The sequence below is a fragment of the Rattus norvegicus genome, chromosome 2, assembly GCF_021556685.1.
Source record: "Rattus norvegicus strain SHRSP/BbbUtx chromosome 2, alternate assembly SHRSP_T2T, whole genome shotgun sequence".
Classification (NCBI taxonomy): Eukaryota; Metazoa; Chordata; class Mammalia; order Rodentia; family Muridae; genus Rattus; species Rattus norvegicus.
Genome location: NC_141535.1, coordinates 147,748,931 through 147,893,109, shown reverse-complemented (window position 1 = coordinate 147,893,109; position 144,179 = coordinate 147,748,931). Strand labels below are relative to the sequence as shown.

Below are 144,179 nucleotides of genomic sequence, written 5' to 3'. Positions count from 1 at the left end.
TTAAAATGTTGACCAAGCCAGCTCAGTCATTCAGCAGGTTCTCCAAGGAGGGAGCAAGGACTAAAAAGAGAAAGGACAATTAGACCAAACTGTAGCATGACCCCAGCCTGTTCTAAGGCTGCAGTGGGTTTATTTCTCTCCAGTTTGATTTTATACCATTTTAAGTACATGCAAATAATAAGGTCAGTTTTAAGTTAAGGAACAAACAAGGAAATAAACGAAATCCTGTGATCACTGTTTCTAGGGGCTTATCAAGATATCCAAGATAAAAGAAATGCTACATTTCTCATCTGCGTTTACCTTGAGCTTTGTATTAACCCAAATGTAAATATTCTTATCTGAGCTTACTTCTTTGTCCTAGCCCAAAGTCAAATTCCTGCCTGACCTTACTTCCTTATCCTAGCCCAGTGTCAAATTTCTGCCAAGTTTCTAGAAGCAGCCTCAAAAGCTCTCCACAAACTATGATGTGGGTACCTGGATGCTGCTATCATAAAACCTAACCTCTGTGTCACTGGTTTCACTGTCAGGTAATGGACGGCAAGAAAAATCTTTATTAAAGGTTGGCAAAATGATACTGTATGGTACCCAATACCATTATCTTTGGTAGTGTAGAAGCCTAGTGAGTGTAAAAATGTGGTTGCAAAGGAGAACATCAACTCTGTCCTAGATGTTATTGGATGCATTTGGTAAGATTTTTAAAATACAAGGGGGGAAAGGACTGAATAAACCATGACAATAAGTAAGGGAGCCCTGGCCATGCATTATTGGAAAATCAAAATTTTTTTCTTGCTTATACATAATAGAATGAAGAATTCATAAATAAAAGCCCTGGGATAGCTCAAAAACTTCAGGAAATATTAGACTGAAAAATTAGCTTTATAGTGGGCTAGCAGTTTCATGATAAAATCTAATATATTCAAGACAAATAAACACAGTGGGTAATTGGAGTGCATTAATACAATCCCAGCACTTGGAGAAGGTGGAAACAGAAGGTGAGCAAATTCTAGACCAACTTGGACTAAATGGCAGAACCCCAATTCAGCAACATCACTCAAACATAAAGACACACACCGTACCACGAACCACACAAAGAAACGACCACATGTAAGACTGATACAAGTACTAGCATAACATCTCAAAAATATTTGATGTGGTAGTTTTGGCATATTGCTTTCAGAAGCAGTTGGCTGTGAAATCTTCTGTATTCTTTGGAGAGTTATCTACAGATGCAATCAAAGTGTTGTTTAAAAAAAAGAAAGGAAGGAAGGAAGAAAGAAAGACAAGAAAGAAAGAAAAACTGTGCCTACTGGTAACTTAGTAGGTCACAATGGTTTAATATATTTTTCATTTACCCTAACCTGATATTCGTTCAGTAACTCTCATGGGAGCTCAGTGGTTCATGCTGCTTCCAGCCTACAGTTCTCACACTGCTCTAAATCAACACAGCTGAGTTCTTTCTGCAGCTAGATGCTCATGACAGATTTAATTGCATCATTTTAGAAGTGACAGAAAGATTTTATGTGGTATATTGACAACTCTGTTTTCTTTCTTTTCTTTTCTTTTCTTTTCTTTTCTTTTCTTTTCTTTTCTTTTCTTTTTTTCATTTCCTTGGTTGCTGTATCTTCACACATACTGACTTGGTGAATGCATATTTACCCATACTTACCATTTGAACTACTTTTAATTATAGCATTTCTTCCCCTCTCTTGTCCTGGTTAGCTTTTATTGTTACCTTCACACAACTTAGAGTCACCTGGCAAGTGGAACTCCCCAGCTGAAAGTTGCTTAGGTCAGAGTGGCTACAGTCCTGAGGTAGGAGGGTCTGGGATGTAGAAATGCTAGCTGAGCGAGCTAGTAAGCAGTATTTATCCATGGTTTCTGCTTCAGTCCCTATCTGGGTTCCTGCCCAGACTTCCCTCAATGATAGATTGTGACCCAGAAATGTAATTCAAATAAGCCCTTTCCTTCCCAAATTGCTTTGGGTCAGAGTATTTTTGATCAGAGCAACAGAAAATAAACTAATATGGAAACTGATACTGAGAGTAGAACTTGCTGTGATATACCTGATTGTATAGTTTTTAGATCTTTGTTTTATGGGAGCGATGTAGACATTTTTGGAACTTCAAGCTAGAAAAATCTTTTGATGCTATATGCAGATTTAACAAGCTAATCTGGTGGGAGCTTGAAAGACACTAATGTTGAGAGAAATATGAACAGTGGAGGAGGCCTAGCTCAGAGAACAAGGAGTCTGCTAATAACTTGGATAGAGGCCACTCATGTGACATTTTTGAACAACAATCTGGGATGAAGAATTAGCTATAAAGAAAAGACACATGCACTACTGAAGTGATGCCGTCCATGCTTTCCTGCAACAGTGGATGCTGGGCATCAGGAGCTGAATTACGTACCAGTAGTGAGTAGTAGGAGGTCAGCAACCAGGAGATGAATGAACTATTCTGTGATTCATTTGGGGAAGGGAGCAACAAACAAGTCAGCATATATAATCTCTAGTCAACGGAGCGCCAGGCTCCTTTAAATATGTTAAGTTGGTAATTGAACTTGGCAATTTGCAAGAGTCACCCACTTGGTACTGGCTTGAAAACATAAGAGATGCTAGACGAGGTGTGTCATGAAGAACAGCTGATGCCTGGTACCACACTGCAGAGTTGTAGTACTTGAATAGTTTGGAGAAGCCACTGCTAAAGAGGCAACTTTAGCTTCATAAAGATCATCCGATACTGGAGATGCCAGGACTATGAGATGCCTACCAAGAACTGTGTCAATTGTGGAACCTCCTCCCACTTCCCTTCTCTTCCCTTCTTAATCTCTACATAAACTCCAAATATTTTCCTTATCTCTCATGTCTTTTTTAACTTTACATTGTGCCCCGCCCAACCTCGACCAGCAAGGAAGACACGACCAGACCAGGGAAGACCTTCGTCAAGCAGCTTTACTCAGGAACCTTGATACAATCTTCTGACCCCAGGGAACCCCCGCACCACACTTAAATAGCTAGCGCTGGCCAATCCTAGCAAGCCACGTGGGTCATGCAGACAGGCTGTCACTATGCGGAAGCTAGCAGGCCAGGCAGGTATAGCCAAATAAGGACTTGTTTACTACAAGGAGCGCTCACCATTGGGAGGGTGGAAGGCAGAAACCAGCACCATCTTTGAGGTGCGGCACGTCGCAGCTCCCTACAACATTGTCCCTTAAAAAGTAAGACCTTTTCTTTTTAGTGTTTTGCAAATATATCAGTCTTCTGCTTTAATGTCATGTTAGAACCTTTCCTGTGTGTTCTTTTCCTCATAAGTTTTAAATTGAAATATCAAGCTTAGAATTCTTTTTAAAATATAAAACACCATTTTTCTTGTCCTACCAACAGTGTGAGAGTGGTACAAATAATTTTCAAAATAATTGTCATCATTTCACTTTTTTCTTATTTAGCTGGGGTATTTTCAATGTTTAACCATAAAATAATATATCTACTACAGGAATGATTTGTCTTGAGTATTAGATGAAATTCTTAGCCAAATAAACTGTCCATTAAGTATACCATGTGGTATTTGGTAAACACATAAAAACTTCTATTGTGAGACTTTAGGTTTATAAATGAAGATTTAGTCCTATGAAATGTGGAAGGTATTTCTAGTACTATAACATGTAAACTATCAAGATAAAGTGCCAATACATCTCCTTTCCTTCCATTGCCTTAAGTATATATCAATCTTTCCTATAAAATAAAATTTAAAAGCACAAGGAGAGCTTCCATCAGCCCAGTAACTCCTACTTAGAAATTTATAAAGTATTCTAAGGAAAAAAGCTATTAATTTTGGCATATTTGATGTAAGTTCATAAAGTTATTTGGGAGATTTCATTTCTGGAAGGAAACAAAGCTAGCTGAAAGAAAGTTCAAGTAAAACAATGCCTGGAAACCATCAATGAACATGGCAACACACAGAGGCAGAACTCAGCTATCTTGTGGTTGTGCTAGAGTGAAAGGGAGTTTGGTTGTTATATCATGATTTTCTCCTCACTGTTGTGGAGTTTTATTATTTGCTGGACAGAAAAAGTGAAACCACCAAAAGTTGTAACAAATGATTAATTCTCAGGTCAAATACCAGATGCAAAGAGAGAAGTTAAATATTATTGGGATAAGCAATTAAAATTGCTTAAGGATGAGAACTATGAAGCAACCGTTAACTATGTTGAATGGAACTATGCAGCATTCATGGAAGATGAAATCAGAAACACAAAAGGCCTCAAATGGTTATAAAAGGAGACATGGCAGGAGAGAGAACAGATGTAAATGCCTGCCCAGGACAGAAGAGGAAAATGGAGGAAGGAAAGCCCAGCAGCTTCATAAATATAGTTAAAGCTAGTTGAGAAAGACACTTATAGAGGAGGATCTGGTTTGCAGAACTTCAGAGAACTGAATATGGTTAAAAATGCCCAGTGAATTGGTTTGAATGGCATCATCTCAGTGCTGAGAGTAAGAGAAAGGTTGAGATTGAAAACAAAGAAGAGAAATAGAAAAACAGGAGGGGTTCCAACTGGGGAGGGTTGAGGGGGGTCAGTTCAGGAGAAGAAAGAATGACATTAAAGTTGCCTGATGAAGCCTCAGTGAATCATAACACATGTAAATGTACGAACGCACACACACACACACACACACACACACACACACACACACACACACACACTAAAATGAGTTATGCCATTTGAGCTGAAATGTTCCCCACAAGAATCATAGACTAATTATACCTCCTATTCTCAGTACTAGGGATGAGATATCTTCTTTTGAATGGTTGATCTGGGTGGTTCAAGTGAATATCAAAACAGTATAGATTAAGGATGTAGATCCTGGTTGTTTCACAGAAGTTGAAGGAAAGCCCCTATTGCTGAGGACACAGCACACATAAGACACATGACTTGGATAATTCAAGCTGGATCTAACCTGAAAGCTTTCTTGCTGTAGTCTAGCTTCCATAGTAACAGGATATACTATGCAGTTTCTCAAATGTGCCTAAATGTACTTCCCCCATGTACACTACACATTTGTGCAAAGTGTAGTTCTCAGGTTTATGATTATAAAATCAAGATATTGATCATCTCTGAAAAACACTGAAGGTGTTCTCTGTTCTGCAGCATCAACTATTCAGCTAAGGTTTAATTATATATGTAAAAGTAATCAAATACAGTCACCTCATTAGTATACACATTTGCTTTAATCTTTAATAAGTGGTAAAATCATATGCATAATGAAGAACTGTTTTAAAATAAATTTATGATGTGGTATCAGTATGTCTAATTAGTTTACCTATTTTATTATATACCTGTATACCTGGAGTCAAAAGAATACAAGTTTCAGGTGAAAGGGGAAATGTTTAGGAAGCAATGCTTGAGAAGAGAACTCCTCTGTGGAAGGAAAGGCATTACACACGTCAGTTCCCAATATTCCTGACTCTTGGTGTGTTACTTTGGGTCTCGTGACTTTATTTCTTAGCCTTTATGCCATGGTCATATCATTTGCTGTTTATTGTATCCAGTGATGGGAGGAAGCCAAATATCAACAAGTCAATCTATCCTTCAATCAGGGATGTCTCATGCGTCTAACAAGTGTGGCCACTGCATGGATATGATCTTGGTGCATGGAGGCAGATGACTTGTTGGACATCTTACCATTTTCATAAAGGAGACATCTATTTACATTCAGTGCACCCTTGTATCCTTGATAATTTTATATCTTTCTCCTTCTTGTTTCTAAGACATCTCTCAATTCATTCAAGACCGATTGAATCTGGTGATTCTGGATGTCCAGTGCCTGGAGGCTTTTCTATAGTGCAGATTATGTATGTCTGGCTGAAAAAAGATTAGTCTGGGAGACAAAGGGGCAGACAGACTGAAGAGAAGTGTACTCACTAGCAACCCATCTTGTGTAGTGTCACAGATCATATTGTGGTTGAAGAGGACATATTTAACCATGTGATGAAATTCTGCCATATGTCTTCTTCTCATGTCAATAATTTATTCTAAACTCTATATTTTGATCTTCCTTTGTTTTTTTTTCCAGACAACTTAGTTTGAATACTGTTTGCCTTTAGCTTTCATAACATAAAAGGTTAGTTTACAGGCACTCTAGTACTCTGCAGGAAAATGGGAAACACGGTCTCAAGAGTTATGCCTCTGACTGTTTAGTAAGGTGCTAGTTTAAACTTATTTAAAAGCGAACTTTTCATTTTGAACATAGTAAGAATTGAGGAAAGTCTTTGAGCAAGCTTCCATATAGTCCATGTTTAAATGTAGGCTGTTAAAGCACAGGATGCCAGCAACCTGGCAAAGAGTGAAAACCTCCAGCATAGATCAGTCAGCTTAGGGCTCTGCTGGTGAGGGTCAAGATGAGACCAGGTACTAACAGCCTGGTTTCACAGCCTCGGCCTGGTGCACACATTAGAGGTTCTGATTCTTTGCAGTGGAGATATTTCATGTACCATGGAAAGTTTATCAGCACTCCTGGCCTCTGCCCACTAGACACCATTATCTCATGTCTTGCTTCTCCAGGTGTGACAAAAAAGTGCCACTAGACATTGAAAAATATCTCTGAGAACTTTCTTGTAGCTGGTTAATTTTCTATTTTTGTCTATGAATTTCAGACAAGATGGTAGGTACAGAGAAGCCCATGGAAGCTGGGATACTAGCATTTCTTTGGGCTTCTGAGATAATACAAGAAAGAAAACTCACTAGTTAATGAGCATCTGTGCATAGTAGAAGCACATAGTATTTTTAGGTAAAATTTGCTTTCTTATGTTGGTTTGTAGATTGGAGCTACATTGATACTCTTACAAAACTAGCCTTTTTGGCCTTGTTTTTTCCTCATGGGAAATATTTTTATTTAAAGCACATATGCAGAGTTGAGTACAAGGCATGTGCTACTATTGAATTTAAAGACAAAAATGTAAATTTTTAATTTAAACTACACATGCAAGGAGTGGACTATACGCCATGGGCTAGTATTGAAATTAGAGACAAATTGTAAAATGGGCATGAGTTGTGTCACTTACAACCAGCGCTGTCCTTAGATTCTCTGTAGCTATGGACTCTCTCATGTAGCTTTTCACCCCATGTGCGGAAGCATATGGGAAACATTCTGCATACTTTTTAAAAAAAATTCTTTCTTTCTCTCTCTCTCTCTCTTTTTTTTTTTTACAGTCTAGTCTTTATCCCCTTCCTATTCTGCCCTCTGACTGTTCCATATCCCATACCTCCTCCCAGTCTCCCCTGCTTCCCCACCCCCACCCCTGTCTCCAAGAAGGTGTCCCCACCCTTCACCCTGACCTCTCCATTCCCTGGGACCTCAAGTCTCTTGAGGTTTAAATGTATCTTCTCTTATGGAATCAAGACCCAAAAATCCACATCAAAATCCCAACACAATTCTTCAAAAACATGGAAAGAGCAATTCTCAAATTCATCTGGAAAACTAAAAAAACCCAAATTAGTGAAAACAATTCTTAACAATAAAAGAACTTCTGGAGGAATTCACCATACCTGATTTCAAACTCTGCTACAGAGCAATAGTAACAAAAACTGCATAGTACTGGTACAGAGAGAGATAGGTTGATCAACAGAATAGAATTGAAGATCCAGAAGTAAACTACACACTAACATTTGATCTTTGACAAAGAAGCCAAAATTATACAATGGAAAAAAGAAAACATCTTCAATAATGGTGCTGGTCTAACTGGCATTATGTATATAGAAAAATGAAAATAGTTCCATATCTATCACCTTGCACAAAATTCAAGTCCAAGTGGATCAAGGACCTCAACATTCTGCATATTAAGCAGTGTACTTTTTCGAGAATTAAGTAGGTATCATATTTAATATTTTAGATAAGGAAATTAAAGCATAGAGTGACCAAGTATCTTATTCAAGATTATACAGTTACTGTAAAATTACTATTTCAACTTTTAAGAATCTTCTTTCAAATTTTTTGTTTTTTCTTTTCTTTTCTAACACCATAAAGGACAGAACTATCTCTGCACAAACTGGTGAAAAGAAAAGCATTTTATCTTTTCTTGCTTATCTGTATGTCTGGGCCATCTTTCTCTTTTCCTGTGGCAACCTTCTTCTTGAATATTGGACATCCAGAGCTTTGTTCACATATGAACATCCAGCGATATACCTGTTATCACCCAAGATTACTCAGTGATCAACCAGAAGAATGACCATGTAGGCAGTAATTTGACTTTCTGTCATAGTAGAGATGGCAACTGTGTAGAGTAGGGATGTTCCTGTCGCATGCTACTGAGTCAGTCCTTTCATGCTGAGGACTAACCTCATGCTGAGGATAGTGGTGACATGTAGGGGACAGAGTTCAAACACAGGGCTGTCCTCTGAGAGGCTTTGGAAATTTTAGACATTAACTTTGCAAGTCCACTAGCTGGAAGGTTCTACCACTTATGCTATGGGAAAGATCTAATTTCCTATGATAATTTTAAAAATTTTTAAATGAGGAAAACAGGAGCTACACATTTTGGTCTGTGGTATCTTTACAATACTTAACACTTTTCCTTCCCATGTCTCATTTGTCCTTCACTCTTTGCTCCCTTCTCCCCTCTTTTTCTTTTCCTTTTGCAGTTCAAACTGGCTTGAAACTTTTGGTTTCCTCCCCTACCTGTTCGATGACTTAGGTTATAGATATGAGCCCCCAGATCTGGCATCATATTTTTATTTGACTCCACAACACATCCCCAGATAAGTAGGGAGACCAGCTGCTAGTTTTTTTCCCTTCCAGATAAATATTCATGCATCTTTTTTAGCCTGTCTTGTTATTCTTCTCTTTCACTGACAATAGGGATGGAGTTTGTAAAAGTAATGCTAATTTCAGTTATCCAAGTACTCATTTGCAATTTATACCAAATTGTTGTGTAATACTGCTATGATTATACATACCATTAGATATGGGTCATGATAGCCTTGTGGTAGGTTTCTTTCACTATGCCACTAAATTGCAGGCATGATTCCTAGAGATTCCATGATAATGTGACCATTTTTTAACTTACAAACTAAGATGTAGGGAAATTTGGAAGAACACATCTATTCCTTCCAGCCTCAGTATAACTATGAAATTGAGAGCATTTGTATGACTGCCATCTTTGGGTCTCTAAAATTACTTTTGGATCTCACATTGTAATTTTTCTTCACAAATTCATCCTTTTGATACATCTAAAATGTAACTTTTTTTTTTCTAAAATGTGCTTTAAAAATCTGTCTAAAACTTGGCAAGCAAACTTGACAGGTTAAATCAAGGAAGACTGAGCAGAATTATTGTAAGAGCCAAATGTCCAGGGTACATGTTGCTCGATAATGCCCCAACCCATGACTGAGAAAATGAACCTATGAACTTGGAACATCAAGGCTATCTGAATAAAGTAGCTTAATGACAATATCAGTTAATCGTCAAACATAGACTGGAAGTTCCATAAGGTTCTATACCTATTGGAATGCTATAGTTAATGGTTGCTGAGAGAGTGAACATCAATTTCCATCAAGGACAAGGTCCCATTATAGTCATTCAGCTGTGAACACACACACACACACACACACACACACACACACATACACGAGCAACACTAGACAAACTTCGTAGATAGTATACACATGTATGGAAATACACACACGTGTGTGTGCAGCAATAGAAATTAAAGAATCGATCATGCGTTAGTAAGGGTAAACATGGGAGGAGTTTGACAAGACCAGAATGATGTAGACACTCATATATGAAGTCTACTTCAAAAAACTAAATAAGAAAAGAAAAATGCTTGCATTTTCCTACTGAATTAGTCTTTTCTTCCTACAGTTTCTATCTTCATATATTCCTGTAATTTTAATTGCAGACAAAAGAATAGCAATTTTAGCTGCACAGAGGTGAAATCTTAAAGGATATACCCACACATTGGCAGTACCGCCTTCATATCTAACATTATATGATTTCTTTAAGAATAAAAACATTTTCTATATTTTTCCCACTTCTAATTTTGTCTTCAAACAACTGTTGTACAGTTATTTTTCAAAAGAAATTATTCTTTTGCACTGAAATATTTCTTGAATATATTAATTTTTAATGAACTACTTCACTAAATTAAGTACCTTTTTGGCTATTATCTTTAGCAAACCCATACAATAGTGTAAAGTTTTAATCATCACTTTTTTTGAAACAACCATACACTTAATATTTAGTAACTACACTGTGTTAACAAGTAGCCTGGGTGGTCTGTGGTTTCTTCCTTTTTTTTTAAATTTTGTCTTTTTGTTTTTTCTGGAGCTGAGAACCACACCCAGGACCTTTTGCTTGCTAGGAAAGCACTGTACCACTGAGCTAAATTCCCAGGTCCCTGGTCTGTGATTTCTTGGTAAGACACCTTACCTAGTACATGTAAGGCCCTGGGTTCCACCCCAGCATCAAAAAGGAAAGTGGCCTTGTCCTTATTTTCCCTGTCAGTAAGTTTTGGTTCAATTTGCAAACATCCTTTCCATCTGATTTAGCCAGAAATCTGACAGGCTCTGATTGCAGCCGTCTCATAGACTGCTTGCCAATCTTACGTCCATTTTCCTCTTTTGAAATGCATTATACAGTGCTTCATAATGTTCTGTGGAAGTCAGTTTTTCTTGATGCTCCATGTTATGTGGGCAAAAGATCTACTGGCTTTTGGAGTGCACCATGATGGATATGAGAGAAAATTGATTCCATTCTTAGTTTTAGACACACAGTGTTCTAAGCACATTCTGGAGAGGTTTGTGGAAACTGCTGTTAAAGCCAGGGATCCCAACTGCTATTGGATGGCTCCTGTTTGCCTTGTGAAGACTGCTATAGTCTTAATATAGAGCTAAATTCAAGAGTTCTATTATTGAAAGACATGAAAAATAAGAAAGTAAGGCAGGCTAAGGCTGGGCACAGGCTAAAACTTCTAATGTTTGACAAAGTACTTCAAATGTTTGAAAAAGCAAAAATTCACATTTTTGTAAACTTAACCCTTTTGCTTGTAGTTTTAAAAAAAGACTTATTTATGTATGAGTACACTGTTGCTCTCTTCAGACACACCAGAAGAGGGCATCTGATCCCATTACAGATGGTTATGAGCCACCATGTGGTTACTGGGAATTGAACTCAGGGCCTCTGGAAGAGCAGTCTGTACTCTTAACCACTGAGCTATCTTTCCAGCCCCTAAAATTAACACTTAATAAATGCTTTTATTTTTGCATTTCCTTTTAAGTGGTACCACTGAAGTGGGCACCTGTCTGCCTCTCCTAATTACCAGGAGAACTGTCCTAAAAGGAAGAACATGACCTTAAGTGCTGATCCACTGTGTTCAATAAACAGGGATTACAATAACAATTTTCTGTTAACTTTGCTGGCCAAGTTTTAGATTTTCCAAAGAAGCTATTCATGACTTGCAATGATAAAATTTGCCACTAGACAGAGCTGTTTGTCTTATTTTAAAACACTGCCTATTTCAGGTTTTGCAAGAATGTTAGAGCTGATGGAGAGAGGAAACAAGCAGAATCTTTTGTGACATCGATGCTCCCGATGAGCTATCCGCAAGTCCTTGTGCTGCTGGGCTATAATTTTCAGGTGTTTAGTGTTGGTGTCAGTAGGGATGCTGAGATACTGGCCACAACATTTCACCCTCCCACCAGGAAAATCTCAGTAGTTAATAAAGCAAAATCAGTGAATTATGCAAGTTTCTCATTCATTTATATTATGGTAGATGAAGTCAGATAGATACACTACATTCTAATCTTTCTATCTGGACAATTCATCCTCTGGAAAATTTGTCCTCTGCTATACTCTATGAAAACATTCTTTTTTAAAATAATTTCAAAACATGTTATAATCTCAATAATTCTCTACAACTCTATGGGTTATGCTGAAAAAGTTTAAATTCTATAGTCTAAATTAATTAGCCCAACCAACAAAGTGTTGAATTTTCTTGGTTTTGTTAGAACACGTCCCTCTGAGCAAGGCATTGGGCAGAAGAAGACCAACATAGCACAAACTTAAACAATGAACAGCACAATCAGTGGCTTCCCTGGATATTAATTGTCTCCACTGGGTTCTAATTACAATGACTTTTCCATTATTGAAGTCTGGGTGCAGAAGAAACTTTTGCAATGAGTAGTGATTGAGATCAGTACATTCTGAAAAGAAACTAGTAGATTCATTTGATGTTGTTCCCAGGGTGCTGTAATCCAAAGAAATATAGATAACACCATTTCTACTGGAGTCCCTCCCAGATCGCCAGATAACCAGAAAATATAACAAAGCATAATTTATCAGAACTGGGCCAGTGACAGAGAACCCTCTTACTGCAGTGTTCATGGTATTTTAGAAAGAAGTCAAGCATGTTTTAACATTAGGGGTTTTCAATATGAAATAAAGTAGATTAGACAGCTTTTCAAGATTAATAATTGATACGGATTAGGCAAAGTTATGATATAATAGTTAATTGGGGGACATTCTGAAAGGAGGATTTCGAAATACTCATGGTAAGTCTGCAGATCATTGTTTTGATCATTGACCTATAGCAATTTCCTGAAGTAAATAGAAAACTGATTTTTAAAGTGTTGGTTTACCCCAGGGCAACAAACCAATTTATGTAGCCAGAAATAATCTACATTTTTAATTAAGTTATGCCAACATAGATGGTATCTGATTTATATTTTTTCATTCTTTAACGCGTCTTGGTTGTCTTTATGAATAAGGCTTAGAAGGGAGCCTTAAAGACTGAAAAAGAGAAAAAAAATGAAAAGAGGGAACTGTGAGTGATTTTCAGAAAATCCAGGTGACAACATAATTCTGGACAATGTTGAGTGAAGGCTTGTTTCAGACATAGCATGAGGAAATACAAGTCCTACCTTTCCTTTCTTTATGTATCATCTGTGACTATCAAATATGGCATTTGAGTCATTGAGATAGAATTTCCTCCTGCATTCCAGCTGGGAGCAGCTCCTGGGAACAGATGTAGATGGATGACCAGTAGAATGAGGACTTCTTGCCTAGGCTTTCTTTGCAAACATGGTCATCACAAGTGATATAACTGCAAAGAACACCCAAAATCCAGAACTGAAGAAAAACAGTGTGTTAAGTGACTATTTGTGCTCAGAGTAAAAATGACATCAAGACAGGGCAGAAGCATGATCTTACAAAGGATCCATAGTTTGGGAAGGATATTAAGAGTTAGAGCCTTCTCGTTATAATAAAAAATTAGACAATAGAAAATCCCACTTACAGGTTACTCCTTCTTGGTCTAGTGAATTCTATGCTGTTTTGTCCACTTCATCCTTCAATATTTCTCCAGACTGGATGTCAATGATATTTCTATTTAACTGCCTGCTATCCTTCCTAAATTTCAAAATGTTTATGCATAAATTGTCTTCAATGCACAATTTAACCATACCCAGAGATTTTTTTAGAAATTAGCCCAAACATATAGCAAGATTCATTCTTAAAAATCAACATGGATTATGAAGATTCATTGTTACTCAGCACATTTTACTGAGTCTTTTAGATAAAATGTGGATTGACCCAGAATCTTGAAGTCACATAGTTTTATCTGAGAACAAGAACTCAGACATAATATTCTTCAGAAATAGAATAATGAAATTTGAATACAGGAAATGGAGTCTTTAGTTATCTGCTCTTTGTTTACCTAGTATTAGAACCCCCAAGTCTCCAGGAAGAAATGGCAGAGACAATGAACACCCCCTCGCTTTTCTCAAGGTATTAAAAGCTCCCACTTGTCTTCTAGACTTTATTTATGAGTAAGTTTTAAAATTTGTTATAATGGAACTGTTGTGCACATATGTCCTGAACGTGTGTTTATAAACTGAAAACTCATATCCCATGAAAAAGAATGGTATTATGAATCCTAGAAAATACATATTCAAAAATTATTTTGTAAAATTTTTTCTCTTTTTTTTTCTTTTATTAATCATGCCACTTGTTAAACACATAAATATAGAATGAACATTTCTGGGTACTTGTATACCAACCATGCAGCTATAATTGTTGTCATATTCATGAATATTTTATTTCCTCTTTTACCTCTACCTTTCCATTTTTAACTTTTCTTCTAAATTTAAAGAAATATAAAATAAATGTAAAACACTATGCTATGTATCACTTAACATGTTAGAATACATTAAAACACAAGTATATTTTTTCTATAGACATAACAAAAATAGCTCACTTAAATCAATATTAAATGACCCCCCAGTACTATTTAATGTGTATTAAACAAATTTAGTTTTTTGTCAATTTTATTAAAAATTGTCCACCTTTTAAAATAGTTAAAACTGTTCAAGAAGAGCTCAATAAGGTAGCTCTCACAGGTTTATGATTACTGTATCTTAAGTTTGCCATCTCCTTCAGATAATGAAGAAGGTGTTAAAGAACTTGGTCCACTCACCAACATCAGCTATCTTGCCACGATGACTTTGGATTCCATAGTGCAGGTTTCTTGTTTTTACTACCATGCAGCAGTTTCTTGTTTTTCCCAAACAATCAGTCCCAATATTTTCACTATAAAGTTTGGTTCACAGCTTTATTTACCATATTTTAATCTACTGATGATCGTTATCTACAGTGGTTCTCAACCTGTGGATCATGACCCCTTTCGGGGGGGGTTGTATATCAAATATCCTATATACCAGGTATTTCCATTATGATTCATAACACTAGAAAATTATACTCATGAAAAAAATAACTTTATGGTTGGGGTCACCAGAACATTAGGGACTGTATGAAAGGGTCATAACATTAGGATGGTTGAGAACCACTGGCCTAAAGCAAAGTTTTATGTAGGGGGTACAAAATACTTGTTCATTCCTTGTGCATTTGTTAGCAGGGAATCTTAACAGAACCTCTCTTGATCCCTTCTTACTCCATGGTTACTTAGTTCATTGTTAAGAAGCAGAATAAATGCTGTCATTTCTAAGACCATTGGAATGTCATTGGAATGGGGTGAAGTCAGAGGTCACACTAGCGGATTGCAGATTTCAATTCAAGGGACTTGCACTTCATAGCTTTGAGGAAGATTGAAAATTGTCACTGACAACTGAACGCTGCATGGGAAAAATTTTAATATGAAGCAGGTGCCTTACTAAAAGTTATATGGGAACCCTCTTCCTTGGGACAACCAAATTCAATGACTGGTACTTGACGGGGTAAGGTTCCAATTTCCTTGCCTCAAACAAGCAATCTGAAAAAATTTCTTAGCTCCCATACAGATGATATCTACTCATCAGAAGATGAGGCAATCAAAGCAATTCCATCTTTTATTTATTTTTCATGAACTAGATTTCTATCCTCCCTCTTCCTCTCCCTCCTACCATTTCTCTCTCCATTCCTTTCTTCCTTCTTAGCCACCCACTCTCTCTCTCTCTTTCTGACTGGGTATTGATTCATAGCCCAAGTTTGCCTTCAACCTGTAATCTTTTGGTTTGATCCTTGAATGCTGGGATCCCATGAGGTCTGGCTTGTATTATCACTATTCAAGAAAGTTATTAATAAAGGATTTAAGAACTAATAGACTGTGACAACAAAAATGAAAGCTAACAAACCTTTTATTTATTAATTCAGGAAGTACCAGATACTATAACAGTTGGGAACAGAAATGTAGTGAAGTGGAACGCACATATTTTAATAGAAAACTAGGATGTTCTTAAAACTATATTCAGATATTTCAGATACAGTATATTCATATGTACTATAGCTTCTGTTTATGTAATATTGTGTCAGGGTTTCCATCGATATGAAGAGATACCATGACCAAGACAACTCTTAAATGTGAACTCATTGTAAAAGACAACATTTAATTGGGACTGGCTTACAGTTTCAGAGATTTAGTTCATTATCATCCTGGCAGGAAGCATGAAGTATCCACGCAGACATAGTGCTGGAGAAGCTGAGAGTTCTACATCTTGATATGAAGGAGAAGACTGTCTCTTGCAGACAGCTAGGAGGAAGGTTTCTTCCACTGGGGCAGACGTTTAAAGCCCACCCTCACAGTTATGTAAGGCCATACTGTTTTTTTTAATTGGATATTTTATGCATTTACATTTCAAATGTTATCCCCTTTCTCAGTTTCCCCTCCAGAACCCTCCTCTTCCATTCTCTTTCTCCTTGCTTCCATGAGGGAGCTCCCCCTCCACCTACCTACTCCCACCTCACTGCCCTGGCATTCCCCTACACTGCAGAAATTGAGCCTTCACAGTACCAAGGGCTTTTCCTCCTATTGATGCCAGACAATTTCATCCTCTGATACATATGCAGCTGAAGTCAAGGGTCCTTTCATGTATACTCTTTGATTGGTGGTTTAGTCCCTAGGACCTCTGGGAGGTCTGGTTGGTTGATATTATTGTTTTTCTATGGGGATGCAAACCCCTTTAGCTCCTTCAGTCTTCGCCTAACTCTTCCATTGGGGTCCCTGTGCTCAGTCCAATGGTTGGCTGTGAGCTCTGATTCTGTATTTGTCAGGGTCTCACAGAGCCTCTCAGGAGACAGCTATACCAGGGCTGGAGAGATAGCTCAGCTGTTAAGGCTAGGCTCACAACCAAAACTATAAGGCCATACCTCTTGATGGTTTCATTTCCCAGGGGCCAAGCATATTCAAACCACTACATTCCTTTTCCTGGCACCCATAGGGTTATTCAAACATATAAGTCTATGGGAGCCATGTTTGCCATAGCATGCAAAATAAATTTAGTCTAACTTCAAAAGTCTCCATAGTTCATAGCAGACTTAATAATGTTAAAAATTCACAGTTCAAAGTCTTTTCTGAGACTCATGCAATCTCTTAACTGTAATCCCCTAAGAAAGCAAAATCAAAAAAGCAGATCACATACCTATAAGTCACACAGGATATACATTACTATTCCAATACGACATAGTGAGGAAATACTAGACCAAAGCATGGTAGTGAAAGGAAAATTATACAGATTTGAGGTTTAAAAATATGAAGTTAAAAGAATAAGTTTTAAATTCAGACTCAGGGCTAAACACTGTGAAAATCAAGTCCAGGCAGCCCTGCCCTGCCGCTAGAACTAACAGACCATAAAAGGAAAGGAATGCAGAACAGACCTGGAGTACCGGATCTGACTCACAGGCCACCTGGCAGGAAGAGATAAGCCCCCAGCCCCCGACATCCAGGACGCCCCAAACCTGCCAATGTGTGTAGCTATACCTTATTACCTCATCATGTGAAATAGCCAATCATATGTGAACATGTCTATGTGCCTCGTTTGAATCCACCAATCCCCGTAACTATGCATCTGCTTCTGTACGCCCGCTTCTGCTTCCCCAATCCCTATAAAAGCCCCATGCTGGAGCTGCTGGGCACGCAAGTCCTCCGAAGAGACTGTGTGCCCGCAGGTACCTGTGTTTTCCAATAAACCCTCTTGCTGATTGCATCCTAGTGGACTCGGCTTGGTCATTGGGCGCTTGGGACTCCTCCTGAGGGAAAGGTCCTCTCCGGGGGTCTTTCATTATGGGGGCTCACCCGGGGTTTGGAGACCCTCCGCCCAGAGATCACCGACCACCCACCGGGAGGTAAGCCGGCCGGTGTTTGTCTTGTCTGTTGTGTCTTGTCCTGTGAACGATCGATCAATAGGCTCAGATCTGGGGACTATCTGGGCAGGCCAGAGAAGGAGCTGATGAGCTCGGACTTCTTCCCCGAAGCCCTAGAAGACGTTCCAAGGGTGGTTGGAGGAGAGGGAGATCCGGATCCGTGGCACCTCCGTCCGTTTTCGGAGGGATCCGCACCCTTGATGACTCCGTCTGAATTTTATTGGAGTAGAGGATCCAAGACCCTCGCTGACTCCGTCTGAATTTTTGGTTTTGAAAAGCTCTCAGGGAGAACTTTCCCTCGGGATGGAGACCCTCCAACTCCAAAGACCAGACCGAGACACCACAGGATGCAATCAGCAAGAGGATTTGGTTTATTGTCGGGATACACAGGCACAGGCACCTGCGGGCGCTTCAGTCACTCGGGGGACTGGCGCGCCCCACAGAACCAAGGATGGGCTTTTATAGGATTTTGGGGAGCAGAAGCAAGCATACAGAAGCAGATGCATGGTTACAGGGATATAATTGGTGGATTCTAATATGGCAAGGGTTTAGCCCGGGGGCAAGTTTCCTAGCTACCTTCCTGAAACATAACGGCTGACTCGGCCCCCCAAGGGTTCAGCCCGGGGGCAAGTTTCTTAGCTACCTTCTTGGAACATAACGACTGACTCGGCCCCCCACCAGGGTGTGGGACCTCTCCCGGGGCTTTTTTTCATTGTCAGGTGCTCAACCGAAGTCGTCCTGTTGCCAGGCCTTCAACCAAACACATCCTGCTTGGCAGCTGCTGTGTACTCAGTGTTCTAACCTTTCCCTGAACCAGTCATCTTAAGTACAGCCTTGCAAAATGGCGTTACTGCTGCTAAGCTGGGGTCTTTCATTCCCCCATTTTTTTGTTAACTTTGAGTGAAATCTTTCACTCGACTTGGTCAAGAAATTTCTGTCTGGTGGGGGCTTATTCCCCCACTGACTCTAGGCCACAAAAGGGCTAGGAGGAGCCACGTAGGAGTTTTAACTTTAAGGGGTTTGGAGTGTGCTGAACTCTCTATGTCTGGGGTGTAGTGTTGTGATTAGTCAATTCCTCAGACCGGACTGCCTTGACGTGTGGTGCGTGGATCTCAGGAGGACGGTGTAGGGTCCTTTCCACCGTGGCTCGAGATTCTTGGTCTGGTGTCTGTGCACCCACACGGTGTCTCCAATCTGGAACGGGTGTGGCACCACCGGATGATCAAGCTTGTCCTGGTAAGCAGCGGCCAAAGGTCTCCAGACGTCTCTCTGCACAATCTGTAGGGCCTGTAAATGGGCCCTCAGAGAAGGGCTGTCAGCAAAATCAGCAATGTTTGAATCAAAGAAATGGACAAATGGGGGTGGTGTTATATTATTTCAAAAGGAGTTAGACCATGGGGGCCCGGGGTATTCCGGGCCCTATATAGAACTAGGGGAAGGAGGGCCACCCAATCCTTTGAGCCAGTTGTAAGCGCAAGTTTGGATAAAGTCTCCTTAATTGTTCTATTTATGCGTTCTACCTGACCTGAACTCTGGGGTCTATAGGCACAATGTAATTTCCAATCAATCCCCAGCAATTTGGCCACCAACTGACTTACTTGGGAGACGAAAGCGGGCCCGTTGTCCGACCCCAACGCTTGAGGCATGTCATACCTGGGAAAGATTTCTTCGAGGAGCTTCTTGGTGACCATTTTTGTAGTCTCGTGCTTTGTGGGGAAGGCTTTGACCCATCCTGAGAAGGTGTCTACAAATACTAGGAGATACTTGTATCCATATATATCTGGTTTAATTTTAGTAAAATCAATTTCCCAATGGATGTCGGGACGGTGTCCCCTAGGACGAACTCCTTGTCCAATCCTGGTCCTTTCCGGGTTAACCTGAGCGCACGCTTTGTAACTCTCAGTCACCTTTTGTATCGCTTTGTCCCGATTTAAAAAAAACACAGATTTATCTCTTCCCGATCTAGTAAGGTTTTTATCTTCTTAAACCCCAAATGGGTTAATTTATGTAGAAAGGAGATCAATTTAAAAGTCATTTTTATTGGCATAATTGTCTTTTTTGAGGGTGGTAGATGGCCCCCATTTTTTTCTAGGAGCTCTATGTCCTCATGGGCATAAACCCAACTAGTTTGTCCCACTGGTGGGGGCGTGGGTTGGTCTGGGCTATTTAAGGGCAAGATTTATTTGCTCATGGCCGCTTCTCTCGCCGTGGCATCGGACAGCCGGTTTCCTCGTGCCTCTGGGTTGTGCCCTTTCTGGTGTCCTGGACAATGTATAATACTCAGTCTTTTGGGCAAGAATAGGGCTTCTAAGAGGGCCAGAATTTTAGCCATATTTTTACCCTCAGATGTGAGCAGCCCCCGCCTCCGGTAGATCTCCCCGTGGATGTGTGCCGTGGCAAAGGCATAACGGCTGTCTGTATATACATTTAGCCTCTTACCTTTTGCCATCTTGAGCGCCTGAGTCAAGGCGATGAGTTCAGCCCGTTGTGCGGAGGTACCAGCAGGCAGGGCTTTCACCCAAATCACTTTGTCCTCCGTAGTGACCGCAGCTCCAGCCTTTCGCTCTCCCTCTGCCAAGAAGCTGTTGTCATCCGTGTACCATGTGTGGTCAGCATTCTGAAGAGGCTGGTCCGATAGGTCCGGCCTGGTTCTATGTACTTCTGTGAGGATTTGTAGGCAGTCATGCTGTTCTGCCTCCTCTGGTAGAGGAAGCAAGGTGGCAGGATTGAGGGCGACTACGGGCCCAAACTGAACCCGTTCTGCATCTAGTAACAAGGCTTGGTGTGAGAATTAGAGAGCCAGCGGTCTGGGGGCTGCTTTACCAAGGCCTCCACTGCGTGGGGTGCTAGGATGGTGAGTGGCTGTCCCAACGTCAATTTTCCAGCGTCCTTGATCAGGACAGCAATAGCAGCCACCATCTTTAGGCACGGTGGCCAGCCGGAGGCCACAGGGTCCAATTTCTTAGACAGGTAGGCCACAGGGCGTTTTCAGAGTCCCAACCTTTGTGTTAGGACCCCTTTAGCATACCCCTGTTTCTCATCGATGAACAGTTACTGAGCAAATTGTAAGGGTTTGGAACAGTCGGATGAATATCTTTTATCCTCTTGTTGACCTTTCTCAAGTCTTGTACTGGCCTATAATCTCTAGTGTCGGGTTTCTTAACAGGCAGAAGAGGCGTATTCCAAGGCGACCGGCAGGGGACTAGGATGCCTTGATCCAGAAGCCTCGTAATGTGAGGCCTTATACCTTGATAAGCTTCATGTGACAGGGGGTATTGTTTTATGGAGACTGGAGTTGTAATTAAGGGGGGCTGTTGGAGCGCCAACCCCATCCCACCAGTCTCTGTCCAAGCCAGTGTCCTGTCCCGGTTCATAGGGTTAGAACTTGAAGGGGAGTTCCGTGGGGGCCAGTTATTTGGGCCCCTCCTTCCTCAAAATGAATTTGTGCTTTTAGTTTGGTGAGCAGGTCACGGCCCAGCAGAGGGTACGGGCAGTCCGGAACATGTAAGAAGGAATGGGTCACCTTACCGGTAGCCAGCTGAACCCGGCGGTCTGTAGTCCATCGGTATTGTTTCTCACCAGTAGCTCTTTGTACCCAGGCCGTCCGGTCGCTGAGTTGTCCTGAAGCTTGAGTGAGGACTGAATGCTGGGCTCCTGTGTCTACCAGGAAAGTAACCGGCTGTCCCCCAACTTTAAGCGTTACCCTGGGCTCAGGGGGGGGGCTCCTGGCCCTGACCTCCCTAATCTTTATCTAGAGCCAAGAGGGAGGTTCGTGGTCGAGGCTTTCGGGGTCCGCCAGGCTTCTTGGGGCACTCTCTGGCCCAGTGCCCTTTCTCTTTGTAATAGGCACATTGATCTTTATCCAGCTTCAGCCCCTTTTGAGCTCCCCCCTATCTCCCTTCCTTTCTTGGCCCTGAACTACGGCGGCCAAGATTCGACTCAATTCTCTCTCTTATTAAAAATCTTTTCAGCTTCTTTAAGTAAATCCTGTAATGTATAGCCCTGCAAATTTTCTAACCTCTGTAACTTAGTCCTGATATCTGGAGCAGCCTGCCAGATGAAGGACATAGAGACACTCGTCATTTGTCCTGGGTCATCTGGGTCATAGGGAGTGTACATACGGTAGGCCTCCTTAAGTCTCTCTAGAAAGGCGGAGGGAGTTTCCCCTGCTTCCTGTAATACCTGTTTTACCTGAGCCAAATTAGTAGGGCGTCGTATAGCCCCTCGGAGACCCGCTAGAAGCAACTGGCGATAAAGGCGTAGGTGTCCCTTACCTTCAGCTGTATTAAAATCTCAGTTTGGTCCTCAGGCAGCTGGGTGGGACGCCCATCATCTCCCAGAACATGCTTTCTGGCCTCTAGGAACACTCTTTGTTTTTTTTTTTCTGAGGTTAAGAGGGCCTGTAAGAGCTGTTGGCAGTCATCCCAAGTAGGCTGGTGGGTAAGTAAAACAGATTCTATTAGGTCGGTGAGTGCCACCGGATCTTTGGAGAAAGAAGGGTTGTGTTGTTTCCAATTGTAAATGTCAGCTGCTGAAAACGGCCAGTATTGGGTCTGGCCACCGGTTCCCTGTCTAAGTGGGAAAGCCTGGGAGGTTGAATCTGGCATCACCTCGCGCTTATTGCGCAATCTCCCTGCGACAGGGGAGAAACCCTTATCAGACTGTGGCCCGGCAACTGATCTGGCCGGCGGCTCTGCCTCCTCCGTTTTAGCCAGGCCTGTCAGAGAGAAGATCTATGAGAGGGGAGTTTGGGTCTGCCGGGAGGACAGGTTTCTTAGAAGGCTCTGATTTCACAAAGGTAGAGAGAGGAAGACGTGGCCGGCGGACCGGGCGGGGCCGAGGGGACAGGCTGGGGGTTGAGGGGAGGCCAATTCGGGTCCACGAAGGGTTCCGCCCGGGGGGGGGGGTTTAAGGCGAGACTCTCTCAAGTGATAATATAAGAAACCTGGTCAGGATGTCCGTGGACGGCCCGATCTTTAACCTGTAAAATAATGATCTTATTAAATGTGTCATTCACTGGCCATCCCGCTCCGAAAGTGGGCCACTCAGATGTGCAGATAGTCTGCCATTTTCCTTTTTTTTTTAACCTCGACGGACTGGTTGTGTGCCTGGTCGTGGACGTCTTTCTAATGATCAAGAGTGAGACTTAGGGGCGTTGTTAGGGACTGTCCCATGTTAGTTCTAAGGAAGATTAGAACACAGAGAAAACAAACAACACCAACAGTCAAACAAACAACAGACAGGCGTGCTGCACGGCTTTGGTACCAAACTGAAAGCAAAAAGTCAGATAGAGGTGGCAAAAGTCCGGGGCCCTCTGAAAGCCAAAAATACAGACAGAGTGCCGTTAGTCCGGATCTTTCTCAGATAGAGGTGGCAAAGGTCCGGGGCCCTCTGAAAGCCAAAAATACAGACAGAGGTGCCGTTAGTCCGGATCTTTCTCCTCTCCCAGATTGGGCCTCGAAAAGTCAGGCCCCAACACCCTTGGAACGTCTTCCAGGGCTGCGGGGCGAGAAGTCCGAGCTCGTCAGCTCCTTCTTCGTCCCGCCCAAATTCCAAACAACCTGGCTGAGCGCTCACAGAACAGACCTGGCTGAGCGCTCACAGAACAGACCTGGCTGAGCGCTCACAGAACAGACTTGGCTGAGCGCTCACAGAACAGACCTGGCTGAGCGCTCACAGAACAGACCTGGCTGAGCACTCACAGAACAGACCTGGCTGAGCACTCACAGAACAGACAGAATAAGGCAGAACGAGACAAAATCAGACAGACAGACAGACGGACGCCGGCCGGCTTACCTCCCAGTGGGTGGTCGGTGGTCCCTGGGTGGAGGATCTCCTTTCCCGGCCAACGCACCAAATGAAAAGCTCTCAGGGAGAACTTTCCCTCGGGATGGAGACCCTCCAACTCCAAAGACCAGACCGAGACACCACAGGATGCAATCAGCAAGAGGATTTGGTTTATTGTCGGGATACACAGGCACAGGCACCTGCGGGCGCTTCAGTCACTCGGGGGACTGGCGCGCCCCACAGAACCAAGGATGGGCTTTTATAGGATTTTGGGGAGCAGAAGCAAGCATACAGAAGCAGATGCATGGTTACAGGGATATAATTGGTGGATTCTAATATGGCAAGGGTTTAGCCCGGGGGCAAGTTTCCTAGCTACCTTCCTGAAACATAACGGCTGACTCGGCCCCCCAAGGGTTCAGCCCGGGGGCAAGTTTCTTAGCTACCTTCTTGGAACATAACGACTGACTCGGCCCCCCACCAGGGTGTGGGACCTCTCCCGGGGCTTTTTTTCATTGTCAGGTGCTCAACCGAAGTCGTCCTGTTGCCAGGCCTTCAACCAAACACATCCTGCTTGGCAGCTGCTGTGTACTCAGTGTTCTAACCTTTCCCTGAACCAGTCATCTTAAGTACAGCCTTGCAAAATGGCGTTACTGCTGCTAAGCTGGGGTCTTTCAGTTTCAGTTTGGTACCGAAGCAGCGCGTCGCGTCTGTTTGTTACTTGTTTGACTGTTGGAATTGTTTGTCTTCTTTGTGACCTGACTGTGGTTTTCTGGACGTGTTGGTGTCTGTTAGTGTCTTTTTGACTTTTGTTTCGTGTTTGAATTTGGACTGATGACTGTGTTTGAAATCATGAAACTGTTTGCTTTGTTCGTCGAAGAGTTTTACTTGGTCCTGTTGGTGCTTAAGTTAAAAGTTGAAAATAATTTGCTTCAGAGAAATTGTTTTCTGCCAGGAGTTTTATCTTTCTCTCTTGAGCCTCCTCCCCAAGGAGAGATGCCCCAGGTTGGGGGGCAGAGAAGCCCCTAAAATAGTTTCAAAAAGAATCTACAACTGTGAAGAACTTTGTTTTGCCAGTCAGGATTAATGTTTTCTTTTCCATGGGCCTATAGCCCACTGAGACAGTTTGGTAAAGGGCTGCTACTAAAGTCCTGAAAGCCCTAGGGGAACTGGTTACAATTCTTTTGTCAGCTGCTTAGTATCTGGCACCCAGGTTCTAACCATCTCTCCATCCTTTTGTTATTAGTTCTTACTGGAAGCCTAGTGTCATTTGGACGCTGGTTCTCTTGAGAGGCAAAGCCACCAAGCTGACACTGAAGGGAGGTACTCCTTAAGGGAAAATCTAAGTCCAGAGAGACAGCTGGTAACAGATAGGCTGCCTCTCTGCTCGCCTTTCTGTTTCATAGACAAAGCTTGTGCTTATTTGTACAATGGCCTTTTTTGTCCAAGAAAGCCTCCTGGTTTAGCTGTGTGACTAAATGCTGTTTGCCCTCTTCAGTGGACCTCTATTCTCAAGATTCTCTTGTTTTCTCACCATCCCATTTGAGATGCTTGTTAGTAACTGTTACAGGTCTTCTTTACCACTGAGGAAAGACAGAATCCTACTAGAGGCCAGAAAGAATGTTACAGACATGGGTGGCAGGCCCTCACTCCCGACTGACTTCAATACGCCTGAATGTAGGGAGTGCTCCGGGTCTGCCCCCAGGCTCCAAGGGTGGGTCTCCTAGGGGCTGGAAAATGCCCCACCAATCTGGCTAAGATAAGGAAAGGGTATGAAGAGAAAGTTACAGAAATTTGAAGGGTTAAGCTAAGTTGCTGAGAGTTAGTATAAGTTACAGAGAAAGTAAGGTTAAACAAAGAGAAAGAGAAAAAAAGGCAAAAAGAGCAGAAAGCTAGGGAAGAAAAGAGACAAAAAGAAGAGGAAAACCAAAAAAAAAAAAAAAAACTCAAAAAAGGGGCTGGGGATTTAGCTCAGTGGTAGAGCGCTTACCTAGGAAGCACAAGGCCCTGGGTTCGGTCCCCAGCTCCAAAAAAAAAAAAAAAAAAAAAGAACCAAAAAAAAAAAAAGAGGAAGTTAGAGAGCTAAAGAGAGATAAAAGACGAGAGAGGAGCATATACTGGCCACAGTAGTTAGGGAACCTAGGAAGATAGTACCTGGCAACAGAAGAGAATTCCTGGCTAAAGATCAGTGTGCCTAATGCAAAGAAAAAGGACACTGGGTCAGGGACTGCCCAAGAAAGAACAAGAGGGGCCACTGGAGAGCTTCTTGGTCCTAGAGTGCTGTACAGAGATAGAAGGGAAATGTGGATACAGGGATCCAATGCTCTGTGCTCCTGTGCCCCACAGTGGGCCAATATCCAAAGACCTTGAGTGCAAGGGGCTACTGGCAACGAACAATACTTATGGACTGCCCGAAGAACAGTGGACCTTGGCGTGGTCCGGGTAACCCACTAGTTCATAGTCATCCCTGACTGCCCCCATCCCTTGCTCATGAGAAAATTGCTCCCCAAAATGGCTTGCGTGGGCTGAAATGGCTGGGTGAGGCCATGTGTATGCATATCTACAGACTGTGTATGTGGAGCTTAAGACCTGTCTCAGTGCACCAGTACCTGATGCTGGGAGATGAATGGCTTAGCGCTGTTCTGCTTGGAACATATCACTCCTGCCAGCCAGGCACTAACAATTATCACCCAATCCAGGACTTAAACTGTGATAGAGTGGCTGATGTTTGCCTTTGAATAGAGTGTCCCAAAAGATGGTGAAAGACCCCAGCTTAGCAGCAGTAACGCCATTTTGTAAGGCTGTACTTAAGATGACTGGTTCAGAGAAAGGTTAAAACACTGAGTACAAAGCGGCTGCCAAGCAGGATGTGTTTGGTTGAAGGCCTGGCAACAGGACGACTTTGGTTGAGCACCTGACAATGAGAAAAGCCCCGGGAGAGGTCCCACACCCTGGTGGGGGGCCGAGTCAGCCGTTAAACTTGCCCCCGGGCTGAACCCTTGGGGGGCCGAGTCAGCCGTTATGTTCCAGAAAGGTAGCTAGGAAACTTGCCCCCGGGCTGAACCCTTGCCACATTAGAATCCACCAATTATATCCCTGTAACCATGCATCTGCTTCTGTATGCTTGCTTCTGCTCCCCAAAATCCTATAAAAAGCCCATCCTTGGTTCCGTGGGGCGCGCCAGTCCCCCGAGTGACTGAAGCGCCCACAGGTGCCTGTGCCTGTGTATCCCGACAATAAACCAAATCCTCTTGCTGATTACATCCTGTGGTGTCTCGGTCTGGTCTTTGGAGTTGGAGGGTCTCCATCCCGAGGGAAAGTTCTCCCTGAGAGCTTTTCATTTGGTGCATTGGCTGGGAAAGGAGATCCTCCACCCAGGGACCACTGACCACCCACTGGGAGGTAAGCCGGCCGGCGTCTGTCTGATTCTGTCTCGTTCTGCCCTATTCTATCTGTTCTGTGAGCGCTCAGCCGGGTCTGTTCTGTGAGCGCTCAGCCGGGTCTGTTCTGTGAGCACTCAGCCGGGTCTGTTCTGTGAGCGCTCAGCCGGGTCTGTTCTGTGAGCACTCAGCCGGGTCTGTTCTGTGAGCGCTCAGCCAGGTTGTTTGGAATTTGGGCGGGACGAAGAAGGAGCTGACGAGCTCGGACTTCTCGCCCCACAGCCCTGGAAGACGTTCCAAGGGTGTTAGGGACCCGACTTTTCGGGGCCCAATCTGGGACTCTGGTTAGAGGAGAAGGATCCAGACTAACGGCACCTCTGTCTGTATTTTTGGCTTTCAGAGGGCCCCGGACCTTTGCCACCTCCATCTGACTTTTTGCTTTCAGTTTGGTACCAAAGCCGTGCAGCACGCCTGTCGTTTGTTTGACTGTTGGTGTTGTTTGTTTTCTCTGTGTTCTAATCTTCCTTAGAACTAACATGGGACAGTCCCTAACAATGCCCCTAAGTCTCACTCTTGATCATTAGAAAGACGTCCACGACTGGACACACAACCAGTCCGTCGAGGTTAAAAAAAAGGAAAATGGCAGACTCTCTACACATCCGAGTGGCCCACTTTCGGAGCGGGATGGCCAGTGAATGACATTTAATAAGATCATTATTTTACAGGTTAAAGATCGGGTCATCCACGGACATCCTGACCAGGTTCCTTATATTATCACTTGAGAGAGTCTCGCCTTAAAACCCCCCTCCTGGGCGGAACCCTTCGTGGACCCGAATTGGCCTCCCCTCAACCCCCAGCCTGTCACCTCGGCCCCGCCCGGTCCGCCGGCCACGTCTTCCTCTCTCTACCTTTGTGAAATCAGAGCCTTCTAAGAAACCTGTCCTCCTGGCAGACCCAAACTCCCCTCTCATAGATCTTCTCTCTGACAGGCCCGGCTAAAACGGAGGAGGCAGAGCCACCGGCCAGATCAGTTGCCGGGCCACAGTCTGATAAGGGTTTCTCCCCTGTCGCAGGGAGATTGCACAATAAGCACGAGGTGATGCCAGATTCAACCTCCCAGGCTTTCCCACTTAGACAGGGAACCGGTGGCCAGACCCAATACTGGCCGTTTTCAGCAGCTGACATTTACAATTGGAAACAACACAATCCTTCTTTCTCCAAAGATCCGGTGGCACTCACCGACCTAATAGAATCTGTTTTACTTACCCACCAGCCTACTTGGGATGACTGCCAACAGCTCTCACAGGCCCTCTTGACCTCAAAAAAAAAAAAAAAAAAACCAAAAAAAACCAAAAAAAAACAAAGAGTGTTCCTAGAGGCCAGAAAACATGTTCTGGGAGATGATGGGCGTCCCACACAGCTGCCTGAGGAAATTGATGCTACATTCCCACTTAAGAGACCAAACTGGGATTTTAATACAGCTGAAGGTAAGGGACACCTACGCCTTTATCGCCAGTTGCTTCTAGCGGGTCTCTGAGGGGCTATACGACGCCCTACTAATTTGGCTCAGGTAAAACAGGTATTACAGGAAGCAGGGGAAACTCCCTCCGCCTTTCTAGAGAGACTTAAGGAGGCCTACCATATGTACACTCCCTATGACCCAGATGACCCAGGACAAATGACGAGTGTCTCTATGTCCTTCATCTGGCAGGCTGCTCCAGATATCAGGACTAAGTTACAGAGGTTAGAAAATTTGCAGGGCTATACATTACAGGATTTACTTAAAGAAGCTGAAAAGATTTTTAATAAGAGAGAGATAAAAAAGAAACAAAGAATTGAGTCGAATCTTGGCCGCCGTAGTTCAGGGCCAAGAAAGGAAGGGAGATAGGGGGGGAGCTCGAAAGGGGCTGAAGCTGGATAAAGATCAATGTGCCTATTACAAAGAGAAAGGGCACTGGGCCAGAGAGTGCCCCAAGAAGCCTGGCGGACCCCGAAAGCCTCGACCACGAACCTCCCTCTTGGCTCTAGATAAAGATTAGGGAGGTCAGGGCCAGGAGCCCCCCCCTGAGCCCAGGGTAACGCTTAAAGTTGGGGGGCAGCTGGTTACTTTCCTGGTAGACACAGGAGCCCAGCATTCAGTCCTCACCCAAGCTTCAGGACAACTCAGCGACCGGACGGCCTGGGTACAAAGAGCTACTGGTGAAAAACAATACCGATGGACTACGGACCGCCGGATTCAGCTGGCTACCGGTAAGGTGACCCATTCCTTCTTACATGTTCTGGACTGCCCGTACCCTCTGCTGGGCCGTGACCTGCTCACCAAACTAAAAGCACAAATTCATTTTGAGAAAGGAGGGGCCCGAATAACTGGCCCCCACGGAACTCCCCTTCAAGTTCTAACCCTACAATTAGAGGATGAATATAGACTATATGAACCGGGACAGGACAAGCCACAATCCCTAGAAATAGACACTTGGGTCACGAATTTTCCACTGGCTTGGGCAGAGACTGGTCGGATGGGGTTGGCGCTCCAACAGCCCCCCTTAATTATACAGTTAAAGGCCACTACAACTCTAGTCTCCATAAAACAATACCCCCTGTCACATGAAGCTTATCAAGGTATAAGGCCTCACATTACGAGGCTTCTGGATCAAGGCATCCTAGTCCCCTGCCGGTCGCCTTGGAATACGCCTCTTCTGCCTGTTAAGAAACCCGGCACTGGAGATTATAGGCCAATACAAGACTTGAGAAAGGTCAACAAGAGGATAAAAGATATTCATCCGACTGTTCCAAACCCTTACAATTTGCTCAGTAACGTTCATCGATGAGAAACAGGGGTATGCTAAAGGGGTCCTAACACAAAGGTTGGGACCCTGGAAACGCCCTGTGGCCTACCTGTCTAAGAAATTGGACCCTGTGGCCTCCGGCTGGCCACCATGCCTAAGGATGGTGGCTGCTATTGCTGTCCTGATCAAGGACACTGGAAAATTGACTTTGGGACAGCTACTCACCATCCTAACACCCCACGCAGTGGAGGCCTTGGTAAAGCAGCCCCCAGACCGCTGGCTCTCTAATTTCCACATGACCCACTACCAAGCCTTGTTACTGGATGCAGAACAGGTTCAGTTTGGGCCCGTAGTCGCCCTCAATCCTGCCACCTTGCTTCCTCTACCAGAGGAGGCAGTACAACATGACTGCCTACAAATCCTCGCAGAAGTACATGGAACCAGGCCGGACCTATCGGACCAGCCTCTTCAGAATGCTGACCACACATGGTACACGGATGACAACAGCTTCTTGGCAGAGGGAGAGCAAAAGGCTGGAGCTGCGGTCACTACGGAAGACAAAGTGATTTGGGTGAAAGCCCTGCCTGCTGGTACCTCCGCACAACGGGCTGAACTCATCGCCTTGACTCAGGCGCTCAAGATGGCAAAAGGTAAGAGGCTAAATGTATATACAGACAGCCGTTATGCCTTTGCCACGGCACACATCCACGGGGAGATCTACCGGAGGCGGGGGCTGCTCACATCTGAGGGTAAAGATATTAAAAATAAGGCTAAAATTCTGGCCCTCTTAGAAGCCCTATTCTTGCCCAAAAGACTGAGTATTATACATTGTCCAGGACACCAGAAAGGGCACAACCCAGAGGCACGAAGAAACCGGCTGGCCGATGCCACGGCGCGAGAAGCGGCCATGAGCAAACAAATCTTGCCCTTAAATAGCCCAGACCAACCCATGCCCCCACCAGTGGGACAAACCAGTTGGGTTTATGCCCATGAGGACATAGAGCTCCTAAAAAAATGGGGGCCATCTACCACCCTCAACTAAAACAGTGGGTCTACAAAGGAAAGACAGTTATGCCAATATAAATGACTTTTAAATTGATCTCCTTTTTACATAAATTAACCCATTTGGGGTTTAAGAAGATAAAAACCTTACTAGATCGGGAAGAGATAAATCTGTGGTTTTTGAATCGGGACAAAGCGATACAAAAGGTGACTGAGAGTTGCAAAGCGTGTGCTCAGGTTAACCCGGGAAGGACCATGATTGGACAAGGAGTTCGTCCTAGGGGACACCGTCCCGACATCCATTGGGAAATTGATTTTACTGAAATTAAACCAGGTATATATGGATACAAGTATCTCCTAGTGTTTGTAGACACCTTCTCAGGATGGGTTGAAGCCTTCCCCACAAAGCACGAGACTACAAAAATGGTCACCAAGAAGCTCCTGGAGGAAATCTTTCCCAGGTATGGCATGCCTCAAGCGTTGGGGTCGGACAACGGGCCCGCTTTCGTCTCCCAAGTAAGTCAGTTGGTGGCCAAATTGCTGGGGATTGATTAGAAATTACATTGTGCCTATAGACCCCAGAGTTCAGGTCAGGTAGAACACATAAATAGAACAATTAAGAAGACTTTATCCAAACTTACGCTTACAACTGGCTCAAAGGATTGGGTGGCCCTCCTTCCCCTAGTTCTATATCGGGCCCGGAATACCCCGGGCCCCCATGGTCTAACTCCTTTTGAAATAATGTATAGAACACCACCCCCATTTGTCCATTTCTTTGATTCAAACATTGCTGATTTTGCTGACAGCCCTTCTCTGAGGGCCCATTTACAGGCCCTACAGATTGTACAGAGAGACGTCTGGAGACCTTTGGCCACTGCTTACCAGGACAAGCTTGATCATCCGGTGGTGCCACACCCGTTCCAGATTGGAGACACCATGTGGGTGCACAGACACCAGACCAAGAATCTCGAGCCACGGTGGAAAGGACCCTACACTGTCCTCCTGACTACCCCGACCGCCCTAAAGGTAGACGGAGTCTCGGCTTAGATCCACACACCACACGTCAAGGCAGTCCGGTCTGAGAAATTGACTAATCACAACACTACACCCCAGACATGGAGAGTTCAGCGCACTCCAAACCCTTTAAAGTTAAAACTCCTACGTGACTCCTCCTAGCCCTTTTGTGGCCTAGAGTCAGTGGGGGAATAAGCCCCCACCAGACAGAAATTTCTTGACCAAGTCGAGTGAAAGATTTCACTCAAAGTTAGCAAAAAAAAAAAAAAATGGGGGAATGAAAGACCCCAGCTTAGCAGCAGTAACGCCATTTTGTAAGGCTGTACTTAAGATGACTGGTTCAGAGAAAGGTTAAAACACTGAGTACAAAGCGGCTGCCAAGCAGGATGTGTTTGGTTGAAGGCCTGGCAACAGGACGACTTTGGTTGAGCACCTGACAATGAGAAAAGCCCCGGGAGAGGTCCCACACCCTGGTGGGGGGCCGAGTCAGCCGTTAAACTTGCCCCCGGGCTGAACCCTTGGGGGGCCGAGTCAGCCGTTATGTTCCAGAAAGGTAGCTAGGAAACTTGCCCCCGGGCTGAACCCTTGCCACATTAGAATCCACCAATTATATCCCTGTAACCATGCATCTGCTTCTGTATGCTTGCTTCTGCTCCCCAAAATCCTATAAAAAGCCCATCCTTGGTTCCGTGGGGCGCGCCAGTCCCCCGAGTGACTGAAGCGCCCACAGGTGCCTGTGCCTGTGTATCCCGACAATAAACCAAATCCTCTTGCTGATTACATCCTGTGGTGTCTCGGTCTGGTCTTTGGAGTTGGAGGGTCTCCATCCCGAGGGAAAGTTCTCCCTGAGAGCTTTTCATTGGGACCACTGGTCAGCTGCCATGGACTAGATTCTCCACCGGGTGGGGACAATCTGGTCACCTTGCTGCCCAGTCCGGACCTGGAGCCACCACAGCACGAGTGTCAAGCACTGGCAGAAGCCCATGGGTGGAGGAAAGACCTCTGCGACTGGCTGATTGACCGCTGCTGAAAGCCGAGGACCTTGTCACAGACGGGAACAGTTCTCTTCATGAATGAAGGTCAGAGATAAGTGGGTGCTGCCATGGTGGACAAAATGATGTCATCTGGGATGGCTGAACTTCTACGCCCCCAGCACATCAGCACTGCAGATGCCTTTGCCATCTCTTGGATGCCCTGGTGAAGCCAACAACTGTGAGTACTATTCATTGCCCAGGAAAACAGGAGGGAAGAGATTCAGTGACATGGGGCAGTAACAAAGCAGATAAAGTGGCTCGGGAAATGGCTATGCAGGAGCCTATCCTGGTTATAGGCCTGCAAGAGACAGCCACTGGGAACTGGGATTGGACTAAGGGATGGCCTCACTTAGAATGTAAAACAGAAGAAAAGGCCCAAATTGCTTAAATGAAAAAAAAAAAAAAAAGACAATGACGCACTTGAGGGGAAAGCTATACTCCCCAGAGAACAAAGAAAAGACTCACTTTGCCAAATACAGAAATGGACTCATTTAGGAGATAAAAAGTTTGTCCAAGTAGTTAAGTGTATGTAATAGACTTTAAGATTTTAGCCAGAGAGGCAGTAGAAAGTATAAGGTATGTCAATAAGTGAATGCTTAGCAAGCAAACAGGGCAAAGAGACCTAGAGAGTTTAGTGAAAAGTCGAAGTGAACTTCACTGAGATAAAACCAGAAAAATATAATCACAAGTATCTCCTAGTGCTTGTAGATACTTTTTCAGGAATAGATAGAAGCTTTCCTCACCAAACAAGAGACGGCCTCTGCAATCATCAAGAAGATACTGGAAGAAATCTTCCCCCGATTTAGAATGCCCATGGTAATCTGGTCAGACAACGGCCCTACCTTCGTTGCCAAGGTAAGCCAGGGTGTGGCCAAGTATTTAGAGGTCGATTGGAAATTACATTGTATTTACAGACCTCAAAGTTCAGGACAGGTAGAGTAAATAAATAGAACTCTAAAAGAGACCCTGACTAAATTGACCATGGAGACTGGCACAGACTGGGTGGCACTCCTTCCCTCTTGCTCTCTTCAGAGCAAGAAATACCCCTTCCAGATTCAGCCTTACCCCCTTTGAGATCTTATATGGGGCCTCAGCTCCTCTGACTGTATTAGATGATGTTACTGAACCAACGTGTCATAGTAATAATGATTTGTATGCCAGGCTAAAAGACCTACAGGTGATACAGAAAGAAATCTGCTCAGAGCTGGCAGCAGCCTATGCCCTGGGGACCCCTGAGATATCTCACCAGTTCCAGGTCGGAGACTCGGCTACATACAATGGCACCGAACCCAGATACTCACTGGAAAGGACCGTACCTGGTGCTGCTGGCCACCCTGACAGCCATCAATTCTCAGCCCTCACCTGCCATGTACTAGCTGTTGGGGCTGAGAGCTGGGACCTAGAGGGAAACTCAGATCTTCAAAAAGCTCCATAGACTTAATTTCACGTTTGCCCCGGGTTTTATCAAGATAGGTGTGGGGATAGGCTTGATTTCTATTACAAATGATGTAACATTGCATATGTTAGTACTCCTAACACTTCTTGGGACTGTGCCTCAGGGATCACAATCTGTGTAAGTTTAGAAGTTCTAAAAGCTAGTGATGACCTTGGTGTGTAGGTTTAGATAGTGTCCAGATTGGAATCCTGATGCTAAAGACTTAGTAAGAGAAAAAAAAAAGAGTTGAGAATTACTTAAGGCTATCTAGGTGCTGCAAGGGCAGCACAAGGACATCTGCCATTGCCCTGCAATGCAAGGCTTATAGAGAATTCAGAACTGCCATTGACTCAGATATAAAAAGAGTGAAAGACTTTTTAGCTGACCTCCAAGAATACCTAACCTCCCTCTCAGAGGTAGTCCTTCAGAATAGGAGAAGATTAGACCTGATATTCCTTAAAGAAGGAACCTGTGTGCTACACTGAAAGAATGTTGCTTCTATGCAGACCATTCAGGAGTAGTTAAAGACTCCATGAATAAACTTAGAGAAAGGTTAGACAAAAGACAGAGAAGCGTATCAGGGATTGTTCGAGAGCTGGTTTAGTAGATCTCCTTGGATGACTACCATGATATCTTCCCTTATGGGACCCTTCTTAATTTTGCTTCTGCTTCTGATTATAGGTCCATGTGTGTTAAAGAAACTAGTTAATAGGTTTGACTCCTACAAAAAGATAGAGACGCCCAACAAGGTTGGTTTGAGTCTTGGTTCACTTGGTCTCCCTGGATGACACCCTACTCTCTGCTATAAGGCTGGGCCATTACTAATAATTTTCTTGGTTTTAGTTTTTGGACCCTGCGTGACATACAGGTTAATTGCTTTTGTTAAAAATCGAGTGGGTACTGTGCAGTTGATGGTATTGAGACAACAGTACCAGTCACTTAGGACAACTGGTGAGACCAAATATTGAAAGACCCCAGCTTAGCAGCAGTAACACCATTTTGCAAGGCTGTACTTAAGATGACTGGTTCAGGGAAAGGTTAGAACACTGAGTACACAGCGGCTGCCAAGCAGGATGTGTTTGGTTGAAGGCCTGGCAACAGGACGACTTCGGTTGAGCACCTGACAATGAAAAGAAGCCCCGGGAGAGGTTCCACACCCTGGTGGGGGGGGGCCAAGTCAGTCGTTATGTTCCAAGAAGGTAGCTAAGAAACTTGCCCCCAGGCTAAACCCTTGCCACATTAGAATCCACAATTATATCCCTGTAACCATGCATCTGCTTCTGTATGCTTGCTTCTGTTCCCCAGAATCCTATAAAAAGCCCATCCTTGGTTCCGTGGGGCGCGCCAGTCCCCCGATTGACTGAAGCGCCCGCAGGTGCCTGTGCCTGTGTATCCCGACAATAAACCAAATCCTCTTGCTGATTGCATCCTGTGGTGTCTCTGTCTGGTCTTTAGAGTTGGAGGGTCTCCATCCCGAGGGAAAGTTCTCCCTGAGAGCTTTTCAATATGAGACTTAATATCAAAATTCTAAGATTAGAATTACCTAGTAGAAGAAGAGGGGAATGAAAGGAAAATTATACAGATTTGAGGTTTAAAAATATGAAGTTGAAAGAATAAGTTTTAAATTCAGACTCAGGGCTAAACACTGTGAAAATCAAGTCCAGGCAGCCCTGCCCTGCCGCTAGAACTAACAGACCATAAAAGGAAAGGAATGCAGAACAGACCTGGAGTACCGGATCTGACTCACAGGCCACCTGGCAGGAAGAGATAAGCCCCCAGCCCCCGACATCCAGGACGCCCCAAACCTGCCAATGTGTGTAGCTATACCTTATTACCTCATCATGTGAAATAGCCAATCATATGTGAACATGTCTATGTGCCTCGTTTGAATCCACCAATCCCCGTAACTATGCATCTGCTTCTGTACTCCCGCTTCTGCTTTCCCAATCCCTATAAAAGCCCCATGCTGGAGCTGCTGGGCGCGCAAGTCCTCCGAAGAGACTGTGTGCCCGCAGGTACCTGTGTTTTCCAATAAACCCTCTTGCTGATTGCATCCGAGTGTACTCGGCTTGGTCATTGGGCGCTTGGGACTCCTCCTGAGGGAAAGGTCCTCTCCGGGGGTCTTTCAGTAGAAAATAAGTTGGCCAAACTCCAAACTCTACATCTCCATGTCTGAGGTCAAATTACGCTCTTTAGATCTCCAACTCTTTCATTTTTGTTGACTGCAACAAACTTCTTTCTCTTGGGCTGGTTCCAGTTCCTGTTAGCAGTTTTTCTCAGCAGTTATGCCATGGGTTTGCCATCTGGAATATCTTGGGGTATCCAAGGTAACTTCAACTTACAGCTTCTTGTTCCAATTTCTGGAACCACACATGATCTTCTAGGCTTCTCCAAAGCATTTGGGTCACTTGTCTAGCTCTGCCCTCTGTAGCATTCTAGGCTCTGGTTGATTCTACTCCACTGCTGTTGCTGTTCTTGGTGAGCACCCCAAGATACTGGCATCTCGAATTTGCTGGAGTCTTCCACTGCAATGAGGCTTATAGACCCCCTTCATGGTGTCAAGCCTCAAATTCTTTGTCCAACCCTTTTAGTCCTGGGCCATTAATTGCAACTGAGGCTGTACCTTCATCAGTGGCATTTCCTGGCCTTTCACAGTACCAAGCTTTGGCTGTTCTCCATGACTCATTCCTGTCTTCAATACCAGTGCCATTACCAAGTCCAGCTGCAACATGAGGTACAACCTTGTCTATTGCTGGAACACCACTTCTTTGTGCTCTCAGAAATCAATTTTCAGAAGATTTCACCTCAGTGAGGCTAGTCTCTTCTTAATCATCAATAATTTCTTAGCTCCAGCTATACAGCATCAATTGCCCCTGTAGTCCCTTCTACTCTTGACTTTAAAACCAGAGCCCTATGGCTGAAGCAACCAAGTTCTGACGCTTGCTGAGGCTGGAATTTGACTTGATCTTTTACATTCCTCATTGCCTAGGCTTGACTGTCCTGGCACTTACTATAAATTGAACTCAGATAGCTGCATCCATCTCTCCTCCGTTCTAGGAATAAAGGTGTGACTTAACATGCCTAGATCTAAGCTTTTGTTTTCCTGGAACTTGTTCTATCTCAAGCTAGCCTTGAACTCAGAGATTTGCTTGCTTCTGTCTCCTGGGATTAAAGGTGTGTGCTTCAATGCCTGGGCCTTTTATGGTCATACTTCCTCAAGATCTGAATCAAAATCTGTGCCTCCCAGGCTCAAGATCTGAATCACAGGTGTGCCCTCCCTTTCTGGATTGTACTTCAATACTATTTCAAAGTGCAAATGAATAACTATGTCATAATAATGCCTGGATATAGCTATCCGTTCTTTAACTGAAAAGGTGTAAACAAGCTTAGTTGGGTGGGATTTTGTCCTGAGGTTACCACTCCTTTAATTCTATTTAATGTCCTTGAACACAGGATTTAGCTCTATTTCACTTCCTGGTGTCCCTTAATTACCTGAACCATGTATTTTGTATTTTCCTTTTTAAGCTTGCTATGCTTGATCAAAACGCTCTTCATGAGAGTAAACTAGAAGACAAAGTCTTTGCTGCTCTTTTCTGAGACTTCCTTTGTCAATGCAGTTAATCTAAATTTCAATCTAGGCTTAAGCATACTCTTCAGAGAAGGGCAAAACCCAGCCAAATTCTTCACCAATATATCACAAAAGTCTCTAGGCCACATACTAAAATTCTTCTCTAGAACCTCTTGAGACAGTAGGCCTCCAAATTTCAAATCACCCTCAGCACCGCTATCATTCATATTCCCACTAGGATGGCCCAACTAAAAATCCAACTTACAGCATTCCATTGTTTTCCAAATCTGAAATCCCAACTCCATATTATTCTGAACAAAAACACGGTCAACATCTCCATTTCTGGTACCAACTTCTGTCATAGTTAGGTTTTTATTGCTGTGAAGATACACCATAAAGCAGCTCTATAATAGGACTGGCTTACATTTCCTGAGGGTTCAGTCCATTATCATCATGGTGGGAAGCATGACAGTGTGTAGGCAGACATGATGCTAGAAAAGGAGCTGACAGTTTTACATTTTGATCTGAAGTGAGCCAAGAGAAGACTCTCTTATAATCAGCTAGCAGGAAGGTCTCTTCCATACTGGGCAGAGCTTCAAAGTCCAACCTCACAATGATGCACTTCCTTCAACAAGGCCATACTACTCCAACAAGGCCACACTTCCTAATAGTATCATTTCCTATGGGCCAAACAAATATCTAGATTTAGATTATCTATACTGGGTTGGTAAATTACAGAAAATCCTGGCCCTATTATTGCCCAACTTCTTTTAGATTTAATGGTGAGATAAAGCAAACACACACTGTTTCCTAATTAGTATCAAATTGCCTTTTTAGCCTGTCTTAAACCTTAAACCTTAAACAAATTCCCCCCCGCCCCCACATTTCCTTTCAGTCAAACCCTACCCTGGGGCTTTTGCTTAGCACAAACAAAAGTCAACACTAAAAATTTATTCAGTTAAAATTTTGTCTGTATGTGTCTGTCTGATGGGGTAGAATGAAAGACATGTTTCCTTCACTTCCTTCTGCATATGATTAAGGAAGACTAGAAGCACACTTGCTGATTTACATAGCCAGGCCTAGGGGGTGAACCAGCTTCAGAAAGGAGGAAATATTAACATTATTGGTCTATGAGTCAGCCTAGTCTTCCCCTTTGCTAACACAAAATTTTTCTTATTGCTAAATTCAATGTTATTGTAAACTTTTATTTTCAATATGTTCCTCAATCTTCCCAAACATCTGTATAAGCAAACGAAACAATATTATGTATATAAATACCGAATGCAGTTTGTTTTGAATTTTGTTCCTTATCTTTTACATTGGAATTCTGTGTTTAAATCCAACTCTGGAACAACACTTAAATAAGTGTTTTGTTTAAATTTTTTTTTTTGGGGGGGGGGAATCAGGCCTGATGTCTGGTGTTGATAGAACGAAGCAGAAATGGAAATAGGCCACCGAAGCCCTCATGGTGCTTGCCTGCCTCTGTCTTTTCTGCGCCTTTCACAATTTCCTTCCCTTTATTTTCTCACTGCATTGGTTGGTTCACAAATTCGATCCCATGTATAAACATGGGTGGCTTTTTAACATGCACTTTTGTTTTTATGCCTTTCTTTAATTCAATGGTTCAGTCCTTTTAAGATATGAAGTACTAAGGACATCTGCGGGAAATTTAGGTAACACAGTGAGAAATAAAGCATTTAGAAAGTCTACTAATAGCAAGTAGAGAAGTAATGGGGATCAGTGGCTGAAGGAATAAGGCAATAGAGTCTACCTGCGTAGCCAAAAAATGTAGTAGTATGCACCTGCAAAGCACAGAATATATTTCTTACAATTTTTCCCTGTCTAAATTAGAAATATACATGTGTCTGATGTATAATATAAACAATTATATAACTATATGTATATTAACACATATAAAAACATATATATTTATTTATATGCTGTAACACAATATACATATTATTATATAAAATTATGTATAATTAATATAAATATTATATAAAATTGTATATAAATTATATTCAAAATTATATATGTACTATTACATATTTATATGTATATGTACATAACACATACACTTACATACACATATATATGTACATATGTATATACATATACACATACATCATGTACATTATACATACACACATACACGCACACATGCACATATACACACGCATAAACACACACACACACACACACACACACACACATATCTTAAAATAACAAGTTCCTGAGTAAGTAAATGAAGTTTGCTAGCATGGACTTCCTGATGTTTGAGGTACACTGATCAGTGCTCACAGGGATTCTCATGGCACTGTGTTCCAGTGTCACATTTTTACTGACTGTGGGTCCATGAGTACTCTCAGTCACTATGATGACTTCAGAGCATCTAACATGTCATGATGTTGAATCCAAGCTTCAGTTAGGCTTCCTCAGTTGAAGAGATCTCTCTACAAGTCTTTCTAAGACATTGCCATCAGAATTTCTGCAGGCAGCTCACTGTTTTCACCCCTAAAACAGTCCATTGAATGTCCAGACACCACATTCCTTATTTCTCTCATAGCAAAGATTTTCTGAACATCAAGTACATTCTAGACCCACTGAAGCTTTTCATCTTGGATTGGACCATGTCATTAGATGGCTAAAGCAATAGCCTTGATGTGTAGCCTTTGTACAATCTTGGAGTAGTGGGAGGAAATCTGATCTTGGACATTTTGTATGAGTTTTCTTTGCTTCAGTTCCTCCATCTGTGACAATGAAACAATAGAATCTCCTTACAGAGTTAATCTGTGGATTAATCAAATGCCTATATTCTGTAACTGCTGAGCATAATATGTATTCAATACATAATGAATGAAGTAATGTTAATTAATTTTCACAGACTGAAAATAAAGACTTAAACATTATATCTCAAGGTGAAATGTTCCAATTGTATTGTCATCATCATGACTTGGATTTCTTAGAAGTTCTTGTTAATGTGACTGAGAAATGATTGAAATTATACAGAAAAAAAAAGGAAAATGAAAATTGTTTGCAGGTTGTTTGATTACATGCAAAAAACTCAAGTAATCAACTAATATATAATAGGAGTAATGCCTTAAAATCACTGGCTACAATATTGAAATGAAAAAAATCAAACCTAATAAAAACATATGGTTTTAAACAACCAACAAATAAAAAATTTGTGAGTAAATGCTATAAAACTTAGTTTGTAATTGGTGGTGCACTGTTTTAATCCTGGTACTCAGGAGACAGTCAGGTAGATGTCTGTTGAGTTTGAGGTCAGCCTAGTATACAGCGTGAGTTCCAGGACAACCAAGGCTACACAGAGAAATCCTGTTTCTAAAACCCAAAAGAAAAAAGTTATAAAACTTGATAATCTATATGAAAATTTCTTCCAATTGCTTCTGAGAGCACAAACAATTTAGTCAAGTATATAGACAGATACCTTGTCATACTTTACTTTAAACACTATATTAATTTTATGTGTATTGTGAGCTCAATAAAATTCAACGTACTCATATATAAACTGATATTCTAAAGCTCACATAAAATATGGCTAGAAGATGAGCAAGGGGAATTCAGAAATTATTAAATGAGGCTTCATCTCAGTGTATGCTAGCTCTCGTCTAGGGCACTGATGCAAGAGAATCAGAAGTCAAAATACAGCATGAGCAATACAACAAGACCTTCTCAAAACCATCCAAGCACAAAATCAAAAGTGCTTGTTGCAGTTAACAAATGTTTGACAGTGTTACTGTTTGCCAGATATTTATAAGTACTGTGAAGTTCCTGGAAAGAAACTCACTTGTCACTGCCAAGCTGAGTAATTGATTGGAACTTCAATAATTGAACAGTAGGATCGCATCTGAGACCTGTAGCTGAGCCCCCTACTTAATGTTTTTCCACCAATATATTCAAGAAGTGCTTTGATTTATGACTTTCTTTGCTCTGATACTATAAAAATCTTCATAAATTATTATCACATTTGAACATAGAGTTTAGGAAAACCAAAATCTGTTTTCTTAGAGACATAGTTTATTCATATTTAGCTCCAGAAATAAACTGCCTTTTATCTTCTTTGAGGTGAGAGGTATGTTTTCGTTCTGACAAATACATAATACATGTATTATATGTATGTATATTTGTTCTGACAAATTATGTATTTATGTATGTATGTGTGTGTGCTGAATAATGTATGTGAAACTTATACAAATGCAGTAGAAGGATACTATTGTCCCTATTCTACAGATATAGAAACTAATGCAACAAGTAGGGCAAGTATTTATTTGTTCAAGATATCACTTCTATAACCACATGCCATTTGTTTTATTAGGGTTTCCTAAACTTTCATATCCCCCTATTTAAAAAAATTACTAATTGAGAATTTTATACTATGGAATTTTAACTTGTTCACCCACCTAAACCCTCCTCCTTTCCAGACTCTCAACTCTCCCATCCCTTCACACCTAAATTTGAGATGACTTATTTTTACTTTCCTTTCACTATCAAATGCAGTTTTTGTTGCACAGTTAGTTTTAGGATTAGGGCTTGCACTTATATGCAGTCAGTTTATCAGTGAGCACATTATCATCATCATTGTTATCATCATTGTTATTGTTGTGGTCATCATCCATCACCACCACCACCACCCCACCATCACCACCACAACCAACACCACCACCACCACCACCACCACTACCAACAACAACGACAAAAACAAAACCAACTGACTTTATCTCTCCCAGCAGCTATCAGATACTAATAGCTCCTCAGCTAGTCTTTGGATTACACATCTACCTTTCTACTTTCTATTGCTTACATTTTGTCTGTCTACACCATGGGTATGTCCTGTGCATTACTGGATATATATATATATATATATATATATATATATATATATATATATATATATATGCATTGTTACATCTGAAAATACTGCTCTGCTCTCCTGAATTTACTCATCACCTCTTGCACTTACAATCTTTCTGCCGTATTTCCTTGCAACTATCTCTGAGCTTTGGGGTGAGACATGAATATCTGATTTGAGGCTGAAAATTCTATAGTCTTTTGTTCTATGTATGTTGACAATCAGGGAATGCACCTTGGTATTAATTGCTACATACTGCGAAGAGAAACCTCTCTGATAAGGATTGACAAATGCTCTGATCTATTGATATATTCGTAAGTCATTAGGATTTATTTCAGTACTATAGCTATCTGACAGAGTAATGATATTGGGTTCTTGCTTAGAGCCTATGACCTATCTAGGTACATACTGTTGGCATCTTCAATGGGGACAGGTATGAGTTTCAAGTCATGGGTCAGGTCTTTGATCCAATCAGAATGCAGTTGCTTACTATCCTACATTCATGCTGTTATTTGCCAGTGACTTCATCTTGTTAGGTCAGTTATTTTAGCTTGCAACTTTCACAGATGGGTAAGACTGAGGATTAGCTTCTCTGGAAGCATGCATAGCATGCTTTTATGAATAACACAACATAAATGACATAATTAATGGAATGCAGACATGAAAGTTGTAGGAATAGAGCACTAGTCCTCTGGAGGAACAGTCATATATCCAGTCCAAATGTCCCAGTTTAAAATTGGATTGTATGTTTTCTTGTTTTGTTTTAAGAGAACATATTATAGAACTATATTATAGAAACTAACTCTTTGCCACATGTACAGCTATGAAAGAAGCCAGCCCCCACCACATCCCATCCCCATCTCAGCATACACACCAGATTACCTGATTCTGTGGGCTGTCTTTTCTTAGATGACAGTGTCCTTTAATGTACAGACTGTTTTAGTTTTAAGAGATCCCACTTATTAGTTGTTGATCTTAATGCCTGGGCTATTGGCTCCTGATTAAAAGTCTTTTCCTATGCCTATGAGTTCAAGTGGATTCTCTACTTCCTCTCTAATAGAGATTAGAAATATCAAGTCTTATGTCAAAATCCATTTGGATTTGAATTTTATAATGGCTGAGAGGTAAGTATATAGTTTCCTTCTTCTACATGAAACTAGTTTTATCAACACCATTTGTTGAAGATGCTGTCATTTTTTTCAGCGTGTGTTCTTTGTCAAAAGTCAGGTGGTCATATGTATGTAGACTTATATCTGTGTTCTCTATTGTATTGCACTGATTGATGTGTCTATTTTCATGCCAATATCCTGTTTTCATTACTACAGTTCTATAGTATAACTTGAAATCAGGGATGGTGATACCGTCAACTATTCTTTTAATGCCCAAGGCTGTTTTTTATTTTTTTTAATTTGCAAATGAAATTTAAGATTAAGAAAAATCCATGAAAATTGAGTTGAAATTTTGATGGTGATTGTATTAACTCTATAGATTGCTTTTGATAGGATGGTCATTTTCACAGTACTAATCCTGTGCCTGGGTGGTCTTTCCATTTTTTTGGTTCTTAAACATTTTTCTTTAATGTTTTAAAATTTTTTATTATATAATTCTTTCACTTCCTTAGTTGGGCTAATTCCAAGATAATTTTTTGAGCCAATTGTGAATTGAGTTGTTTCCTTGCTTTCTTTCTTGGTGATCTTGTCATTGACAAAGTAAGAAGCCTACTAATTTTTGCACATTTTGCAACTTTTATCAATTAATTTATCAGCTGTAAGAAATTGTTGGTGAAGTCTTTGAGAGATTTTATGCATAATATCTTCAAATAAGGATAATCTGATTTCTTTCTAATAATCGTATTCTCTTATTTCATTCAACTTATTGCTGTAGTTAAGACCTTAAGCACTCTGCTGATTGTGACTGGTGAGAGAATGCATCCTTGTCTTGTTCTTGATTTTAATAGAAATGCTTCAAGGTTTTCTCCATTTAACATGATATTGGCTATGGGATTATTGTATATTGCCTTTATTACTTAAATATGCCCTCTGTATTCCTGTATGCTCTGGAACTTTCATCATGAACAGATGCTGGATTTTATCAAAAGCCTTTTCTGAATCTAATAAATGTTCAAGCACTTTTTGTCCTTAAATCTGTTTATTTGGTAGACTACATCATTGAGTGACTACATCACTGACTCTTTAGGATGAAGTCAATTCATGGTGAATAATCTTGATGTGTTCTTAAATCAGGCTTGCCAATATTTTACTGAGAATTATTTCATGTATGCTAATTAGAAAGATTGGATTTTTAAATGGGATCTTCTTATGTCAATATTTACCCATCTCTCCCCAGTTTTCCCTTATATACAGCTCCTACCCCATTTCTCTCTCCTCTTCTCCTCTGAGAAAGGGGAGGCCACTTCTAGGTTTCACCCCACTCTGGTACATCAAGTCACTGCAACAAGAAGCACATCCTCTCCCACAGAGATCAGACAAGGTGGCCCAGTTAAAGGAAGAGGATCTAAGGCAGGCAGTAGATCCAGGGACAGCTCCTGTTCAAGTTGTTGTGAATATCAAGCTACACATCTACTACAAATATGTGGAAAGCCTAAGTCCAGCCCATTCTTACTCTTTGGTTGGTGATCTAATCTCTGGGAGCCCCCAAGGGTCCAGGGTAGTTGATTCTGTTGGTCTTCCTGTAGAGTCCCTATCCTCTTTCGGTCCCTAAATCCTTCCCCCCAATTCTTCCACAAAACTCATTAAGCTCCATCTAATATTTGGCTGTGGTTCTCTGCATCGGTTTTCATCAGCTGCTTGGTGGAGCCCTCCGAGGACAGCCATGCGAGGCTCCTGTTTGCAAGCATAACAGAGTATCATTAATAGTGTCAGATACTGGTTCTTGTCTATGGAAACTGTTTCAGTTTTGGGACTGGAGTAATCTTGGCTTCATAAAGAGTTTGACACACATGGTATGCACTCATTGATAAGTGGCTATTAGCCCAAATGCTTGAATTACCCTAGATGCCTAGAACAAATGAAACTCAAGACGGATGATCAAAATGTGAATGCTTCACTCCTTCTTTAAAAGGGGAACAAGAATACCCTTGGCAGGGAATAGAGAGGCAAAGATTAAAACAGACACAGAAGGAACACCCATTCAGAGCCTGCCCCACATGTGGCCCATGCATATACAGCTATCCAATTAGACAAGATGGATGAAGCAAAGAAGTGCAGGCCGACAGGAGCCGGATGTAGATCTCTCCCAAGAGACACAGCCAGAATACAGCAAACACAGAGGCGTATGCCAGCAGCAAATCACTGAATTGAGAACAGGACCCCCGTTGAAGGAATCAGAGAAAGAACTGGAAGAGCTTGAAGGGGCTTGAGACCCCATATGTACAACAATGCCAAGCAACCAGAGCTTCCAGGGACTAAGCCACTACCTAAAGACTATACATGGACTGACCCTGGACTCTGACCTCATAGGTAGCAATGAATAGTCTAGTAAGATCACCAGTGGAAGGGGAAGCCCTGGGTCCTGCTAAGACTGAACCCCCAGTGAACTAGATTGTTGGGGGGAGGGCAGCAAGAGGGGGAGGGGGGAAGGGGGAGGGGAACGCCCATAAAGAAGGGGAGGGGGATGTTTGTCCGGAAACCAGGAAAGGAAATAACACTCGAAATGTATATAAGAAATACTCAAGTTAATAATAATAATAATAATAATAATAATAATAATAATAATAATAAAGAGTTTGACAGTATTTTTTTCTTTTATTATGTTAATAGAGTAATTTAATGCTTATTGGTAATATGCATCCTTGAAGGTCTGGTAGAATTCTACTATTGAACTTAAATTCTTTTCAGTCATTGATCCATCTATATCTAAGCATATAATGTGACTTACCACTCATGGTATGTAAACATTAAAGTTCTATTCATTCTCTGAAAAGACAAAAACAAATCTTTTTCAATACAGGAGATTTTGCTGTCTTTTTCTGTTTTCTCCCCATTTTGCTAATTTGAATAATTCCTAAGTTGATACAGACCTAAAATACCATCTGGGAACACTTTTCTGTCTAAGATGAAAACTTATGAGCTATTTATGACATAGAGGTACAACTGTATTCCTACTCGAGTCCTGTTTCCCTGCCATACCACCTCAAACTGTAGGGAGATTATTGAAGTTATCAATAAAGAATTGTTCTGTGCCTCAAAATAAGAGGTATACATGTTCTCAGTCAATCAGTATATTTTGATGAAAACGCTTCCTAGTAAAAATGGTCTGAAAATGCTATAGCCATGCTTCATATTTGCTTCAAAGTGTGCCAAGCTCACATTGTTTTTTAACAAGGCTGGGGAGGCAAGTGTGTTAGAGTTAGAAAAGCAAGAGGCCCCACTGGAGCTACACTGACACTTCTGCTGGGTAATGAGGCTGTTTCTCTTTTATTTCTGTTTTCGACTGCAACAAAGCTGGCACATTCAAAACACAAAAGTCAGATTCCTGCTGTGACTTCCCAAAGTGTTTCTCAAAATACCCATGCAGCAGTTGTAACAATCAAACTCATTCATGTGCATCTGGATAGTTTCCCTGACCTCTCACAATCATGCACTCCTCACTTTTCAGATATGTTCGATGTTGGATGCCCTGTCCTCTATTTTTGAAATCTCATGATTCCAGTATACTTTGTACATAGCTTTACTGATGCCTGCAGAGCCCAACATGTTCTTAGGAAGATGCATCCCTGACTTAATCATGAATTAATGTAATTAATCTAGGAATCCTGAGCCATGCTGTTGAGGCACCCTTCCTATTAGGCTGGTGTTTAATATTGGTTTTCCTAGACATTGTTTTCACAGTGGTCAGTGATGGGATGGAGCAAGATGACAAGTGTAGAAGCACAACATGGTGGCAGTGTAGACAGTGAGGAATACAGTTGGTTGGTGTTAAAACCTTCTGTGTACTAAGGTTGTATTCAGGCTAAGTTTGCAGTGATTACAGTAATCTGAAGGAGTCACTCATAACCCTATCTTACATGCTAAGGACTCTTGAGAATGAATGATTTTATATTTCTATTAATTAATACACATGTAATGTTTTAGTTAGGGTTTGACTGCTGGGAACAGACACCATGACCAAGACAAGAAGGTGAAGTAAAAGAGAGTCTCCCTTTTTTTAATGTTCTTATGTAGGTCTTCAGCAGAAGGTGTGATCCAGTTTTAGTTAGGGTTTTACTGCTGTGAACAGACACCATGATAAAGGCAAGTCTTATAAAAGACAACATTTAATTGGGGCTGAGTTACAGGTTTAGAGGTTGATCCATTATCATCAAGGCAGGAGCATGGCAGCATATAGGCAGGCATGGTACAGGCAGAGCTGAGAGTTCTATATCTTCATCTGAAGGCTGCTACTGGAAAATTCAATTCCAGACAGCTAGGAGTAAGGTCTTACAGTCCATGTCCACAGTGACAACCTTCTCCAACAGCCCACATCTTCTAATCCTGCCATTTCCTCAACTGAGCATATACAAACCATCACACATAGCTTTCTTTCTTTCTCTCTTTCTCTCTTTCTCTCTTTCTCTCTCTCTCTTTCTTTCTTTCTTTCTTTCTTTCTTTCTTTCTTTCTTTCTCTCTTTCTTTCTTTGCATCTTGATAGTTTGAGTAACCATGTTAATAATCGCCTTTAGGAAGAATTGCGATAAAGGAAATGGGCCTTTGCTTTTTTCATATTTTTCTGAAATATAAGACACTTGCAAAATGACAGCAAATAATTTATTCAAAGCTATTCTGAAATGAGGCACTACCTTGCTAAATTTCCTTTTTTTAAAATAATTCTACTTCTTAACTTGAAAAATAGTCAGGTCTACTTTATGACTTAAATTTTTCTTCAACTACTATGTTTAGATTTAGAAATAATTAAATATCAAACTGCAAAATGTCAACAAGTACTTTGGTTGTTTAGTACCTAAAGAAATTAATTTTCTTTTTAGTTCTCTCTGCTAATGGCAAAAGCTTATTGGTCTACTTGGCCAGACATAGAGCAGACTATCCACAGATACAACTGTAACACTTAATGACAGCTTCATTAAAACTGATAATGTCCCTGTTTCATTGATATGCAAATTGAGGTTCAGAAATGCTGAGTAGCTTCTCTTGGGTCTCAAAGTCGGTAATATAATTTGACATACAAATTCAATTCTAAATCAGTAAGATTGAGGTTCCCTCGAAGGCAGCTAGGCGGTCCTTCATATTTTCTGTGTTTCTTTCTTTGAGTCTACCTCTTTGCCTTCTGAATGTAGCTGTGAAAACAGTGACTACTATCATTGATAAGTGGAGCCTAGTCCCCACAGATACATCTACCAAGACCCCCGCCCCCCTCCACAGAAAGCTCAGAGAACATTGTGGAAGAGGAGATGGAAACTATAAGAGTTTAAGTCTCAAGAAATTTTCTGTGAGATTGTGTTTTCCTAGTAATGTAAGAAACTATACCCATAAAGTGTCAACAATATGATTGCTAACTAAAGAATAAAGAATAAAAATAAATTGGATGGAAAATACCATGATGCCTCAACCTACCACAAAGAACTATAGACACCCATGGAAAGCTGAGAGCAACAAAGGTGATCTCTTTGCACTCACCGTGCCAGGGAAGAGCACAGCAATTTGTTGTTCAGTGCTACATTGTCAGCCCAGAAAATATATATACAAATATCACTGTACTGATGAGCAGGTTATATTTAAATATATTAAACATATTAGGCTATATTTAAAGATGAATACATATATTATTATTAATAATAATTGATGAGGTATCCAGAGCTGAATCTGTCCAACACTTCTTTGTACCCAAATCTTGTGAGGGAGAGAGCTGTATTCTCAGAAATGTTGATAATCCTAAGAGCTCAGTGGGGACCACCACTCCTGCTCATATTCCTGGCCCAAGAGGAACCTGTCTAGTGCCCTCTGGATACAGGAATATTAGAGCAGTGAGCATCAGGAACCTTCTGGTTTCTGCCTGCCCCCGGAACAGAACTGAACTGATCTGGTCCCACAGCTCTCTGCAACCAAATCCCATCGGGGAGAGATCCGGACTCTCAAAAGTGCAGAAAATACTGAGCACTCAGGGGAGACAACTACTTCTGCCCACATTCCTGACCCAAGAGAAACCCACCTAGTGCCATCTGTGCCCTCTGGGCACAAGAACTTAGGAGCAGTCAAGGGCAGTATGCTTCGGGTTTCTGCTGCACTAAGACCAGAAAGCCAGTTGCCAGGAGCACCTACACATCTGAGAGCAGAGGTAAGACCAATTCTGCTCCAAGTGATCCCCCCCACCCCACTCCCAGAGGCTTCAGGACACACAAAACCAGGAGCAGCTCTTTGTTCTCAGAGTATGTTCTCTTTAGCGTATGAAGAGGTTACTGAGAAATCAGCCTGTTAAATGATAGCTATGGTCATTAATGTGCCTCCTCATGCATGGTATTAGTCTTTCACTACTTTCTAAGCTCTGTATAAGTAAGGGCTTTGCTTATCACCTTTGCTTATATACGCCCATTACATGGAATGTGTGGTGAACAATTCTAATAGCTCCTCTGTAGATGCTTGTTGATGATCACAGCAAATATATGCACATGGTCACAGGCAAGTAGTTATTATAAAATGTCCTGTACTTGGAGGGACCTTGTAAATGGAATAAAGAGATTCTGAAGAAAACAGGGGTGAAGAATATTGACACCTTCTTTAAGCTGCTCTTGCCTGTTGGATCTCCTGTTGACAGCTGGGTAATACATACATGTAGGAGGGAAACTTCAATAGTTAGAAGGTTTTGCCCACATGTTCGCAGTTACTAGTAGAGTCTTGGCAATACTCTGGTGAGCTCAGAGAGATGGTATGTAATGGGCCATCCCTGTGGTGGAGAATAAAGATTTCAGTGAGGAACAGGCTCATTGAACTGTGATATGCATGTTGTCTTTGTATGTTAAAAGTTACTTCTGTGTACTTGGGCATGACAGTAGAACTGACCCTGGTGGCATCAGGGCATCAAGTGAGCTCACCCCTAAGGCATGAGAGAAGAAGAAATGGCCCTGTTCCTCATTAGCATTGAAATTGGGTGAGCTAGCCAGGGCAGTGCTGGAGACCTCACCCTGGTGGTATGGGTGGGGAAGAGTTGGCAGGCTGACCAATTTAACTACCAACCAGGCCCAGATCTAGGGCTTTGAATTGGACCATACAAATCTACATTTATGAACTTTTGGAGCACATGAAGGGTCCAGTCCTGCAGATCCAAAGCTACAAAATCTCCATGACACAAGGAAACAATAGGATATCTGAGAGGAGTCCTAGTGAGGATTTAGTATAGATAGTGTGGCAGAAGTTAGAGGTCTCAAACCAATGACTCATTGTAATGAACATTTGCAAGTAAAGTTGTCGGGACAAAAAGGTTTACTGTGGGACACACTGAGACACAAGTCAGCTTCCATTTTTATTTTTTATTTATTTTTATCTTTTATTTTTGTTTTTATTTTCTTTTAGTGGGGAGGTTGCAAGGGCAGAGGGTAGCTAGGAAGAGACAGGAAGATGAGTGGGATTGGGGTACGTGATGAGAAACTCACAGTCAATAAAGCAAGGGTTAGAATTCATGGATCTTGTCTTCCTGGTGGGCCAGTGGCTTGTATCCTAGTTGCCTCTACCATACATTGCACTGTTTCTCTGAGTATCCAGAATAGGGTATTTTAAAGAAATACAGTGGCAGTTTATTGCTTGTTTTTTAAGCACTGAAACTCTTTAGAGTATTCATTTAGAATCAAATCTTTTGTTTAAAATAATGTTATAGCACCAGATGCTATCTGTGCTAGACACTGAGGACACAGGTGATGAAAAGATTTCTTGTAATCCCTGTTTCCCTTTGCCTCAGTGACAGGACGCTGTCTATGGCTTAGGAAAAGTTCTAAGTTTGTTAAAAACTTGTTCTGGGCTGCAAATGGTGGCAGATTTCTATTCCTGTAATTCTAGCACTTCCAAGTTCATGAAGAAGGATCAGGAGTTCAAGGTTAGCCTCTTCTATATAGTGAGTTTGTGGTCAGCCTAGGTTACAAGAGACCCTGTCTTTGTCAAGGTTATATGATATGACACATTGACATACTGCACTGGCTGGGACTGTGTCAACTTGATATAAGCTGCAGTCAACAGAGAGGAAGAAACCTTAGTTGAAGAAATGCCTCCATGAGATTTTGTTGTAAGGCATTTTCTCAGTTAGTAATCAATGGGAGATGGCCCAGCCCATTGTGGGTACTGTTATCCCTGGGCTGGTGGTCCTGGAATCATAGGAAAACAGGATGAACAAGCCATGTGGAACAAGTAAATAATATTCATCCAAGACCTAAGCATCAACTCTTGCCTCCATGTCTCTGCCCTGTTTGAGTTTCAGTCCTGACTTTTTTCAGTGATGAACAGTGATATAGAAATGTAAGCCAAGGGAATCCCTTTCCTCCGCAACTTGCTTTTGGGTTATGGTATTTTGTTGCAGTAGTAGTAACCCTAACTACAACACATACTGTATTCGGACCACAAAAATGAAAACAATGAGTTTTAGGGTATTTTAAAGAAATACCTTTTCTGTTTCCAATTTGTGTAGAAAATCACAACCTGGCAATTTGAATGCTAGTGTCTTTAGGAAGAAATACTTTTTGAGAGCATTAGTTTAGAATTTGACAATATTTAGATACCTTGGGGAAGTGGGTCTATAGCTCTAGTCTTGCCTACTGTGCAGGGAGCTGTAGATAGTTTCTCAGCATCTCAGACACTGGGCCTGGTAGCTCACATCTTCAATTCAAGGGTGCAGGGGTGAGGGTAGAAAGATCAGAAGCTCTGGCCATCCTCTGCTACATGGCAAGTCAGCCTGATACACACAAGAGTCTTAAAGACAACAACAACAACAACAACAACAACAACAACAACAACACCTCAATTTAGGCTTTGAGAAAAATTAATTCAAATAATTACTAGTTTAAAATCTTGTAGGGTATATCTCACAATTTAAATAAAATAAAAATCAATGTTTGTTATTACTAAGTTTCCTGGTTTCTGACCAATTAATATGTTTTATTTTGGATTTAAATTTTACAATGCCAAACTTCAATGAGCTTTAATCCTATTCCAAAATAAAAATTATTTTTATCCTTTTTAAAGAACTTAATTTCTTTGTGAAAATGTAAATGCCATTGAGATTAATGACTACAAACAAATGCACATTTTTCCTTTAAAACAGAAAATAGTAATAGCCAGATTACCTCTGGTAACTTATTCAAGTAGTTTATGGCCTAGAGGAATATTTTATGTAAATTGTTTTTAGTTGCCTTTGGGTAAGAAGTAAAATTGGGCAATTTAAAGTGTCCTGCAGGATAGTTCTGGAAAATCTTTTATAATGTAATTTATAAAATCCAGTAAGTGTGAAGATGGTTAATAAAATAAAGTGTGTTGGTGATGTGCTTAAAACTGATCCAGCTTCCTCTCAGTGAAATAGTTGAGTTTGAAGATTCCGAACTTCTGGCCTGTAAAATTGTTTGAATAACAATGTGAAGCACCACTCCATATTGCTCTTGCTAAAACAGACCATGGAGCATTCACATGCATTATGCATCTGTTCCATCACCTCTTAAAGGGGCAGATTGCCTTCTCAACTTCAGCCACAGAATCTGGTTAGAGGCATATATATATATATATATATATATATATATATATATATATATATATATATATGTATGTATATGGCAAATGATTACTAGGCATCAGGGATTCTGCTTAGGTGTCTGCCAGGAAATCTGTTTGCAATGCAGGAAGAGAAAACACTCTAGAAATTTTGATGGGTGTCATTACCTACATATATATATACATATATATATGTATATATATATATATGTGTGTGTGTGTGTGTGTGTGTGTGTATGTATACACATCTATCTATCTATCTATCTATCTATCTATCTATCTATCTATCTATCTATCTATCTAAAACAAAACTAGCTGTGCATTATTAAGAGGCATATTGCTGGAACAAGAATGAATTAGAGGAAACAGGGTTTTTAAATTAATTTATTAATTTCTTATTATTCTATGTGTATATGAGAGACAGAGACAGAGAGAGAAAAAGAGAGAGACACCTCGGGGGTGGGTGGAGGCAGAGGACATAGGTAGTTAGTTCCTTTATTGTGTCTTGCTGAGACAGGGTCTCCGTTGTTTCTGTTGCTGTGCCTTGTACTACAACTGGTTTGAAAGCTGTATGCTTTCAGTGGATTCTTCTCTCATCTTTCCATAGGCATGCTGGGATTACAATTACACATGTGTGACATGGAATTGACTTTTTATGTGAGTTATGGGAGCTGAACTTAGGTCATAAAGCTTCTGTGACTGAATCATCCACTGTGCCCTAGGAGAAAGGTTTTGACCTTGGCCCAGTCATGTTGGGAGACAGTTGGCCTCTCTGAGGCAGATCATTGTATTAACTTCCCTTAAAGTAATAAATGTACATAGGCTTGAAAAAATGCAGGTTAAAAAATTAAATCAAGTTTCAAAGTTGAGACATATCCAGCTGCCATGTCACAGGTAAAGGTGTCAACAGAGGCCTTTGTTCTGTTCTTTTAAACTTTAAGCTGAGCACTTAGAGTCCATATTCTCCTGACTTTGCTTTTCTGGTATTCCCTTTGAGGCTCCTTCAAGGATGTTCTGAGTAAAATTGGGACTAAATAACAGGCTTTGGCATGTTAAGGGGTGGTTCTGTAGCATAGATGCTTCATAGCTGATCTGGTTGGGCCTGGTGGCACAAAACCTTCTCTGTATTTGTCTCCAGTGGGACTCAGTGCACTGTGTCAGGTTCTCTTTCCACAACCTTGAGACTTAAGGGCTTGGTTGGTACAGTTGGACAGAGCAGGAATGCTCATCTGTGTCTCCAAGCAATTCTTAGAAATGACAATTAAATCATTTCTCACCACTGATTTTCCTTACCTTCATATATTATGACTTGAGGAAACTTAGAAGTCATGTCTTTACTTTTCTGTAGGTTGATGTCATTATGCAGGTGAAGGCAGGCACAGGATAGAATGAGGCCTGTCATTGGACAAGAAGGAAGAATGGGTGGGAAAAACGTTTTAGAGGGAGGAGGAGACCAGGGAAGAAGAGAGAACAGTCAAGAGAACATGGAGGCAAATGTTAAAACCTCTCTGCACACGTACAGTTTGTTATGACTATTCTTAAGGGAAGGATTGTACAAGATTTTATGTGTCTAGATGAGCAAACTCCATCTTATCTAGGTGGGCAATTATATCTTATCATTTGGATCAGAGATTATTGTGCTGTGTATTCTTTCACGTGGTGGTTTAATTGAGTTCAAACACTACACTGGGCCTGCCATGGAATTGGGATGTGTATGTCTGGCATGGTGGCAACTTGCCTTGGGAATTAGATGGGTGTAGAGATTGTTTCCGGGCTCAGAGACTGTGATATGGGATGGAGCCTTGTGGGTGAGATACTTCATTGACTGAGATGAAAATATCCCACAGATGCCATGTGGCCCTATGGTGCCTGCACTAGTGCAGGGTAAAAGAAACTTTTTTTAATTTTACCACCACACTTTTCATGTATGCATAAAACGTGACATGAAATTTTGTATAACTGAACTAACTGGAGAGATTTTAGAGTTAAGTGTAGAAATAGTTAAACAGTAAACCAAGGATGTTTCTCATGATCCTGATCCTGGGCCATGACTAAAGCCTGTGTGGATTTCCAGATTTCTGAGGCTATATACTGACATGATAGACTCAGACATTGTCCAAAACTAATACATTTTATTCATCTAACTTATATCTGCTAAGAAACATATCAGAAACCCAGTTGATCTAATAGAGGAACTTCTTTGTATTTGGCTATTTGTACTTTCTAGTACTTGAATTGACCACACTGTGGCACTCTAGTAACTTCTATCTCGGGATGCTTCTAGCTGGTGGAGATAGAATGTAAGTTGTGGCCTTCTAGTGGGTTCTGTCTGGAAATGTCCTTATCTAAGAGTTCCGTTGTGAAGCAGTGGGGGTTTGGGTGCCAGTTGTGCATGACCCACAGACACCTTCTCTGTGTATTATATGCAAAGGATTACTAAGCACTTGGATATTTGAGAACACTATGGAACAAATCTGGTTCAGGGATTCTGCTTAGGTGTCTGCAAAGAAATCTGTTTGCAATGTAGGAAGAGACTACACTCTAGGAATTTTGGTGGGTGTCATTTCCTAAAGTGGGGTGTGGGCTCAAAGTAATAGTGTTTTTATGACGAACAGTTTGAAGATCATCAACTCCAGGGAGAACTAATTGTAAGAATCTGGGAGTGCCAATTCACAGACCCAACACAGCAGGGTATGAGGGCTCTCTATTTACTGATGCTTTAAAAACATTGTTACAGAAACTGAGAATAAAAACAATTATAAACATATAGCATACTGGTTCTAATTTAGAAGGATTTACATTTGAAATTTCACCTTGTGACTAGTATCAGTCAACAAGATCTTTTCCTGATACAATTTCCCTAGTTGCAAGGAGTTACCAATCCTCCCACTTCCTTTTTGTTTTTGTACATAGAGAAAAGAAACAGTGGGAAGGATGATAAAGAAGAAAGAATTGAGACTATAAGGTTCAGGATTTTTTTCCTACATCAGTTTGTCCTCTATTCATAGTTAGGGAAAATAAAAAGAGTGAACTGGCCAGTGTTTGCATGGAGAATTACTGGCTGTTTCCCCAAACACTACATTTAAAGAAGGAGCTACTTATGCAGGAATTGTAAACAAGTGCAGTGATACCTCAGAAATAAAATAAACACATAGCTTTTGCAAATTTAAACATAAAGAGATTGGATTAGAAAGACTGAATTGCTTGCCCACACCACTGAGGGTTTCATAACTTTAACAATTAACTTACATATGGACCCTGCATTCACTTCAGGGTTTTGTTGTGAAGCTCTGATTCTGATATGTTCTGTAATTCCTAACATGCCTCTTCCCAGTTTATGCCAACGGACTGACTGAATGGGCTTTATTTCTATAATTTGATCTTTAAAACTTTGCATAACACCCTTTGCCTAATGCATTTGTTGTTGCCCACCATTGAGTATTCTCATAATACTGCCTTCTACCTCTAAGCCTTTTTGCTTTAGATTCTAAGACTATGATTTTTCTCATCTTTTTATTGGATATTTTCTATGTCTATATTTCAAATGTTATCCTCCTTCGTGGTTTCCCCTCTGGAAACCCCCTATTGCCTCCCCCACCCACTGCCTACATGAGGGTACTCCCCCATCCATCCACCCACTCCTTCCTGCCTCCCCACCCTGGCATTCCCCTATACTGAGGCATTGAGACTTCACAGGACCAAGGGCCTCTCCTTCCATTGATGCCTGACAAGGCCATCCTCTGTTACACAAGCAGCTGGAGACATGGGTCGATTCCTGTGTAATCTTTGGTGGTTTAGTCTCTGGGAACTCTTGGGTGTCTGGTTGGTTGATATTGTTATTCTTCCTACGGGGTTGCAAATCCCCTCAGTTACCTCAGTCCTTTCTCTAACTCCTCCACTGGGGACCCCATTCTCAGTCCAAAAGTTGGCTGTAAGTATCTGCCTCTGTATTTGTCAGGCTCTGGTAGAGCCTCTCCGGAGACAGCTATCTCAATCAGGCTCCTGTCAGCATGCACCTCTTGGCATCCTCAATAGTGTCTGGGTTTGGTGACTACAGGTGGGATAGATCCCATGTGTTGCAGTCTCTGGATTGTATATAGTTCAGTCTCTGCTCCATACTTTGTCTTCGTATTTGTTCCTGTGAGTCTTTTGTTTACCCTTCTAAGAAATACTGAGGCATCCACACTTTGGTTGTCCTTCTTGAACCTCATGTGGTTTGTGAATTGTATCTTGGGTATTCTGAGCTTTTAGGCTAATATCCACTTATCAGTGAGTACATATCATGTGTGTTCTTTGGGATTGGGTTACTTCACTCAGGATGATATTTTCTAGTTTCTTTCATTCGCCTAAGAATTTCATGTAGCCATTGTTTCTAATAGCTGAGTAGTAGTACTCCATTGTGTAAATGTACCCTAATTTCTGTATCCATTCCTCTGTTGAAGGACATCTGGGTTCTTTCCAGCTTCTGGCTATTATAAATAAGGCTATTATAAACATAGTAGAGCATTTGTCCTTGTCATATGTCGGAGCATCTTTTGGGTGTATGTCCAGGAGTGATATAGTTGGGTCCTCAGGTAGTGCTATGTCCAATTTTCTGAGGAACCGCCAGACTGATTTCCAACTTGCAATCCTACCAATAATGGAGGAGTGTCTCAAAAGATAGAAAGAACTCCCATGCTCATGAATTGGCAGGATTAATATACTAAAAATGGCCATCTTGGTGAAAGCAATCTATAGATTCAATGCAATCCCCATCAAAATTCCAATCCAATTCTTCATAGAGTTAGAAAGCAATTTGCAAATTCATTTGGAATGACAAAAAAGCCAGGATAGCGAAAACTATTCTCAACAATAAAAGTAATTGTCTACCAGAGCCTGACAAATACAGAGGCAAATACTTACAGCCAACCTTTGGACTGAGAATGGGTTCCGCAGTGGAGGAGTTAGAGATCTCCAACCATCTCTAACCTCTAGCTATACTACAGAGCAATAGTAATAAAAACTGCATGGTATTTGTACAGAGACAGACAAATAAATCAATGGAATAGAGTTGAAGAACCAGAAATAAAGTCACACACCTATGTCCACTTGTTCTTTGTCAAAGAAGCTAAAACCATCCAGTGGAAAAAAGACAGCATTTTCAACAAATGGTACTGGTTCAACTGGAGGTCAGCATGTAGACAAATGCAAAACAATCCATTCTTATCTCCTTATACAGAGCTTAAGTCCAAGTGGATCAAGGACCTCCATAAAACCAGATACACTCAAATTAAAAGAAGAAAAGGTGGGTAAGAGCATCGAACAAGTGGGCACAGGGGAAAATTTCCTGAACACAACACCAGTGGCTTATGCTTGAAGATTAACAGTAGAAAAATGGGACCTCAAATTACAAAGCTTCTGTAAGGCAAAGGACATTGTCATTGGGACAAAACAAACCAACAGATTGGGGAAAGATCTTTACCAATCTTGCATCTGATAGAGGGATAATATCTAATATATATGAAGAACTCCAGAGAATCAAATAACCCTATTAAAAACTGGGGTACAAAGCTAAACAAACAACTCACAGCTGAGGAATAGCAAATGACTGAGATGCACTTAAAGAAAAGTTCAGCATCCTCAGTAGTCAGGGAAATGCAAATCAAAACAACCCTGAGATTCCACCTCACACCAGTCAGAATGGGTAAGATCAAAACCTCAGGTGACAGCAGATGCTGGCGAGGATGTGGAGAAAGACTATCACTTTGATACTACCTCTTTTTAGGCTCTGCCAGTACCTGAGTAATACAGATACAGATAATCAAAGCCAGTCATTGGACTGAGCCCAGAGACCCCAATAGAAGAGTTAGGGGATGGAATGAAGACTCTGAATGGGTTTGCAACCTCCTAGGAAGAATATCAATATCAACATACTGAATCCCCCAGGGCTCCCAGGGACTAAACCACCAACCAAAGAGTATATACATGGAGGGATCCAAGGCTCCAACTACACATGCAGCAGAGGATTGCCTTATTTGGTATCAAGTGAGGGGAGGCCCTTGATCCTGTGGAGGCTTGATTTCCCAGTCTAGGGGGATGGTAGGGAGGTGAGGCAGGAGTGGGTGAGTTGATGGAGGTGTACACTCATAAAGCAAAGGGTAGGGGGGATGGGGAGCTTGTGGAGGGGAAACTGGGAAAGGGAACAGCATTTGAAATGTAAATAAAATAACCAATAATAATAATAAAAACATACTACTTTTTCTTGTCATACAGACTTTGGCTTCTGGGCTCTTAACATAATTTAAGTCTAATTTGCCTCTCTACGATGTTTTATTTTGTCTGAGTTGGATTTGGTGTAGTACACTGTGGTCCACTGGGAGGCCCTTTAGCTTTCTTTCTATCATGTCTTCCTTCAGAGGCCCCAAGCCCAAGCTTTCTATTTCTCTCATCAGTGCCATTCAAAAGCATGTAACTAACCACCAATGGTAGGCTAACCACTGCTAATTAGCCCTCTACATCAGAAAGCTACTTAATGTCCTCATGGCTGTTATCTGCTGCTGACCATCTACAACTAATGCCTCCTTTGCAATGATTGCATGCATATAGGAAGATGGACCATAAAGCACATGATGCACACTAATCACAGTAGCATGTACTTTAGCTGCTTGACATTGACTTCTTCCTCTACCCACATCAAAGGTCATTGCTAGATAAGGCAGACCTAAGGTACTCTAATTTCCATTGCCTAGTAATATGTTAGACATGCTAAGCATTTTCAAGTTACCTTGATATTAATCAGTATTTCTAGTGAGCATCACCAATAAACATTAACATTCTCTTCTTCCACATTCTGCCTCTCCTCCTTTCTTCTATTCAATCTTTGCATTTTTCTTCTTCCCTTTTGCTATGCTACTTTTTCTCCACCTTGTACTTTCTTTCTTTACAAAGTAGAGTGTGGCATAAACTTAGAGGAACTTTTATGTATCTCCTCTGTGTCTAGCTTGGCAGTCATGGTGCAAGCCACTTTCTTCGTTTTAGATACCTGTGTATCAGTGTATCCCTCAGATCATTCTTCTGGATGTATGCACAAAACGTTAGCCTTGTCTGGTTATCAACATTTCTTAATTCCTTTGGAGGTGATATGCGTACTCATTTCTTCTGTATATTCTTAAGGGTAAACCTGCTGAATCATAAAGTAGATATATTCGAAATATTCAATTCTCACTCTGTCTCTGTAGAAAGGCATTTGCTGAGAGCTGCCAGTTCAAAGTTTTGATAGGCAAACAGCTTCTGTGGTTAACCTTGCAGAAATTTCTCCCCAGGTCTCACTGCCGAGCTGGCCTTGTGAGTTCATTTTTGCTACAGCTAAGAGATATTGTGGCCACCGGTCCTGGATACCTGGTGCTTGGTTGAGAAGAAGGATCACCTCTTCTGCTCTGTGTGTGCCAAGCTGAGAGGCCAGCTCTTCTACGGAAAACTTTTAACCAACCTTTTCTGTAACCTCACTCATAATCTCAGGACTAGTATCTACAACCTAGGCTTTCAACTTGTGGGTTGCAGCCCTTTTGAGGTTAAACAACCCTTTTATAAGGCGTGGCTAAGACCATCCAAATAGACATTTACATTACAATCCATAACAGTATCAAAATTATAGTTATGAAGGAGCAGTGGAAATAATTTTATGGTAGGGTTCATCACAACGTAAGGAACTGTATTTAAGGGCCACAGCAGTAAGAAGATTGAGAACTATTGATAAGAGGTCAAACTCCTGAGACTTGCTGTAAGGAAGTGTTATTTGCACATCACAAGGAGATGCTGCTGTGTTACTCTCAAGATTTCTTTGTTTCATCATCAATTGATTATGTATCCTCTTGCTATCTCACAAAAATTTGCCATAATCTTTAATTTTTTATCTTTCTTTCAATTAGGAACTCTATTTCTTTCTTCCTTTGTATCTAGAGTAGAGATGCCATGAATACAACTCACATTTCAAAGAAGAAATCTCCTTTTACTTGCCACTCATCTAAATTGTCCTCAAATATATCTAGCTTTTTTTTTTCAACTCTGTAGGGAGTCTGCCTATATTTTAAGCCAACACATAACCTCAGCCTCTAATCTCTCAGGTTACTGTTTCCATTTATAACTTCTCTATACTGTCAGGAATTTTGACTTGTGTGATAAATTAGAAGGACAAATGTGTCTATTACAAGTATAATTCTTTCAATTGTAACTATATTTTCTGTGGGTTCTTGTTCCACTCATATACATCTTTTATCATATTCTCAGAATAGGGGGACAGTTAAATTAGTGCCCATGGTTATTCGAATGAGAATGTGCCTATAAGTTATTAACTTCATTGGTTCCCAGTTAGTGAACTAAATAAAGAATTAAGAGGTGTGCCCTTGTTGGAGGTCCTGTGTCGCTGAGCATGGGTTTTGAGGTTTCAAAAGCCCATGCTAGCCTTAGTCTTTCTCTCTTCCTTCAATTTGTGGATAAGAGATAAGGTCTCAACCAGTGCTCCAGCACCATTCCTACCTGCCTGCTACCATACTCATCACCATGATGGTAATGAACTCATGCTCTTAAATGTTAAGCAAACTCGCAATTAAATGTTTTCTTTTTTTTTTTTTTTTAAGGAGTTGTCCTCAAGTCTCCATTGGTAGGGAAACCTTCACTTTCCTAGAGTTTCTTGAAGGCACTGCTGGCCTTTTGCCACAACTGCTTTCAGCTGCAATTCATGTGACTCATTGTTAGCCTTCTCTGGTTGTAATGAGTTCAGGGAGCTCTTGCGACATGTAATGCCCTGTCCTCAACAATGACTGGTCTGCTAGCAATTATTCCACCAGCCTAACCTCTCCCTTGAGGGCTCTGGTTCCACTACAACCTATCAGATTTGCATACTTTTCATTTTTGTGGTGTTTCTTTTGTTAGTCATTACTAGTCACAACTGGCCCATCTACATTTTGTCCTCTTGACTACAGAATAGATATCAGGGACAGGGCTTGCAGTAAACAAATCACAATTCAGAAAGGCCTTCGAGCTGTGATTATGTATGCTCTGATGCATTAAAAATGTGTATAGAATCTTTCAAAATAGAGAAAGATTCATCCTTAGTATTGTATCAAACCATTTATTTCTCTGTGTGTTATGTTATGTAAACACAAACACATATATACATTCATGTTCACTTATATGTCTGAGTAGCATTATAATATTTTTATTAAAAATATGTGTTATGATTAGCTTCAATATTTCTCTCTCTGTTGGATATTTTGATTTTTCTCTCAAAAAATACTGAGATCCTCTCTGTGCACAAATACTTGTAAAAATATACCTGTAGACTACATATTTTGTCCTTTCGAAAATTAGCTATCTCAAAATTTAAAACAATGTTCATCACATCTATATTCCTCACTCCCTGATTCATTGAGAAAAGATTTTCACCTTTGGCCATTTCACTTAATCATCGCCCCTGAAGACAACACTCTGGTCTCAGAGCTCCTTGCTGTCTTAATGTTGACTTTTTTCCCCAAGAGCATTTGGCCCTCTTGTCATTCTCACTTGTGCATATACTTCCTTTCGCTCACTTTTCCTTACATTTTTTGTATCCTAGTTTTTCAACTTTCCATAATTTTAGAAGTTTCTCCATTCTTATATTTCACTACTTTTTTCCAGACCCCGTATTTCCCCTCTTAAAAGGACCTCGTTGGATGCGTCTCCTTTTTTCTTTGGTCAGCTGCAGTTCAGGATTCTCTGCAGTTTATATCAGTGTATGAACACCACCACTAACTGTTGCCATCTCTCTTGTGAACTTCACTTTGGGATTATCTCACTAATGGATTTTTGTGGTGCATATGTCACATGATAACATTTATTCTATGCCCGTGATAGATTCTCTTTTGCTACTGAATTTAGGTGTATCTTTCTAACTTCTTTGAATGCCTGATTCTCAGAAATTCAAGATTATTATATTATTTTATACTTTTTTTGCCTTAAATCAGTTGTCAAGACCCTATAGACTTTAGATTTCTAAAATATTTTGTGGTGCTATATATAGAGCCCAGTGCCTTTTATATGCTAGGGTACAGCTCTCCCTCAGTTCTGGATTTTATTTCCCTTATGTGTCTGCAGTTATGTCCCCTCTTTTCTTCCTTACTGAATGAACTTCCATAGTTAATGTCGCTGACTTCACTTCAAAAAAATTGTTGTCTTATGTCATCTGATGACCCTATTGGCCTTCAACTGATATTTTCAATCCACTTGTCATACAGCTAGCCCAAGACATGGTTCTGGAATCTTAAACTGGAATTCTTCTGGAGAAATCAAGTCTTGAAGACATCATTGGCCTTTCTGCAATTTGTAGCATAATGAGATCTGGAAAAATTCATTTCTCAAAATGACAGGTAGTCCTGGGTGATGGTTACTTTCTAGAATATCCCATCACATATGTGTGTATGTGTGTGTGTGTGTGTGTGTGTGTGTGTGGTGTTAGACTTATATAAAGTAAAGCATTGTACACATGCCATTATTCTCCCCTTTGACTATAGCAGCAGAGGGAATTTTGCCATCATGAGAAGCAAACAAATGCAAAGGGCACTGCTTCCTGGTCTGCAGGATGCTAACATCTTATCTCTGTCTTAGAGATATGCCATCCTTTGGCATATTTCTTAACATTGAGAGCTTTGCCTTCCCCACAGGCCAAGCCATCATAGAGCATTTTCCTTGCAAGGTTATGTAAAGCACAGCATCTGGGAGCAGCTAAGTGTTTAATTAATTGTAAGTGTTGCCATCATTGTTTTTATTAATGAGAAGAACTGGCCGTGCTTCCACCGCTGTTTTTGACTTATTTCATTTAGAACTACAGTGACCTCAGAAGGACAAGCGGTGCTGTCTATATTTTACAGGTGGAGAGTTGGAAGTAGAATGATTGCCAATATCCCCAGTGTCACAGAGTTCAACTCTGGATATGAGAGCAGGCAGAACCTTAAACAGTTAGCTGGTGTAGGGGAAAATGTATAGGGATAATTTGGGTGCACATTCCTGGTGAAGGGCTTTGACATGGCAGGATCATCAGGGTTTACTTGTGATTAAAAGTAGCAATATTCCTTGTGACCATGATGGAAAGGGAATTGGTATCAATAGACAAAACCTGTGAAGAGAAGCAACAGGAATAAGAGAGGTGGTGCTTAGATGGAAGACAACAGACTAGTAGGTGCAACGGAAGTGACCTTGGAGAAGGGTTTACTGCTTTGAACTTTTGAAAATATCATAAGGCTTTGAGTACAGTGAGTGGAAGGATCTATTGGTTATCTAAATTACTAAATACACTAAAATGGTGCATCATGGATCTCATGAAGGCAAACTAACCACTTAGTCCTTTATGATAACTGAACATATTTTCTCCCTGAGGACATGTAACAGAAAATCAGGCAGGCAGTTTGCTGGATGCAGTCTGTAACAAAGGCATCCACATCACTGTCATACACTTAACAGGTTGACTTCTTTATGAGGAAGAGATTGCAGGGACAGAAACTGGGAGGAAGGAGCCAGCACTACAAATGGATTAACGCTACCTTAAAGCCATGCACATTTTAGTGTCCCCAGCTTTGCCTTCATACCCTGACTACTGTTCTGTCAGTAGAACTTTCAGCTCATGGATACTTTACAACTCTGAACTTCATCAGTGAACCTGGTCAAATGGTCTTTCCCCTCTTTCATACCTTTTGGGTTACATTTTTGGCAATATAAGCCATCAACCCATATACCTTCTACTGCCTTTGAGATGAATAAAGAAGGAAGTGTGTGCATTCATCTTTTCTTCCAGATGAAGGAAAAGATCAGCTCTTCTAAAAATTCCTTGTTGCTCTTTTTGATCTAATTCAAGCTGAATTGCATAGAAAAGGAGCCCTGTGTTTCCCCGTTGCCCTGCAGTTACCCTTTTTTTTTTTTTTTTTTTTTTTTTTTTTTTTTGGATTATTTGTGGGCTGCGGATGCAGAGCCCAACATCTTTGCATCTGGACCAAAGAAGGGACTGTGGTAATAAGTAAACACAATGATCTGAAAAGAAGTTGCACAGGAAGTGGAGGCAAAAAGTCACAGGAACACATATTTCGAGATACTGCTGATCTTAACCCACCAGTTGTCTTGATTAATGTGTACTATTAATATCACACAGGATTAGTTTCTCTTAGTCCCCTTTCATTTGTTGATTTCACTCACGTGGCTATTCTTTCTACCAAAATCTATGCTTAAAAAAGAGTGCTTTTGCTGCATTTTACACTAACAAATACTTGTAGACTTGCTCTTTTAAACAGTGGAGAGTGCAGTAATTCCCCGGCAGAATGGAAGCCGACTTTCCAGAATGTGTCCTATTTAAGCATCAGATTAATTATTTAGATTAGCATAAAAATAGGAACTATAGTTATTGGAGTAGTAGTTTTTCTTTTTCTGAAATAACTATTGTCTCTGACAAAAGAATTTAAGGAGTCAGTTATATCTTATACCTCCAGCTGTAAGGAAATTTGGAAATAATTTTATTGTGGTGACAGTGTTTAATTTCACTCTTTAATATTAATTTATACCTAGAATGACGAAAAGCAAAATTCATTATTTAACCAAGAAACTAAGCTCTTACTAAAGGAGAAAATGCATTTGACAAATTGTTACAGGATTAATAACTATATAGAGGGTTTCTTTCTCCCAAAACAGCTCTGCCTTCTCTCACTAAAATCACTAGAAATGGCCTTCCCACATAGAAGTTAATTTTTATATAAAATACATCTAGCACTAGTTTTAGATAGTAGTTTATATTTAGAAAATCATAATAGGTGATATAACAGATGAACAGATTTTATTTTCTCACTGATGAGTGGTATATGCTTTATGATTATTTCAAAGTGAACAAAATCCCAAAGAGAAGCATATACATGAGTGCTGTTAACAGAGGCAGGTAGGTACCTCTGGTTGATTCACCACTGATGCCTCAGAGATCTCACTACCTGCTTCCTGTGGAGATCTGTTGAATCTCAGTCAAATTATGGCAGATCTTCTATTCTAATCTAAAGATCCTAGATGAGACTTGGTTCCTTCCTAATTCTTTCCTGGGACTTCTCTTTCCTCTGACAATGCTTGTCAGAGATTCATAGTTTTGTGTTTTTTGTCCGAGGTGGTATAAATTCAAAAGGTGTGTGTGTGTGTGGGAGAGGGCCTGGAGTCTTTTTATTGTGGATTATTAATAGGAAAGAGATTTAGGGCAACATATATCAATTTTTCTGTCTCTAGTTTTGTCTCCTCTCAGTCTCTGTCACTCTGTCTTTCTGTCTCTGTCTATGATTCTGTCTCTGTTTCCCTGTCTGTGCCCATCCATCCTGTCCATTCTCCTCTACACTGTGCAATCACTGAGATGAGAATAATAAATAGTCAAGTTTCAGGGTACTTAACAAAACAACTCTTCATGAAATTTCTAAAGAAGAGCTCTGACCTTATTTGACACTTGAGGTATGCAAACCTTAAATGTGATAATCAGCCAAACTTCTTTTTTTTTTTTCTTTTTTTTTTTTTTTCGGAGCTGGGGACCGAACCCAGGGCCTTGTGCTCGATAGGCAAGTGCTCTACCGCTGAGCTAAATCCCCCACCCCCAAACTTCTAGTTAAAGGAATTTATCTACCCTGGTTTTTGGAGGAGAGATTTCATCCTGGATTAAAAAAAGAAGAGGATTTGTTAAAAACAGTTAAATCCACACTGTGTAAGGAGAATCTGATGATGGTGGCAAAACTTTAGACCATCAAGAAGTTAATAAGAATTTATAATTTAGTGAGACCTTGAAATTGGCCATGTTGTTCCCTGACATTTAGGAAATGATCCCGGCACCTTCTACACACAGGAAATAGAAACTATTGTGATTTCCTATGAACCATGCAACTGATTTATGATGAATCTTCCCTCATTTTTCTACTATACTTGAGATAGCTCTTCTTTGAAGACCAAGCCAAAATTGTCCTGGTAAATATTTAACAAATTTTCTTTATTTATTTATATTTTTTTAAATCTTTTTTTTTATTAACTTGAGTATTTCTTATATACATTTCGAGTGTTATTCCCTTTCCCGGTTTCCAGGCAAACATCCCCCTCCCCCCTCCCCTTCCTTATGGGTATTCCCCTCTCCATCCTCCCCCTTTTGCCGCCCTCTCCCCAACAATCTAGTTCACTGGGGGTTCAGTCTTAGCAGGACCCAGGGCTTCCCCTTCCACTGGTTCTCTTACTAGGATATTCATTGCTACCTATGGGGTCAGAGTCCAGGGTCAATCCATGCATAGTCTTTAGGTAGTGGCTTAGTCCCTGGAAGCTCTGGTTGCTTGGCATTGTTGTACATATGGGGTCTCGAGCCCCTTCCAGCTCTTCCAGTTCTTTCTCTGATTCCTTCAACGGGGGTTCTATTCTCAAATCAGTGGTTTGCTGCTGGCATACGCCTCTGTATTTGCTGTATTCTGGCTGTGTCTCTCGGGAGAGATCTACATCCGGCTCCTGTCGGCCTGCACTTCTTTGCTTCATCCATCTTGTCTAATTGGATAGCTGTATATGCATGGGCCACATGTGGGGCAGGCTCTGAATGGATGTTCCTTCTGTGTCTGTTTTAATCTTTGCCTCTCTATTCCCTGCCAAGGGTATTCTTGTTCCCTTTTTAAAGAAGGAATGAAGCATTCACATTTTGATCATCCATCTTGAGTTTCATTTGTTCTAGGCATCTAGGGTAATTCAAGCATTTGGGCTAATAGCCACTTATCAATGAGTGCATACCATGTATGTCTTTCTGTGATTGGGTTACCTCACTCAGGATGATATTTTCCAGTTCCGACCATTTGCCTATGAATTTCATAAAGTCATTGTTTTTGATAGCTGAGTAATATTCCATTGTGTAGATGTACCACATTTTCTGTATCCATTCCTCTGTTGAAGGGCATCTGGGTTCTTTCCAGTTTCTGGCTATTATAAATAAGGCTGCGATGAACATAGTGGAGCACGTCTCTTTTATATGTTGAGGCATCTTTTGGGTGTATGCCCAAGAGAGGTATAGCTGGATCCTCAGGCCGTTCAATGTCCAATTTTCTGAGGAACCTCCAGACTGATTTCCAGAATGGTTTTACCAGTCTGCAATCCCACCAACAATGGAGGAGTGTTCCTCTTTCTTCACATCCTCGCCAGCATCTGCTGTCACCTGAGTTTTTGATCTTAGCCATTCTCACTGGTGTGAGGTGAAATCTCAGGGTTGTTTTGATTTGCATTTCCCTTATGACTAAAGATGTTGAACATTTCTTTAGGTGTTTCTCAGCCATTCGGCATTCCTCAGCTGTGAATTTTTTGTTTAGCTCTGAACCCCATTTTTTAATAGGGTTATTTGTTTCCCTGCGGTCTAACTTCTTGAGTTCTTTGGATATTTTGGATATAAGGCCTCTATCTGTTGTAGGATTGGTAAAGATCTTTTCCCAATCTGTTGGTTGCCGTTTTGTCCTAACCACAGTATCCTTTGCCTTACAGAAGCTTTGCAGTTTTATGAGATCCCATTTGTCGATTCTTGATCTTAGAGCATAAGCCATTGGTGTTTTGTTCAGGAAATTTTTTCCAGTGCCCATGTGTTCCAGATGCTGCCCTAGTTTTTCTTCTATTAGTTTGAGTGTATCTGGTTTGATGTGGAGGTCCTTGATCCACTTGGACTTAAGCTTTGTACAGGGTGATAAGCATGGATCGATCTGCATTCTTCTACATGCTGACCTCCAGTTGAACCAGCACCATTTGCTGAAAATGCTATCTTTTTTCCATTGGATGGTTTTGGCTCCTTTGTCAAAAATCAAGTGCCCATAGGTGTGTGGGTTCATTTCTGGGTCTTCAATTCTGTTCCATTGGTCTATCTGTCTGTCTCTGTACCAATACCATGCAGTTTTTATCACTATTGCTCTGTAACACTGCTTGAGTTCAGTGATACTGATTCCCCCTGAAGTCCTTTTATTGTTGAGGATAGTTTTAGCTATCCTGGGTTTTTTGTTATTCCAGATGAATTTGCAAATTGTTCTGTCTAACTCTTTGAAGAATTGGATTGGTATTTTGATGGGGATTGCATTGAATCTGTAGATCGCTTTTGGTAAAATGGCCATTTTTACTATATTAATCCTGCCAATCCATGAGCATGGGAGATCTTTCCATCTTCTGAGGTCTTCTTCAGTTTCTTTCTTCAGAGTCTTGAAGTTCTTGTTGTACAAATCGTTTACTTGCTTAACAAATTTTCTTAAAAGAGAAAAATAATACCGATTTGTGGCATTTGCTGATTCCAGTGGTGTCAATACTTCAGCAAGGTAGAATTGATTAGGTAGAAGTAACTCCAAGTGGAGTAATGAACAAGCCTCACAGAGCAGGGGATGGTGAGGATCTCCTCTCTCCTCACCTCTCCTCTTCTCCCCTTTCCCTCTCTCCTCATCTCTGGTACTCTCCATTCTGTCTTTTCCCTTCCCCTCTCATCTTCTCTGTTCTCCTTCTAAGAAAGAGTATTGCCATTTTGTTCAGCCTGGTTTTGACTATCTATGTTCAATGAATTATATCAATTCAAGCTCTCAGGAATTCCTATTTTTCTGTAACTCATCCCCTAACTGATAAGATGATAACAAAAAAAGCATTCCTATCAATTACAATGATAATATTTTTCCAATCCAAGCACAAGCACTGGCGTTTGAGGTAGAGATCATAACTCTTAACTCATCTCCATTTTTAAGCTAAGAACATTGAGGCATTTCTCCTGTGGCTATTACACTAATTGCTTTTTAAAGATTTTTATTTATGTGGCTGTATGTAGGTATATGAACATGGGCTCAGGTACGATGGTTAGAATTAGTGTCAGAGTCCCTGGAGCTGGACTTGAGGCAACTGTGAGCCACCTGCCATAGGAACTTCCTCTGAAAAAATCACATTCACCTATAACAAATGAGCCATCTTTTTGGCCTCTTGCTATAGTTACTTCAGTATTGCTAAATTTTATTTTATTTCTCTCTTCCTACCTAGTAATCTATGCAATACCATTTGATATCAGAGGCCATTATGTAGGTAGCAATAGTAAGTATCAATAACATTGTTGTCTATGTTGATTCTGGAAACTGTCCATTGCAGATTTGTATGTAAGACTCTCTTAGGATTATGCTTTAAGGCAGAGCAAGTGGGGCCAGAGAAAAGGAGAACCTGGTGGAATTGTGATACTTATCTCGTTGAAGCTCTGGCACTGAGACAGTTCACCCATACTGTTCTAAACTGTGGTTACAATACAGCTCCTTTCCCCACTCTTAAGCAGTCATTGTTATAGCAGGCAAGAAGCCCCCTGCAAGCGGGTTCCATTTGGTGCTTTCTAGACAGAACCTATGCATCTTTAGCATCTGAACAATCCATCAGCTGGGACACTGAATGTCTCATATGTAAAGACAACCTAAGTAGATACGTTGTGCTGCTTTGACATATTTATTACATAAAGGAATTCACAGTATTCCGAGTGGTTTGTTTTCTTGGAAAACATTGCAAGATTGATGTTATAAGGATAAATTATATCTTCAGCCCGAAGATCACAACTTATTTCATTAATTATTTCTTCTTAAAATTTATTTTTATACTTTTAATTCTTTTTTATTTTTTATTAATCATTCCATTCATTTACATTTCAAATGATATCCCACTTCCTGGTTACCTCTGCATAAATCTCCCATCCCACATCTGCTCTCTTCTCCCTCGCCTTTCCCTCTATGAGGATGCTTCCCCACACACCCACCCTCTTAAGCCCTATTGCTCCAGCATCCCCCTATGCTGGGGCATCAAACCTCCACAGGACCAAGGGCTTCCCCTCCCATTTTGTCAGACAAGGCGATCCTCTGTTACATATGTATCTGGAGCCATGGCTTCCTCCCTGTACACTCCTTGGTTGGTGGTCTAGTTTCTGGGAGTACTGAGTGTTAGTAACCCTTTCCCCATCAGATTCATCATACCCTTCTCAAGCTGTGTTTCCTGGGCTTTTACTTTGGCCATTCAAAGTGGTCAAGAGATCGCTGACATCACAAATAGATCATCTGGGCAAAAAATTACTCTTTATTTACACAATGTGATAATGTCATACTTCCCAATGACCAAGGTCAATGATTCTTATCACATGGTAGCCATTTTTCTTACCTGTTAGTCCTTTGGTACAACCAGGTAATAACCATCACAATGTTGAGTGAAAATCTTACTGAGTTGTCTCATGAATGAGTTTGTTTATTTTTAATTAGAATCTAAAATGTCCTTCTCCAGGTGGATAATGGGGAGGGATGATAAATAACAGAATTTTTATTCTCATCCCTGAGCTACTAGTTCTATATGAGTTCTACCTGGTAAGGGCAAATAATCATATAATGTTCATTGAAGTAAGATCAACAGTCCATCTTGGTAGATGGTTTTCTATCCTTATAGAGTTTCACCTCTGTTTGATGCCTTAGCTGTGCTTTGAAAAGATTTCTCAATGATGATCCATCTGTCTTATAAAGATTAAAACTAATTCTAGTTACAGGAAGGTTTAGGGTTTGTGAATATAATAGCCAATGTCATATCTTTCTATAAGTTGGTTCTTTGGTGGTGATGATTATGATATTTACTATAAACTCTAGAGAGTAGTATGGGCTAATGCCTAGCAAACAAAACGAATAAGCAAATAAACAAGTAAACAAACATTCATGCCCAACATGTGTGCTAAGTCTAAATAAGATAATTTAATTTTCTTTTGGAAATAGTCTGTTCTAACTTGCAGTCACATTGCCTGAGGGTGATGATATATTGAGGGCTTAGCATTGATTTATGCTGTTATCTGATTGATATTTTACTGTGGGAAGAGCTGGATTGTTCTTGGTGTATCGAATTTCATCCTATTGGATCCTCATAGTCTTTATCCCTGATCCCATGGGTACTTCATCCATAAGCCATTAGCAAAACTGAAAGACAACTGATGCAAGCTGGCTGACATCAATTATCTGCAGTATTCTGTCTTCCTGTCTTGTTAGGACTTCACCCTTGAACTTTGATAGATATCAGTATGTGATAAAGAAAGTTCACAGGGAACAGTCTTGCAGTCTCTTTTAGATTTTGTAGAAGGAAAGGCATGGAGTCAAATAAAACCAAAATGTGATTTCTAGAGAATCAGTTCCAGAACCATAATGCAAAGCAAGGGTAGGTATGTGACTAGTAGCTAAGAGATACATCTCAAAATAACTATGACAGATGAGGGAAGCCACTCTCTGTTCTTCAGTTCATGGCGGCAGTACTTCTCTCTGACCATATTCACTGTGATAGTGTTTTATGATTATGATGTTGGTCTGGATTTGAGTCTTTTCTGGAGGTTTTCCTCATGGTTTGACAACTCCAGAATCTTTTACCTAACATGTTAATGAATTGATGCAGAGTTTGTGACAACTGCCTTGTGTGTATTCACATAGTGGATCAATGGTTATGAATTATATATAGAATGGGGCTATACTTACTGATCATCAGATTTCTTGTTTTATTTTCTTTATGGAAAGTCAAGATATTTTTCTGAAGTTCCTGGACATTGGTATCAAACTCTTCCCAGCATTTACAAATTATCTGGCTATTATTTTTCCTATGTGAGCCTACCGTGGTCTTGGGTTCTTGGTGAAATCTGGAGGTGATTCTTGCCTTATGGATTTTATATAAATTTAAAGAATTCTTCTTCATGAAAACTCAACAAGATTTTGGTTAGTTAAGATGATGTTTGAAGGTAGAACCTGAGTAAGTTATCATTGCTTTTTATGGGTCATCTACCCCATCACTCCATTATAATACTTGCTTCTTTTGGCCATAATGGCATATTTCATACATTTCAGAGATAAGCTTCCCTCTGGAATACCACATTCTACCATTTGCAAATCAGACCGTAAGACTTTGTTACTCTTTCTAATAACTCTACCAGCTCAAAGTAACTGGATCTTGTTATTTTGGGGTCCTTTGATCCTCAATTTTGATGAGTATCTGCTACCTTTAAGTCTAGAATCAATGGAGCAGATAGTCACCTGTGAACTTCTGAATTATTTCTGAACAATCTCCTTATGCTGTTTTTTTTAATTATTATTACTTTGATAAAGTATAATCTGGTCCATGGCCATACTTGATGATCTCATGAATTAAATAGTGTTTGTTATGGCATGGAGACATCTCTGAACCTTTTGCACTTTTCTTGTATGGGCTCTGGTATTATTAGCATCACTACTTCATTGCTTCAATACTCCCGGGGGTATCTACTAGACTGTTACGTTTTTCATCACCTTATCCAAGGATCTCTTCTATTCTCTAAATTCCACCTTGATTAAGCAATTTCAGGTTCTTATATATATTTTTCCAACTCTTTCTGGTTCCTGCTGCTTAGTCCTGGAGATTCCTAGATGTAGAAAACTGTTCATATTTTACAATGTTTTTCTCAAGAATATGCTTTGAGTTAGTCCTAGCTATTGTACTTGGAGGCCAGGAGGGGAGGTAGGGCTAAATCATCATAGGCAGCATATATGTGGTTTATGATGGGGAGTTTTATGTACTAACCTAACAAGGCTATATTCACATTACATGAACAAACACTCCTCAATCTTGGGTGTGAGTGTACTTTATAGTTGTGATGAAAGTAAAAATACCTCACATGAGAAACAGGAAATATCTACAGAGTGAGTGAGCCTGGTTTAATGGGTAGAGGGAGCATAATAGCTCCACAAGTTCCATGTGCTAACTGATGCCACATGTGGAGCACTGAAGAGCATACCTGAATTCACGATTTCCAGAAAAAAAAATCTAACTCTTGGACTATAGCATCATGTTATCCTCTTAGTTCCAGTGTGCCCTGTATGACAGCCTGTTCTGTGGCTTTTGGTCTTGCCTAGGGAATCTTTACAGTTGGTTGTGCGAGTCTCTTATAATAAATCTATTTTGGTTTGTTTCTGACTACTCTTGCATTTTTGGTAGGTTATTGTATCTTTCAAGACAGTAGCCTGCATCCTTCATGGAAAGAGACCTTACAACTCTTAAAAATTCTGCAGCCACAGAGAGTTTGAGGATAGTAGAGAGACATTATTTCCCAGTGCATATACCCAGATGCTCTCATTTAAGTTTTGTAATCATGTTTTTTTTTTTTTTTAAATAAGCCTCATTTTGGTACAGAAGACTTAAGGTTTAGAGAATCCAACATTCTTCGCAATCTCTCCATTGTTAAATTAAGTTTTAGGCCTGATATTTATCTCATTTTTTTCTAACATGAGGGGTAGGAGCTTTGTTATATGCTATCATACTGTATTTTGTGTTCTAAGGATACTTTAACATTATCATACCCATGAGTATACTTATTTGTGAATCTTACCTCCTTTCACTATTACACGCTGCTATGAATGATTACTGTCTATTCAATTTTGTAGCCTAGAAACATGGAGTTACTGATATATTTTTTCCTTAGTCACCCTTATGTTAGAGACTTACAAGTCCTCTAGTTTTTGTTCAAATATTTCTTGAACTTTTCCACTTTCTTGCATCTGTACTACCACAAATATTAAGGTTTAATGCCAAAATGTCTGCATTAGGTTTCTGTTTTAACTCTTGGGATGATTTTTACTGTACCACTCTAACTTTACCATCACCAGAATATTCCTCAGAAAATTCCTTTCTGTTTGTTATTCTTTAATACTTGAAACTCTGCTATAACTTCTCAAGACTCTCAATACTATCTAAAAGTTATAATTTGCCCAATCCTGTTCCACCCAACTATATAGTGTGCATCACGCCTATGGCAGCAACTAACTTTAAATTGATTGAAAGTCACATTCAGCCTTTGCACATGCTATTTCTTCTCCCTGAAATATTTTTCACACATGTATCTTATTCAGTCATTAGTTATATTTTATATATCAGTACTTTATGGAAGTGTTCTCCTTGAGAAAATTAATGCAAGAGGGTTAGAAGTCATTAATGCATGCTTAATCTCTTCCTATTTCAAGTTGACTGAAAATGGATTGCTCATTTGTAAAGGCTACACAACTGAGCATCTCCAGACAGCTGTAGAAAAGGTCATTAATAATCTTTATTAAAATCATGTGTCTTAAAGCTCACCTCAATGCTCACACCAAATACTGAGTTTTAATAATATTTATGTCATATGAGTGAAGCCCCTGATTTCTATATAGCTAAATATCCTATTAACTCTTTTATAAAACAGTGGAATAGCGGGGGAAATAAAATCTTGCTTTTATGAATCTTCCTTTTGTTCATGTTGAGCCCTGGTTAATAATCATTTGTGCTTTTATATCTTATACTTGATAAAAATCACACCTCTTTCTCTGCCTGGGAATCTTCCATTTCTCAGCTCCGATTTGGACCACTGTCTCTGCACATATCCTGGCTTCCCATATACTCTCAATCTTTATTTTTTTTTTTTTCATGCAACCTTGCTTTATTCCATGTATCACACTAATCCTCACTCAAGCACTCTCACATGGTGTGATTTACCTTGTGATTGTGATTTACTCTCAATTGTACATATTTTATCCTTCTTATGCCGTGGACTTCTAAGGTGGTAACAATGTTTGGTTTTTAAGAAATATTCACTGTTTCTAGCAAAATGTTTTTCTCAAAGAGTGATGAAAAGATATTTGATGAATATATAATTCAGTTTAATGGTTGGAAATTTTTAGAGAGTTGTGAGGATCCAGAGAACCAGGTGTCAAAATAATCTGGTAAGACAGTAGGTTAAAAACCCAAGGGGCAGAGAACAAACAAAAACTCTCCAAGGAAAGGGGAACTAGAGTCTCAGTATTATTTGGTTAAAATGATAAAATTATTAGTGATTAATGTGATGTGTCTTAAAGACCTCTGTGCTTGGGAGAAGTATGCTACTATCAAGTGCCTTTCATTTTTAGTTTAAAGTTAATAATGAAAAATAAAACTCAATCTGGAGAGCTAGAATACATGTTTAAAATAAGAAACAAAGTCGGGGAAAGAATCGTAGCCCATTGCACACGAGGACATGCAATTTTTCACTCAGAGAAAAATCAACGTTCCAAAGATAGATTGTCAAGAAAATGGCTTTAGCACAGCTCAATAATATGGTGCCTTGAGAGTCTCAAAGAGTTGTATAAATAAAACTGAAACACAGAAATTTTTTGTGGACTTTAGCGTTTCACTAGCTCTCATCTGTGTTTTTATATAATGTGTTTAATAGTTTAGAGTTGACTGGATTCAATTTTTATTTGGTTTTGATATTATATAGACATGGTTTTCAAATCCACCAGAAGTAATACTAAATAAAGGCAGGAGCTCATCTATGTTTTTTCTTTTCTTTTCTTTTCTTTTTTTTTTTGAATATAGTACTCCTTTGGAGAAAAGTATTAAAATTTAGAAAACTCGAAATTTAGATGGGTAAAACAAAATCATTCAATCTTGTAGTACTTATTATTCAGAGTCAAGAGAGATAAAAATCTCCATTTGACATCAAGGCATACCAATTTTCAATACCTCAGTTCACACTAATACATTTTATGCATGAGCTCATCTCTTCTTTTATATTATGTGCATTCCATGGTGCTTGTAAAAAAATTTTCAACACAAGACTCATTGTATCCCATCACTCTTACATTCTGAGATTCCAGCCACCAAACAGAAATGATCTCATACTTGATGAATCAAGTCTTAGATGTAGGATGAAAAGGACTGATCATGGTTAGGAGAATCAGGGACAAGAAGTGTGATGGTCTTTTGAATTTTGTATAAGACACCCATCAACAAAAGAACTTCAATTTTCTAACATCACTCTTATTACACATAGACAGGCTTTCCTTTTCTGCACAGGCAGTCTTCATAGCATGTACTTTACTTTACCAAAGTAAAAACCCGAAAGCATTAAATATAAGACAAAGAGTTGCAGTAATTATTAGAAAAGGTATTCTATATTGCAAAGTAATTTTCAGAAATAAGAAAGCCCTGATTTTAGCTTGGCATTCAGTATAGTTGAACAGAACACTATGAATCTGTTCAGTATAAAAATAGAATCAGACTTTTCTTGGTTCACTGCACATTATTTTTTATTTGGTGTTTTATCTATTCCTATTACTAATATAAAAATTCTATTTGTCTGTTCACTTCACAATAAGCTCGAGAAGTATGTTTTTTCTTTTCTTTTTTTGTTTATTTTATAGGTTGAATAATTGAAACAAAATCAATATGAACATGTACTTGTGACTTCATGAGAAATAATTCCTAGAATATCTATCATATTTAAGTCTTTTTTTCTTCTTCTTTTTTTTTTTTTTCCGGAGCTGGGGACCGAACCCAGGGCCTTGCGCTTGCTAGGCAAGCACCCTACCACTGAGCTAAATCCCCAAACCCCATATTTAAGTCTTACAGATGTGGTGGTATTTAACTTTCTTACATAACAATGGTTTATGATTAGGAGACAAAGATCTTGTGAGTAATTTTCTAATTGGGTAATTTTCTAGCTAGGACATGGTTGAGAATTAGATGCACATGGACAGCCTATCGTCTGGGCCTGAAAACTTTCATAGCTGACTGTGGGTATTTTATGAAGCCAAACCAAAATCATTTAGTTAGCATATTATTTGTAATTAAGAATTGTATAAACATGGTACCAACATTAAGTTCTCCCCCCCCCCCATTTAGAGGTGTTCTCTGTGACCTGTTTTAGGTAATACTTAAGTTTCAAAGTATGTTTTCAGTTGTTGATCCCTGACTTTTCTGTTTTTGGCCATTATCTATTGGAAGCTATCCATTGAGCTCTTCTTTCTTCTAAACTCATATCATCTTCCCCAACCATAATCTTGCACAGATAAATTAAACATTTATGAATTAAATGTTTCTGCGTTTACAAGATATTCGTTGCTGACTCATGTGGTACAGTATAACTTTTTTGTTTTATACACAACACTTGCTTTCAGTGTAGATATTTGTTAGCCTTCGTCTTCTTTTACACACTAGTTTCATGCAATAATGAGCTTATTGCTATTCCAACTTGAAATGCTTTTGGCAAATTTTTCTAGAAAGAACTATAAATATGTTAATCTTTTAATCCTCTAGACCGGATGGCCTCTGCTCTGTTGCCCAGGATAGTTTAACCACCCCAGCTCCTCAGAGATATTCAGTTGTTGATATAAGGAATCATCTGCCACTGTTTTTATACTGAGACCCAGGGCCTCCTCTGCGTCTCTGTCAGGATGACTGTGCTGGGTCTTCTTTCTGGTACTGGGGATATCTCTCCCTCATGTCTTTAATTGACTCTTGCTTCCTGTACCACATTTCTTTGTTTTTCTTGGCTAATTCTCTCATTTTAGTGGGAAAAATTTCCAGAACAATGATATATTTGAGATAATTGCAAATTTGTGCACATAGGATTTTGAGAATTCACTGTGTCTTGAGAACATAATGTTTGTCTGTTTGCTTTCCTGCCAACATTTCACTGAACTCTGAACATGACTAAGAAATTTTAATAAAGTAAGAGCACTTCTATGACTTTGTTTTGCTTATTTTTAGTGAGAGTATGAAACCAAAAGAATCAGATATTTGGGGCTTGTATCTACAATACTCTGCTGACACATTACAGTTGGGTTTTTTTGTTGTTGTTGTTTGTTTTTAATCCTTTCTTTTCTGTTTGTTTGTTTATGTTTTCTGAGACACTTCCACTAGTATTCTCGCTGGCCTAGGACTCACTTTGTAGAGCATGCTGGTCTTGAACTTTCAATAATCCCTTAGCCTCGACATTCATGGAGAGAATGAATCCTTAGAAGTGTGCCACTAGTGAAAGGAAATCCTGTCTAGAGTATGTTTCTTTACAAAGCTGTGTCACACCATCCTTTGGGCCCTCTGCTGGAAAAGTAGAATCAAGTCTCAAATAATGCCTTTTAAATTGTATCCTCTAGTATTATAGATGTAGGACAGTACTGTATCATACCTCTGTGGATGTAAAATAGCTTGTACCTGCTTTATGATACGTAGTAGTGACCGTGCTTTATCAGAGCTGTTTTTAATGATGTTGCTCAGAATGTTTTCTTTCCAGATGATGATTGAGAAGCTAATTTTAAAAAAAAATGGTGCCAGGTACCACAAGAGTAACAGAACTGTGCTGTTTTCTCGGGTTTTGCTTTTTTACTTTTTTTTTTTTTAATGGAGTGTGCTGGATGTCTCTACAGTTTTGTTCAGATGACTGCAGAACCTGGAAAAGCTGTTGCTGCTGTTGATGCATAACACACTGCTATTATTGGTCTTTTTATATAAATATAAATATATATATATACAGATATATAATTTGAATTTTTTGAAACTTTACCTGTGCTGTCAACTTTCGAAAAAAGTATCCCCGTTTACTGTGTTGAGTTGGCACTGTACAGAAATTAACAGCCATATTGGTCTAGAAATGTTGAACTTAAGTTTTTTCCATTTGTACAGGGGTAACACACTGTATTAAATATGTAAGGTCTTATATACGTGGGTTTGATTACAAAAACTAATAAAGTATTCTCTAAATTAAAAAAAAAAATCCCTTAGCCTCTGCCTCTCAAGCGCTGGAATTAGAGACCATGCATCACCATACTTTGTTCTAAATCATGCTTTGGTGAAAAGTATCTCTTCCATAGTTTGCAAATTATAAAACTAGATCTTACCTTGGGGAAGATATAATTGACTCATGAAGGCCAAGAGTCATATAAAATATGGATAAAATAGCCCCACACTTTAATAATATTATGTAGCGAATATAAATTCCTCACCAGATGTAGGTTTAAGATCCCTCAAATGGTAGTTTTGAAAATGTCAAAATAAGGAGGTTGGTGAAGACTAGTTCCTTAGAAACTTCTGAACTACAGCATCATCTAACATTACTTGTATTTGACAGAAAACTAAAAGTAGACTGGGTGTGATAAAGCTTGAAGACATGAGGGAAAGTTTTAGGCATTTTTTGACTTGGCTCTTTTAGGGGAAGCTGGAGGCTGCTTTATTGAAAAACGGTATTCTATGATTTATTAAGGAAATGGAATATATCTTGCTTGTTTCACAACTGTCATTTAGACGTTGTGTTAGCCAGCTTCCTGTCACTATACCTAAAATAAAAATCTTGGCAAAAAAGAAGGTTTATTTGGACTCACAGCCTTGTAGGTTTTAGTCATGGACGATTTCACCGTCTTGGTTTGGGTATGCACAGAACATGGTAGAAGCATGTTATAGTGAAGTTGTTCACTTTGTGTCCACCAAACAAAAGAGAGGAGGGAAGAGAGACTAAGGTACCATAATCCTACTTATCCCTTCCTCAGAGATATAAAAGCCTCTTTGTAGGCTCTGCCTCTTAAAGGCTGTAGTAATTCCCAAAAGTAGTAGCCTGGTACAAACCTTTAATCCTTAGACTTTAGGGCCCATGCAAGATCCAAATTACAGAGGTATAGGCAAAAATGAGGAAAGTTGCCAGTTAGTGATCAAGACCTGGTTATTGGCGTTAACAGTTGGAATTTAAGTTCTCAAACTTCTTGTTGCCAAATGCAGTCTAAAGTTTTTTTTTTTTTTGTTTTTTTTTTGTTTTTTTTTTTTTGTGTATAGCAAGACGTCCACAGTTGATTCTTTTTTTTCTTGCTTATTTTATAATTTTATTGTTTCATTTCATTTCATTTTTCTTTTATTATATTTTAATTTTTTTTAAATTTTTTTTAATTTATTTAATACGTAATAATAATTCTTTGGTTTCCCGGTAAACATCCCCCTCCCCCCTCCCCTTCCTTATGGGTGTTCCCCTCCCAACCATCCCCCCATTGCCGCCCTCCCCCCAACAGTCTAGTTCACTGGGGGTTCAGACTTAGCAGGACCCAGGGCTTCCCCTTCCACTGGTGCTATTACTAGGATATTCATTGCTACCTATGAGGTCAGAGTCCAGGATCAGTCCATGCATAGTCTTTAGGTAGTGGCTTAGTCCCTGGAAGCTCTGGTTGCTTGGCATTGTTGTACATATGGGGTCTCGAGCCCCTTCAAGCTCTTCCAGTTCTTTCTCTGATTCCTTCAACGGGGGTCCTATTCTCAGTTCAGTGGTTTGCTGCTGGCATTCGCCTCTGTATTTGCTGTATTCTGGCTGTGTCTCTCAGGAGAGATCTACATCCGTCTCCTGTCGGTCTGCACTTCTTTGCTTCATCCATCTTGTCTAATTGGGTGGCTGTATATGTATGGGCCACATGTGGGGCAGGCTCTGAATGGGAGTTCCTTCAGTCTCTGTTTTAATCTTTGCCTCTCTCTTCCCTGCCAAGGGTATTCTTGTTCCCCATTTAGAGAAGGAGTGAAGCATTCACATTTTGATCATCTGTCTTGAGTTTCATTTGTTCTAGGCATCTAGGGTAATTCAAGCATTTGGGCTAATAGCCACTTATCAGTGAGTGCATACCATGTATGTCTTTCTGTGTTTGGGTTAGCTCACTCAGGATGATATTTTCCAGTTCCAACCATTTGCCTACGAATTTCATAAAGCCGTTGTTTTTGATAGCTGAGTAATATTCCATTGTGTAGATGTACCATATTTTCTGTATCCATTCCTCTGTTGAAGGGCATCTGGGTTCTTTCCAGCTTCTGGCTATTATGAATAAGGCTGCGATGAACATAGTGGAGCACGTGCCTTTTGTATATGTTGGGGCATCTTTTGGGTATATGCCCAAGAGAGGTATAGCAGGATCCTCAGGCAGTTCAATGTCCAATTTTCTGAGGAACCTCCAGACTGATTTCCAGAATGGTTGTACCAGTCTGCAATCCCACCAACAATGGAGGAGTGTTCCTCTTTCTCCGCATCCTCGCCAGCATCTGCTGTCACCTGAGTTTTTGATCTTAGCCATTCTCACTGGTGTGAGGTGAAATCTCAGGGTTGTTTTGATTTGCATTTCCCTTATGACTAAAGATGTTGAACATTTCTTTAGGTGTTTCTCAGCCATTCGGCATTCCTCAGCTGTGAATTCTTTGTTTAGCTCTGAACCCCATTTTTTAATAGGGTTATTTGTCTCCCTGTGGTCTAACTTCTTGAGTTCTTTGGATATTTTGGATATAAGGCCTCTATCTGTTGTAGGATTGGTAAAGATCTTTTCCCAATCTGTTGGTTGCCGATTTGTCCTAACCACGGTGTCCTTTGCCTTACAGAAGCTTTGCAGTTTTATGAGATCCCATTTGTCGATTCTTGATCTTAGAGCATAAGCCATTGGTGTTTTGTTCAGGAAATTTTTTCCAGTGCCCATGTGTTCCAGATGCTTCCCTAGTTTTTCTTCTATTAGTTTGAGTGTATCAGGTTTGATGTGGAGGTCCTTGATCCACTTGGACTTAAGCTTTGTACAGGGTGATAAGCATGGATCGATCTGCATTCTTCTACATGCTGACCTCCAGTTGAACCAGCACCATTTGCTGAAAATGCTACCTTTTTTCCATTGGATGGTTTTGGCTCCTTTGTCAAAAATCAAGTGCCCATAGGTGTGTGGGTTCATTTCTGGGTCTTCAATTCTATTCCATTGGTCTATCTGTCTGTCTCTGTACCAATACCATGCAGTTTTTATCACTATTGCTCTGTAATACTGCTTGAGTTCAGGGATAGTGATTCCCCTTGAAGTCCTTTTATTGTTGAGGATAGCTTTAGCTATCCTGGGTTTTTTGTTATTCCAGATGAATTTGCAAATTGTTCTGTCTAACTCTTTGAAGAATTGGATTGGTATTTTGATGGGGATTGCATTGAATCTGTAGATTGCTTTTGGTAAAATGGCCATTTTTACTATATTAATCCTGCCAATCCATGAGCATGGGAGATCTTTCCATCTTCTGAGGTCTTCTTCAATTTCTTTCTTCAGTGTCTTGAAGTTCTTATCGTACAGATCTTTTACTTGCTTGGTTAAAGTCACACCGAGGTACTTTATATTATTTGGGTCTATTATGAAGGGTGTCGTTTCGCTAATTTCTTTCTCGGCTTGTTTCTCTTTTGTGTAGAGGAAGGCTACTGATTTATTTGAGTTAATTTTATACCCAGCCACTTTGCTGAAGTTGTTTATCAGCTTTAGTAGTTCTCTGGTGGAACTTTTGGGATCACTTAAATAAACTATCATATCATCTGCAAATAGTGATATTTTGACTTCTTCTTTTCCGATCTGTATCCCCTTGACCTCCTTTTGTTGTCTGATTGCTCTGGCTAGAACTTCAAGAACTATATTGAATAAGTAGGGAGAGAGTGGGCAGCCTTGTCTAGTCCCTGATTTTAGTGGGATTGCTTCGAGTTTCTCTCCATTTAGTTTAATGTTAGCTACTGGTTTGCTGTATATGGCTTTTACTATGTTTAGGTATGGACCTTGAATTCCTATTCTTTCCAGGACTTTTATCATGAAGGGGTGTTGAATTTTGTCAAATGCTTTCTCAGCATCTAATGAAATGATCATGTGGTTCTGTTCTTTTAGTTTGTTTATATAATGGATCACGTTGATGGTTTTCCGTATATTAAACCATCCCTGCATGCCTGGGATGAAGCCTACTTGATCATGGTGGATGATTGTTTTGATGTGCTCTTGGATTCGGTTTGCCAGAATTTTATTGAGTATTTTTGCATCGATATTCATAAGGGAAATTGGTCTGAAGTTCTCTTTCTTTGTTGTGTCTTTGTGTGGTTTAGGTATAAGAGTGATTGTGGCTTCGTAGAAGGAATTCGGTAGTGCTCCATCTGTTTCAATTTTGTGGAATAGTTTGGATAATATTGGTATGAGGTCTTCTATGAAGGTTTGATAGAATTCTGCACTAAACCCGTCTGGACCTGGGCTCTTTTTGGTTGGGAGACCTTTAATGACTGCTTCTATTTCCTTAGGAGTTATGGGGTTGTTTAACTGTTTTATCTGTTCCTGATTTAACTTCGGTACCTGATATTTGTCTAGGAAATTATCCATTTCCTGTAGATTTTCAAGTTTTGTTGAATATAGGCTTTTATAGTAAGATCTGATGATTTTTTGAATTTCCTCTGAATCTGTAGTTATGTCTCCCTTTTCATTTCTGATTTTGTTAATTTGGACGCACTCTCTGTGTCCTCTCGTTAGTCTGGCTAAGGGTTTATCTATCTTGTTGATTTTCTCAAAGAACCAACTTTTGGTTCTGTTGATTCTTTCTATGGCCCTTTTTGTTTCTACTTGGTTAATTTCAGCTCTGAGTTTGATTATTTCCTGCCTTCTACTCCTCCTGGGTGTATTTGCTTCTTTTTGTTCTAGAGCTTTTAGGTGTGCTGTCAAGCTGCTGACATATGCTCTTTCCTGTTTCTTTCTGCAGGCACTCAGCGCTATGAGTTTTCCTCTTAGCACAGCTTTCATTGTGTCCCATAAGTTTGGGTATGTTGTACCTTCATTTTCATTAAATTCTAAAAAGTTTTTAATTTCTTTATTTCTTCCTTGACTAGGTTATCATTGAGTAGAGCATTGTTCAATTTCCACGTATATGTGGGCATTCTTCCCTTATTGTTATTGAAGACCAGTTTTAGGCCGTGGTGGTCTGATAGCACGCATGGGATTATTTCTATCTTTCTGTACCTGTCGAGGCCCGTTTTTTGACCAACTATATGGTCAATTTTGGAGAAAGTACCATGAGGAGCTGAGAAGAAGGTATATCCTTTTGCTTTAGGATAGAATGTTCTATAAATATCTGTTAAGTCCATTTGGCTCATGACTTCTCTTAGTCTGTCTACGTCTCTGTGTAATTTCTGTTTCCATGATCTGTCCATTGATGAGAGTGGGGTGTTGAAATCTCCCACTATTATTGTGTGAGGTGCAATGTGTGTTTTGAGCTTTAGTAAGGTTTCTTTTACGTATGTAGGTGCCCTTGTATTTGGGGCATAGATATTTAGGATTGAGAGTTCATCTTGGTTGATTTTTCCTTTGATGAATATGAAGTGTCCTTCCTTATCTTTTTTGATGACTTTTAGTTGGAAATTGATTTTATTTGATATTAGAATGGCTACTCCAGCTTGCTTCTTCTGACCATTTGCTTGGAAAGTTGTTTTCCAGCCTTTCACCCTGAGGTAGTGTCTGTCTTTGTCTCTGAGGTGTGTTTCCTGTAGGCAGCAGAATGCAGGGTCCTCGTTGCGTATCCAGTTTGTTAATCTATGTCTTTTTATCGGGGAGTTGAGGCCATTGATATTGAGAGATATTAAGGAATAGTGATTATTGCTTCCTGTTATATTCATATTTGGATGTGAGGTTATGTTTGTGTGCTTTTCTTCTCTTTGTTTTGTTGCCAAGACGATTAGTTTCTTGCTTCTTCTAGGGTATAGCTTGCCTCCTTATGTTGGGCTTTACCCTTTATTATCCTTTGTAGTGCTGGATTTGTAGAAAGATATTGTGTAAATTTGGTTTTGTCATGGAATATCTTGGTTTCTCCATCTATGTTAATTGAGAGTTTTGCAGGATACAGTAACCTGGGCTGGCACTTGTGTTCTCTTAGGGTCTGTATGACATCTGTCCAGGATCTTCTGGCCTTCATAGTTTCTGGCGAAAAGTCTGGTGTGATTCTGCTAGGTCTGCCTTTATATGTTACTTGACCTTTTTCCCTTAGTGCTTTTAATATTCTTTCTTTATTTTGTGCGTTTGGTGTTTTGACTATTATGTGACGGGAGGTGTTTCTTTTCTGGTCCAATCTATTTGGAGTTCTGTAGGCTTCTTGTATGCCTATGGGTATCTCTTTTTTTAGGTTAGGGAAGTTTTCTTCTATGATTTTGTTGAAGATATTTACTGGTCCTTTGAGCTGGGAGTCTTCACTCTCTTCTATACCTATTATCCTTAGGTTTGATCTTCTCATTGAGTCCTGGATTTCCTGTATGTTTTGGACCAGTAGCTTTTTCCGCTTTACATTATCTTTGACAGTTGAGTTAATGATTTCTAGGGAATCTTTTGCTCCCGAGATTCTCTCTTCCATCTCTTGTATTCTGTTGGTGAGGCTTCTATCTACAGCTCCTTGTCTCTTCTTTTGATTTTCTATATCCAGGGTTGTTTCCATGTGTTCTTTCTTGATTGCTTCTATTTCCATTTTTAATTCCTTCAACTGTTTGATTGTGTTTTCCTGGAATTCTTTCAGGCATTTTTGCGATTCTTCTCTGTAGGCTTCTACTTGTTCTCTAAGGGAGTTCTTCACGTCTTTCTTGAAGGCCTCTAGCATCATGATCACATATGATTTTGAAACTAGATCTTGCTTTTCTGGTGTGTTTGGATATTCCATGTTTATTTTGGTGGGAGAATTGGGCTCCAATGGTGCCATGTAGTCTTGGTTTCTGTTGCTTGGGTTCCTGCGCTTGCCTCCTGCCATCAGATTATCTCTAGTGTTACTTTGTTCTGCTATTTCTGACAGTAGCTAGACTGTCCTATAAGCCTGTGTGTCAGGAGTGCTGTAGACCTGTTTTCCTGTTTTCTTTCAGCCAGTTATGGGGACAGAGTGTTCTGCTTTCGGGCTTGTAGTTTTTCCTCTCTACAGGTCTTTAGCTGTTCCTGTGGGCCTGTGTCTTGAGTTCACCAGGCAGGTCACTTGCAGGGGAAAAGTTGGTCCTACCTGAGGTTCCGAGGCTCAAGTGTGCTCGTGGGGTACTGCCTAAGTCCTCTCCGCGGCGGCAGCAACCGGGAAGATCTGCGCCACTCTTTCCGGGAGCCTCCGTGCACCAGGGTTCCAGATGGCGTTTGGTGTTTTCCTCTGGCGTCTGGATGTGCGCAGAGTGCAGTCTCTTCTGGTTTCCCAGACGTGTCTGCCTCTCTGTAGGTTTAGCTCTCCCTCCCACGGGATTTGGGTGCAGAGAACTGTTTATCCAGTCTGTTTCCTTCAGGTTCTGGCGGTGTCTCAGGCGCAGGGGTCCTGCCGCTCCTGGGCCCTCCCCTACGGGAACCCAGAGGCCTTATACAGTTTCCTCTTGGGCCAGGGATGTGGGCAGGGGTGGGCAGTGTTGGTGGTCTCCTCTGCTCTGCAGCCTCAGGAGTGCCCACCTGACCAGGCGGTGAGGTCTCTCTCCTATGGGGTTTGGGAGCAGAGAGCTGCTGTGGGCGGGATCCGCGGGTGTGGGACTTCCGGTAAACACAGGAAGTGTCCGGTCTCAGAGGAATTCTGCCTCTGTGTGTCCTGAGTTCACCAGGCAGGTCACTTGCAGGGGAAAAGTTGGTCCTACCTGAGGTTCCGAGGCTCAAGTGTGCTCGTGGGGTACTGCCTAAGACCTCTCCGCAGCGGCAGCAACCGAGGAGATCTGCGCCGCTCTTTCTGGGAGCCTCCGTGCACCAGGGTTCCAGATGGCGTTTGGTTTTTTCCTCTGGCGTCTGGATGTGCGCAGAGTGCAGTCGCAGTCTAAAGTTTTATTTTAATATATGATCAACTTATTTTTATGCTCATATATTCAGTATTACATAAGAAATCAGAAATGTGAATCATCATATGAAAATAAAACAATTTATGAAAACTAACTCAGTTCTCATTTTCCAATCACCAAATTGTTCCAGGCATTTAAGGAAGATTCTTGACAATCATCTTAACTAATTACATCGTAAAAATCAAGTTTGATTTGATCCAATTTGACTCAGTAAAGTATTAATCACAAAAATACTTTCCTTGATTTTGAGAAAGGTTGAGAGCCACCCTTAAAGCTCATGTTTCTGGATTTATAAACACCACTTGTTTTGAATTCCTCCAAGAAAACATATTTTGGTTAGGACAAGTAAATGCTATCTATAGTACTCTTAATGCTTTTCATTGGCTTCATGGATAAGGAAAAATAACAAAGGCAAGTTTTCTCTCTCAAATTACAGATGTTATTTAAAGGATACAATTTTTTATGTTACATTTTTATTGTTTGAACTGTACATAGTGTTAAGAATAAACTAAGAATTAAAATAAAAGGACTGGAAAACTAACTTTATTCCCAGAGGACCTGGGTTTAATTACCAGTACCTACACAGCAGCATACAGTTATCTGTAACTCCATTTTCAGGAGATTTGACAACCATGAGCAGTACATGCAGGTGTGCACAGACAGATGTACATAGACTAACAACATATAGATACACAAAATAAGTAAGAAGGAAACACAAAAGAAGAGAAGAGATTATCTGGAGACTTTGTTGATGCTACATGACGATCTTTTGTTCTTCTTGTGGACTTTCTCAGCCTTCATTTCTACATCATTTTTATTCTTTTATACCATCCACAGATACGTAGAAACATTCCCCTTCAGAAATTCCTAGAGGCCACACCACATTCACACTCCGGTAATTTTCATGCTCCTTTCTGCCCTTAGTTGTGATCTCTCTTATCCAAATCCTGTAGCAGCTTACATGGAGGTGCCATTCCTTCTACCTCAACACTATTCATTGGAGACTCCAACTATTGGTACAGACCAAGGGTTGCTTTAGCTCTTTTATCTCCCTAGCTCTAGATTATTCTTTGCCTTATTGCAATATATTTTCGGGAACCCCTCCTTTCACACCTTTGATTCCTTAGGAATCCTGCCTTCTGGTGTGAACAGAATTCCTTTAGCTCTTTCCTGGAGGTCATTCATCCTTTTCTCTGAGACCACCTCTATTCTTCCCTGCCACTCATTAACTAGCAGAAGTACTCTCTACCAGGCAATCCATGGTTGCTACCATTTCCCAAGATGTAGAAATGGGAAAAGAAAACAAGGAATAAAACACCCACTCAACAAAGACAAGACCAGATGTCAACACTTAGGACGACCTCCCTCATCCCAACTCCAGATGACTGGTATCACTGTGAACACAAATAGTACTAGCCAAGAAAATAGGTCTCTATTAGAAGCCAGTGACTGACTACAGTAGACACAGAGAAATACAGTGTAGGAGAGGCATATGACAAAGAGTTCACAATAGCAATTATGAACATGTTGAGTACTATTAAGGGGATCTGAATAAATCCCTTAGTGAAAGTTGTAAACACACACACAGACACACACACACACACACACACACACACACACACACACACATACACACACACACACAAGACGGAGATAAAAGAATGAAACCAGTTCAAAAAATGGAAGTAGAAATAAAATCACTAAAGAAAAAAGTTGAGGTTGATATGAAAAATTGAGAAAGTTTTACAAAAGCCTCAAAAGCCTTGGCAAATGGAGGCAAAAAAAAAAAAAAAAAAAAAAAAGGAGGTAAAGTTTCATGGAATAACCAACTTCATTCAGAGCCTCAGGCAATTTATACTGTGGAGTTAAGAAAGATCACCTGAGTAAAGGGCTCATGAGTTCAAACTCCATATAATCACAAGGACAAGCCACATGTGAAAAAAAATGCTTTTCCATACAGGGCTATACATAATAGTTTAAACATTTGATTGAATAACAGCAAGCAGTAATCAGTAATTCTCAGTAAATGCATTTCTATCTACTATACCTGGGAGGAACATGAATCCACATTCCAAGAACATTTCTCTATTTTGAGGAAGCTGAAGTCACAAGATTCTTATTTTGTTTTCTTGGAGAATTCTGATAATCACTCGGAATTCTTCTAATGTGAATCCATTCCTGGATCATATTCTGCCTAGAGGTAAGCTCCACCAACAGAGTACAAGACGTGGAAGACAGAAACAGAGACACCAAATACTAAGTAGAAGAAATGAATACTTCAGGTAAAGAAAATGTTAAATGTCCAAAAAATCCAGGCACAAACATGCAAGAAAGCTGGAACAGTGGGAAAAGATTAAATCTATGAATAAAAGGGTTAGAGGAAGAAAAAAAAACAACGTTAAAGGCACAGATAATATTTTCAACAAAATTGTAAAAATAAAAAAAAATTCTCAGTCTAAAGAAGGAAGTACCTATCACAGCACAAGAAGCATTAAGAACACCAAGCAGACTGAAGCAGAAAAGAAATTCCTCATGACACATTATAACCAAAACATTAGACATATGGAAAAATGAACATTAAATTGCAAGGGGAAAATATCAAGCAACAGATAAAGGCAGACCCTTAAAATAACAACTGACTTTCAGTGGAGACTCTAAAACCAGAAGGGCCTGAATACATTCTCTAAAAACGGTAAGTGACCACAGATACCAGTATCCATCACAGCAAACAGAAACTGAAAATATTCATCAATGAAACCAAATTCAAGCAGACTATCTAAAACTCCAGGTCCACAGACACTAGAAAGAAAACTTCACCCTGAAGAGATTGAACACAAGAAATAAGTAATCACAGACGAGTAAATCAGAGGAGATGGCAGGGAGGGACCCACACCATAACAGTAAAATAACAGGAATAAGTCAGCACCGATCTTTGATAACTCTCAGTATTCATGGTCTAAATTCTGCATTAAATAATGCAAATATATAAATTGAATTAAAAAACAGGATTCATCTTTTGCTGCATACAAAACAAAACAAAACAAAACAAAACACCTGACCATCAAGGGTAGACATGCCTTCAGAGCAAAAAGTTAGAAAACGATATTCCAAGCAAAAAGAGACAAGAATAATTAGGTGTATCCATTTTAATATTGGGTCCCTGGGTGTCCAGTGGCAGGAGTTGGTGTTTATGTTCATAACTCATATTACCTATCACTCAAGACACACTACCACTAGGATGTCTACAAGCTCTAGGTTGGACAGCTTCCAGGAGGGTCCATGTGAATGTCCAGGGACTGTGCAGAACTGGCTTTGACCCTCACTGGCTTCTCTGCTCCAGAGAATTGGCTCCACCTCTCACCAGTTGCAGTATTCAAGGGAGTGTGAGGCCTTGAACCTCACCTGCACAGCACAGTAGAGCTGGCACTGATGGTGGGAATTCAGTTTAGGTAAGCCGGTCCCATGGGCATGAGAGTGAGAAAGATGATTAGCCTCCTGCTGATGACGGCATTGAATGTGCTAGCTGGAGCCATGCTGGAGATCTAGTCCTGGTGTTGTGGATAAGGGAGAGCTGGTGGGATGACCAGATCAGCTACCACCCAGGTCCACATCTAGGGCTTTGAATTGGCCCACCCCTAAATCTACATCATCTATAAACTCTTGGTGCTTGTGAAAGGGCTGGTCCTGCTAACCTAAAGCTGTAGGATCTCCAGGACACAGGATAAAAACAGGATAATAGGGAGGAGTCCCAGTGTGGATCCAATATTGATGGTGTCACAGAAGGGAAAGCCCCGCAAACAGACCAATGACTCATTGCAATGAACATTTACAAGGGAAGATGTGTGGATAAACAGATATACTGTGGTACATCTGTGACACACTGTACCTTACACGATGAGATGATTCCCATGTTTTGTTTTTATTTATTTTTGTTTGTTTCTGAATGTTCTTTTACTTGGGGAAGAAGGGATTTGTAAGGGTAAAGGTTAGATATGAGGAAGTGAGGCAACTTGTGGGACTGAGGTGTACGATGTAAACCTCACAAAGAATCAACAAAAGTTAAAAAGAAATCTAACACACATAAATAAGAGGAAAACAAAATAATGCAAAATTATAGTTAAAAAATACGAACAAATGAAAAAACCTGTCAGGAATCAAGAAAATAGGGAATTCAGTTAAAATGGGTTACAGAACTAAACCAAGAGTTCACAAAAGATGAAACAAATAGCTTAATGAGAAACATTAAAGTAATTCATGAAACAATGCATGATACACATATTCTATAGTGGCACAAATGTGGGAGCCATCAATGACTCTCTGGTTGCATTTAAGCCCTACTCACTCAATGAGAAGTTATTCATGTCTGACACTGCTCTGGTAGTCAAAAACCTGGGACTACATAGACCATGAACTGAAGAGAAAATCACATGCTACTGTCCTGAAAGGATTCTAGCAATACAGTGACACTTAAGGACATTCATACCCATAGACCAGTGTCTCACTTGGCTATCATTAGAGATGCTTCCTCATGCAATAGATGAGAACTAACGTAGAGACTCACAATGTCACAATGTGCAGTCAGCGAGAGATTTTGGAACACTCAGTATTAAACAGGATTAAAAGGCATCAAACTCCTTCCCTAAGAGCTCAGGGAGCTATCCAGAAGAGACAGAATGTGAGGAGACAGTATTTTTGAGACACAGCAGTACTGATGCATATATAAACTCACAGAGACTGTGCAGTATTCACATGGCCTTCATGGGTTCAAGACAGATGGGGTCCTGATACTGAAAGGAAGAAATGGATACAGTCTCCAATTCTTAATGAAGAAGTTAGGTTGTTTTTCTAGTTGTGTCTTACTGGGCATTAAATCATACATAAAGGTAGGTCTCATGTTCAGCAAAAGATGACCAGCACAAAATGAGTTCGGTTTTTTGTCTCATATTGCTTTATTTAGTCATTATTTTTTTCCTACTCTGGTGCTTATAAATTATGTCCAAATCCAGCTCCAGTGGGGTCCAGGTCCCAAAGAGGGGTTTAGAGTCAGTGAGGGATGGAGATTGTCATGATTTGAGGTAAATAGGGATAACTCTGTTTTTTTATTTATGAATTGAAAACATTGATTTCCTTTTTCTTCTTTTTCCTGTTCTTCTTTAATCTTTTTTTTTTCAGTCTAGTCATTATCCCCCTCATGGTACTCCCTCCGACTGTTCCTCATCCCATTCCTTCCCCCGCATCTCTAAGAAGATGACCTCCCCCAAACCACATCAGGCCTCCCCACTTTCTGGGGACTCAAGTCTCTTGAGGGTTAGGTGCTTCTTCTCTCAATGAGGCCAGACCAGGCGGTCCTCTGCTGTATATGTGTTGGGGGCCTCATCTCACCTGGTGTATGCTGCCTGGTTGGTGGCTCAGTGTCTGAGAGGTCTTGGGGGTCCAAGTTAGTTGAGACTGCTTGTTTTCCTCTGGGGTCACCATCCTCTTCAGCTTCTTCCAGCCTTTCCCTAATTCAACCACAAGGGTTCTTGGCTTCTGTCCATTGGTTGGGTGTAAGTATCTGCTTCTGACTTTTTCATCTGCTTGTTGGGCCTTTCAGAGGGCAGCCATGATGGGCTCCTGTCTGTAAGCCTACCACAGCATCAGTAATAGTGTCAGGCCTTGGAACCACCCCTTGAGCTGGATCCCGATTTGGGCTGGCCACTGGACCTCCTTTCCCTCAGGCTCTTCTTCCATTTTTGTCCCTGCTGTGTTTATGTCCCTGATGTGCTTATTTTTCTATTCTATATTTGCATAGTAGCTTGATCACAGACAATGTTGAAAGCAGACTAATGGTTTCAAAAGGTGTAGTATCTTTTCACAGATTGTTTTTAACCTATTTTAACCCCATTTTCAATACCCAGAATGAAAGAGATAATAAACTTTATTACAGTACTTTTCTCTGAAGCAAAAGCAATAAGATCAGCAAGCATCCAAGTCCTTATTGTTTTTTAAGGTTCAATAACCACACAAGGTACCCATTTATATTTTTTTCTGAATGCTCTCAGCCTTTCTGGTTAAGAGGTGCCAGACAATGAGTTCTGAGAAACAAATCTATAAGAGCAACTTTTATTCCTCAATGGGCATGATGCAGTGTTCATACACTGGAGAATGACAAGTGTTCAGCTGTTTTCTAATTGCATTCCTATGTGCCTTAGTCTTTCAATATGGATCTGTTCTCATAGGGGACCTGCTCTTCCCTAAGAGGAGGTCCTAACATCTTACAGTTTCCAATATGTCATATCATCATAATAAGTGATCATCATCACAATGTATCTTCCTGTATATTGCAGAGGGAGATCAAGCCAGTCTAGTTTCTTAATAGAATCTGCTACTTGTGGAGCATGCCAGACCTTGCTATTCATCTTGTATGTCATGTCCCCAGAGTATTAGTCCTAGGCATGATTCTATACTTATTAACCGAACTCTCATCCTCTTATTAACTGAACTTCTCATTCTGGGTCTGGGACCATTGTTCCTCTCAATTAAGTGCCTAACAGTTCCTGGAACCTTCAGTTAATAAACTTTAACTTCTCTATTATTGGTGCAAACAGGGGTTACAATGGGGACTCTCATGTAGGAATAGGCAGAGTTATCACACTATATGTTTCCATGGTAGTGGAGACTTATTTTTTCAAAGAATTGTTTGAATAGATTGTCATTGTATACATTCACATTCTCTACCAAAGCTCATACAAAATTTCCCAAAGGGAAAAGGGCATTAAGAAACTCCCATAATGCATAGTGAAAATCATCAAAGATGAAAGTGAAAGGATGCTGAAGAGTTGTGCTCCACTATGTATATTTGCTGGAACTTTATCAAGCAGCACATGGTCTCCATGTGGTCCAGATCAATATTAGAGTTTCCAATTTTGTGTTTTTATATTTTTGTGTGTTTCTTTTTTTTTTACTATTTATTTATTTGTGTCTGGTATTCCCTTCCCCTGGGGGATGGAAAAATGTTTTCAGAACTTATTGTATTGATTTTCAACTTAAAAAGAGAAGAAAATCAGATAGACAAAAGAAGAGAAGGGAATATATATGTTCAATAGGTTTTGTTGAAGTACAATAGTCTAATGTTGTACTTGACAGTAATTAATAAATGACAAACAAAACAATAAAATGTCAGTGTGCAAAACAACCTTGACAGGCTCCTGACATTACTCTGCCTCCAATCATTCAGTCTTATCAATTACCAGCATTACAAACCCATTAATACATTTCTGCTTGAGGGCAAAGTGGCATGTGAGAATCCTGTAGAGCTCAAGGGGCAACACTGTGGTGTAAATATCCTGTGGAAGGAAACAAACAGCAAAAGAGAGAATACTTTCCTAGGTGTTTCTGCATAGGCTGCTGCTATGTGGTTCTTCTAATAATGTGTGGTTCAGAATCTAACACATTAGGGAATCATTGTAGAGAAATACTATGGTTACTCAATTTGTTTCTAAAACTGGAAGTATATAGCAAATATGAAGTATTTCTATGTTTTATGAATTTTTAAGTTGCTTATAAAATAATTATTGTATATAGTGCTTGTACCTTTCTTATCTCTGATGCATCTTATTTTAGGAATGGAGTATTCATATTAATCTACTGGTGTTTGTGTTTATATAACGAAGAAATAAATTTGGTCTGACAAGATGACACAGCAGGAAAAGGCACTTACCAACAAACTTGATGTGGAACCTATGTGGTAGGAAGATTGAATAAACTTATTCCTGCAAGTGGTACTCTACACACACTGTGCAAGCATGTACACCCCTCAATTAATTTATAAGTTTTAAAATAAAACAAGAAGCCCATTTTCTTGTTATCATGCTGAAAATCAATAATTCAATACATTAATAAGCAGAAAAGATAGTTTTCTAGTGTGTTTTTTATTTATTTTTTGCCCCAGTATCTTAGACAAATTGATTCATTTCAACAAGGAAAGTTCACTTCGAAGGCATTGCATATGTTCTTGGTATTAGCCCCAACTTTAAACTTTAGCAATAAATAGAGAAAATGTGTTAATGAAGAAAACTGCCAATTTAAGTAAATGATGGAGTGCTGGATATAGCATGGGTGAAAACCTGACCTTCTATATCAATGAGGTACTTCAATGATCTCAATTTGGTCTCAAATTAGAATTATGATTATGGGATAAGAGAATATGGGAGAAAAAGAAGATCATGGAATTTCTATAAGCTCATGCATGACTTCAAATTTGTTTGAAAATACTCTTGGGCGATGCTTAATGAAAGGCTTCTCAACATGAAATAAATTGTAGTCATGCTATTTATTCAGCCTAATGAATATTGACTAAATATTTTTGTGTGGTTCTTTTTAAATAATCTGCACTGTGTAGATGCATGTAAAGATGGCCACTTTCCAAAGACACATAGACAGTCTTATTTAACTCATCCACATCAACCCAGAGAGGAGATTGGGCTGGATGGAGAGCTGGGGATGGGGACTCAAGTCCTGTGAGAATTGGCATTTGTGGGATATTGGCCACCTTTGACGGATGCAATCCATTTGAAGAAGCCTGTATCCAGCAATGACCCAGCTTACAGGAATTCAAACCTGTAACCTTCAACCAGGTAATTCTACTTCTGATCCTTACCTTGGCATTTTTTGGGGATTATTTCTCACTTTAAGACTGGTTTTGCTTGATACAGTGACCCAGGCACTATTTAGTCACAACATTGAATTAAAAATCTCTGAGGTGGATTTGGAGAAAGAAGAACACTTCTCCATTGTTGGGATTGCAAGCTGGTACAACCACTCTGGAAATCAATTTGGTGGTTCCTCAGAAAATTGGACAGAGTACTAACTGAGGACACAGCTACACCACTCCTGGGCATATACCTAAAAGATGCTCCAACACATAACAAGGACACATGCTCCACTATGTTCTCAGCAGCCTTATTTATAATAGTCATAAGCTGGAAAGAACCTTCAACAGAGGAATGAATACAGAAAAATGTGTTATATTTACACAATAGAGTACTAATCAGCTATTAAAAACAATGACTTCATGAAATTCTTAGGCAAATGGATGGAATTTGAAATTATCGTCCTGAGTGAGGTAACCCAGTTACTAAAGAACACACATGTATGTGCTCACTGATAAGTGTATATTAGCTCAAAAACCTCAGAATACCGATGATACAACTCACAGAACATATGAAGTTCAAAAAGGAAGACCAAAGTATGGATGCTTCAGTCTTTCTTAGAAGAGGGAACAAAATACTCACAAGAGGTGGAGAGTGGGAGAGACTTGGGAGGAAGAGGGGAGGGGGAGGGGAAAGGGGGGGACAGGGTCATATATGGGAGGAGATGGGGATGATATACAGAGGGGATGGTGAACTGGGTGCAGCCAACAGAAAGTCCTAGATGTCAGGAAAGCAAGAGACTCCCAGGTACCAACATGAATAAGATTAGCTGAAATGCCCAACAAAGAGGAGGGAGAATCTGTAAAGGTCATATCCAGAGGTTAGGCAAGGCCCCCAGTTGGGTAATGGGGCCATTCACTGACCTCCAAATTTTATCCCAGAATTTCTCCTGTCTAAAAGAAATATGGGGACTAAGAGTGGAGCAAAGCTGAAGGAAAGACCATCCAGAGACTTCCCCACCTAGGAATCCATCCCATATACAAACTCCAAACACAGACACTATTGTGGATGCCAAGAAGTGCTTGCTGACAGGAGCCTGTTATAGCTGTCTCCTGGGAGACTCTGCCAGAGTCTGACAAATACAGAGGCAGATGCACACAACCAATCATTGAACTGAGCATGGAGAACCCAATGGAGGAGTTAGGGAAAGGTCTGAAGGAGCTGAAGGCGTTTGTAACCCCATAGGAAGAACAACAATATCAACCAACCAGACATCCCCAGAGCTCCCAGGAACTAAATCACCAACCAGAGAGTATACATGGAGGGACTCATGGCTTCAGCTGCATATACAGCAGAGGATGGCCTTATCTGGTATCAATGGGAGGAGAGGCCCTTGGTTCTGTGAAGGCTTGATAACCCAGTGTAGGGGAATGCCAGGGCAGTGAGGTCGGAGTGGGTGGATGGGTAGCGGAGCACCCTCATAGAAGCAGGGGAAGGGGGTATGGGGTCAAGTTTCCAGAGGGGAAACCAGGAAAGGGAATAACACTTGAAATGCAAATAAATAAAATATACAATATAGAAAGGAAAATATTTTCTAGGAGCTTATCTCAAGCACATTTGTTTAATTATGGATTTGTTTTATTACTTGAATATACTTGGCAAAATCCTCTGCTCATAACTATTGACCATTTCATTTCATGTGCTGGTCTGATTGTACTTGTAGGTCTTCCCTTACATCATATTTGGGACACTTCCCTTACATCATACTTTGACACATATTTGGGACATCATATTTGGGACATTTGGTTCTTATATTTGTGGCCTGATTCTCTTGGTTAAACGGCTAATATGACAGAAATGACCACACACTATAGGTTTGAAATTTTATATTTTCAGCTATTAGAACATTTCGAGGAATGACTGCCATTGATGCAGTGTCAAGTGCTATTTTCTCTATAGAAAAATAAGTTTTCTTTTCAATATTGCTTAATTTAAGAATTTATAATACAAAAATTCCACAAACATTTATAAGAATACATAAGTACATACATACATGCTGTATATTATTAAAATCACAAAATATGAAGGAAAAAATCTTTGAGGTTTTAAAAAGGTTTGGGAACCTAGAAAATTGCTTGAATATATTCTACTAAACGTATCAGAGTCCTAAATCTGTGAGAATAAGAAATTCTTCGATGGCGCTGATTGATACTTTCTGCCTTTGGACAGTTTGTCCTCCTTAAGAACAATTCAGGCTGGGTAGAGTGAGGCAGGACAAAAATCTTATGGTGGAAATGAGTGACATTTACTGAAGGTCCAGTGTGGATAAGCACAGTTGTATGATAAATCCACTTTAAGTCATCATGATGGTTTTAGTAGGTAAGTTAAACAACTGTATTATGTTTCAGAAAGATGTAGAGACACGAATGTTTTTCTACCCAAAGTCCAAGTATTGGGTATTAACCTTTATGCTCAGTTGCTCTATGGGATCTATTTTGATTGTTTCTTCTAATTTAAACTCTGGACACCTTGGCTTTTATTTAATAGCATATGTCATAGTCTGTTTCCAAAAGTCATAAACGTGTCTACCTGTTTTCCGTAATTCTAGCATGACTGACTGAATAAAATGAGCAGTTCCATATGCAGTTAACACAGAGGCCCACTTAGTGTAAAGGGGAAGAAAGTGGCACCCTTTCTCCATACTGGGCCACAGGATAGGGATTCATGACCTAGAGACCCTCCCCCAATAGTGTCAAGTTATAGCTACATGATACTATAATTTGCACAAAACAGAAATGTATTGTCCCTATTTCTGAAGACCAGGAAGTCCAAGATAATGGATCTGCTGGTTCATGTCATGAGAGAAGATGGGAGGGGGCATAAGAGGGAAGGGAGAGAGGGAGAGAGAGGGAGAGGGGGAGAGAGGGGAGGGGGAAGAAAGAGTAAGAGAGGGAGAAAAGGACAGAGGGAGAGAGGGAGAAAGGGAGAGAGGGAGGGAAGAAAAAAGAGAGGGAGGGAGGGAAGGAAAGAGAAAGGGAGTGAGGGAGGGAGATAGAAAGTGCAGATAGAAGAAGGGGGTAAATCTCATGATTTTAAAAGTAGAAATTATGTCACTCAGTAGTTACATTAATCCACTCATGATTTTGGGGAAAATGTTTAGTATCACAGATATCAGTATAGATTCTAGAAAGTATACGCATTCTGGGATGATAGCTGGGTTATCTTCAGGTCCATGGCAAAGTCCTGAGGACAAAATGGTTAAATTTAGATTCATGATCTCACCAAAACTATTTTTATGAGACTTGGCTAGTGACCAATAACAGTAATTTTTTAATTGTCTTTCTAAAACTCCCATGTCAAAAGGTACAAATACTTTTGTCTATCTTCTCCAGGGGGTTCTATGAACTTGGAGATACACTTCTTTTCAATCAGAAATAGTTATACTATATTTCGGGTAGAGTTGCTGTAAACATATGTAAAAAATATGTTTGTTATAGTTTAACTTTCAGAGGATCTTGAAGAAAAGAAGTGGGCATTGTGAATTTTGTTTGACAAATGTAGCTAGTGTAACTCAGTAGGTAATTTACAGAAGGGAAGACATGGATAGATACTTTAATGAGGTTACCCTCTTGTTCAAGTGTACAAGCCCCAAATCCCAGAAACAAGTATGCCCAGGGATGGGTACAAAGTTTTTCTCTATCTCATTCCTTCAAAGCAGCATGTTCTAAACCAATTATACTCATAATTCCCTTCTAAGTATGTTCAGCATGACTTTTGTAGTTCTCTTGTAGGGGTAAGAAAATCATTACATTAAAGGAATATTTCTTCTCTCATTTTTGATTAACTTGTTCTATAGCAATACATTTTCTAAAACAGTAAAAATTTAAAATTTTGTTTTTAGAGGCACATGTCTGAGAATAATTTAAACTATCATGTCCACTTGAATGTGATATGGCCAACAGGACTTCCTCTGAAATAATTGGCATCATCATTATTATCATTGATATGAATCCCTTTGGCTTTTAATGTACGATACACCCAAGGTCTGTTGGCTCAGGCAGTCCTATTCTTCTCATTGCAAATGGACGCGTTTTGTTATACTCTCATGATTGCCTGCATCCTGTCCTCTCTGCACCCTAGACACCTGCTTGTGCTTCACAGTTTATAGTTTTTTATATAGGTAAATTTTAGATGTGTGAAGTGATGCTTTATCTTGTCAATATTACTTTCCAAGATGTGCACTATGTAGTATCTGAGTTCTATAAAATGTTAATAGTTGCCTAAAGAAAAACTTGAATGATTGAAAAGCATGGGAGACATCAGGGTAAAAGGTTAAAGTAGCTCACAGAAAAGCCTCAGGTATCCATCATGGCATATGAGATTTTTTAAATTTTTTTCTCCATGTGTGAAATCACTTTAGTACAGTATCTTATGAGGCACATTATAAAATCCTGGTATGACTTATGTTGTTATGTTAACTCAGGAGTTATATGAAGATATGGATATATTAAACAATAAAAGTTCTGCTCCAAAACCTTAGTTGTGAACAGGATAAAGTATGAACACATAGTTTTTAAAAGAGGTAAAATTAATATTTATGATTTGATGTCATCATTTTTTAGAGACAGCCTCTCAGGAGACAGCTATATCAGGCACCAACCAGCATGCACTTCTTGGCATCAGCAATATTGTCTGGTTTTGGTGGCTGTATGTATATGGGCTGGATCCCCAGGTGGGGCAGGTTCTGAATGGCCACTCCTTCAGACTCTGCTACAAACTTTGCCTCTTTATCCTCTCCTATGAGTATTTTTGTTCCCTTTCTAAGAGGGACTGAAGTGTTTGCACTTTAGCCATCCTTCTTGAGTTTCCTGTGGTCTGTGGATTGTGTCTTGGGTAATCTAAGCTTTTGGGCTAATGTCAACTTATCAGAGAGTGCATAGCATGTGTATTTTTTTTTTTTTTTGCGATTAGGTTACCTCACTCAGAATATTTTCTAGTTTTATCTATTTGCCTATGAATTTCATGAATACATTGTTTTTAATAGCTGCATAGTACTCCACTGTGTAAAGTACCACATTTTCTGTATCCATTCTTCTGTTGAAGAACATTTGGGTTCTTTCCAGCTTCTGGCTATTATAAATAAGGCTGCTATGAACACAGTGTAGCATGTGTTCTTGTTATATGTTGGAGCAACTTTGGGTATATGCCCAGGAGTTTTAAAGCTGTGTCTTCAGGTAGTACTATGTCCACCAGACTGATTTCCAGAATAGTTGTACCAGCTTGCAATCCCAACAATGGAGGAGTGTTCCTCTTTCTCCACATCTTCACCAGCATGTGTTGTCACCTGAGATTTTTATCTTAGTTGTTGTGACTGGTGTGAGGTGGAATCTCAGGGTTGTTTTGATTTGCATTTCCCTGATGAGTAAGGATGTTGAACATATCTTTATGTGCTTATCACCATTCAATATTCATCAGCTGAGAAATCTTTGTTTAACTGTGTACCATATTTTTTTTTTTTTTTGGTTCTTTTTTTCGGAGCTGGGGACCGAACCCAGGGCCTTGAGCTTCCTAGGCAAGCGCTCTACCACTGAGCTAAATCCCCAACCCCCTATATTTTTTAATAGTAACCCTATTAATTTGATTCTCTGGAGTCTACTTGAGTTCTTTGTATATGTTGTATATTAGCCCCTATCGGATATAGGATTGGTAAAGATATATTCCCAATCTGTTGGTTGCCATTTTGTCCTAATGACAATGCCATTTGCCTTACAGAGCTTTGCAATTTTATGAAGTTCCATTTGTCAATTTTTGATCTTAGACCATAAACCATTGGTGTTCTGTTCAGGAATTTTTCCCAAGTGCCCATATGTTCGAGGATCTTCCCCACTTTTTCTTCTCTTACTTTGAGTGTATCTGGTTTTACGTGGAGGTCCTTGATCCACTCGGACTTGAGCTTTGGACAGGGTGATAAGAATGGGTCGATTTGCATTCTTCTACATGCTGACCTCCAGTTCAACCATTACCATTTGTTGAAATCTCTCTTTTTTTTTTTACACCTGCTGATTTTAGCTCGTTTTCAAAGATCAAGCAGCCATAAGTATGTGGGTTCTTTCTGGGTCTTCAATTCTATTCCACTGATCTATCTGCCTGCCTCTGTACCAATACCATAAAGTTTTTTTTGTTTTTTTTTTCTTAAATCACTATTGCTCTATAATATAGCTTGAAGTCAGGGATTGTGATTCTCCCAGGAGTTCTTTTATTGTTGTGGATAGTTTTAGCAATCCTGGGTTGTTTGTTATTCCAAATGAATTTGCAAATTGCTCTTTCTCACTCTATGAAGAATTGAGTTGGAATTTTGATGGGGATTTCATTGAGTCTGTAGATTGCTTTGGGTAAGATGGCCATTTTTACAATATTAATCCTGCCAATCCATGAGCATGGGAGGTCTTTCCCTCTTCTGAGATCTTCAGTTTCTTTCTTCAGAGACTTGAAGTTCTTGTCATACATATCTTTCACCTGCTTGGTTAGAATCACACTGAGGTATTTTATGTTATTTGTGACTATTGTGAAAGGTGTTATTTCCCTAATTTCTTTCTCAACCTGTTTATCATTTGAGTAGAGGAAGGCTATTTATTTGTTTGAGTTAATTTTATATCCAGCCATCTTGCTGAAGTCCTTTATCAAGGTTAGTAGTTCTCAGGTGGAATTTTGGGGGTCACTTAAGTATATTATCATATCATCTGTAAATAGTGATATTTTGACTTCTTCCTTTCCAATTTGTCTTTCTTTGACTTTCTTTAGTTGTCTGATTGCTCTGGCTAGGACTTTGAGTTCTTATATTGAATAGGTTGGGAGAGTATAGGAAACCTTGTTTAGTCCCTGATTTTAGTGGGAGGAATTTCTGATAGTTTTATCATAGACTTGCTACACATAACCAAAACACACATGAGTTAGGTTTTATCTTGCTGATGTGGTATCTTCAGTCATTTGGGTCCCAAGGAGTTTATTTAATTGCTTCAATACTTCATAGCTTTTGACTAAACTAAATCTTGAGATTTCTTCTTTTCTCTTTGTTCACTATTACTGATGCACATACACATTTTTAACACAAACACATATGTAGTTATATTTGGAAAGAAAATGGAAGCAAGAAACTCTAAGCCTTCCAACTATACATATAAAGAAGGGATATTAGGTAGGACATATGTCTAACAGCACACTAGGACCATTCTCAGTCTGAATGCCTATTTTATTATATGAATGTCCTTGGTACTTATTTTGAGAGTATCAGCACTTTAAGCTCTTATGTCTGTCCTCTCCCACCCCTGACCAAGCCCAGATTTTTTGTTTCTCCTACTGTGAATATAGTTTCATGTTATTTTTTTCCAGGCTCAGTTGAGTTGCTATCAAAATCTTTCAGCAACCCTGCCTCCATATAACACATCCATCTCCCTCCTGCTCTGCCCCATTTGCATCTTAGTGATGTTTCTTACATTGATTGCTTTGTCTGTCTTTGTATAGCTTATCTTGCAGTTAAGTTGATAGCACCACATACAGCATTTCTTTTGCTTTTCCAGGGCATAGATTTATCTTCACTTTTTATCTTCACTTGTTCTAAACAACCTCATGGCTGGATTGAAAAAAAGTTTCTTAGTCAGTGGAACTGGAATTGGAACTTTTAAACTATTTCTTATGAGCTAGGTTTGTAATATATTTACAATTTAATCCTTATCATAGGCTTAGAAATTTTATTTTATTTTCAAGTTAAAATTCAGAAATGCTTCCCCCACACTACATGGCTGGCAAATGACCAAGGTGTAGTCTGTACATTGATCTGAGTCTATGTTAGCGAAACACATTAACTGCTAACTACTCGTTAGAACCTGAGCCCTCACTTGTTCTCACACCTTGGGAATGATTTGCATAGAGACCTCCAAGGTGTGGTAGAAAGGGACTTGCAGTACACAAGCACTCGAGACTCTCTAGAATCCAACTTCAACAGATAATAAGAATTTTTTTCTTTTTCCTAAACAAACATGTAATTAAAACTAATTTGAAATATTGATATTGTTAGAGGTTTAAATGTATTGTATTTCCTGAAGAAAATATCAATGATATTTTTTAATAATCTTCCCATTATAGCATAATATAACCCCACTATGATCTCTATCCAATGCAGAAAAAAATATAGTTTTCACAGTGACCAATGAAGATTTTCCTGTGTTTCTATAAAATTTTATATCAAGATGAATGTGTTAGTTGAGGCCAGTTATCCCAATACTGTGGAGGCTGAAGTAGAAAGAAGATGGTCAATTCAAGGATTGTCTGAGAATGTGTAACACATACAGACACACCCACACACCCACACACACCAAAAGTATATTTATAGTGCCTTACACCTATGGTTTTTAATCACAGCATGTAAAATCTTGGTGTATGAACACAGTATGTGAATATTTGTGCATACTTCTGGTTTTGAAAGAGTGTGGGCAGTGATGTGGCATTTCAGAAATAACCTGGTATTTACTGGAAAGCTGTCTGGGCTTCTTCCTCACATTAACACAAGGCAGGTGTGCAGGTCTGAGTAACCCATTCCCTCTCTGGCAGAAACTTCTGTTTGATTATAAAATTGAAAGGGATGGACCAATGACATGCATGGATCTTTCAAGTTCAAGGTTAATTATTGTCACAAGGAAGGAATCATTGAGAAGAGACACTACACTAAAGAGGTTTTGGATGGTCTTGGCTTCTTAGCAAATTAGAAGTAGCCTTTCAATCAATAATAAACCAGAGAACAGAGTTGCAATGTGCAAATGAAAATTATTATTGGTCTTAATTTGGGTCACATGTCTAATACTTCAAGGTGGTTTAAATGGCTCTGGTGCCCCAGTGACACACAAAACTCATATTACTCTAATCATTATGAAACTTTCACAGATGTGAACTGGAAAGATTCTCCATGAAGCTGGAAAAATGAATCTGTAAATGCCTTCCAGCTGGCATGCTTAAATGCTCTGCATCTCATTGGAGACATGTTCAGGTTAATTCAGCTGATAGCTCATGGCTTCTCCAAATGTTAGTGAAGAGAACATGAAACAATTTTTTTTTCTCCTAGTGATGAAGTCGAAGAGGAAGGTGTTGATTCAAAAGTAAGTAACTGATGTTTTTGAATTGGGACAAAAATATAATGCCAAACTATGTCATCTTTTAAAAAGGAAAAATTCAAGGTCAGAATGCAAAAAGAAAAAAAAAAACCCAGAAGGCCAATTACACATATGCATATGGTGTGCATTTATTAGAACTGAGGGAGTTAACACCTTCATGCCCAGTTGGTTTAGGTCATGTTATTTACATCCTGCTGTTCTGAAAATGATGAAAAAGAAATGGGCTGCCTGCTATCACTAAATGCCAGACACAGACCATATGGTAAGAAGTCAACACTGAATGAAGAAAATAACAGTTATCTCAAGATTCAGCATAGTTGATAGCTTTAGAGAGAGAGATCTATTGCGCTTTTTTTTCATTGTTATTTCTTAAGTTCTTGCCCTAACTCTGGCATTACTAGTGGCTGCTCATCAGCTGTGGAATGTGAATGTGAATGTGGAAAGAAGCAAAGAGCTCACAAAGAGCTCTCAAAGAGCACACTATAACATCACATACCCTCAAAGTCACATTCTTTATTTGGGAAGATGTCTTTCTGTAAATATTTCTATTTTAAAAATTATAAAATTTGAGGAAAAAACTATGAGGGATGACAGTCATGGGAACACATGTAGACAGGTACATACACAGTGGGCTGATTTTATAAAAGCATAACAAAGGGCACCTGTCACAGTGCTAAAGCTGGCAGGGATCTGATCGAGTGCATTCTTTTTTTTTTTTTTTATTAACTTGAGTATTTCTTTTTTTCTTTTTTCTTTTTTTTTTTTATTAACTTGAGTATTTCTTATATACATTTCGAGTGTTATTCCCTTTCCCGGTTTCCGGGCAAACATCCCCTTCCTTATGGGTGTTCCCCTCCCAACCCTCCCCCCATTGCCGCCCTCCCCCCATAGACTAGTTCACTGGGGGTTCAGTCTTAGCAGGACCCAGGGCTTCCCCTTCCACTGGTGCTCTTACTAGGATATTCATTGCTACCTATGGGGTCAGAGTCCAGGGTCAGTCCATGTATAGCCTTTAGGTAGTGGCTTAGTCCCTGGAAGCTCTGGTTGCTTGGCATTGTTGTACATATGGGGTCTCGAGCCCCTTCAAGCTCTTCCAGTTCTTTCTCTGATTCCTTCAACGGGGGACCTATTCTCAGTTCAGTGGTTTGCTGCTGGTATTCGCCTCTGTATTTGCTGTATTCTGGCTGTGTCTCTCAGGAGCGATCTACATCCGGCTCCTGTCGGTCTGCACTTCTTTGCTTCATCCATCTTGTCTAATTGGATGGCTGTATATGCATGGGCCACATGTGGGGCAGACTCTGAATAGGTGTTCCTTCAGTCTCTGTTTTAATCTTTGCCTCTCTCTTCCCTGCCAAGGGTATTCTTGTTCCCCTTTTAAAGAAGGAGTGAACCATTCACATTTTGATCATCTGTCTTGAGTTTCATTTGTTCTAGGCATTTAGGGTAATTCAAGCATTTGGGCTAATAGCCACTTATCAGTGAGTGCATACCATGTATGTCTTTCTGTGTTTGGGTTAGCTCACTCAGGATGATATTTTCCAGTTCCAGCCATTTGCCTACGAATTTCATAAACTCGTTGTTTTTGATAGCTGAGTAATATTCCATTGTGTAGATGTACCACATTTTCTGTATCCATTCCTCTGTTGAAGGGCATCTGGGTTCTTTCCAGCTTCTGGCTATTATAAATAAGGCTGCAATGAACATAGTGGAGCACGTGTCTTTTTTATATGTTGGGGCATCTTTTGGGTATATGCCCAAGAGAGGTATAGCTGGATCCTCAGGAAGTTCAATGTCCAATTTTCTGAGGATCCTCCAGACTGATTTCCAGAATGGTTGTACCAGTTTGCAATCCCACCAGCAATGGAGGAGTGTTCCTCTTTCTCCACATCCTCGCCAGCATCTGTTGTCCCCTGAGTTTTTGATCTTAGCCATTCTCACTGGTGTGAGGTGAAATCTCAGGGTTGTTTTGATTTGCATTTCCCTTATGACTAAAGATGTTGAACATTTCTTTAGGTGTTTCTCCGCCATTCGGCATTCCTCAGCTGTGAATTCTTTGTTTAGCTCTGAGCCCCATTTTTTAATAGGGTTATTTGTTTCCCTGTGGTCTAACTTCTTGAGTTCTTTGTATATTTTGGATATAAGGCCTCTATCTGTTGTAGGATTGGTAAAGATCTTTTCCCAATCTGTTGGTTGCCGTTTTGTCCTAACCACAGTGTCCTTTGCCTTACAGAAGCTTTGCAGTTTTATTAGATGCCATTTGTCAATTCTTGATCTTAGAGCGTAAGCCATTGGTGTTTTGTTCAGGAAATTTTTTCCAGTGCCCATGTGTTCCAGATGCTTCCCTAGTTTTTCTTCTATTAGTTTGAGTGTGTCTGCTTTGATGTGGAGGTCCTTGATCCACTTGGACTTAAGCTTTGTACAGGGTGATAAGCATGGATCGATCTGCATTCTTCTACATGTTGACCTCCAGTTGAACCAGCACCATTTGCTGAAAATGCTATCTTTTTTCCATTGGATGGTTTTGGCTCCTTTGTCAAAAATCAAGTGACCATATGTGTGTGGGTTCATTTCTGGGTCTTCAATTCTATTCCATTGGTCTATCTGTCTGTCTCTGTACCAATACCATGCAGTTTTTATCACTATTGCTCTGTAATATCGAGTGCGCTCTTTAACCTCACCCTCCTTAGACAAGGCTGAAGCAAAGTTGGTGATGCCTGAGTACATTGGAGAATTGACAGAGATGATTCTAAAGTACAAGTCTCAATACTTTAAAAGTATTTGTGTCATATGTTAGTAGACATATAAATCATATCTCAAAGTCAATGACTTTCAGCTGAGAAATTTAGTATGCAAAAGATAAACAGACCCAGAAATCTATCAAAAATGAATTTCTAACAAACAAGATGCCTAGTATTGAGTTTGAGCTCTCTCCCATGAAAATTTATATTTTTAAAGAAAAATTGAGTAATTATTAAATGTTATTTAATGGCAATTTAATTGACAACTCTAGCAATTATTTTTTAAATTATATCAATTTTCCAGACATTCCAAAATCTTTTCATCAATTATTATTATTTTAATATTTTAGTAATTCTTTGAGAATTCCATACAATTTAGTTTTAGCATGTTTTCCCACACCATGACTATGTATACATTAGACTTTGTGGGCTATTTAAAATACCAAAATGGAGGACAGGCAAGAAATTGAGATGTGTTATGGTTTGCCCTGAAGTTATCTGTATTTTGATGCTAATTCCACTGCCCCAAGGACTGCTGCCTTGTCTTACACTCTGGACTCAGGTGACTTCACCAGAACCTTCGCCCTATTTAATTTGTAAAATACAGGTGAGGGCCGGTACAGAATAGAACAAAGCCTGTCATTGGATGAGAAGGAAGGATGGGTGGGAGAAAAGTTTGAGGGAAAAGGAGGAGACAAGAGGAGACTGGGAGAGAGAAGCCATGGAGAGGACAACATGGAGGCTGACGTTAAGACTCCACACTGTACCTTTACAGGTTGTTATGAATGTTCTTAAGGGATGGGTGGTACTGGGCTTTGTATGTTCAGGTGGGCAAGTATATCTTATCAATTGGGTCAAAGGTTATTGTGTTCTTTCATGTGCAGATTAAAGAGAGTGTGAGGCGGCTAGTTTAGGTCGCCCTGGAGTTGGGATGTGTGTTTCTGGCATGGAAACCTGCCTTGGGAATTAGATAGGTAGAGAGATTGCTGCCAGGCTCAGAGAGAGGCCTTCTGCAGTGTGATATGGGATGGAGCAGAGCAGGTGAGACAATTTGCAGATTCAGACCAGAAATCTAGCAGATATCTTGGGGCACAGAGGTGCCAGATCTAGTGGGGGATAAAAGATAGCGTTTTATTTTTTATATTTTTATAACAACAGAGATGGAATTAGATGGTAAGGAGTAAATCTGGAAGGAGTTAGTGTGGAGAATAGAAAGTGAATCAGAGAAAGAACTCGAAGAGCTAGAAGGAGCTCGAGACCCCGTATGAATAACAATGCCAAGCAACCAGAGCTTCCAGGGACTAAGCTACTACCTAAAGAGTATACATGGACTGACCCTGGACTCTGGACTCTGACCTCATAGGTAGCAGTGAATATTCTAGTAAGATCACCAGTGGAAGGGGAAGCACTTGGTCCTGCTAAGACTGAACCCCCAGTGAACTAGACTATGGGGGGAGGGTGGCAATGGGGTGAGGATGGGGAGGGGAACACCCATAAAGAAGGGGAGGAAGAGGGATTAGGGGGATGATTGCCCGGAAACCAGGAAAGGGAATAACACTCAAAATGTAAATAAGAAATACTCAAGTTAATAAAAAAAAAAAGAAAGTGAATGTGATCAAAATGCTTTATATATATATATATTTTTTATTAACTTGAATATTTCTTATATACATTTCGAGTGTTATTCCCTTTCCCGGTTTCCGGGCAAACATCACCCTCCCCCCTCCCCTACCTTATGGGTGTTCCCCTCCCAACCCTCCCCCCATTGCCGCCCTCCCCCCAACACTCTAGTTCACTGGGGGTTCAGACTTAGCAGGACCCAGGGCTTCCCCTTCCACTGGTGCTCTTACTAGGATATTCATTGCTACCTATGAGGTCAGAGTCCAGGGTCAGTCCATGTATAGTCTTTAGGTAGTGGCTTAGTCCCTGGAAGCTCTGGTTGCTTGACATTGTTGTACATATGGGGTCTCGAGCCCCTTCAAGCTCTTCCAGTTCTTTCTCTGATTCCTTCAACGGGGGACCTATTCTCAGTTCAGTGGTTTGCTGCTGGCATTCACCTCTGTATTTGCTGTATTCTGGCTGTGTCTCTCAGGAGCGATCTACATCCGGCTCCTGTCGGTCTGCACTTCTTTGCTTCATCCATCTTGTCTAATTGGGTGGCTGTATATGTATGGGCCACATGTGGGGCAGGTTCTGAATGGGTGTTCCTTCAGTCTCTGTTTTAATCTTTGCCTCTCCCTTCCCTGCCAAGGGTATTCTTTTTCCTCATTTAAAGAAGGAGTGAAGCATTCACATTTTGATCATCCGTCTTGAGTTTCATTTGTTCTAGGGATCTAGGGTAATTCAAGCATTTGGGCTAATAGCCACTTATCAATGAGTGCATACCATGTATGTCTTTCTGTGATTGGGTTAGCTCACTCAGGATGATATTTTCCAGTTCCAACCATTTGCCTACGAATTTCATAAAGTCATTGTTTTTGATAGCTGAGTAATATTCCATTGTGTAGATGTACCACATTTTCTGTATCCATTCCTCTGTTGAAGGGCATCTGGGTTCTTTCCAGTTTCTGGGTATTATAAATAAGGCTGCGATGAACATAGTGGAGCACGTCTCTTTTATATGTTGAGGCATCTTTGGGTATATGCCCAAGAGAGGTATAGCTGGATCCTCAGGCAGTTCAATGTCCAATTTTCTGAGGATCCTCCAGACTGATTTCCAGAATGGTTTTACCAGTCTGCAATCCCACCAACAATGGAGGAGTGTTCCTCTTTCTTCACATCCTCGCCAGCATCTGCTGTCACCTGTGTTTTTGATCTTAGCCATTCTCACTGGTGTGAGGTGAAATCTCAGGGTTGTTTTGATTTTCATTTCCCTTATGACTAAAGATGTTGAACATTTCTTTAGGTGTTTCTCAGCCATTCAGCATTCCTCACCTGTGAATTCTTTGTTTAGCTCTGAGCCCCATTTTTTAATAGGGTTATTTGTTTCCCTGCGGTCTAACTTCTTGAGTTATTTTTATGTTTTGGATATAAGGCCTCTATCTGTTGTAGGATTGGTAAAGATCTTTTCCCAATCTGTTGGTTGCCGTTTTGTCCTAACCACAGTGTCCTTTGCCTTACAGAAGCTTTGCAGTTTTATGAGATCCCATTTGTCGATTCTTGATCTTAGAGCGTAAGCCATTGGTGTTTTGTTCAGGAAATTTTTTCCAGTGCCCATGTGTTCCAGATGTTTCCCTAGTTTTTCTTCTATTAGTTTGAGTGTGTCTGCTTTGATGTGGAGGTCCTTGATCCACTTGGACTTAAGCTTTGTACAGGGTGATAAGCATGGATCGATCTGCATTCTTCTACATGTTGACCTCCAGTTGAACCAGCACCATTTGCTCAAAATGCTATCTTTTTTCCATTGGATGGTTTTGGCTCCTTTGTCAAAAATCAAGTGACCATAGGTGTGTGGGTTCATTTCTGGGTCTTCAATTCTATTCCATTGGTCTATCTGTCTGTCTCTGTACCAATACCATGCAGTTTTTATCACTATTGCTCTGTAATACTGCTTGAGTTCAGGGATTGTGATTCCCCCTGAAGTCCTTTTATTGTTGATGATAGCTTTAGCTATCCTGGGTTTTTTGTTATTCCAGATGAATTTGCAAATTGTTCTGTCTAACTCTTTGAAGAATTGGATTGGTATTTTGATGGGGATTGCATTGAATCTGTAGATTGCTTTTGGTAAAATGGCCATTTTTACGATATTAATCCTGCCAATCCATGAGCATGGGAGATCTTTCCATCTTCTGAGGTCTTCTTCAATTTCTTTCCTCAGTGTCTTGAAGTTCTTATTGTACAGATCTTTTACTTGCTTGGTTAAAGTCACACCGAGGAACTTTATATTATTTGGGTCTATTATGAAGGGTGTCGTTTCCCTAATTTCTTTCTCGGCTTGTTTCTCTTTTGTATAGAGGAAGGCAACTGATTTATTTGAGTTAATTTTATACCCAGCCACTTTGCTGAAGTTGTATATCAGCTTTAGTAATTTTCTGGTGGAACTTTTGGGATCACTTAAATATACTATCATATCATCTGCAAATAGTGATATTTTGACCTCTTCTTTTCCGATCTGTATCCCCTTGATCTCCTTTTGTTGTGTGATTGCTCTGGCTAGAACTTCAAGAACTATATTGAATAAGTAGGGAGAGAGTGGGCAGCCTTGTCTAGTCCCTGATTTTAGTGGGATTGCTTCAAGTTTCTCTCCATTTAGTTTAATGTTAGCAACTGGTTTGCTGTATATGGCTTTTACTATGTTTAGGTATGGGCCTTGAATTCCTATTCTTTCTAGGACTTTTATCATGAAGGGGTGTTAAATTTTGTCAAATGCTTTTTCAGCATCTAATGAAATGATCATGTGGTTCTGTTCTTTCAGTTTGTTTATATTATGGATCACGTTGATGGTTTTCCGTATATTAAACAATCCCTGCATGCCCGGGATGAAGCCTACTTGGTCATGGTGGATGATTGTTTTGATGTGCTCTTGAATTCGGTTTGCCAGAATTTTGTTGAGTATTTTTGCGTCGATATTCATAAGGGAAATTGGTCTGAAGTTCTCTTTCTTTGTTGTGTCTTTGTGTGGTTTAGGTATAAGAGTAATTGTGGCTTCGTAGAAGGAATTCGGTAGGGCTCCATCTGTTTCAATTTTGTGGAATAGTTTGGATAATATTGGTATGAGGTCTTCTATGAAGGTTTGATAGAATTCTGCACTAAACCCGTCTGGACCTGGGCTCTTTTTGGTTGGGAGAACTTTAATGACTGCTTCTATTTCCTTAGGAGTTATGGGGTTGTTTAACTGGTTTAAATTTTCCTGATTTAACTTCGATACCTGGTATCTGTCTAGGAAATTGTCCATTTCCTGAAGATTTTCCAGTTTGTTGAATATAGGCTTTTATAGTAAGATCTGATGATTTTTTGAATTTCCTCTGAATCTGTAGTTATGTCTCCCTTTTCATTTCTGATTTTGTTAATTTGGACGCACTCTCTGTGTCCTCTCGTTAGTGTGGCTAAGGGTTTATCTATCTTGTTGATTTTCTCAAAGAACCAACTTTTGGTTCTGTTGATTCTTTCTATGGTCCTTTTTGTTTCTACTTGGTTGATTTCAGCTCTGAGTTTGATTATTTCCTGCCTTCTACTCCTCCTGGGTTTATTTGCTTCTTTTTGTTCTAGAGCTTTTAGGTGTGCTGTCAAGCTGCTGACATATGCTCTTTCCTGTTTCTTTCTGCAGGCACTCAGCGCTATGAGTTTTCCTCTTAGCACAGCTTTCATTGTGTCCCATAAGTTTGGGTATGTTGTTCCTTCATTTTCATTAAATTCTAAAAAGTTTTTAATTTCTTTCTTTATTTCTTCCTTGACCAGGTTATCATTGAGTAGAGCATTGTTCAATTTCCACGTATATGTGGGCATTCTTCCCTTATTGTTATTGAAGAGCAGTTTTAGGCCGTGGTGGTCCGATAGCACACATGGGATTATTTCTATCTTTCTGTACCTGTTGAGGCCCGTTTTTTGACCAATTATATGGTCAATTTTGGAGAAAGTACCATGAGGAGCTGAGAAGAAGGTATATCCCTTTGCTTTAGGATAGAATGTTTTATAAATATCCGTTAAGTCCATTTGGCTCATGACTTCTCTTAGTCTGTCGACATCACTGTTTAATTTCTGTTTCCATGATCTGTCCATTGATGAGAGTGGGGTGTTGAAATCTCCCACTATTATTGTGTGAGGTGTAATGTGTGTTTTGAGCTTTAGTAAGGATTCTTTTATGTATGTAGGTGCCCTTGTATTTGGGGCATAGATATTTAGGATTGAGAGTTCATCTTGGTGGATTTTTCCTTTGATGAATATGAAGTGTCCTTCCTTATCTTTTTTAATGACTTTTAGTTGAAAATTGATTTTATTTGATATTAGAATGGCTACTCCAGCTTGCTTCTTCTGACCATTTGCTTGGAAATTTGTTTTCCAGCCTTTCACTCTGAGGTACTGTCTGTCTTTGTCTCTGAGGTGTGTTTCCTGTAGGCAGCAGAATGCAGGGTCTTCGTTGCATATCCAGTTTGTTAATCTATGTCTTTTTATTGGGGAGTTGAGGCCATTGATGTTGAGAGATATTAAGGAATAGTGATTATTGCTTCCTGTTATATTCATATTTGGATGTGAGGTTATGTTTGTGTGCTTTCACTCTCTTTGTTTTGTTGCCAAGACGATTCGTTTCTTGCTTCTTCTAGGGTATAGCTTGCCTCCTTATGTTGGGCTTTACCCTTTATTATCCTTTGTAGTGCTGGATTTGTAGAAAGATATTGTGTAAATTTGGTTTTGTCATGGAATATCTTGGTTTCTCCATCAATGTTAATTGAGAGTTTTGCAGGATACAGTAACCTGGGCTGGCATTTGTATTCTCTTAGGGTCTGTATGACATCTGTCCAGGATCTTCTGGCCTTCATAGTTTCTGGCGAGAAGTCTGGTGTGATTCTGATAGGTCTGCCTTTATATGTTAATTGACCTTTTTCCCTTACTGCTTTTAATATTCTTTCTTTATTTTGTGCGTTTTGACAATTATGTGACGGGAGGTGTTTCTTTTCTGGTCCAATCTATTTGGAGTTCTGTAGGCTTCTTGTATACCTATGGGTATCTCTTTTTTTTAGGTTAGGGAAGTTTTCTTCTATGATTTTGTTGAACATATTTACTGGTCCTTTGAGCTGGGAGTCTTCACTCTCTTCTATACCTATTATCCTTAGGTTTGGTCTTCTCATTTAGTCCTGGATTTCCTGTATGTTTTGGACCAGTAGCTTTTTCTGCTTTACATTATCTTTGACAGTTGAGTCAATGATTTCTATGGAATCTTCTGCTCCTGAGATTCTCTCTTCCATCTCTTGTATTCTGTTGGTGAAGCTTGTATCTACAGCTCCTTGTCTCTTTGGTTTTCTTTTTTTTTTTTTTTTTTTTTTTTTTTTTTATTAACTTGAGTATTTCTTATATACATTTCGAGTGTTATTCCCTTTCCCGGTTTCCGGGCAAACATCCCCCTCCCCCCTCCCCTTCCTTATGGGTGTTCCCCTCTCAACCCTCCCCCCATTGCCGCCCTCCCCCCATAGACTAGTTCACTGTGGGTTCAGTCTTAGCAGGACCCAGGGCTTCCCCTTCCACTGGTGCTCTTACTAGGATATTCATTGCTACCTATGGGGTCAGAGTCCAGGGTCAGTCCATGTATAGTCTTTAGGTAGTGGCTTAGTCCCTGAAAGCTCTGGTTGCTTGGCATTGTTGTACTTTTGGGGTCTCGAGCCCCTTCAAGCTCTTCCAGTTCTTTCTCTGATTCCTTCAATAGGGGACCTATTCTCAGTTCAGTGGTTTGCTGCTGGCATTCGCCTCTATATTTGCTGTATTCTGGCTGTGTCTCTCAGGAGCGATCTACATCCGGCTCCTGTCGGTCTGCACTTCTTTGCTTCATCCATCTTGTCTAATTGGGTGGCTGTATATGTATGGGCCACCTGTGGGGCAGGCTCTGAATGGGTGTTCCTTCAGTCTCTGTTTTAATCTTTGCCTCTCCCTTCCCTGCCAAGGGTATTCTTTTTCCTCATTTAAAGAAGGAGTGAAGCATTCACATTTTGATCATCCGTCTTGAGTTTCGTTTGTTCTAGGGATCTAGGGTAATTCAAGCATTTGGGCTAATAGCCACTTATCAATGAGTGCATACCATGTATGTCTTTCTGTGATTGGGTTAGCTCACTCAGGATGATATTTTCCAGTTCCAACCATTTGCCTACGAATTTCATAAACTCGTTGTTTTTGATAGCTGAATAATATTCCATTGTGTAGATGTACCACATTTTCTGTATCCATTCCTCTGTTGAAGGGCATCTGGGTTCTTTCCAGCTTCTGGCTATTATAAATAAGGCTGCGATGAACATAGTGGAGCACGTGTCTCTTTTATATGTTGAGGCATCTTTTGGGTATATGCCCAAGAGAGGTATAGCTGGATCATCAGGCAGTTCAATGTCCAATTTTCTGAGGAACCTCCAGACTGATTTCCAGAATGGTTTTACCAGTCTGCAATCCCACCAACAATGGAGGAGTGTTCCTCTTTCTCCACATCCTCGCCAGCATCTGCTGTCACCTGAGTTTTTGATCTTAGCCATTCTCACTGGTGTGAGGTGAAATCTCAGGGTTGTTTTGATTTGCATTTCCCTTATGACTAAAGATGTTGAACATGTCTTTAGGTGTTTCTCAGCCATTCGGCATTCCTCAGCTGTGAATTCTTTGTTTAGCTCTGAACCCCATTTTTTAGTAGGGTTATTTGTTTCCCTGCGGTCTAACTTCTTGAGTTCTTTGTATATTTTGGATATAAGGCTTTTTGGATATACTGCTTTTAATATTCTTTCTTTATTTTGTGCGTTTGGTGTTTTGACAATTATGTGACGGGAGGTGTTTCTTTTCTGGTCCAATCTATTTGGAGTTCTGTAGGCTTCTTGTATGTCTATGGGTATCTCTTTTTTTAGGTTAGGGAAGTTTTCTTCTATGATTTTGTTGAAGATATTTACTGGTCCTTTGAGCTGGGAGTCTTCACTCTCTTCTATACCTATTATCCTTAGGTTTGATCTTCTCATTGAGTCCTGGATTTCCTGTATGTTTTGGACCAGTAGCTTTTTCCGCTTTACATTATCTTTGATAGTTGAGTCAATGATTTCTATGGAATCTTCTGCTCCTGAGATTCTCTCTTCCATCTCTTGTATTCTGTTGGTGAAGCTTGTATCCACAGCTCCTTGTCTCTTCTTTTGGTTTTCTATATCCAGGGTTGTTTCCATGTGTTCTTTCTTGATTGCTTCTATTTCCATTTTTAATTCCTTCAACTGTTTGATTGTCTTTTCCTGGAATTCTTTCAGGGATTTTTGCGATTCTTTCAGGGATTTTTGCGATTCCTCTCTGTAGGCTTCTACTTGTTTATTAATGTTATCCTGTGTTTCCCTAAGGGAGTTCTTCACGTCTTTCTTGAAGTCCTCCAGCATCATGATCAAATATGATTTTGAAACTAGATCTCGCTTTTCTGGTGTGTTTGGATATTCCATGTTTGTTTTTGTGGGAGAATTGGGCTCCGATGATGCCATGTAGTCTTGGTTTCTGTTGCTTGGGTTCCTGTGCTTGCCTCTCTCCATCAGATTATCTCTAGTGTTACTTTGTTCTGCTATTTCTGACAGTGGCTAGACTGTCCTATAAGCCTGTGTGTCAGGAGTGCTGTAGACCTGTTTTCCTCTCTTTCAGTCAGTTATGGGGACAGAGTGTTCTGCTTTCGGGCGTGTAGTTTTTCCTCTCTACAGGTCTTCAGCTGTTCCTGTGGACCTGTGTCTTGAGTTCACCAGGCAGCTTTCTTGCAGCAGAAAAGTTGGTCTTACCTGTGGTCCCGCGGCTCAAGTTTGCTCGTGGGGTGCTGCCCACGGGCTCTCTGCAGCGGCAGCAACCAGGAAGTTATGCGCCACCCCTTCTGGGAGCTTCAGTGCACCAGGGTTCCAGATGGCCCTGGTGTTTTCCTCTGGCGTCCGAGATGTGTGTGCAGAGAGCAGTCTCTTCTGGTTTCCCAGGCTTGTCTGCCTCTCTGAAGGTTTAGCTCTCCCTCCCACGGGATTTGGGTGCAGAGAAGTGTTTATCTGGTCTGTTTCCTTCAGGTTCCGGAGGTGTCTCAGGCAGGGGTCCTGCCGCTCCTGGGCCCTCCCCCACGGGAGCCCAGAGGCCTTATAAAGATTCCTCTTGGGCCAGGGATGTGGGCAGGGGTGGGCAGTGTTGGTGGTCTCTTCCGCTCTGCAGCCTCAGGAGTGCCCACCTGACCAGGCGGTTGGGTCTCTCTCTCCCGGGGTTTGGGAGCAGAGAGCTGTTGCAGGCCGGGTATATTTTTATTGTTCGAACTGTGTGTGTGTGTGTGTGTGTGTGTGTGTGTGTGTGTGTGTGCACGCACGTGTATGTGCCTGTGCAGAGGGTAGAAAGAGTCATCAGATACTGTGGAGCAGAACCTATGTATCACCTTAGTGGGGACTGAGTACTTAGTTCTGCTACTCTTGGAATAACAGTGTGTGTTCTCGTTGCAGACTGGTACAACCATTCTGGAAATCAGTCTGGAGGTTCCTCAGAAAATTGGACATTGAACTGCCTGAGGATCCTGCTACACCTCTCTTGGGCATATACCCAAAAGATGCCCCAACATATAAAAAAGACACGTGCTCCACTATGTTCATCGCAGCCTTATTTATAATAGCCAGAAGCTGGAAAGAACCCAGATGCCCTTCAACAGAGGAATGGATACAGAAAATGTGGTACATCTACACAATGGAATATTACTCAGCTATCAAAAACAATGACTTTATGAAATTCGTAGGCAAATGGTTGGAACTGGAAAATATCATCCTGAGTGAGCTAACCCAATCACAGAGAGACATACATGGTATGCACTCATTGATAAGTGGCTATTAGCCCAAATGCTTGAATTACCCTAGATCCCTAGAACAAATGAAAATCAAGACGGATGATCATAATGTGAATGCTTCACTCCTTCTTTAAAAGGGGAACAAGAATAACCTTGGTAGGGAAGAGAGAGACAAAGATTAAAACAGAGACTGAAGGAACACCCATTCAGAGTCTGCCCCACATGTGGCCCATACATATACAGCCACCCAATTAGACAAGATGGATGAAGCAAAGAAGTGCAGACCGACAGGAGCCAGATGTAGATCGCTCCTGAGAGACACAGCCAGAATACAGCAAATACAGAGGCGAATGCCAACAGCAAGCCACTGAACTGAGACTAGGACCCCCATTGAAGGAATCAGAGAAAGAACTGGAAGAGCTGGAAGGGGCTCGAGACCCCATATGTACAACAATGCCAAGCAACCAGAGCTTCCAGGGACTAAGCCACTACCTAAAGACTATACATGGACTGACCCTGGACTCTGACCTCATAGGTAGCAATGAATATCCTAGTAAGAGCACCAGTGGAAGGGGAAGCCCTGGGTCCTGCTAAGACTGAACCCCCAGTGAACTAGATTGTTGGGGGGAGGGCGGCAATGGGGGGAGGGTGGGGAGGGGAACACCCATACGGAAGGGGAGGGGGGAGGAGGATGTTTGCCCGGAAACCGGGAAAGGGAATAACACTCGAAATGCATATAAGAAATACTCAAGTTAATAAACAAACAAACAAACAAACAAAAAAAACCAAACCAAAACAAAAAACAGTGTGTGTTCTCACTGCTGAGCTACTTCTTCAGGTCCCTAATAATTTTTTATATTAAAACAAACTAACTAGATATTTCAGGATACACTTCTCAATGTATTTGTTCATAGATATCTACCTTGATTGATTCATTGGTAATTGCCAGGCTTGAGATTTGTCTGCAATTTCTAGAGGTATGCATTTTCAAAAGCATTTGACCTAAGTTATTATTAAGATTATATTAGACTTTCAAAATCTCTGCATTTTTATCTTTAAACTTTGTTACTAAAACAAATCTCAGCTCTCCGAGTCTTAAATGCAAGTTGCAAAATGAATAAATAGTGCTCTAGACTACAAAGCATCAAATGAGAAGTGGAGCTGAGAAGCCTGAACTGAACATCACGTCTACATTAACTGACTTACTGAAAGTGTGTGTGTATGTGTGTGTGTGTGTGTGTGTGTGTGTGTGTGTGTGTGTGTGTGTGTGTTTATTCAGCTTTGATTTGATTGCAAACTACTCAAAGACTTTAAAAATCAAGATAATTACTGAATTGCACAGTAGGAATTATGATAAAATTAATGTTTGTGTTTCAGAATTCATTACTCATCTCAGTTTTTGGTAAAGCCTCAGGCCTTGGTAAAATAGCTGTCCTATTTATCTCAGTGCAAATATAGAAACGGCATAGTAGTAAGTGAGATTTGTTTCATAAAACTGAAGGACATTTATTACATAAGAAAGAAGGAGCAACGATTCTTTGGAGAAATTTCTGCTTGTAGTGTTGGAATAAGGAACATTTTTTCATTTTTTTAAAATTTTATTTTTCTGGGATATTTTATATTTTATATTTGATATTTACATTTCAAATGTTATCCCCTTTTCTAACTATCCCATTCCCTTACCCCTGCTTCTATGAGGATTCTCCCACTCCACTACACTGGGAATCGAGCCTTCCCAGGTTCAACGGCTTTTCCTTCTATTGATGCTGGACAATGACATCCTCTGCTATATATGTGGCTGGAGTAATGGGTCCCACCATGTGTACTCATTGGTTGGTGGGTTAGTCCCTGGGAGATCTGATAGGGTCTGATTGGCTGATATTGTTGTTCTTCTTATGGTATTGCACACCCCTTCAGCTCCTTCAGTCTTTTCTCTATCTCCTCCATTGGAGTCCCCTTGTTCGTCCATTGCTTAGCTGCAACCATCCTCATCTGTATCAGTACGGCTCTGGCAGAAGCTCTCAAGAGGCACCGATATCTGGCTCCTGGCAGCAAAGCTTCTTTAAGGCAAAGGACACTGTGATTAGGACAAAACGGCAACTAACAGATTAGGAAAAGATCTTTATCAATCCTACATCTGATAAAGGGCTAATATCTAATATATACAATGAACTCAAGAAGGTAGACCATAGAGAACCAAATAACCCTATAAAAATGGGGTGCAGAGTTAAAGAAAGAATTCTCAGCTGAAGAATACTGAATGGCTGAGAAGCACCTGAAGAAATGTTCGACATCCTTAGTCAGCAGGAAAATACAAATGAAAACAACCCTGAGATTCCACCTCACACCAGTCAGAATGGCCGAGATCAGAAACTCACATGACAGCAAGTGCTGGAGAAAGGAGGTAGAGAAAGAGGAACATTCTACACTTGTTGGTGGGATTGCAAGCTGCTACAATCACTCTGGAAAGCAGTCTGGCAGTTCCTCACAAAACTGAACATAGTAAAATCTGAGGATCCAGCTATACCACTCCTGGGTACATACCCAAATGATGCTGCAACCTATAAGAAGGACTCATGATCCACTATGTTCATATCAACCATATTTATGATAGCCAGAAGCTGGAAAGAACCCTGATGCCCTTCAACAGAGGAATGAATAGAGAAAACGTGGTACATTTACACAATGGAGTACTACTCAGCTATCAAAAACAACGAATACATAAAAATTCTTAGGCAAATAGACGGAACTAGAAAATATCATCCTGAGTGAGGTAACCCAGTCACAAAAGAACATACATGGTATGCACTCACTGATAAATGGACATTAGTTCAAAAACTTGGAATACCTAATTAAAAATTCACAGATCATATCAAGCTCAAGAAGAAGGAAGACCAAAATGTGGGTGCTTCATCCCTTCTTGGAAGCAAGAACAAAATACTCATAGGAGGAAATAGAGAGACAAAGAGTGGAGCGGGAACTGAAGTGCCCCACCTGGGGATTCATCTTATTTGCAGCCACCAAACCCAGATACTTTTGCTGATGCCAAGAAATGCTTGCTGACAGGAACATGTTTTTAAATGTTTTAATCACAAGGTTGATTAATGTTTTGTTATTGTAGTATGGTATTGTGGTTCACAAACATGTTGGACCACATTTCTAGCTATTATATAATGCACATGCTCTATGAGCTGCAGGTTAGATACTCTGACTAATATTTAACAGCCATGGGAAATAAAACAGTGGTCAAGAAAAATCAAACCTCCTAAAACTACAGAGTTTTAGGATACAGGAGCCAAATTCCAAGGTTCTGATAGCAAAAGCTGAACAATTTGAGTAACAAAATAAATAACGTATTATTTACTAGATTTATTCCACAATGTTTAATGTTCTCAATCAATATTTCTACAAATACAATGGTTAAACAATTAAGAAACAAGGCAGAGGCATATCTGTATAGAGATGTTCAAATAATTTATGAAGCTGCTGTCCTTTTGAGGAGGTGAATTTTAGGCCCCTACCTATGCGCTAGGTAGTAACATGTTGACATTTAAGGTATTGGGAAGGGCTGAAGTGTGACTTTATAGCAAAGCTCTCAGGCAAACTAAGCCTCAGCCAGGGAACTAATTTTAACTGTACCAGAGATAAACCATGAAAACTTATAACTGTTGATATAAAATGAGAAATACAGCACTTTGACTCTGTGGGCTTCCTCCTCCAGATCTGTAACTCTAGCTTAAGAAAGAAAGAATAAAAGAAGCCGAACTTGAGAAGTCTAAGAAGCTCTTACAGAAGAGAGAAAAAAGTAGCCACCATAACTACATAGTGTGTGCACCTTGATTAAGTTCTGCAACATAAAAAGAAACACAATAATGTGGGTGGAAAAACAAATGAAATATCAATTAAATAAGAAAAGTATCAATATTGGCTTATTAGTTGTGACGAAAGTACAACACTAAGATAACATACCCACAAGAAGGTAGACTTGACAAAAGGAATTCCTGTTTAGAACATCCCCAAGAATCTAAAACTATTTTTATAAAGGTTTATTTAAAAAGGAACTCATTGATTTTGTTACCTGACGATTCTAATTTATGTTGTTTTGTCCTTGCTACTTGATGCTACATACGTGAAGGGAGTTAGGATAAATAAGCAATGCAAAGCATGCATGATAGAAATATGACGATCAAACAGGAAATAAATTGCTTTAACTTTTACTGCCTTTTACCAAAAAGCTTAAAACACTTTATAGAGTCATGAGTCATTCTCTAACTTGATAAAACTCATGAGGATGTGTTGTAAATTGTAAGATACTATAAAACATAAGCCATCATTAGCTTGACTTCGTAGTCACTGTCATTATTCTTGGGTGTTACTAATGTGTCAGTTACTCTAGGGAGTTTTTATAGGTTGAAGATCATATGTGTGTGTGTGTGTGTGTGTGTGTGTGTGTGTGTGTGTGTGTGTGTGTGTGAAAGTTAGTAACATTTATCAATATTAACAAAACTAAATTTGAGGCTGCCAGCAGAACTTCTCTAGTCTCTCTATACCCTCAGCAGACCCAATCCTTTAGGCTCACTTTTAGACTAGCAACAGAACACCAGCTGCGGCCTCCTTTTCACACTCTCCATGTCTTACCTCATGGCCTCCTTCCCTCTAATCACAGTGGCATCCCAGCCTTTACTCTCTCAACCATGAGTCACACTAGCCAGAAGACCTGGTAGGCTGCACACATAACTTCTCTATCTATCTTTGTTCTTCCAGAAGACCCAATCCTTCAGTCTTGTCCAAGCTGAAGCCCTCCATTTTCCTGTCCATGCACCCTATGGAACCCACAGGCAGACACTTTCTGACTTCCTAGAAATTAGCACATAGACCTGTAATCTCCTTAAACCAAAATACTTAGATGGAACATTAAAAACAAAATTAATAGTATTCATGACAATATGTCTGCACTAGAGCTCATTTACCACAGTGGGCTCTGATTATTTCAACATAGCTGAAATACAAGAAAAAAGTAAAATCACCAATATGATGATGAGAGAGGTCCTTAAAGAAGAAATAAACACTTTCAAGAAATCTTGAAGAGCACAAACAATTGCACAAAATGAATATGTTCCTTGTCATATTTTGAATGAAATGAAGAAATATGTTTAAGACCTGAAAATGTAAATAGAAGTAATAAAGAAAGAATAAATTGAGGTGATTCTGGGAAAAATATTATGAACTCAAATAAGAAATCCAGAGGAAAGCTTCACCAATGGAATATAATAGACTGAAGAGAGAATTTCTGGTATTGAAGATACAATAGAGGGAATAGATACAGTGGTCAAAGAAAACATGAAATATAAAACATTCCTGACACAAAACATCCAGGAAATGTGGGATACTTTGGAGTGATTAAAGCTAAAAATAATAAGAATAGAGGAAGAAGAGAGCAGTTCAAAGGCCCAGAAAATATCTTTTCAACAAAATATAAAAGAAAAATTTCTAACATAAAGAAGGAGATGCCTATAAAGTTAAAAGAGGCACACAGAACATCAAATAATTAGAACAGAAAAGAAGTCCCTTCATTACATAATAATCAAAACAATAAATATACAGACTAAGGAATTGTGAAAGTTGCAAGGAAAAAGGCCAAATGAAATATAAAGGCAGATTTATTAGAATTGCACATGACTTCTTCATGGAGACTTTAAAATCCAGGGAGGTATTGAGAGATGTGATACAAAATCTAAGAGACCATAGATACCAGGTTGGACTAATATACCCAGCACAATTCAATCACCATAGATGGAGAATATAAGATATTTCATTATAAAGTCAAATTTAAATATTATATATCTACAAATCTAGAACTACAGAAGGTCTAGAAGGTTAACTGTACCCATTAAGTCACAAGAAGAAAATAATTTTATACAAGGAAATGCAAAAGAAGGGAAACACACACACACAAACACATATACACACAAACACACACATACACACACACACACCACCACCACCCCCACAACCACCACCACCACCACCACCCCCACCACCACCACCACCACCACCACCACCACCACCACCACTACCACCACCACCATCACCATCACCAACATCAAAATACCAGGAGTCAATGTTTAGTGTCATGGATATCACTCAATATCAGTGGTCTAAATTCTTCAATAAAATGACACAGATTAACAGAATGAATGCAAAAAGAGGCTCCAGCCTTTTGCTGCATACAAGAAACATATTTCAATATCAAGGATAAATATATATTATACCAAGGTAAAGTTTGGAAAAAGATATTCCAAACAAATGGACCTAAGAAGCAAGCTAACAATATAAACTTCAAACCAAAATTAACCAAGAGAGATGGGGAAGAACACCACCAACATGACATTTCAATTCTCAACACCTATACCACAAACACAAGGGCACCTACTTTTATAAAAGAAACACTACTATTAGTTATATAGTGTTAGCAATAGTGGGAAAAATACCCTATGTCCAGACAAAACCTAAAGAGAGGAATACTGAAGCAAACACCTGAAAGCTCTAAAACAAGAAGTAAACACACCCAAGAGAGTAGACAGCAAGAAATAATCTGAGGGCTGAGATAAATACTATAGAAACAAAAAATACTATGAAGAATCAATAAAACAAAGAGTTGGTTCTTTGACAAAATCAACAAGTCAGATAAGATCTTATTCAAGCTAACTAAAAGAAGGAGAGTGATTATTAAAAATAACAAAATCAAAAGGAAATGGGAACATAACAACAGACACAGAAAATCCAGAAAATCATGAATGGATAATTCTTTCAATGGATACTCATTTCAAATTTAAATCATTATCAGATAAACAATTCAAAAACTTATAACCCCTAGTGAAATAGAGTCATGACAAATTTTCCAAACCACCAGCAACAGAACACTATTACTCTTTGTCCACATTTTCACTAACATGTGCTGTCACCTGAGTTTTTTTTTCTCCATCTGTATTAAATTGGGTATTTCTTATTTAAATATCAAATGTTATTCCCTTTTTCGGTTTGCAAGCCAACATCCCCCTAACCCCTCCTACCCCCCTTCTATATGGGTGTTTCCCTCCCCGTCCTCCCCGCATTCCCGCCCTCCCCCCCAAGAATTTCTTTTACTGGGAGTCCAGCCTCAACAGGACCAAGAGCTTCCCCTTCCACTGGTGCCCTTACTAGGCTATTCATTGCTACCTATGCAGTTGGAGCCCAGGGTCAGTCCATGTATAGTCTGCATAGTGGCTTAGTCCCTCGAAGCTCTGGTTGGATGGCACTGTTGTTCATATGCTGTCTCAAGCTCCTTCAGCTCTTTCAGTCCTTTCTCTGATTCCTTCAACCGGGGTCCCATTCTCTGCCATATTCTGGCTGTGTCTCTCAGAAGAGATCTACATTCAGTCCCTGTCAGCCTACACGTCTTTGCTTCATCCATCTAGTTTGGTGGCTGTATATATATATGGGCCACATGTGGGGCAGGCTCTGAATGGGCGTTCCTTTAGCCTCTGTTCTAAACTTTGTCTCCCTATCCCCTCCTAAGGGTATCCTTCTTCCCCTTTTAAAGAAGGAGTGAAGCATCTGCATTTTGGTCATCCTTGTTGAGTTTCATGTGTTCTGTGTATCTAGGGTGATTTGAGCATTTGGGCTAATATCCACTTATCAATGAATGCATACCATGTGTGTTTTTCTGTGATTGGGTTACCTCACTCAGGATGATATTTTCCAGTTCCATCCATTTGCCTATGAATTTCATAAAGTCATTGTTTTCGATAGCTGAGTAGTATTCCATTGTGTATCTGTACCACATTTTCTGTATCCATTCCTCTGTTGAAGGGCATCTGGGTTCTTTCAAGCTTCTGGCTATTATAAATGAGGCTGCTAGGAACATAGTGGAGCACGTGTCTTTGTTATATGTTGGGGCATCTTTTGGGTATATGCCCAAGAGAGGTATAGCTGGGTCCTCAGGTAGTGCAATGTCCAATTTTCTGAGGAACCTCCAGACTGATTTCCAGAATGGTTGTACCAGTTTCCAATCCCACCAACAATGGAGGAGTGTTCCTCTTTCTCCACATCCTTGCCAGCATCTGCTGTCACCGGAGTTTTTGACCTTAGCCATTCTGACTGGTGTGAGGTGGAATCTCAGGGTTGTTTTGATTTGCATTTCCCTTATGACTAAAGATGTTGAGCATTTCTTTAGGTGCTTGTCTTCTCTTTGTTGCAAAACAGATTAGTTTCTTGCTTTCTCTAGGGTGTTGCTTGCCTCCTTGTGTTGGGCTTTACCATTTATTACCCTATGTAGGGCTGGATTTGTAGAAAGATATTGTGTAAATTTCGTTTTGTCATGGATTATCTTGGTTTCTCCATCTATGTTAATTGAGAGTTTTGCTGGATACAGTAACCTAGGCTGGCATTTGTGTTCTCTTAGGGTCTGTATGACATCTGTCTAGGATCTTCTGGCTTTCATCGTCTCTGGTGAGAAGTCTGGTGTGATTCTGATAGGTCTGCCTTTATATGTTAATTGACCTTTTTCCCTTACTGCTTTTAATATTCTTTCTTTATTTTGTGTGTTTGGTGTTTCGACTATTATGTGACAGGAGGAGTTTCTTTTCTGGCCCAATCTATTTGGAGTTCTGTAGGCTTCTTGTATGTTATGGGCATCTCTTACTTTAGGTTATGGAAGTTTTCTTCTATGATTTTGTTGAAGATATTTACTGGTCCTTCGAGTTGGGAGTCTTCACTCTCTTCTATACCTATTATCCTTAGGCTTGATCTTCTCATTGTGTACTGGATTTCCTGCATGTTTTGAGTTAGTAGCTTTTTCCGTCTTACATTATCTTTGACCATTGTGTTTATGTTTTCTATGGAATCTTCTGCTCCTGAGATTCTCTCTTCTATCTCTTGTATTCTGTTGGTGATGCTTGGTTTCCTGTATCCAGGGTTGTCTCCCTTTGTGCTTTCTTTATTGTTTCTATTTCCATTTTCAATTCCTTTACCTGTTTGATTGTGTTTCTCTGTAATTCTTTCAGGGATTTTTGTACTTAGTCTCTAAGGGCTTCTACTTGTTTACTTGTGTTTTTCTGCCTTTATCTAAGGGAGTTCTTTATGTCTGTCTTGAAGTCCTCCATCATCATGATTGAATGTGATTTTAAATCTAGATCTTGCTTTTCTGGTGTGTTTGGATATTCAATGTTTGCTTTGGGGGGAGAATTGGGCTCTGATGATGCCAAGTAGTCTTGGTTTCTGTTGCTTGGGTTTCTGCGCTTACTCTCACCATCAGGTTGTCTCTGGTGTTACCTTGTTCTGCTATTTCTGACAGTGGCTAGATCGTCCTATAGGCCTGTGTGTCAGGAATGCTGTAGATCTGTTGTCCTGTTCTCTTTCAGCCAGTTATGGGAACAGAGTGTTCTGCTTTCAGGCATGTAGTCGTTCCTGTCCACTGGCTTTCAGCTGTTCCTGTGGGCATGTGTCCTGAGTTCCGGCAGGTCACTTGGAGCAGAAAAGTTGGACTTACTTCTGGTCTTGGGCTTGAAGTCACTCCTCAGGGCTAGGCCTGCCCCTACTTCTGGGTCCCTGTGCACAGAGGGCCCAAATGGCACTAGTTTTTTTCCTCTGGAGTCAGAAATGTGGGTAGAGAGTAATCTCCTCTGGTTTCCCAGGCGTGTCTGCACCTCTGAAAGTCTAGCTCTCCCTCTCACAGGATTTAGGTGCATGGAGCTGTTTGGGTATGTTCAGATCCGGTCGCAGTCATCACCTGAGTTTTTTTTTTATCTTAGCCATTCTAAATGGTGTAAAGTGAAGTCTCAGGATCATTTTGATTTGCATTTCCCTGATCATTTCGAACATTTCTTTAAGTGATTTTTAGCAATTGGAGATTCTTCTGATGTGGATTCTCTTGTCAATCTGACACACAAATGCATCACCTCAAGTAATAAATTTTCCTTTCTTGTTTGTTCCCAAGATCTTATGCTTATATATTATAAGATAAAATACAGTACAATTTTGCAAGTACCATAATCTTTAAATTTTAGCAAACTTTAAAGGCCAATGATCTTGTTTAAAACACCCAAAGTCATAACTGTAGAATCAAAGTAAATTTAAACCTTTCTTATTCCAAGAGGGAACAACTTTTGGACAGTAATAAGCAAATCAAATTACAATGAAAAATTCAGTATTTTAAGTAACTCAATGTCTGACATTTGAGATTCACACTTTAGCATCTGATTCCAAAGGGCTCTGTTAGTCTGTTGGTCCTCCTTCTCTAGCTCTACCATCTGTAACACACACACACACACACACACACACACACACACACACACACGAGAGAGGGTATTGCAGAACTACCACTCCCTTTGGCATGAGTTTCGAAGTTCTTGCATCTCCAGTATCTTGGTGACTCCACTGAACTAAGTCTGCATCTTATGTCAATGCTTCTCTCGGTCTTCCTTCATAGTCTCCACCCCTACTATATGGTGCCAGGACACTGCCTCTTTGCCACAACACTATCAATCTTACAGCATTCATAGTAACAATTAACACCATGTGAATGACTCTCAATTCTTAAACATGTAGTTAAAATGCTTGAAGTTACCAGTTTTATTTTGTTTTGTTTTTCTCTAATGAGTTATTTTCTTAAATTCCTAAATTCTTAAGTTCTTTAATTGAACAGGACTCAAGGAAACGAAGCTGCTCAAAAGCATATCCACACCCAAACCATTTGGAGTCTGTGAAACAAACACAGGGATAACCCAAATGCTTTCAGTGCATTTATTTTCTTAAAAGCTCGATTTTTACATAAGCACATGGTGACACCCTTTATGCTGCTTCCTTTCCCCTTTCTCATGTTCCCTCCTTAAACAAGTCTTCTCTTGTTCTATTGTCATTGAGTTTGTCTAATTTGTCCGTGTATCCTTGTCCTTGTCTATTTTATAGAAATGTTATGAAAGTCTTGCACCCTAGTCTATCACTTTAATCTGTGTAGTTTGTTCTCATTTACCAAATTCTCTTCCTGCCTGTTGGTGACCAGTAGCATAACTGGTTAGTTCAGGAAGACCTAGCTCACTCATTCAACACATATGGCAAAATGATAATTATGTTTTACTCCTATTACTGAGAAAATGTAGCCCCTCATTACCACTATTGACTCAGTGAACATTCACTGATGGTAAATACCTTTCTGACAATATGTGCCTAATGAGACCTGGACAGGAATGATAAGCACACCATTAACCTTTGAAGTCATTGAAATGGTAGAACCAAAAATTATCATTTGTAAAATGGTGTGGCAGTGCTTTACGGATCATTTCACTTAGCGATCACTCTTAAGGAAGTAGGTTAGAACCTTAAGAAGTTTAGGTTTTTGTTTTTTGTTTTGTTTTGTTTCTTGTTAAAAACAACTAAGCAAACAGATTACAATAATTTATAAGTCCTCATTTTCTTCTATAAAGAGTTCAGACCCTTTTTGTTGGTTTAAATGTAAGAACACATAGTAGTAAGAATGAATTTCTCCTAACTGTGCAGATAAACTGCCATGGAAACAAAATGAAATGTATTTACTTTTTAATAATGCTCTTGTGAATAATGTTCCTCCAAATTTTGCATGTATTATTTTTTTCCAAAAGATTGTTTGCTTTGTTCTAGTAGAAAGGCAGAGAATGTCATTCACATCTGGTTATTTGGAATTCTTCTATGTGAACATTAATTACTGTGATTATTTCCTTTATGACTTTTTCATATTCTTTGCCATTCTCCTATCTCTTTCACATTGCTAGCAGCCCCTCTTTTATTCTCATGCTACCTTACTGAAGCTTTTTGACAATTGGTGTGTTAGCCCTATGGAAACAGCCATGAAGACCCTTGTTTATTATGTGACAGATGTTGCGTTTACAAGAAGGTTAAGAATATTGTGTTTTCATCAATGCAGAAGCTCCTCTGTTGGCTTTTGACTTGCAGGAGATTTTTAAATTTCCCCAGTTGGTTTGATATGCAACCTAGATCCAAGACCAGTGTTTTTGAAGCACAAATGGTAGTCTGTTGTGGTAATTATTAGAAATCCCAGGCTGGTGCTTCTACAACATCTTTGACTGTTTATGTTCCTGGATGAAAGACATGCAGCCTTTATATTTTTAATATGCTTTAGGCAGCACAATAGCTGTTCAGCTGCCTACCCTCCATGATGCTAGAATCTATTCTCCTATTGACAAACCCGAGTTATTACTCTATTTACTGTGTTCCATCTGGGCTGCGCTTACCTCCAATTGGCCAGCCTACATGGTCATGTTTTTATGACTCAGCTATCACATGGTGGCCCTCCTTCTCCTTCCTACACATTCTTCTTCCATGGCAATTTCTTCTTCCTTTTCCTCCTCATGATTCTCTCTTCCCAAGCCTGTGAAACTTCAACCCCACCTATGTATCGTCTGCCTAGTGATTGGCTATTGGCATCTTAATTACTAATCACAATAACTGGGGGAAGGGTCACTCAATGTCTTACTGCACACTCTTTCATCTTTGGGGTAACCAGTCTTGGAGACCCCAAATTAGCATTAGAATACAAGCACCATTAGGATAATTTTTGGTATTACCTTCAGCAGGGACACCTTTGGTACCTGTTGCTGTGGCAACGGCCATACATTCACAGAAGACCTTTTGGTTCAATTCGCAACTCCACCTGGGAGTAGTTACATCATATTCCAAATGAAAGGCAGACAGCTTCTGCGCTCTCTCTCTCTCTCTCTCTCTCTCTCTCTCTCTCTCTCTCTCTCCCCTCTCTCTTTCTCTTTTTCTCTTCTTTTTCTTGCCCCTTCCCCTTGTCTCATTCTCCCATTAAATCTCTCCACATGGAACCTTGTTGGTTTGGTGTGCTGTATCCAGATGGGCATGAGCCAATATTTCACAACAGTGAGACTTTTAATAACAACACTAACCCGCCACAATAGTCTATGAGTTAGTTTTGCTCTGGCGTGTATGGATAAGCAGGCTGTTAAGATTTGTTTGTTTTTCTTTTTTTTCAGTATTCGATTATTTTTTGTTTATTGCATATTTTATTTATTTACATTTCAAATGTTATTTCTGTCCCAGGTTGCCCCTCCAGAAATCCCTATCCCATTCCTCCACTCCCTGCTTCTATTAGGGTGCTCTTCCACTCCTGACTACCCCACCCTGGCATTCCTCTACACTGGGGTATCCCCCCTTCACAGGACCAAGGGCCTCTACTCCCATTGATGTCTTACAAGGCCATCCTCTGCTACATATGCAGCTCCATTGGTTGTTTAGTCCCTGGGAGTTCTGGGCTATCAGGTTGGTTAATATTGCTGCTCTTCCTATGGGGTTGGAAACTCTTTCAGCTCCTTTAGTCCTTTCGATAATTTCTCCTTTGGGAATGCTGTGTTCAGTCCAATGGTCAGCTTCAAGTATCTGCCTCTGTATTTGTCTGGCTCTGACAGAGCCTCTCAAGAGACACTTTTATCAGGCTCCTGTAAACAAGCAATTCTTGGCATCCACAATAGGTTTGTTGTCTGTATATGGGATGGATCCCCAGATGAGGATGTTTCTGGATAGCCTTTCCTTCAGTATCTGCTCCACACTTTGCCTGTGTATTTCCTTCCATGAGTATTTTGTTCCCCTTTCTAAGAAGGACTGAAGCATCCACACTTTGGTCTTCCTTCTTCTTGAGCTAAATATGGTCTGTGAATTGTATCTTGGGTAATCCGAGCTTTTGGGCTTATTAGTAAGAGCATACCAAGTATGCTTTTTGTGACTGGGTTACCTCACTCAGGATGATATTTTCTAGTTCCACTCATTTGCCTATTAATTTCATGAAGTCATTGTTTTTGATAGCTGAGTCATACTCCATTGTGTAAATGTACCACATTTTCTATATCCATTCCTCTGTTGAAGGTCATCTGTTTTTTTTCCAGCTTCTGGCTATTATAAATAAGACTGCTATGAACATAGTGGAGCATGTGTCTTTGTTGTATTTTGGAGCATATTTTGGATATATGCTCAGAAGAGGTATAACTGGGTCCTCAGGTAGTGGAATGTCCAATTTTCTGAGGAACCTCCAAACTGATTTCCAGAGTGGTTGTACCAGTTTGCAATCCCACCAATAATGGAGGAGTGTTCCTCTTTCTCCACATCCTCGCCAGCATCTGTTTTTTGATCTTAGCCATTCTGATTGGTGTGACATGGATTCTTAGGATTGTTTTGATCTGAATCTCCTTGATAACCAAGGATGTTGAGCCTTCCTTTAGTTACTTCTCGATATTCCTCAGCTGACAATTCTTTGTTTAGCTCTGTACCCCATTTTTAATAGGGTTATTTGGCTCCCTGGAGTCAAACTTCTTGAGTTCTTTGTATATTTTGGATATTAGTGCTCTATCCGATGTAGGATTGGTAAAGATCTTTTCCCAATCTGTTGGTTGCCATTTTGTACTAATGACAGTGTCTTTTGCCTTACAGAAGCTTTGTAGTTTTATGAGGTCCCTTTTGTCAATTCTTGATCTTAGAGCATAAGTCATTGGTGCTCTGTTCAGGAAAATTTCCCCTGTGCTTTACCAATCCTACATCTGATAGATGTATGCTCACGGTCTTGAGGTCCAAGACAAGGTAATTTCTTAATTCATTTTTATAAGATGTCATGCATAATGTTTTAATGTTTGTATTAGTTTAGTAAGAATCTATAAAAAATGAGAAAAAAGAAACAAAATTTGAAGTTTAAGGAACTAAAGAAGTTAACACAACAATACTTCCCCTGAACTACAGCAACTTGTCACAATGTTTGGAATATGCGTGTTTCTACTTGTGGAACTCCTGAGGAACTATTTGAGCTCCTTAAGACATGATTCATCCTTGTTTTTCCTATGACCTTTGTAGACTGTGAGTAGCAGCAGTTTTGTGGATCATTTCTACGCTATAACTTAGAGACTCTTCCCCTGTAGCTATGAGGTACATATGTTTTCTTCTGTTCTATGTCCATGTCAGGAACTCTAGGCCGTGTTGTGGGTTGCTCCATTCATCTGTGGAACTTTGAGTGCATGTTCATCATGAAAACTGGTGAGTGCATATCTAGAGCCTTGTTTGCACTGCTTTTCATTCTCAGAATGAAAACTCAAATGCCTGCAACTGAGTCACACCTCTGTCCATTTAAGACTTTATCAGGATACTAACCTTTCTGTGTTTCTGTTTCTTCTTTAGAAAATAAAAAAGTAGACTTTCATATGAATATTTCATGTGGATTTGGGGAGTAATGAAAAGGAATTTATGATTGAAAAGCATTCTATACTGCTTACTGATGGCAACCATGCTCCAAATGCCTAGCCATGCTTTTTAGACGGACACCTTTAATATTTTAATAAAACTGAAAATGTCAGTGATATTTCATCCATCTTAAAGGAGCAGAGACTAAGTCCAATATTATTGAAGGGATGGATAATGAATAGAAATCAAACACTCTCCTCCTCTTCCTCTACCTCCTCCTCTTCCTCTACCTCCTTTCCTTCCTTCCTTTTAGTTCTCTTGGACAGGGTAGCTCTAGGTCAGTCTTAAACTCCTAGCATAACTAAGAACAGGTTATAACTCTTGGTACTCCTGCCTCTACTTCACAAGTGTTGTGACTGTGAATTTAGCATATGCTGTCGTGCCTGGCCCCAGAATCTAAATTTTAATACTTATTGCACCTAGTGACCTAAAGTATTACAGTCAGTTGCAATGTTTCCTATTTTACCCATTGCTCAATAATGATGAGTCCATTGTCCAATTTTAAGAATAGACATGAAGTCAGAGTGGTAGGATTTCATCATTGCTTATGTAAACATGGGAAAGTCTCCAAAGCTTTATGGAGTTGAAATTTTCACTTACAAAATGAGACTTAAGATTAAATATAAAACATATGTACCAGAACCCCTCATCCAGATGGAATCCTCTCTATGGATATTAATCTATCCTCTTTCACATGCAATTATAGTGTTATCGTCTGGATATTATCATTTCATAGAAACCCAGAGGAATATAACAAAGCTCACAGCTTCCATTACAGACTCTAGGTTAAGGAGAGAGGAAAGACTCAGGTTTCTACCCACTCTGAGAAAGGAAATAATATGTGTACATACAATATCTTCAGACCAAGTTTCAGCACAAGTTCACGCATTCAGGCTAAAGAACTATTTTACTTTGAAAGTACACAGAGAGTATCTTAATTAGAACTGACTGTTCTTTTTGAAGGGCCTGCAAACAGGCCCAAGCATCACAAACATGTGGCCAGTGGGTCTTGCCCCACCCCCTTTCCTCTTCCTTGCTAAAGCATTAGGTTTCTAAGTACTTCCACATTTCTAAAGCTATCCAGCAAGATCCATTTTCTTATTTGGAAGCTTCCTTATGCCTGACTCATTCCTGAACCTGCCCACCAAGGTCCAGTTTCCAAGCTTCATTATTTAGCTATACAGGTTAACATGTCCAATCAGGATTTACCAACTCAATCTAGCACAGATCTCTCTTTCTTCTTCTTAAAAAAAACAAAAAACAAAAAACATTTATTTATTTACTTATTTATTTTTACATTCCAGATTTTATTCCCCTCCCAGTCCACTTCCCTGAGAGTTCCATATTCCATACCTCCACCCCGCCACCTGCCCTCCCCGTGTCCCCCTCATCCCACAACCCTGTCTCCACAAGGATGTCCACACCCTACCCGCCCCACCAGACCTCCAAACTTCCTGGAACCTCCAGTCTCTTGAGGATTAGGTTCATCTTCCTTGACTGAACCCAGACCCAGGAGTCCTCTTCTGTATATGTGTTGGAGGCCTTATCTCAGCTAGTGTATGCTGACAGGTTGGTGATCCAGTGTCTGAGAGGTCTCAGGGATCCAGGTTAATTGAGACTGCTGGTCCTCCTACAGAGTTGACTGCCTCCTTAGCTTCCTCCAGCTTTTCCCTAATTCAACCAGAGAGGTCAGCAGCTTCTGTTCATTGGTTGGGTGCACATATTTGCATCTGATTCTTTCAGCTGTTTCTTGGGTCTTTTGGAGAGCAGTAACAATAGGTCCCTTTTTGTGAACTCCCCATAGCTTCAGTAATGGTGTCAGGTCTTGGGGCTTCCCCTTGAGCTGGTACCCACTTTCGGCCTCTTCCCAATGTCACCTGTTTCTATGCTTTCTGCTAGCCCTTAGGGCTTCAGTCCTTTTCTCCCACCCAATACCAGATCATGTTCCCCTCTCCCTGCATACTCTTTCTTTCACCTGTCCCTCCATCCCTCCCCCCTTGTGGTTGCTTTCTTCTCCCTCCCAAGTGGAACTGATGTGTTCCCACTTGGGCCTTTCAGCTTGTTGACTTTTTTGAGTTCTGTGGACTGTATCTTGGTTATTCTGTACTTTTTTTTTTGGCTAATACCTTCTTATTGATGAGAACATACCATGCATGTTGTATCTTAGTTACCTCATTCAGGATGACATTTTATAGTTCCATCCATTTGCCTGCAAAACTCAGGATGTCCTCGTTCTTAATAGCTGAATAGTATTCCATTGTGTAAATGAACCACATTTTCTGTATCCATTCTTCTGTCATGGGACAAAATCTAGAAAAGAGATCAGGAATTACAGATGTAAGTATCACCAACAAAAAACAAGAGATAGAAGAGAGAATCTCAGATGTAGAAAATATGGTAGAAGAGATTGAAACAACGGTTAAAGAAAATTCAAAACATAATAATCTCTTAACCCCAAACATCCAGGAAATTCAGGACACAATGGAAAGACCAAATTTAAGAATAATCAGAATAGAGGAGAATGAAGATTTCTGGCTCACAGGACCTGAACACTTTTTCAACAAAATCATAGTTTTCCAACCTAAAGAAAGAGATGGCCATAATGGTACAAGAAGCCTACAGAACACCAAATAAATGAGACCAGAAAAGAAAATCCTCTCATCCCATAATAGTTAAAACACATAATATAAAGAACAAAGAAAGAATATTAAAGGCTGCAAGGGAAAAGGCCCAACTCACATACAAAGGAGGACATATCAGAATTATATCAGACTTCTCAATAGAGATTATGAAAGCCAGAAGAGCTTGGTCAGAGGTCATGCAGACTCTTTTATTCTTCTTCAAACCACTCTTTCAGAGACACCTGCTGTTGCCTTTGTCTGATCAAAAAGCAGGACCCACCCACCCCCAAGTATCTCTGAGGTAATCAATCTCCTTTGTGTTGTGAAATTGATGGCTGGGTTTGTTCTGTGCTGACTCTGAGGCCCCTTCACTTTCCTTCCAGTTCAATATCTGTTTCACTAAAACAAGGCTGGAAAATGGAAACAGATGAAGTTAATACTAACTTAGAGGAGAAAATATATATGCAAATAATTTCTTAAATTTTTTTATATATAATTCTCAGAACCTAGGTAAGTGTTTGGAGGGCAACTGAAAGGAATGTAAGAAGTAAATGGGAAAAAGGCTCATGCAAAAATTCTTTTAATAATTTGTGATTAAAATAAGTAGCCACAGTTTCATGCAGTATTCAGTTAATGTCAAGAAAATTAATAGAAGAGTTTATAAATTTAATATTCATTGCTACCTTGATTAGATTTAAAATCATTATAAAGCATATTTCTGGGTGTGTCTTTGATAATGCTTCTCAGAAAAGTTTACTGAAAAAGAAGATACAATCTGAACATGGATGGCACTGTTATTATTGGTGTGGTGCTAGACTGAACAGAGTGGAGAAAATGAGTTTAAATTTCTCTACTTCTTGATAGCAAACACAATGTTGCTCTCTGGTTGCCATGACTTCATATAATCTCAAACTGTGAGCCAAAATAAATCCACCTTTTCTTGAACTTCTCATGTCAGATATTTTTGCAACAAAAGGAAAGTAACTAATATAATAACCTTTAGGGCCCTCACACATCACCAATAGCCTGCCTCCCCATGTGCTCCTACTGCTGCACTGCAGAAATGCTTCGCCTACTCTGTTCTTCACCAGCTGAGATCAGAGTCCTGGATATTTATTTCTCATCTCACTTGGATCTATGCTTAAATTGCAAAATCTGGTGTGAATGTTCAGACTGTAATGCCTTAATGTGTAGACCTTTTAGTCAATGTTATAGCTGTTAAAATTGGTCCACAGGGAAGGACAGTAACTATTGAGTAAACTTAGGGAGTTCCAGAGTAATAGAAGATGGGGTCCTGGTTGCAAAGTTAATTAATTTAAAGAATAAGTTCAAAAATATTGGAACTAAACTTGTTCAAAATGTTACCAAAAACACACATGAAGAGTCTGGGGATCACACTACCACTGCTGCTGTTCTAGCATGTTCTACAGCCATGGAGGGCTTTGAGAAGGTCAGGAAAGGGGTCAATCCAGTAGAAATCTGGAGAGATTATGTTGGTTGTTGATACTGTAATTGCCTAACTTAAAATACAATCTAAGCCTGTGACATCCCCTGAGGAACTTGTTCAGGTTGTTACAGTTCCTGAAAATGGAGACAGACATTGTAAATAAAATTTCTGAAACAATGAAAGAGATTGGAAGAAAGAGTGTCATCACAGTAAAGGATGGAAAGCCCCTGAATAATGAGTTAGAAATTGGTGAAGCATGAAGTTTGATGAAAGATATTTTTCCATATTTTAATGACACATCAAAAGATGACAAATGTGATCAAATGAAAAATCCAAGATGCCTATTTTTTGTTGAGTGAAAAGAAAATTTCTAGTGTCCCATTCATTGTACCTGCTCTTGAAATTGGCAATGCTTATTGGAAGTCCTTGGTCATAATTGCTGAAGATAATGATGGAAAAGCTATACGTTCCCTGGTTTTGAACATGCTTAAGTTTGCACCTCAGGTTGTAGTCATCAGAGCTCTAGGGTTTGGAGACAATAGGCAGAACCATATGGCTATTGTTTCTGGTGGTATGGTATTTCAAGAAGAAGGGTGAAAACTAGATCTTGAAGATGTTCAAGCCCATGTCTTAAGAAAAAGAATGCATGTGTTGAAGGATCATGTCTTAACCAAAGATGATGACAAGCTTTTGAAAGAAAAAGGTGACAAACTCAAGTTGAAAAATGTATTCAAGAAATCACTGAGCAGCTGGACATCACAACTAGTGAGGATGTAAAGGAAAAGCTGAATGAGAAACTGGCTAACTTTCAGATGGAGTAGCTGTCCTGAAGGCTCAGGGGATATGTGATGTTGAAGTGAATGAGAAGAAAGACAGAGTTTTAGATGCTCTTGATGCTACAAGAAGGCAATATTCTAGGAGGGGTTGTCCTGTCTTGTAGTCATACCAGCCCTAGACTTATTAAAGCATGATAATAAAGATCAGGAAATAGGTATATAATTTATTAAAGAAGCACTCAAATCTCCTTCCATGACTATTAAGAACGACTGTGTTGAAGGATCATTGATAGTTGAGAAAATTTTGCATAGTTCCTCAGACACTGGCATGATGCTATGCTCAGAGATTTTGTGAACATGTGGAAAGGAGAAATCATTGATCCAACAAAGGTTGTTAGAACTACTTTACTGGATGCTGTTGAGATGGCCTTATTGGTAACTACAGCTGAAACTGTAGTAACAGAATTCCTAAAGAAGAAAAGGACCTGGAATCAGCACAGCGAATGGAATGAAAGAGGTATGAGAAGTGTCATGTTCTAATTCCTAAAGTAGTCCTTTGCTCTTATCTATGACAGGAAGCTCAAAGAAGGTTCCTTATCAATAGACTTCAGAGAAGTCACCTGAAGAAAATGACTGAAGAGAGGGGCTGGGTGACTGATCACTATAACCACCATCATTTATTGCTTCTTTTGACAATATATAATTGTTTTCTGCTGTCATTGTTCATGTCTACAGAAAAATTATTTGTATTTTTGAATAAAGACAGTTGTACATTCATGGTATTGGGTGCAAGTGTCAAATACCAGTGTCCTGCTTTTAACTTAAATAACAATGGCGTTGTGACTATTTTGTTACAGTAAAGATTGTAGTGCTGTGTCACCACATGAGAAATGCAGAAGTAGCCTTTCTGTGGCAAGTGAGAATATTTGTGTACAATGTAGAGAAGTATTCAATTAACTGACAACCTATGTGTAACAAAATTTTGTTTGAAATTCAAAAAATAATCTTTAGAAATTGTATAACAAATGACTTTGATCTTTGAAACCTTTCCACTAAAATACTGTCAGGGATTTTCTTACCCTCAGATTGCTTATCACAAATGAGGAAATGCTTGTTTATTGTTACATAACTTTAAAAGACTTAGGATACAGTCAGTAAAAACAAAGTAAATTAGATGCTAAGATGTGGAGAGAGGCAAGACCATAACCAGGGTCTGAGACACCCTGGGAGCTGTGCTTCTGAACCATGCTCTTCTCAAGTTCCAGGGCACATGGGCTGAATGGCAAGTTAAAGGGTGGATACTAGGAGCAGAAAGATTAACATGTACCATATATAGTGAAAAATTTAATAACCCACTAAATAATTGAGAATATCAAAGACCTTTAACAAAGCAATAATCCCTTGATCCTAATTCATTTTAGACAGGGGTCACTAGTGTTTAAATCAGTAGGGACAGCATTTAAATACCTGGAGGGTTTTTTTAAAACCTCACAGACTATCCAGTACAATAAATGGATATGTAAGAAATAACATGTCAGAAAGTTATGCAATTAACTATGTACAATGGTCCTAAAATAAACTACTTCTAGAATCTAGTCATTATAAGTTATATTAACTAAATAAATGCATCTAGTTAACAGTTCCCATACAAATTATACTTCGAGCTTAGACCAGCACAACATTGGCCATCTAGTTCCAAAGCTCAATGATGTGTGTAGCAGATGGGTGATCTTTAGGATCTTCACTAGTACCCACACAAAAGAGTTCAATGACTTTCTGGTAGGATTCATCCACTTTTTCCATATTGATGGGTGACTTCGTCCCCAGAGCTGCATAGTATGCTTCATCATTGAAGTCACTCTCATCAAAGGTTGCATCATCGTCATCACCATCACCACCATCCTCATCCTCATCCTCATCACCATCTGGAAGATTGATGTGTGGAATACATAAAGTCATCATTTCCCACAGAGTAAGGCCAAAAGCAAAATACCTGCCTTGTTAGTAATAAGGTCATTTTCCTCCAATGCTTCCTTGGGTTTCCAGGGCTCAGTATCAATATAACTTGGACCAGGATCAGTCATATTTTCATCCAATGGCAGAGAGACTCCTACATCACAGGTTTTAGTTGTTTCAAAATCACCTTTATTTACAACATTTGAAGACTTTCTGTCTCCATGAGCAGCTTCTTTTCCTGATGCAGATGCTCTCGCCCTCTCACCATGTCCAAAGCAACTCTGAGAATTACAGCTGCTGGAAAAGGTCTTCCACTGTCTTTGTTCTTCTCTTCTATTAAGTCAGTGAGAGACTTTTCATCTCCGTACTCCATAGCAAGGCACATACTACTATCACTGGCTTCAGTAAAAACATGTATCCTACAATGCTTGGATGATTAAGGTTTTTTAAAATCTTAGTTTTTGGGGTTGGGGATTTAGCTCAGTGGTAGAGCGCTTGCCTAGGAAGCGCAAGGCCCTGGGTTCGGTCCCCAGCTCCGAAAAAAAGAACCAAAAAAAAAAAAAAAACCTTAGTTTTTTCAGTTAGTCTTTTCTGATACACAGTTCAATAATGATGATCGCATAAAGGATTTATCTTTTTCATGGCCCAAGGAGAGTGAGATAACCTTCTCAGAGATCTTTTCATTAGGTGAACGCTGACCCCAATCCCAAAGCCAACCTTCTACATAAATGGAGAGGTGGGAATATTTACACATAGAGTCGAACATACTACAATTTTTTTTTCAGATAATTTGGTTGACGTCTTGAAATTATTGATTCCTTCTATTATAACAGTCATGTTGGGTCCATAGTTGCACCCTCAGGTCAAAAGGTGAAAGTGACAAGCTGGCTTAAAGCTGTCTGGACACCTAGTCTACATGCAGGAACAGCTCCTGCCAACTCTAACTGCTGCAGTATTTAGGGCACCAGAAAGACAGCGACCCGCTGGGGGGCACTGGAGTCAGAACTCAAAAGCTGTTAGGTGACTTGCTTCCGAAAGTACAGGAATGGCTCCCTCCCACCAACACTCATAGTAACCTAGGTTCTTTTCTGATAGAACAGTCTCTCCATACCAAACAAGTTCTCTGCTTCTCTGGCAGGCGATGTATTAGGTTCAGTTTAAAACAATCTTCTGAAGGACATAGTGGCACAGACCTGTATTCCTATTTTTAGGAGACTTAAGCATCAGTGTCAGGAGTTCAGGTTCATACTTAACTACACAGCAAGTTAGAGGTAACCCTGGATCCCATGAAACCTGTGTCAAAACAAACAATTTAGCAATAAAGCAGGTTTATAAGGACACCCTCTGTAGGTATAATTACCATGAGCGAAGAGTTTATTTAGGTAGTGACTAAAGAATTATTCTATAATAAGGTGCTCAAGTGTGAGTCAGTTCTATTACTGAGTAGTTTTGTGGAGGATACCAACCTTCTGCTTCCTATCATGTTAACAGATACAATAAACACACATTCTTTCCTGAAGTGCTCTGAAGTTTAAACACTGTGAACAGTGCCAGGTCCATTGATGGCATCCTGAAAGCCACTTTCCCTCAATCTGTGAGGTTTTTTTTACAGCTACTGCTTAGCCATTTAACCTCAAGTAAGTTATTTTTCTTAGTTTGATTTTCTTACTTTTAAAATGCACAGTACCAAGTGCGGAATGAAGGATGTGAGAAGTATACCTCGAACCATGGTTGCACGCATACAGCACAGTTATTTAATTTGTTGCAGCCTCAGTAGTTTGGCTATTCACATACACATTTTATGAATCTTAACACCACCTCTTCATCATGACATAACTACACGTGTGCATACATGTGTGCATTCTCTTCTCTTCTGTATACTGTTAATCATTCAAGAAATGTAAAGAACAAAATTCACTCTGTACCACAGAAGTCACAGTGACAAATGCAATAGGACCTCTAATCTGTTCATTGGTATCCACAAAAAGTAATAAAATTTAGCTACTTTAAATCTCACATGTTATCATAGCTTTACACCATTAATCATAAAACATTTTCGAGTAACTCAAGGAATGAATATTGTAATATTTTCTGTATCATATTGTTATAGGCAATAAAAGTTTGTGAAAATGCTAAAAATTAGTTTTAATTCGGTGATTTGTTTTAAAAAATATTAACTCACTCACTACCCCTTAGAACTCAAATTTGTTAGATCCATGTTTTGGGTAGCAGTTTCATCTGGAGATGAAAACATTCCATTCTGTAGAGAAGCTCCTTAAGACAGAAGGTAAACAATTCAAAACAGCTTCAGGAAGTCTCTGAAGCTGATCAGATTCCCTAGGTCCCACTTTCCTAAGTGTAAACATAAAAATTTCTGATAGTTGGTCTCAGCCAAGTCAGAAATGCACAAAAGATTCTTGAGATTAGAGCACCTGCCTGGAAGAAGCATAATCAAGCTGAGTGGCATAGAAGAGGTTTGGACCAACTGAACCACTTGGAAAGGACAACCTCCAGCCTGTTGAACTGCCTGCAAGTTTTGCACTGTGCTCCCCATTCCCAGCTTTGTTGAGCTGTCATCATGCTAGGATGGGCCTGGGCGATATACCTGTCTCTGATCCACTTCTGCTCCATTAACTAACCCCTTGCTCATATTTCTGTAAGTAACCCCAGTAAAACTCATTGGCTCACAAAATTGGAATTTGGTAGTATCCATGTACTTCGGTCTGTTGTGGGGTTTTTATCGGGGTGAATTGCAGTCACACAGGAAACATCTTGTGTTATAACATCATTCTTCCCCTACAAGTTTGAGACATTCTTCTGCTAATAAATGCTAATAAATTACAAGTCCTGCCTATGGGTCAGATTTCACAGTGCTGTAGAGTTTCAAAACGTGTTCTTTTTATCCCCACTTTGGTGCCCACCTATGTATTTCTCAGCAAATTACCTCCTGGATTGAAGCACATACAAGTTAGGAAAAGGAATAGATCTTCAGCTGTTAGTCCTATTGCTGCTGAAAAATGAACATGAGCTCAGAGGCTTACAACAGCACAAGTTTAGTCTCTCATAATTCTAAGGGTTAGAAATGTTGCTGAGGCTTTACTGGATTAAACCCATGGATTAGATCTGCTCCGGGAGAAAGTGTATTACTTTTTAGCATTTCTACCTTAAACAGGTCGTATGGAACACACACCTGTACTCCTCCCTCATCTTGCACTCCAACTGCAAATGTGACTTGAACTTTTCAAAGCCACAGTACTGTTTTCAGTTCTATTCCAGTTGCTGGGAGTTCCCCCAATTCAAGTATGTAGGAACTCTGCTCCATCTGGGCACGATTTCCCCAGCAAAAGCTCTGCTCTGGAGAAATTGTTACAGCTCTACTGGAAAAGGTATCCTGGCAGTAGAGAGCCAACTAATACCAGGAAGTCATACAAGAGATTTACTTGGGGGATGGTGTGTGTGTGAGTGTGTGTGTGTGTGTGTGTGTGTGTGTGTGTGTGTGTGTGTGTGTCCATCCCAGAAGAGTGGCTGCCTCTGCTCAGATAAGAAG

General features: G+C 40.0%; 2 pseudogenes; one reads left to right on the top strand and one right to left on the bottom strand.

Annotated features, from left to right (window-relative positions):
- The first annotated feature begins 28,175 nt into the window (after positions 1-28,175).
- LOC148006693 (60 kDa heat shock protein, mitochondrial-like) lies at positions 28,176-139,216 on the top strand (annotated as a pseudogene).
- A 1,093-nt stretch (positions 139,217-140,309) lies between these two features.
- Pbk-ps1 (PDZ binding kinase, pseudogene 1) lies at positions 140,310-141,469 on the bottom strand (annotated as a pseudogene).
- Positions 141,470-144,179: the final 2,710 nt, after the last annotated feature.